The 144,179-nt window shown below is 41.7% G+C and overlaps 2 protein-coding genes across 3 annotated transcripts; one reads left to right on the plus strand and one right to left on the minus strand.

Annotated features, from left to right (window-relative positions):
- Positions 1-34,955: 34,955 nt before the first annotated feature.
- On the plus strand, positions 34,956-41,434 carry mmd (monocyte to macrophage differentiation-associated). The gene is given in 9 exon segments (XM_034089471.2): positions 34,956-35,028; positions 35,350-35,383; positions 36,136-36,217; positions 36,791-36,951; positions 37,681-37,699; positions 37,701-37,756; positions 37,845-37,946; positions 38,044-38,113; positions 38,891-41,434. Coding segments are annotated over 8 exon segments (720 nt in total). The 5' UTR covers positions 34,956-35,028; positions 35,350-35,357; the 3' UTR covers positions 39,095-41,434.
- A 10,129-nt stretch (positions 41,435-51,563) lies between these two features.
- hlfa (HLF transcription factor, PAR bZIP family member a) lies at positions 51,564-74,268 on the minus strand. Of its 2 annotated transcripts, none has more exons than XM_034088762.2 (4): positions 73,896-74,268; positions 72,492-72,845; positions 66,898-67,100; positions 51,564-51,791 (listed from the first exon to the last, which is right to left on the minus strand). In XM_034088762.2, the coding sequence occupies exons 1-4, from the start codon at positions 74,008-74,010 to the stop codon at positions 51,750-51,752; spliced, it is 714 nt and encodes a 237-aa protein (XP_033944653.1). In that variant the 5' UTR covers positions 74,011-74,268; the 3' UTR covers positions 51,564-51,749. The 2 variants fall into 2 exon arrangements, with proteins under 2 accessions (XP_033944653.1, XP_033944652.1); XM_034088761.2 differs by lacking the exon at positions 51,564-51,791 and adding an exon at positions 57,234-60,919 and having other exon boundaries at positions 73,896-74,266.
- Between the last annotated feature and the right edge of the window lie 69,911 nt (positions 74,269-144,179).

Consider the following 144,179-nt stretch of genomic DNA (forward strand, 5'->3'; position numbering starts at 1 on the left):
TCAGACTTTTTTTCCCGTCTGTGAGGAAAAGAAATGGGGCTTAGAGCCTCAAAATACTGAAATCTGTATTTTTTTAAATCTTTTTTTCCTTATTTACTCAACAATAACACACAATTATCCTTGTTTTTATTTGTTTAATTCTATAATCTTGGGCTTTTTAGCCGTAAATAAAGTCACCGGAAACAGACGTAGGCCATAAGGGACATTTTGAGGATACACAAAAACCCACTGAACAGATTACCCAAGATCCTCAGCTTGAAGCTTGTTGATTGGATGTTTAGCCGCAATGGCATGTTGAGATATGATGTTAATGCGAAAAATAAATAAAAAATAATAATATTTTATTCCGAGTGTTCTTGCTTTTCTCTTTGGAAGTCATCACATAACGGCATTGTAATACACAGTTCGGCTGCATTAAATATTACACATCTGCTGTAGTTCTTTATTTATAGAGCCCTGATGAGAAGACTTCTGGACAAATAGGAGAACTGCCGCCAAAACTGAATATGTGACGTGGATCATAAATATATCAACAATTAAACAACACCTTGCATTTATTTTCACAAAATACATCTCCTTGCAGTATCAATACTAATTCGGCTGACTTTTATATTTGATCCAATTGGTAGATATAGGTTACATTTACACCATAACTGTGCACAGCTGATAGAGAAGGACTTGTAGTTTTTAAAGATATTACTGATTTTCTTTGAATATAAGAATGTAAATACTGAGTTGAGAGAATAGTCAGGGAATTTGGGTGATGGGAGACACATCTATGGAATCACAATTTCAATAGCTTACCATTAAATGACGGATATGGCTTTCTGTCTGTGATGTTTTACAAATCAGATATTAATGTGTAGAAGTAAAACATGAGAAATAGTATAGCAATATCCTGTAAAATTATGTGAAAACATGAATAAAACTACACATCTTCAGATGTTATACATACATAAGTGTCCTACACTAATAATACAAAGTTATTATTAGTATGCTGTGTGTACCTTGTGTGCACCGCCTAGTGGTTAAAGCACGTTATTGAATTATTTTTGTTGAATAATGTTATTTTTGTTGAATAATGTTATTTTTGTTGAATAATGTTATTTGATGAAAGAAATATTAAGAGTACATACTTTCATAGGGGGAAAGTAGAAGGTCAATGATAGATGTATAGAATATAAAAAAAATCAAGAAGATACTGTAAGTGATCTCTACAATAAAACAGTTTAGTGCTGGATGTACAAAGATATTAATATGAGGATGTGCAAAACAGACAATCTAATTAACCTTTATTAACACATTAAAGAATACTTTAGGTTAAGGTCTTCTTTCAAATAAGAAAAAAGCTTTGGGGGTATCTATCGACAGATAAATATTAAATCTGACAAAGTACTTAACGTCTAATGTATTGCTTTCCTGCAATGTTAACTATGTTGAAGCACTTATTTTAACTGATATTATACACATTAATTATACTCTTATGTATGTAGATAGTATAAGAAATGTGCAGAATATAACAGTTTAATGGTGGAGGTATACACACATATTGATAGATGTCTTGTAATGCACTGTTGAGGAACCTGTGACCCAAGTTTTTCATTCATTGCATAACTACACCGTGTTGTGTATGATATGTCAATAAACCTTAGAAAATCTTGAAATCTTGAAAGGGATGTGCAAAATAGCCATTATATACAGTTTTTAATTAACTATTAGTAGAGAATAACCAGTAATTAATATACTTTATAGAGATCTGCAGATAAATGTTTAGTCTTCTCAAGCACCGAATATCAAATATCTCTCCTGATTGTTGGCACTTGACAATCACCTTTCCTGAATTTTACTCAGGTGTAACTAAAGTCTGCTTTAAGGGTTGTTTATATTTCACATCATTAATCAGAATCTGCAGAGTTACTAAAGTAAATGTAGTGTATTTTTAATACTAGGTTAACCTCTGAATTGTAGTGGAGTAGAATATATATTAATGCTGCCCATTATGGATACAAGCGATTTTCACCCATGTAGTAAATACATGTTTTAAATGTGTACACACCAATGTGTTTCCTATCGCCTAAGCCTCCAGGGCTGTACACAGTTTAATACTGTCAACTTCTAATTTTTGAAAAAACAAAAACGTCTTTTAAAACTACAATTCCCAGTAGAGACGTGCCATAGAGAACATGTTGCGAAACACAATAGCCAGCATGTGTAGTTCTGGGGGGGCGTTCGAGTCCAGTTTTGAATAGTCTGCCGTGGTTTCGTTCCATTTCAAAGAGCTTGACGCTCGGCGTAACTTTGGCGCACTGCCACTCCAACATCCAATCCCAGAGCTTGAAGATTAATCACGGGGTTTGTCAACGGGACTGTAGTCCCAAACGATAGCTGGGGATTATGGGTAGTGTAGTGTCTTCGGCCATCCTAAACTGAAATGTTTTTCGGATATCATATCGCATTAACAACACCACATCTGGCGTCACAGAGATCTTCTGTTACTGTCCTTTCTTCTTAGAGGAAGTACAGAAACACGTAACTGGATTTGTTTTAATGTTTGAGGTGCAATAAACGACACAGCAGCTTTTTGGCATGTTAAAACTATTATTTTCTGCCTCGCTCATGAGAGTAACAGCTGGCAAAATTACAGCCTCGCCTACTGATTTCAAATGTGTGCTCTAAAATGATATTTATAAATGACTATTATCATTATTATAAGCAAGACAATAAATGGCAAAGATATGTAGAAAATAAACGTATTTAAGATACGTTCATAACAAACGTAACGTGGGAGAAAATATGTTTCTAGAAAATATGTAGAAAATAAACGTATTTGAGATACGTTCATAATGAACGTAGCGTGGGAGAAAATACGTTTCTTGCTAAACGTAATTGAGAATGCAGTTTAGTTCTGTGGGAATGCAATTTTTAGTAGACGGGGTTGGTTTTGCCCTGGAGAATTAATTACATTCCCATCAGCTGGATTGTGTGTTCCTAGCAAGCGATAGTTTGCATGAAAACATTTAGAACTAATAAGGTAAACCTGCCGAGCATCAGCGATCAAATATGGTGAGCACGCTGAAATCACTGCTGCTCTGACAGTGTGAACAGAGCCCATGTTCTGTACTCTTACTCTATGTTGTGGGCCCCATGAAGCAGCAGGTGGCCCCTCTGGATCCCTGTCAAGAGACTTTATGCTACTTAATACTTTTACTCCAAAACATTTTATAGGCAAATGGCAATCAATACATACCAACCAATAAATGATCATATAGTATTATAGGTTAAGCTACCTTATACAGTAATTCAATAAACCCCTTTTTACAAAGTACAACATTGAACTGATAAACACATTAATGTACCATTTATTTTTATACAAACATTTTGCATAACGAATATTTTAACTTTTGGTACATAAAGAGTCATTCCATGCTAATATCTTTGTAGTTGTATTTAAGTACAATTTTTAATGCAGAGCTTTTACTTGCAAATAAATATTTTTAAATGTTAGTATTGCTACTTTTACTTAGTACTTCCTCCTCCTCTGCTCCTGAGTGAGTGTTACCAGCGTCACTGTGGGCCCCAGTGGGGGAGGTTTGTGGGTGTGTGTGTGTGTGTGTGTGTGTGTGTGTGTGTGTGTGTGTGTGTGTGTGTGTGTGTGTGGACATTCCTCTGAGCGTTGCCGCCTGAGAAGGAGTGCACAAGCTGCTGTGATGACGTACACGAGACAATGGTGAGGAGTCAGTGCTACAGCTCCCTGCTGCTTTGCACTGGGTGTGAGTGTGGGCTGCAGACTCTGGAACAAAGCTGGAAGAAAAACACACAACTTGTGTCCTCAATCAAGGAAATATACTGTTCTGGAGAATCGTTTGCACAGATTCCTGAATTAAAATGTGAATGTATTCACTTTGAGCTTGTAGACTTTTAGTGTTTTCTTGATTTAAATGTCCAGCGACTGTTCCACATGGGAGGACAATGAGGCGAGGGGCCCCTGGGCACAGACATGCTGAATGCCCCACAAGTTCCTTACATAAGAGCAAGACACAGATGTAATATGTTTTTGAATACACTTTTGTGGTCATATTATATCTCTTTATATAGTATTGGGTAGAAAAAGTTTCTTTTTAATAATTTTTTCCTCATTGTGGTCTTTTGTAAAGTTTTGTGTTGCTTTCCAGTCATTTTGCATCCCTCTGAAATAAGTTGAGATATTATCTTCAGGCTCTTTGTATGGTTTTGTGTCTGTTTGTAGTCATTTTGCATCAATGTGTAGTTGTTTTGTGTCTCTTTGCCGACATTGGGAGTCTCTTAAAATATATTACCTATTTTTTTGTAATCATTTTGTCTCTCTTTATAGACATTTTCTGTCTCTTTGGCCTCTTTTCTTCAAGAGAAAATCCAGTGAGTGACACAGGCCGGCTGGTGGCTGGTCCTGTGCGAGAGGAAGCCATGAACTCTGGGAGGAGCAGGTTCCCACACCCAGAAGAAGAGACGCACAACGCTCTAACACAAACAGTCCACCACTCAGGAAGGAAAGGGCTCTCTTTGGGCCTTTATCAGATCTGATGGATCCTCGTCCGGTCCGTCACCCGCTGCTGTCCGAGAGGCACGACCCCACCCTGCGGTCTTCTTCTGCGTGATTCAGATGAGGACACTCAGTGCATGTCATTGTCAGACTCGGGGGGGCTTTGATACAGAGTTTAAGTGATTTGAGTAGTTTATTATTATCAGGGGATTGATGCCTGACGTGGATAGATATCACCATGAAACTTCCCCAGTTGATAACTAACATGGAGACAAATGTTTTTTGTATTACAAGTTTTATAAAATGGTGTGATTAAATACGCAAATTAGGCATTCCCCTGTTAAATATCTGCTTATTTTCATACATTCCAAGTATAGACATAAAATCATTGGATAAAGCGAGGTTCAAAATACAAAAATAATGATTTTGCTGACATTTTAGGATCATATTTTTAAGAGCAGAAAACTTAATACCAAACCTCTTCCTTTGGGAGTGAATGCTTTTATTAATCAGGCTATTAAATACATATAAACAAACCCTCTGTAGAATGCTTCAGAATATAGATAGGACAGTATACATTCAAATGTACTTCTAGCCATCGATATGAAACTTCCCCAGTTGAACTATTTTTTGTACTACATGTTTTCCCATATTGTATGTTTTAGTACGCAAATGGGGCATTATCTAATGCTAACTATTGGTGAATTTAGAAGAATTCTATAGATGCAAACAGACAAAGTTAGTAAAAATAAATAGCCCAACGTCTCGAATATTGACCAGTGCATGAAAAACGATCCTACGGTGTCTCTGCTTCAGTGTCTGTTTGTTGACCGTTGCTCATGTGTCTGCACAGAGGTTCTAATGGAGCCTCCGCTCAGCGGGAGCTTCCCTCAGCTGTCTCCTGGTTGTGTAACCGCACCTCCTCGCTGACATGGAACGTCTCTGCAGTAACTCAAACAGCCTGAAGACACAACGGAGACGGAGAAGGATCACATTCACCACATCGCCTCCCTCCGATACGTGACCTCTGACCTGCAGGCCACTACAGACTCTATTCAATATTCAACCTTTGACCCAGTCAAGCACACTGGGTCAGTTGCCAGCATGAACGATGGATGTAACCAGAACTGTTTCGTTTTGTAACTGTGACTGAGACTGGTTGATTTAAAATCACTCAAATGTATTCTCTCAAGTGTGTAATCTTATCTTGGCCTTCAGCGGGAGTGAACATTTTCTTTTCCCACCATGAGAGAGGACATTTACATGTTATAGGAAGCCAGGCTTACTGGTCTAAGAATCTGGTGCAAAATGTCTAATTATACATGTTTTATGGAAACATATCAATATGTATCTGATACTTGGGGAGAAAATTAACAAAATAAAAAGCTCTTCTGCCTGTCTCCACCTTTTTTCACTTTTATAAATACCAATATATACTACAAATCAGGAAGTTATATTAAGTTCAAGATTTTATTTACCACAAGACATTTAATAAATACTAATCCTAGGGGTAATTAAAAAAAATGGTGGGTTAGGGTAAGTGCACCTCTCCCTATTAATCAAATTGAATACAAATAGAAAAATAAAGTACCATTCATGGCATCGTTCAGAGTTTTGAATTCACAATATGTTTAATCAAAATACTACGCATTAATGTGTAAGCAGTGTTTCAATATTAGGAAAGTGTTTTTTTATTATTTTTATAACTTACATAGAGAAAATGGCAATTGTTTATTTTTTCTTTGTCAAATTAATTATTTATCAGTCGTTTTGTCATCCAGAGAATACTTATATATCACAGATGTTTCCCTCTGTGTGTTCATATACAGTATACAGTAGTGGCCACAGTATGACTTGTCTCTTGCTCCTCATTTGTTTTTTGGGATAGTTGATGTTTCACTGTGTGTAATCCAGGGGAGGATGCAGAGAGACTCTTAGCTTCACGCTGTGGAAATGAACAAACAACCTATTGAGAAAGAGTATAAAGCAGATCTAAACTCGTAACATTCTTCGCCCTCACGGTCCTTGAAGGCCCCTGCAGGATTTGTCAACACATCCTCTCCATCTCTCCCTGCTGTCAGTCTGCAGGCCTCAGCCAGGCCGCGGGACTCCCTGGCACCAGCGTCTGGCGCTAGAGGAAGATCTATCTCCAAGATATGAGCAGGAGACACTCCACCCAGAGGCCTGCTGTACACACAGACAGACGTGTTACATCACTCCTCGAGACCACAACAACACAAACATCCCCAGGACAGAAACGCCTCTCTTCCTCTGACGCGCTGCTGTTTTTAAAGCGTTGCTTCAACTCACAATCCATGTCCACACAAACTAACTCTATGCTTTTCTTTGGTAAAAAGTCAGTTTAGTATTTTAAGTCATGTGTCTTTACTTATAAAGAACATTACATGTATGGTCTAAAACATTTGCTATTTGTAGTTAGCCTGAAAATAAAACTAATATTTGTATACATCCTAGATTGTTGTTATTATCTTTTTGTATTTTTTTAGTGTTATTTTGGTGTTTTGTATTTTTTTGTTTTAAAGTCCAATGTTAGGGTTAAGGTTTATTTCATTTATTAAAACAACCACCAATTGTTTCCTATTTCTTTATTTCATATCTTTGACAATGGATTTGAGCAATTACATTTAGAAACAAAAACTCACAATTCTTTGAGAAAATAAGACAGAAATGATTTAAGACATATTTATATGCTATAAAAAGCATATCTCTACATGGACACAGTGAAAAGGCTTAATTATATATTGAAAAGTGTCAGAAGGCTCCCCAGCTAGAAATGTTTGGTTCTAAAAACATTCTGAGAATGTTACATTCATTGTTCTAGGAATATTTTCAGCGGGAAGTTTTCTTTTGTTTCTCAGAATGTTCTTCTGAAAGGGAGGATAGCGTTCTCTAAAAACATTCTTTCAATGTTTTTGTTAACATTGTTAGAACATTATGCCCTACTGTTCTTAAAATGTTTTCAGCTGCAAGTTAGATTTATTTATGTTGCCAGAAAGTGATTATTTTAGAGAAGGATAACATGCTTGCTAAAAATTTGTGTGAGGCAAAAGCAGGCAAAGTTGTCAAAGAATATGCTGGCAAAAAGCTAGAGCGGCACGCAACAAACCGTTCACGGCAACAATCCGGCAGGGAATGAGTGCAGGCTGCAGGGTTTCATGGTGTGGCTGATGAGCAGGTTGCAGGTGTGGTTGATTGGAGATTGCTCCCAGCCATGTAGAGCAGACCAGCAGGCAGGGGGGAGAGAGAGAGACACACAGTAGAAACAAACACATACAAACACTAACAGGGGTTTCAGGGATGGGAAGTGATAGTCGGTCCGTTCTATTTCGTATATGGCTTCGCCCTCTAAGGCTATCGCTATTGGGTAATCCCCCTGCGCCCCTGCGCAGCACTGAAACACTTGTAGTCCACACCCACCCGCAAGGTGGGCCCCACCCTCGGGCTTCCTTCCGGTATAAATAGGAAGGAGGCCCGACAATCTGCTCCCTCTTTTCTTCAGCAAACCAGCACAGTTACTGAAGCACAGCAATTGAGAATCATCATGAGCAACAACTGCGTCCGTGATTGTCCCTCATGTGGCTCTGGGTTCATAATGAGTTATGACCAGCAGAGATAAAAGCAGTATGCGAATCCTGCCTGGGGTCAGAGCACGCGTACGCGGCTCTAAACCAGCAGGTAGCATGCACACACTGCGCCCGTCTCCCCTCGGCGATTGGCCCGTCCAGGCTTACGAGCCCGCGGACGGGGCCGAGTGCCGGGCAAGAGTCCGAAGAAAAGCAACTCCTGCCTCGCCTCCCTCCACGGTTCACCGTTCGGTTCTCCCCACCCTCCTCTCCCCCGGACGGGGGAGACAGAGTCGGAGCAGGAGTGCCAGCTTGGCGGCCGAACATGTTTTCACCCTCTCCGTCACCACAGCGCGGCGGCGAATAACATCGCGCTGCTCTCCAACTCGGTGGTGACACTGGTAGAGCGGTCTACCACGGAGGCAGAGGAAATCAGCAAGGCGGCCAGCACGGCGCTCATTCTGTGCGCGTCCGTCGCTGTCTCCCAGGCGAGGATTTCCGCGTGGGTGACACAGATCCAGCGCCACCTCTGGCGGAAGCAGGCGTCTGTTACGGAGACGGCCAGAAAAGTGCTACTAGACTCTCCAACCAGCCCGGACGGGCTGTTCGGACCCCAGTTCCACGCCATGGTGGAGTCCATGAAGACGGCCGCGGAACAGGCGGACGGCATTCGCCAGCATGTACAGCTGGCTCCAGCCTGCTGAGCGCCCACAGCGGCACCAACGCCCGCATCAGCTGTGGCGTTCACGCCGGCCACAGGAGGCCGCAACCGGAGAGACGCCCACAGCAACCGCCTCGGCATCAGACTCGCCCTTCGGCGGCTGCAGGGGCTCCGTCCCACGTCTTTGCTCCCCCGCCACCCCAGAGACAGGGTCTCCCGGCGGCGAGTCAAAGGGGAGTGAGGCTCCCCCGCTCCTGGTCTGCTCCGCGAGAGCCTCAGAGGAAGCAGAGCCGGTAATTAAGCCAGCTGCCACTAAATGGCGCAGCCCTCTAAGTGCTGGGCCCCACTGGCTCTACGAATAGCTGAAGAAAAGTTATATTGTATGGGAGCAGATTGTCGGGCCTCCTTCCTATTTATACCGGAAGGAAGCCCGAGGGTGGGGCCCACCTTGCGGGTGGGCGTGGACTACAAGTGTTTCAGTGCTGCCCGGGGGCGCAGGGGGATTACCCAATAGCGATAGCCTTAGAGGGCTGCGCCATTTACTCATAGAAGCTGGGGTTACAGTAGGTAACCTCAGTACTTCTATATGTCTGTCTTTGGTTTTATAAGTGTTATTCGATCCATATGACAATAGAGATATGTGCATAAACAACAAAAACACTTGGGGTATAATGTTCGAACAATGTTATCACCAAACATTTTAAGAATGTTTTTAGAGAACGTTATCCTACCTTTCAGAAGTACATTCTAGGAACCAAAATAAAACTTCTCGATGAAACCATTCCTAAAACAATGTGTGGCGGTTTTACAGGGTGGCACGGGGTGGCAGCTGCCACCTCAGAAAAATGCCTTGCCACCCCAGCTGCCACCCCAGTTGGCAGCTTTGTTTTGAAAAAAAGTTGAGGCTCATCGGACATTTATGAGAGAAAATCTCTAATGTCCGAGTGCAAGTGAATGCAGCACAAGACGTGAGCCTTGTAACCCCTCCCCCGGCCCTCGAACGAGCGTGGAAATATGATTGGCGGCGATTTCATTTGAACGGGGGACAGCGCGAAACGAGAAGCATTTCGGATCCAAGTAGACGGAAGGAACGAGGTATTTGCGGTCAGTGGCGGCGCCAGGCTGGGATAGGCTACAGCCATACCAAGAAATGGCTGAGCCCCACCATGAAAAATGATGTTAAGGTAAGCAAAATAAAGTCCGCCAACTCGCGCGGAGTAAATTGCACAGACAGCAGTTAGTAAGATTGATTTTAGTAGCCACTTGTTTGGAAAATACCGAAGACTAGAAACGGTTTTGAAAACTTTTGTCACGTAGTGATTGTCTTCTCAATAAAACATCTTTGATAATGTCAGAATCACGATAACGGCGTGGTGTTGTTGCAGGAAGTCCCGATACATCGATACAGCATTACGTGCTGATAGAAATCAACATGTAATGAAATAAGACCCCACGGTTTGATGATTGATAGGTGTGTGGGCTGTCTTTCATTTTGACACACAGAACAATGGGGGCTATCCACCCTAAAATACCATTCATTTTTTAAAATATGCCGTGTAGTAATAGATGTATTTATTTTTCTTCTCAAGAGAGTACCAGAATGTGTATTTTATGTTAGTATTTCAAAAATCTCCTGGGGGGAATCCCCCCAGCCCCCCTGCAGGGGTTGGTTTTTCAGCATGTCAACTCTTTCACTTGTGGGTAAATTGCAGGATTGGCTCCCTACAAGACAAATGTGCCTTTTTATTTCATACAGATCAATTTGGATTGAGACAGGGAAATAATCTAAACCTCGCGCGTGGCGTTTCACTGTCAAGGGGAGCGTACGTAATTACATTGCAAATACTGACTTGAGCCCCACCACTGTATGGGTTAGCCCTACCATAGATTACCCAACACAAATACTCTGGAGCCGCCACTGTTTGCGGTCAACAATGATAGAGAAGAGCCTGTCAAGTTTGGCTGTACTCAGCATTGAATCAAAACGCACCATAGCTTTAAATCTTAATAAGTTTGTGAGGCGTTTTGCTGATCAAGATGGTATTCGCCACATTCAGCTGTAATAGGCATGCCAACTTGATGCTCTGCTGACGGATGAGTCGATGAGAATAATAAACTGTTAAGATGATGACCTTACGTGTGTATAATATTTTTCTTCTTTGTGGGGGTCTGCCCCAGAGGCGGCGCTAGGGGGTGGCTACTTGGGCTCAAGCCCCGGATGTTTTCTGAAAAGCCCCGGATGTTTCACTTAAAAAAAAAAAAAAAAAAATGTGGGAGTAATGTGCAGTACCGGAGTCCACCAGAGAGGCAGCCGCTGCGGGACATTAGCCTGCGTACTGCGTAGCCTTCCCTGCCCTGAAGAAGAAGTGATCCTTCCTAGTGCCTGACGAGTTTTAAGCTAATAGCCTATAAAGTTATGGATATTAGAAAGTTATTTTCATCGAAGCAGGCGCCACAAGCTGCAGCAGCAGCAGCAGCAGCACAGCAGCAGTATCAGCAGCTGACAACAATGTCATCACCAGCAGTGAAGAAATGGATGATGTTTCAGGTTTGTGAATCTAATGGTGATATCTGCACTCTGGCTGACTGAGTAAGAAGTGAAAAAGAGTGATGTACTGTAACGTTAATCTTATAGCTAGTAAACATGGAATAACCAAGGCAAGGCAAGTTTATTTATATAGCACCTTTCAACACAAGGCATTTCAAGGTGCTTTACAAAAATGAAAGACATTCAGACAAAGGCATTTAAAAACAGTAAAAGATAATAAAATAAACGTTAAAAGAAAAAATACATGAATAAAAAGCACATGAATAAAAAGTTACAGTGCAGTTTAAGATATGAATAGTTCACACAGAAGTTCCACTTTACTGATGAACACAACAGCTCAGTTTCAATTAAAAGCAGCGACAAAAAGATAAACCACACTAAGTCAATACCCTTATATGTTAGTATGTATACAGAACATGACTACAAATTATTCTAAGATGTAACGTTAACCCTTCATACCTCAGTCTACTTTTAAGACACTAAAATAACGTATTCCAATTTTTATTTTGTTTTCTCGCGTGGAATTATACCGGCTCTCGTTTCATTACACATAACAACGGAACCATAGCAACAGAACTGACAGGCAACGGAACTGACAGGCAACACGCTGAATCCGATTGGCTGTGACTGCATCCACTCAGAGTGCCCGATTCAGAAACGTGACTCTTAACACTCTTTACGTCACAAACAAAGATGGTGGATGAGAATAGATCTATAAAACGATAAGCAATGCGCAGTGGATCGGAAGAGGACGGTGTGTCGGCGTTGTTCGATAGCGGTGCGGTATGCTAATGGGAACACACGCCAAACATGCTAAATCACATCAGAAGGCATCACCCAGATTTGCCAATCACCGGAGCCCGGCAAAAGACAACAGCAGTTCAACAGCTGATCCCCGCTGTTTTTAAGAAGCCAATAGGCATGAAAGCCGAGAGACCAAAATAAATAATGGAAGCTTTTGGCATATTTTTTCAACGACTTTGCGTTCTTGAAACACTTTCTTATTATTTATGATGTAATATTTTCAAGACATTCTTTTTGGTTTTACAGCTTGATGAAACCTTTTTGTTTGACATCAGCCAGTATAGATACTATGGCCATCTGAGTGTGTGTGGTACCGTTTGTTTTTAACTTTTTAATACAGTTAATTATTCAAAATGTCAGAGTTCCTTATTTTTAAACTGAAACTTGCACTACTGTTCAAAAGTAAATCACAACAAACCTGGAATTATGCATTTGGGAAATGTCTTTGCTTTTTGTTGTTGTACCGAACCGTGACCCCCAAACCGAGGTACGAACCGAACCGTGACTTCTGTGAACCGTTACACCCCTAGTCCCCGGTGTTCCAGGGAACTCACCAAGTGTCAGAAAACATAACCCTCTCTCTTTTCCTCCATACCCAAATCTCTAAAAACGGGGCTGCAACGGATCTGATACAGACTGATCTTGAATTATTTTCTACGTCACAGAAGTGGTGCTCCGCTTATTGGTCAATTCTCCACCTATCAGGGGAATGTGGGGTTGGGCCACGGCCGGCCATTGCGCTGGAGACGCTGTAGTACATATGCCAGGCCTGTAAGTGGTGCTGTAGTCTGCCACAAAAGCAGCGAAGAAGACTTCCCGCGCATGGTTGCCCTTCTGTTTATACTCTGCTCTGGCTCTTTTTCTCCCTCCCCGAGGCAAGCGTTTGCTCCCGCTGCTGTAATTCAATGCAATCCCTCCCTCGCTGTAATTCTCTCCGGTAGTCCACCAGCAGATGACAAACACCCTCCTCTCCGGCTCTTCCAAGGAACGAGGGGACCGTGCGGCAGAGTTCAGTTCAATTTTTATTTCGCCGGTCAACATGTCCATTAAAGTTTAAATCTTCCGGACAAAATTAGAAAAGTGCCGGTCAAAGGTCTTCTTTGTTATTTATTGAGCTTTAAAACAAATGAATAACGACTCTATATAATAATATAAGAATAAAACACGGAGGACGGAGATCTCTTTTTCTCCCCCTCTTCTCCCCGCTGCAGCCCAGCAGCTGATCTCAGAGCACGCGCCCCTCTCCTGCAGGGGGCGTGGTGCAGCTCACAGAATCAGCCCCCTGCAAAAACAGGGCTGGAAAGAGCAAATAGAGCGAAATGCGGCATGGCTAAAATGCAGGATCTGTTTGGTATTTTGAAAGAAAAACTATTTATATACTTTATATAGGTATGGCACTACAATATATTGTTCAAATATAGCATGATATGTCCCCTTTAAGGTATTATTAAGGTAGGCTTAATGTTGCTCTCAAAGTGCACCAGATTGATGCTTTTAACGTCAATATTTAAAAAAAAATCTTGCTCCCCCCGAACCCCCCTAGAGGAGGCGACGACCCCCCTAAAGGATGTTTGGTCCACCCCCCACTTGTAAAAAAATAGCACTTTACCCCTGCCCCCCCCCCCCCCCAACAACTCCTGGGCTAAGCCCCGGATCTCCTACAATCCTAAATCCGCCTCTGGTCTGCCCCCAAAAAACAAGTCCTGAGAAAGTCAAATAAGACGGTGTGTAAAACTTCACTTCCCAGCCAAAATAAAGTAACCACTTTAATTTAACTAGGCCAGTAGGTAAGGACTTTCCACTGGATAATAACTGCAGCGATGTAATGTACATGTTTTAGCTGAATACACGTTTTTGAACCCTAATTGATGCAGTTAGTCACTTCTTTAATGTTTGTTCTTTCTGATGTAAAGTCAACTGTTTGCAATGAAGTTGTGGGGCGCTGAACTGTTCTTTTGATTTTTTTGATATATGATAGTAGGGATGTCCCGATCATCTTTTTTTGCTCCCGATCCGATTCCGATCATTTGATTTTGACAATCTGCCGATACCGATTTTTCCCGATCTGATCATTAAGAGAAAAAAAAGGTAACAGATAACGGCTGGTCATCCAACGCGATGAATTCAGCTATCTTGGCTGTTCTTTTTTTGGCCTTTTTACTGTTCTGGGGCAGTTTGTCTTTCCTTTTTAAAAGTCTCTGAAAGTGTCGGTTGTTTCAGTGCCGTTACCTGAGTGGCCGCTGTGTACTCGTCGTGTTGTTGTTGGTGTTTGTTTCTCAGGTAACGTATTAGATTGGTCGTGTTGAACGTAGCTCTGTTCTTTCCACCACGCGGAACCTCCACCTTGCAAAAATTGCATCTGGCTGTTACACTGCCTTCGCTTTCAATTTTATAATACTTCCAAACTCCTGACATTTTCTCTGTCCCGACTCCCGAGTCACCAGCTGAACGTAGCCTCTCGTTAGCTTACTGCTACTATTAGACACTGCGCCCACTCTGTTGCCAGATTTGAGAGAAATAAGCAACCAGGTCTATGAAAACAAGCCCAAAAGAAGCAACACATACATGATGTTGTGTAATTTTAAACCAAAACTAAGGCCTCAGGATGACTTTAAGACGTGAACATGGTCATTTTTGTAACATTAAATAAAAAAATACAAATATTTTATAATAAAAAAAATCCTGATCCCCGATTTTTTCCTCCCGATTCCGATCTTTTGAAAATCACGTGATCGGCTCCGATTCACGATCACGTGATCGGGACATCTCTATATGATAGTAATTACTTGTCTTTCAAATTTGAAGGAGGGTGAGCAAGCATCTTGAGGTACATTCATCATGATCTCCTCCAAAAAATATGGTTTATTTAATAATAACACTGAATATGTGAATCATAACAGTGATTGACAGCTGATAGGAATAATATGATTGTTAATATTATCATATTCATACAGACAAACATCGATGTGATGTTAATTAATGTACTTATTGCAGCAGTCTGCATAGATTTGGTACCCCTGCTGGTCTAAGAGTGAGACAAACTAATTCAGTTATTGTTCAGTTAAAATGCATTAAATTATGTCTGCCACCTTATATATTTATATTTAAGGCATACTAATGTTCCACAATAATGTCACCTAATGTTATTGAGTTAAAATATCAATATTGTGGCTTTCCAAGTTAACATTGATTGATATGACTGCGATTAAATCAGCATATACTTCTGCCAGGGGATGCCCTGAAATTCTCCTGCCACCCTCTTGCCAACCCATGAATATTTTTCTAGATCCGCCCCGTAACATTCTCAGAATGTTTTTAGAACCAACAATCTCTAGCTGGGAACTCAGACATGCCGACGCAAACATGCATTACGTGCTTGTTTTTTTTAAGGATTTTTTTAAACATCCTTTTCAAACAATGCAACAAGTTTGTTTTTTAAAGCGCACTACAAATAAATCTGACGTTGACCATAACCGTGTTAATATTTCTTATCACAGGAACATTTTATAAAAAAAGAATAACCTCCTGAAAACATTATCCAAATGTTTCTTTCAAAATGTTCTTCTTTGGTTATCATGTAACATTGAGGGAATGTTTTATAAAAGAACATCTTTAATGTGTTACCCAACAATGTCCAAAACACATCCTTAGAATGTTGCAGGCAAAACGTTCCACCTTTGTTAACATATCACATTAAAGGAACGTTTTATAAAAAAACTTTCTGTCATCTCAGGCCTTAATAACATCCTCAAAACATCCTCTGAATGTTGCAGTTAAAACGTTATGTCTTAGTTAACCTTAAACCTTATCGGAACATTATTTGAAAAAATAAACATCCTAAAAAGGTTCTTTGAACATCAGATTAAAACGTTTCTTTAAAACCTTATTAGAACCTGTAGGTAACGTTAGCCAAAGTTGTGAGAACATTCCCCGCTAGCTGGGTCCCCCCATGGCTCCTTATTATTACCATACTTTATTTATTTTAACTTTAATGGCCCTATACGGCATCATACATATAACACATAAGTAAAGCAGTGTTTTTAGGAAAGAAGGAAAAAGAAGAGGGTCTTTAGGAAAAGAAAAGGGTTAACAACTACAGAATTGACGATTGTCTGCAACACCAGTATCATTGGAAAAACTGGGGAAAAGTACACCGTTACCTGCCTAATTAAAGTTGCCTTTGTATTAGGGATGCTCCGATCGATCGGTCACCGATCGAGATCGGCCGATACTCACTCTCTAAACATGCCGATCGCGAGAGCCGATCGCATGACATAAAATACATGACACTTTTCTCTGTGTGCGGCAAAACAAGCTCGCCACAATGGCTTCACCGGTCTGGCATTATTTTAAGGTGTCCGAAAAAGACAGTAAAATAGTGGTATGCAATGTGTGTGAAGCAGAAATCCTGCAGCTCCGCCCGCCGGACCGGTAAGCGCAGCGAAACACACACACAGGGAGAACCAGACCGCAGTTCATTTCCTCATATTCCAAACGAGAAATTACGGTAGCAAATCACCCGGTTCTTTACGACCAGAACTATTAACGGGATACAAACCGGAGGAACCAGGCATGGAGGGAGGTGGCAGAGACAGTGGTAGGTTTTCGCCTGTTTGGGGAGTTTATATTTATATATATATATATATATATATATATTGCTCGCATAAAATCCCCGGGGTTTTTTGCTTTGTATGTCGGGGGCGGGAGATTCATGTGATTGGTTGTTGGTCGCGTTGCTCGCAAAAAATCCCCAAGCTTTCAGACACGCCCAGCTCCAAGATTTTCAAGATTTTTGAAAAGCTGCTGTGTGGACTTACCGTAACACACACACACTTAGCTATTTTATCTACCTCTGGAACAAGCTAAACTAGTTATTATAAATATATGTATTCTTCATTGTCGGGTCACTCATTACTGGATCAGTGAGCTGCATGAGATACTGACAGGCTGTCAGGAGAGGGAGAGAGGGGGGAGAGAGAGAGGGAGAGAGGAAAAGAGAGCGCTTCCGCTAATTTCTCCCGTGTTATTATCAGTGAATGTAAACTTGAATAATGTTCATAATTTGAATGTCATAATTAAGTTGATTGTTGTTTGTGGAAGCTCCAGTGAATGAGCCCCATTAACTGAGTTTTAAACATCACTTTAAATGGAAGATTTAAAGTGATGTTTAAATCTTCCATTTAGGCCCCGCCCACTCGATCGGATCGGCGATCGGTATCGGCCGATACTGATTCCGGCGATCGGCCCCGAAATTGGCGATCGGAGCATCCCTACTTTGTATAGCATGTTGGTTTAATAAGTACAATTTCCATACATCTGTATACTAATACTCAAAGTGTGTTTTTCCATTGTTCATTTTGCAACAAAAAAAGCACAGTTGTATGAAACACTCCAAATACCAACCACTGTGCAAAAAAGGATCAACATAAGTACATAAATACTACTTACTATACAGATACTCATACTAGCAATACAGAAATCGGCTCCAACAGGCCCCTGAAGTTGTGAGTTGTATCCACATTCATGAAATATGTCCCTTTGGAGTCAGTTATTCCAGACTGATGTTAACCATTTGTTATATATCCCTCTTGTTACATGAAAGACAATCAATCATCATGAGCAAATAGCGACGTGTTATGAAACTGAAAAAGTTGGAAATGGCGCAGTCATCGTATGCAGAGTGCACTTTTACTGGTCCAGATGCTGACTGCTGGAGTGGCTCATCACTTCTCCCTGACAGATGAGCGCTGTGTGTTGGCCATCAGCTCTCATGTGTGGAGGTCAGCCAGGATCGGGGTCAGGCTTTCTGCAGCGAACATCAGTTTCCTGAACATGTAGAGGGATTAAATGTATTAACGTGGAGAGTGAGGTCATTCTCTGCTGCAGATGTAAAGTACATCTGCTGCCCACCCTCACTGTTATACACCAGGAGGCAGGAAACATCCCGACGGACTGGATTAGTGCAGGATTTCATGCTCTCCCTGTTTATGTTATGAATACTTTTCTTGTTGGGGGGAAAACCACAGTGTGCTGCCCTGTTGGCTCTGCTCTCATTGAGTGCAGTTGTTGAGGTTTTAAGGTTTTCTGTATGGAAGCCCATTACCGGCAGTAAAAAAAAAAGAAAAGAGGATGAAGTTGAAAATGCTTGTCTATGAAGAAAAACTAATGACTTACATGTAGTATCTCAAAACTATGATTTAGTATCTGAAAAAATGACATATATCTCGAAGTTAGGACTTAGTATCTAAAAATAAAGACTTGGTATCTTAAAAAAAGACTTAGTAGTATAATGACTAAGTATCCCAAAATAGTGACTTAGTATTTGGAAATAATAACTTAGTATCATAAAATAGTGACTTAGTACATCAACATGTTGACTTAGTATCTCAAAATAAATCCACTGTGAAACTGCACAGCACACTCACACAAAAAGTCGATTTAAAAAAAAACTTTTCTTACCTCACAAACTGCTTCAAATCAGTGTGAAGTATGTTACTTGGACACGTTAACAACAACACAAACAGACAGAAAACATTGCGATCATGAGCTTCTTTGTTAGTAGTAAGTGTGAGTTATTGCTTTATTTGTGCTCCTGTGTGTCTGGGTAACAGTTGGCCTCCAGCCTCTTCTGATTCTAGTCCCCCTGCTAACATTGCTAGTTGCTGCCCTCTGCTGTCCATCGGTCTCACAGCAATCTCAAATACCTGCACCACAACAAAAGTTCCAGTAAACTTCTTGAGACACATGCAACTGAAACTCTAAAGTGTCACATCCTCACAAACACACACATTTTCTTGGCTTTGATCCTACGCAATCATGGCATGCTTTGTCATGCTGCAGCAGAGATTATAAACCAGAGCAGCACTGACTTGTAATCCCACCTCTGATTCCCTGGTAGCATGCAACAAGGAGTCTGCTGTAATCTGCTCAGATTACATGTTCAACAAAATAATACAAGGTCATAGATTTGAGAGAGAAATGTATTTTACTTTGTCCTGTTGTTGACAAAGTCTTATGCTAGCATGTTAGCATTTTTTCCCCAGTGGCATTTTAGCCCCGCTGTCCGGCCTCTATTTAGCCAGATGGCTTCCTCTGTCAATCCCCACTCACAATCAAGATTAAGATTACACCACACAAACATGCACTCAAATGCGTCCCATACACATTAATTAATATCCACTTTCAAGCAGATGATATAACACGGGGTCTGTCGCGGTTACAACTGAAGCTTAAGTTATTAAAGGGAACTGTTGATCGCAGAAATTCAAGGTTGGAGGAGTGGCGCGGATTAAAGTATTTTTACCACAAAGCCCCGTATACGTGGTGCTCATCTGAAACCGAGAGGTGAGAGACAGAAGCGAGGGAGGGGGAAGGACAGTATCGGGAGACAGATTGAAGAGGATAGAGAGGGAGAAAGCCTTGCGGTTTCCAGGCTTGTTTAGTGCTTCTCCGTTTGTAAAGCAACCAATAGCTTCGACTTTCCCTTCTTCTGAGGCCTCTGAGGCGCTTGTTTTTCCAGGCCTCGGGGCCGCCCAGCATGAAGCGGGCACCATGGGCTTTCTGGAAAACTACCAGGAGATCGACCCTGTCACTTTGAACCTTTGCATCCTGATTGCCAGCTACGTTATCTTGCTCCTCGTCTTCCTGATATCGTGTATCATGTACGACTGCCGGGGCAAAGATCCCTCTAAGGAGTACGCCCCGGACCCTCCGCCAGCTCAGTCTCCCATCAGGCTGGTGGTAATGCAGAGCTCACCGGCCCCGGTTGCAAGGTGGGACACGTCCAACATGATCACAACCTACCACGAGCCAACACATTCTGACTTTAGGGAGAAGAAGAGCACGATGGTCTGAGAGACTCTGCAGACCCACCTTTGTATATACTTGACTCTATTTTTTTTTGTATATGTTTCTTTTTACTTGCTTCCTTTCTGAGACAATGCCAGGATTTGACCTACGCCGAACCAGTCTTGCACGGTAGGTAGACATGCGTTGATGTCTTTAAGTGCTGTGTGTTTGCATGTGAGATCCCTATTCATCTCAGGGAGCTCAAGCCAAAGCCTGCAGTCTGCTTGCGAGAGGAAATGTCACAACTGATAAAGCAGAAGGAATAAAGAGGGGCCTTTTCTGTTGTGTTGACAAAAAAGGGTTTAGGATTAAGGTAGGTGCTACGAAAACACACAGTGAAGTGTAGTATAGGACCAACTTAATTAGAGTTTTAACATCTGTTGTTCTTTTTAGATTTTAAACAAGATATTTTAAGACCAACAAGTGCCTTTTAAGCGAGATAAATACTTGTCGCACCTTATTATCTTTGGACTTCATTCCTCTTTTACAAAATCATCCTATCTATTTCGCAATCAAGGGTGCAGTGCTCTTTATTGGCAGCCATTCAGGGATTAACGTTTGGTTAAGTCTGTCAGTAACCCCTTACATAACTCGAGGAAGTGTGATGCATGGATGTGGTTGTCAAAGCGACAGACAGATGAGTGAAAGCTCTCCTGACAGGTCTTGCTTAAACGTCTACTTTCTTATTTTGAGATGTATGTCTTAAATCACTCCACCCACACAACAGAAAGACGTTAAGACTCACATCCATTTAGCTCCCTGCTTTCTTGACACCATGGCTGAACGTTTACCCGTTATCTGGAACGTTACAATGGGAATGATGAACAGATAAGCAGTGAAAGGAAAGCTTATATTGCTCTTATCAAATGCAGATATGGTTAATCAAGTCTGTGGAAACATGCAAACCGCATTTTGTGTAAATAAGCATGGAGCACATGATAACTGTTTGATAAGTAAATTTGACGTGCATCTGTGTAACCCATCATTAAGTATTGAAAGGTATTTTTTATGATGGATTGCTCCTCTTATTTAATATGTATTCTTCCAATGGCCTCCCCCGTGCTTCACTTCGATTATATCCGGCTAAACATTTATGCTTGGTAAGAAACTCTCCAAACAATTGTACGGGTCATTTTATAGTAATAACATCTTCTGTGCAGTGCCATGAAGTAATCAGACTGATTAGCTGGCCTGTCCGAGGTTCTGAAATCAAAGTAGGGAAATTTTTTCCTAGAAGCTGATTTACCCAATTTTCTGAATAACAGGACAGGGTAAAACCCGAAAGACTGTCCAACTTTGATATCAACTAAAGACAAGTTTGCCAGGGTTCACTCAACAAGACATGGAGATAAGTCATTGAACCTGACTCTTGGAAAAAAGCCACCATTGGAGTTTTATTCAGATTAACATTTCCTGGAGAGAAAAACAATCCTATTGGTTGAGTTTGAACTCAGTTGATGTAGCCTAAGGTCCAACACATTATAAAACTAAAAAAGCTGGAAGCCAATGTCTCTAAGATCTAGAGTGCAATTGCTGATCACTGAAAAAGCTTATTTCAAGGTATGAAAGTAACTCAAGGTAGCTTGTATGATATATTACGAAAAGTTATTTTGTTTTTCCTTTTTCCTAGAAATGTCCAGCTACAAGTTCTAGGAGAATGTCTTGTGCAGTGTCGTTTTTACACTTCACTTCTCCTGGCTCACAATTACACTGAACACAAATATAAATGCAACACTTTTGTTTTTGCCCCCATTTTTTATGAGATGAACTCAAAGATCTAAAACATTTTCTATATACACAAAATAACCATTTCTCTCAAATATTGTTCACAAATCGGAAAAAATCTGTGATAGTGAGCACTTCTCCTTTGCCGAGATAATCCATCCCACCTCACAGGTGTGGCATATCAAGACGGCTTATGGTAGAGAAATGAACATTCAATTCACGGGCAACAGCTTTGGTGGACATTCCTGCTGTCAGCATGCCAATTGCACGCTCCCTCAAAACTTGCGACATCTGTGGCATTGTGCTCTGTGATAAAACTGAACGTTTTAGAGTGGCCTTTTATTGTGGCCAGCCTAAGGCACACCTGTGCAATAATCATGCTGTCTAATCAGCATCTTGATATGCCACACCTGTGAGGTGGGATGGATTATCTCGGCAAAGGAGAAGTGCTCACTATCACACATTTTTTCAGATTTGTGAACAATATTTGAGAGAAATGGTTATTTTGTGTATATAGAAAATGTTTTAGATCTTTGAGTTCATCTCATGAAAAATGGGAGCAAAAACAAAAGTGTTGCATTTATATATTTTTTCAGTGTACGTGGGTTTCATTGAAATTAAGGTTGTAGGTCTATATGAAATATAGTGCATTACAATTACATTTACAAACAGTAAATGAGAACAGCGTCCTAACCTACCTATGTTAGCTAGTTAGCTTAGCATGGCATCACAATTCAAAACATCCTGAGCTAAAGTAGGTAAATGAAAAAATTATCAGTTTGTAATTCGTAAACAATTCATGTCAACACTCATCTTGTCATTATGACAGGGAAAAACAGATTTCTCAGAAAGCTTCAGTATCCCACTCAGTGCTAAAAACCACAGTAGTGCCAATAACCAAACAAACATGGACGCCCCATGTGAGCCCGGTTTTTGTTCTAGGTTATAATGTGGTGCAGAGATGATGTATGTTTTTGGGACGACCCAGGAGCTGCATCATAAAAGCTCCCTTGATAACAAGCCGATACAATTTACCATTAGAAATGCATAACTATTGAAGCGCAAATGCAATCACCATGAGTAAAAAACGTTAGGCTATAAATAATATATATCACAGTCGCATGACTTCACGTCAACACCTGTAAGCTGAAGGTGGCTAATATTTGGTGGGATGATGTATAGTAGTCTCATTTAGCCACTTAATAGCAACTGCCTTTATATTCAAACATATATTTTCACCATATGGGTATTTACTGACATATTCTATGTTCTATTGTATTTGTCCAATATGTAAACCTCCAAAACTTGACAATCAGACAGTTCTCATGATTCTTCTGACAACTACAGTTGCAAACACTGGTAGTTTTTTTTAATGTTTTCCATCATAGTATGTGTTTATAATAAAATTAGCTTAAGTTAAATTCTGCTGTAAAAACTCGTTGTTTGCCCGTACACGTTTAAGAGAATGTTTTTAGCCTAATGAGCACTTTTCTCAAACTAAAGACCTGCAGCCAAATCTGGCCCCTTTCAAATGTTATCCTATTATCCATTTAGGTTTTCAATAAATGTCTATCCCGCCTAGTTCTAGCTGAATAATATTTGATTAATTGGCATCAAAAAAGGACGTCTGGTAGCCAACAATAATCTCTATGTGGCTGAATGGCATACAAAATTGGATGATTTTTAAGTTGACTTTTTAAAGCCTGTTTGTGTACCAAATTATATATTTTTATTAATTAAAAGCACATTAATATTATATATCTTTAACTTGATGTGATTCTCATACCATTGAGACTCTTGAAATGTAATCATGAAAGAGAGCGAGTATAAGCAAAGGGAGAGGCAAGAACCCAAATGTCGGAGCTGATTATTTAACACTCTGTGATTACAGCTTTCAGTTTGTGCTGCCAACGATCACAAATAGATTCTGTCGCTCTGAGAACTGTCAGTGAGCATGGGCACAACCTAGAGCTCAACGTAATCCTGCTGCCCGCTTCTGAGAAATGTGCAGAAACTGGAATCTCATTTGCAAAATAGGTTGATGGTCTTTGTTATTTTTGCAAAGAGAAGCCAAAAAGACGATCAATACATTAAGTAAATAGAAGGGCTCTCGGAGAGCCAAGACTTCCGCTAACATCTTGCAATCCTGCTGTAATCCCACTGACAAACAAACAAACAAACAAACAAACAAACAGAAACTAAAAGATAACCTCCCTGGTAGTGGTAACTAAGACAAATAACTTCTAATCATTTTAAATGGCTTTATTTTAATTTGTGTCATTTATATTTATACAGACCACTAAGCAGCTGCCACATATTGATTTTTTCCCATGTATTTTACTGTTCCAGTGGAGACTTTCAAACAGTATTAAATAACTACCGTAATTGACCTCTATTGCAAACCTGCCTCTTGGTATCTAAACAGCCAGAAGTAATCTTCTATATTTATTGAAAGATCATGACAAAAACTTAAAAGAATGACTTCCATTTGCAGGACCTTTTATAGAGTTTTGAAAAACGCAAGTCTGGGCCTCATTCACCAACCATTTTTAATAAGTGATTTCTTCTTCCACTTTCAGATTCACTGAAAATGTGTTATTTGAGATTTGTTCCTTGGTACATTAAAAGAAAAAAACATTTGAACACTAAAAAACACACTGACGAACATTTCAGTTCTGAAAGGTTTGTGCACAATGTTTTAATCTCTGGATTAAAATAATTATACTTTTTGTTATCAGTTGCTTTCAAAAGCCTTATGCACTTTTGCAGAAGTACTTTTATTTCAGATCTAGACATTGGTTTTTTTGTGTGGTGTACTTTGCTCCATTGTCTTTAGACAGTTTTAATATCTGTGTGTGCATGGCTCACAGTTTTGCGCCCTTAGTGAGGATTGGTGGGATGCTATAAAAATCAGGATTATAGTGGTAAGATTTGATCCTAAAAGTTATGATCTGATTTATAAATATTTTTGTGCAGCTTTTGATTTTCTCTAGATATGGACAATCCGCTATAATAAAAATGAATGATTCTGATTGTGAATGTTTGTATTTGTACAATCAAAGCAGTATCTCCTGTCTGTGGCTCTGAGGTGTTAAGTGAGTACAGTCAGTCAGGCTGCAGGCATGCCTCAATGCAGTCTATAATCCTCAGGCAGAGAAACCAGCGTGCCTTCAGCCACATGCTCAGTTTGTTAGCTTCAAGATTCATTAACTGGGGTACGGCAAAACACTGCAACTACAAGGCTTCTGACCCGCAGTGCTTAGGCTGCAGTCTAAGGCACAATCCCAAACCACACCCTACCCATACACACTACCCCTCTGTGACGGAGTGGACTCCGTGGAGTGACACTCGCAGCTCAACGAGGCTCCCTCCTGTCAAATGGAGGGAGTACGGCCCAATCCCAAACCGCCCCATACACCCTACCCCTACACACTACCCCTCCTTTTGCGCGTTCGCGCGGAGGGTCCGCCACATTAAGTGCTGTTCCAAACCAACGAGTGTGGGTGTGGAGGGGGAGTGGGTTATCAAGCCCTCAAACAGCAAGTCTGCATCGGTGCTAACTTGAGACCAGTCTCTACCTGACCGGTCTCAACGCTGTCTGTGTCCGTCAGGAAACACGCTGTTTACAAGTAGTTCCAGCAAACATAAATTGCGATGTTAACAACCTCATGATAACCTCATATTTTTTAATACCCGTGTTTCGTCTAGAAAAAGGTAAATGTGTGCATTTTATTATAAAGTTGTGTATATTTACAGACTGTTGCAAAAACTAAGAAGCTTATAAACATCAGGTTTAAAACTAAAAGAGCTTTTAAAACACAATTAAAGATGTTTGGAGTTTTATTTGAGTTATTAAATTAAAAATGTTGTCTAAGAGATGCTGATTTGAAACAGTTGTTACATACAGTTACGGCATTTCCTGTTTCTGCCGGAGAGAGGGGAGGCCGTCCCAAAGCTTGCCGCTGTATTTACTCCCTCCATCTGACAGGAGGGAGCCTTGTTGAGCTGCGAGTGTCACTCCACGGGGTGTTAACTCCGTCACGGAGGGATATTGTGTAGGGGTAGGGTGTAGGGAGTGGTTTGGGATTGGGCCTTTAAATACAGCGGCAAGCTTTGGGACAAACTCCCCTCTCTCCGCCAGAAACAGGAAATGCCACAACTGTATGTAACAATGGTTTGAAATCAGCATCTCTTAGACAAAAAATTAAAACTGTATAGAAAACTGTAGTTTCCCCACAGCAGCAGACGCACATTAATGACGTCCGCTGGCGCATCATACGTTGGATAGTGAAAGTGCAGTCGGATTCTCAAAGCAACACAGGGTGTTTCTCAATGTCGAGTACGCTTGCTTGGTAGCACATGTCTTCCGAGCGTCTTGCTTCAGAAGTGAGGCAAGAATACTTCCTAGCCTCGGAAAACGAAGAATGGAACAGGCGAGCAAGTGTGCAGGTATGCGTCATATGATAGGCCCCGCCTTACATTTTCCGCCACAGATTTGGGAAAATTGGTCCGTGCGCAAAGCATTGTGGGGATTTTAAGACCGTGGAGTCTACATATGTGCAGCCTCAAAATGTCTTCAAACGAAGTACGCTGGGCTCGGTAGAATTCCAATATGCTGGACATTGGAACAGTACTTCCCATTCCCAAACCGCCCCCTACACCCTACCCCTCCGTTTGCGCGTTCACGCGGAGGGTCCGCCATGTTGAGGGCTGTTCCAAACCAACGAGTGTGGAGCGGTGTGGAGGAGGAGTGGGCTATCAAGCCCTCAAACAGCGAGTCTGCATCGGTGCTGACTGGAGACCAGTCTCCACGCTGTGTGTGTCCGTCAGGAAACACACTGTTTACAAGTAGTTCCAGCAAACATCCACTGATAAACTGCGATGTTAACAACCTCATGATAGCCTCATATGTTTTAACTTAGGATCAAACCTGTGTTTAGTCTAGAAAAAGGTAAATGTGTGCATTTTATTACAAAGTTGTGTATATTTACAGACCGTTGCAAAAACTAAGAAGCTTATAAACATCAGGTTTAAAACTAAAAGAGCTTTACAAAAAAGACAATGAAAGATGTCTGTATTTACTCCCTCCATCTGACAGGAGGGAGCCTCGTTGAGCTGCGAGTGTGGCTACAGACGGAGTTCACTCCGTCACGGAGGGGTAGGATCGTGGGAGTGGTTTGGGATTGGGCCGTAGTATGCTTGAAATAGTGGCTTTGGAGCAGCTTTACTCGAGAATGAGAAACACCCGTAGTCTCTTCCCCTAAATCCTTTTGAATTCTCCTATCCACTATCCCTTAACCCCGTGACGTTTCACACAGACGATAGGAATAGACGATAGGGGATGATTTTTGGACTATTCGACTGCAGCCTTCGATTTTCAATTTGGGGTAGACATGAATTAAAACGGAGATGTTTAAATTGTGTAAAAAGTCAAACTTATCCAATCTTAATTTAACTTACAGTTGATATATAATTGTGGAAAGGGTTTTATATTTTGACATTCAGTCAGCTTGAATATATTTGGTTGTAATCGTAAAAAAAGGCTATTTTAAAATGCTCTCATGCAGTATACAGTATATGGCACTGTCTTTTAAAGGACATTTAAATAAATGTACAAGCAGAGTGTTTATTGTCTAGACTTGCATAAACTTCAGGGGAGAACAGATATCTCCACATGCATTTCCTTAGATCCAACACTTGAGGTCAACTATGGGTCATGCATCTGAAGATGAATCAGTAAACCAATTATAAAGCTCTTTAACCCTGTGTGACGTACACAAAGCCTTTTCTATTCTAAGAACTAGGGTTGAACTTGTCCTGTTCTTTTTAACACCATTTTTGTTAAGCTAACCTCATTTTTATCGTTATAATTATTTAAATGTTCATACTTTTTCATGAATCACAAACAGTTCCAGTTTTGATATGTTCTTGGCATGTTTTCCATATTTATTTTCATGATTTTCTTTCAATTATATTTGACGCATCATCACATTTGTCTATGTACTGCAGTTCACTTCCACATTCACAAACAGTGGATGTAGTGGAGGCTCCTTCAGTTACCTTTTTAAAAACTGTGAGGAAAAAAGGATTTATATCCTGAAATAGAAAATGTCTAGGCATTTCAAATAATAACCAATATAAGGTTGAAATAAAGGAACTTTACTTGAAACAATGATCAATGACTGGCTTGGATTCATCCTAAACAGGTTAGATTGGGCAAGTAAACAGAAAATAGTAGCAGGGAAAAAAGCTGGACCAGTCTTTGAGGACAGCATGCCATCTGTGGTCAGGCAGGTGGCTGATGGTTATGTGCTGAGGCTTGATGGGGCACAGGTGTGCAGGGATGAGCAGGTGGAGGAAGTTCTGGGATGATTACAGAAGGCCTTGAGATCAAAAGCAACATCAAATCCCAAGTTAAAAAGAAATGGCAGGACGAAGTCAACAGAAGTAAAAAGAGGAGGACATCATTTCAAGAATGAGATTTGGTCACAAAGGGCTAAATAACACATTATTCATTATGAAAAAACATGCAGCAGGCAAATGTGAATATTGTTGTCATTATGAAACAGTGGAGCACTCTTTTTTTTGCAATGTCCCAAATACCATCAAGAATGTATAATACTAAAGGAAGCACTGAACAGAAATCAAACATAATTAAATATAGTAGAGATTTTGAGAAGGAGTTCAGGGGATTTAGCATACATGGCAGTATTTAGGTTTTTAAATAGGACGGGAATTATATTAAGAATTTAGTTTAACACTGTGCTGATCCACACTCCATTCCAGAAGGTGGCGGTAAATGTACCTGAAAATTGTTTGCCAACCGCCATAAAACAGAAGAAGAAGAAGAAGAAGAAGACTGGGGCTGAAGTCGAATAGTCCATTTAGCTTAGGAACCTTCCTAAAGGAGTGAAATGACCCGGAAGTCCCTCAGTGGCAGCCATGATAAGTGCCGTTCGAATTCTCTAGAATGATGAGAATGAAAGGAAAGGAGGTTTCAAACTTCCTTTATCATCTCCTTTAGCTTAGGAACCACTGGATCTCCCTTGACGAGAGGAGAGGAGAAAATGCTGCCCCACAATGCATTGCAGCCGCAGCATTTGCCGTCACTCAACAGTCGGCCGTTCACGGAAACAACCGATTATGAGAAATGATATCATGAAAGTTACGGTGCTTATTAAGCATTTTAAAACGTATGTGGTAAGTTGCCAAAGTGCTTTGTTTTGAACATTCATCAGTATTATAATCAAAAAAAGAAATATGAACGTTAGTTTTTACTGAAATGATCAAATAAAGTCAACATTTCACAGTCTTCGCTGAGCTGTGTGGGGTTTGTTCAACTTTTAAAAGATGTTTGAATGGTGATATACACAGTGATAGATGTTAAGGACTAACGTTTATAATAAATACATTTGTATTGATTTTAAGATCTTTTCATAGTTCATACAATCTTTGGGATCATTAGTATTAATGTGGACTGGAGGGAGAGGGAGACGAGCAGAAGTTTCACTTTCCTTTTTTATTTCAATTCCAACTTTGGTCATGAAGAATATGTTTCTCTGTTGCCCACGTTCATAAAGCAAAGCAGCAGCATCAGAGCACGGTGCAGAGTCTCTAGATGACTTTACAGTAGTCCCTCCTTCTTATTAAACATCCATGTTGTAGTCCGCTGTATAGAAAACTGTGGTTTCCATAGTTTCCCCACAGCAGCAGACGCACACAACCTGGGGCTGCAGTCGGATAGTTTAAAAATCAGCTCCTAAATTCTAACCCTATCGTCTATTCCTTGACCTCTGAGTGAAACGTCACGGGGTTAAGGGATAGTGTATAGGAGAATTCAAAAGGATGTAGGAGAAGAGACTGCGGTGCTTTAGAGAATCCGACTGCACTTTCACTATCCGACGTGTTTATGATGCGCGCGCCAGCGGACTCATTGTGTGCGTCTGCTGCTGTGGGGAAACTATGGAAACTACAGTTTTCTATACAGCGGACTACAACATGGATGTTTAATAAGAACGAGGGACTACTGTAAACTCAGAGACTCTGCACCGTGCTCTGATGCTGTTGTTTTATGCTTTATGAACGTGGACAACAGAGAAACATATTCTTCATGACCAAAGTTGGAATTGAAATAAAAAAGGAAAGTGAAACTTATGCTCCGGTCATTAATACAAATGATCCCAATACGTATGATTGTATGAACTATGAAAATATCTTAAAAACAATACAAATGTATTTATTATAAACGTTAGTCTTTAACACCTATCACTGTGTACATCACCATTCAAACATCTTTTAAAAGTTGAACAAACCCCACACAGCTCAGTGAAATGACTTTATTTGATCATTTCAGTAAAAACTAATATTCATATTTCTCTTTTTGATTATAATACTGATGAACGTTCAAAACAAAGCACTTTGGCAACTAACCACATACGTTTTAATAAGCTTAATAAGCGCCATAACTTTCATGATATAATTTCTCCGTCATCATAATCGATTGTTTCCGTGATCGGCCGACTGTTGCGTGACGTCAAATGCTGCAGTTATCATGAGGTTGTTAACATCGCAATTTATCAGTGGATGTTTGCTGGAACTACTTGTTAACAGCTTGTTTCCTGACGGACACACACAGCGTGACTCCGGTCAGGTAGAGACCGGTCTCAAGTCAGCACCGCTGCAGACTCGCTGTTTGAGGGCTTGATAGCCCACTCCCCCTCCACACCGCTCCACACTCGTTGCTTTGGAACAGCCCTGGCGGACCCTCCGCGTGAACGCGCAAACGGAGGGATAGGGTGTAGGGATAGGGTGTAGGGGGTGGTTTGGGAATGGGCCAACAGAAGGCCTGCTGATGCAATGTTCAAGTTTAAAATAAAGTTAGGATCAGAATGATTATTACCTTTACAACTTCCAAATGTTTATTGGGGGAAAATTATATTTTTCATTTTGATAGAGTGGCGCAGAAATAAGTCCTAAAACCCGAAATTGAGTTTGTATTTCAGCACTTCCGTGTTTCTTCGTCTTGAATTCAATGTTTTTTTGAGTGTGTTTTTGTTTTAGACGCTTGAGATGAATGGAAGCTGAAGAGATTTTCATAAATGTTTCTTTCGATATAAAGATGTCCACAACTGGAGAAAGTCTAAAGCTTCTATGTGTTTTAAAACATCAGTTGCTAACAAGTGACTAAACTAGTAGTTTAACTCAGCGTCATCACGCTGAACAATCATTTTTAACTTAGCGGTCAGAAGAATCCCATAGACGTTTTTCCGAGGGAGCCCTTGCTATGCTAACTTCTGGGTTAGCCTACAAAAACACGTCATCCCTGCACCACTCTATTACTTCTGACAAGGAGGTTAGGTTTTTTGTTTGTATGTCTGTTGGTCAGAATGTTTATGGAAGAACTACCTGCCAGATTTTAATGAAATGTGGTGGAAGGGTATGGCATGGCAATTTAAAGAAGCCTGAGATATGGTTGGTGGTTTAGCAGAAGATATTTCAAACATATTTTGGTTTTACGCCATCAAATACGTAAGTAAATACCTTAGTAAATACGTGTTACGATTTTAAGTGTCTAAAAAAGGCAGTTGCAAACAAGTAGGTTATAGGTGATATGTGATACCAACCCTAACACTAAACGCAATGAAAGAGCATATTGGATTGTGCCAGGTAGTCAGAGCAAAGAAAAGTGAGTTTGGTGAATCTAGGCAGTAAATTACAAAAGTTAACGTAGTAACAAAGCCACAGCCCCTTAACCAAACTGTAAACAGTCTGTGAAGGCAGTGCTGCAGTACGGTAGTGTAGCCTACTCTACTGTACCAGACAGAGTGATGGCACATTGCAAGAATAACTCCAATTCCAAACACAGTGCATCAGTTTTTATATTGACTGTTGAACGGAAAGGGGACATTTGTTCTGCAGGTAAACAGTGAAGTAGTATGAGATTGAACTGAAATTAAAGCTTAAACTTGCCCTTTATACTGGTTTTAACGTAACTGAATAGGGCGAGGTGACGTTCAGAAGGATACAGTTGTAATTTGCCATGTTCTAACAAGCCCCACGGTGACTTGGGATTGGGCCAAAATAGGATTATATATATATACATATATTATGGTCACATGTCTAGTTGGAATTCTGATAGGGGAGATTGGGGTAAAATGAGCCAGTGGGTAAGTGGACCCACCCCATTTATCTAGGGAACTGTGTTGTTCTATTTGGCTGTGATGAAGGGAAGCACATGGTAAAGTGGGAAATGTTTTGCTTGTCAAAGTAAATGTTCAACGCAACGCAAATGTTTTGAGGGTTAAGCGTATGATACAATGGAGCCACTGATGGCAAGGGTGGAAAATCCATCAGAGCAGTGGCAAAAGACAGACATATGGACAGGTCAACCCTGTGTAGATACATAAAAGGAAAATGGAAAAGGAAGTGAAAAAAGTAGGGTACAGTTGAACAGCAGAGGCAAAGAGGGTCTTCACGCAGGAGAGAGAAGGAACTTGCAGATCAAAAAACTGTCTGACCAGTTCCATGGCCTTACTCGGAAGAAATGCTGTGAACTGGCTTTGAATTAGCAGACAGAAACAATATTCCTGTAGCAACCAACTCAGGTTTGAACCTGAAAAAGTCAATTATTGAATAAACAACTAGATGGCTCAATTTACCCCTTTTATATGGGGCAAGTTAAGCGACAAGACCACTTTAATTTAAGAAGTCATATTTTCATGGCCCTTTGTGATAGATGCATCATTTCGATAAAGGTTGTTGTTGTCATTTGACTTCTACCTATGTTCCTTGCCAAGAGGACAACATAAGTAGAAATTGTCTCTATCTTGCCCCACTCTCCCCTATATTTCCTCAATTGATGTCAATTGAGTCAGTGCTGGTTAGGCTAAAGACTTTAGACCTCTGTGGCTTGCTTCTTTCCTCGGCTTGAAATCTGTTGCCTGAGGCTACATTAGCCGCCACTAGCATAACACCCGAATCCCCCCACCAACTGCCGGTGGTTGAGAGGCATTGTGACTGATTTAGTAACCATGTTTTGATAAAGAATGCATGAAATCAAAAAGAAGATATCTTTGGTTCTGCTATAACGATTTTGTAAAATGTTCAGTCCATTATACACTGACTATGTCATAGGAGGGCATTGCTAAATCGATGCATTACCTATTAGGCTTAATCTGAACATGCTACAAGTCTTGAGAAGAAAAGTGTAATGCAGTGCAGGTTTCTATTCTAACAATGACCAAAACCCAAAAAGGAAATAGGAGAGCACAGACCACCACCAAGGCCAAAATCGTATCTCACAATGTTAAACATTTTTTTATAAAGTTTTGATGCTAGCTCAATTCTTAATTAAATCAAACAATGGCTCAGAACGGATATTGTTCTCTAAAGAGACAGGAAACCTCCAATCACAGTGAGTTGGATGGGGATTGTTTACGGTCAGCACAGGAAGGTCTCTGAGCCGCTGACACGCTGCCAGCCGGCAGCTCTCAGGTCTGTATCACATTAGAGGTGTTAGCAAAGCAGCGTGCGGATAAAGCAGACTGTAGCGAGAAACAAGGAGACTCTGTCCCCTGACATATGGCCTCTCACATGCCCCTGTTATCAGTGCTAATGTCCTTTTTAAAACTACACAATGAGCTTTTTCTCTTTGCCTGGATCAATCCCATTGTTTCTTTTCACTGGTACAGACTATGTGTACCACAAAGGCCCAGCTTATTTAAAAAGCTAAATCACCATTCTGCTATGAACTTGTTTTAGACGTATCTTTGTCAGTTACATTTCAAGAGAAAGTGGCTATCTGTATCTGCTGACAGAAAAACATTCTTAAAGTGCCCATAGGATAACATTTGTAAGACAAAATATACTAAGGCTCCATTTGCTGTCTTGTTGTGTGTAGCAGCATTCAATAGCAGAGTGTACTTCATGAACTTCATTAAGCCTGAGGATTGCACTTTGGTCTTACATAAAGCTTCTGTTATATCTAAGAGTTATGTAACTGTGCTGCTGTTACAACCTGTGTGTGTACAGTTCACTGTGGTTCTGTCACTTGCTGCAACATTGGGCTTCTGCTGCAATAACTCATGCTGAAGAGACTTCTGACTTTGGTATCTTTCTGTAAAAAATCTGTCAAATAGTTACTGTAAGTTGTTAAGGCTTAAGCTACGGTGGATGTTAACGCAATCAGTGTGGTATGCATGCATTGAATCCTCCAACAGAGAGGAACTTGCTTAACAAGAGCATTTTTGGTACGAAAAATTCCAGGATTGTCAGATTCAGATTGTGAAAAGTTGAGTTGATAAACATCTAAACACAATTGTTTTATCTAAAAATGTGAGAGATTGTCAGTTTATATGAAAGTACTTAGTAACACAATTTGTTTCACTATTGCATTCCTACACTCAAACAAAATGTCATTCTGTTTAACCACACACTCAGCGTTGCTAACCAGGCTATTAATGGCCTCTCTACAATATCATTTATGTTATGTCATGTGACAGGTTTCTATTTTATTTTTTTTATTTCCAAATAAACTTCGCAAGCTGACATTTTGGAGCTTTTTATGCAATGCTGTCTAGTACTGTACCACCTCCTATTAAGTCAACTTTGTAGGTCAACAAGTGTTCCTCCTCCTTTACAAACCTTGTATAAAATCAAAGTCAATTGCCATTACATTTTTCTAAAATAATAAAACGGAGTCATAGTTGGTTTCTAGCTCTTGAAAAAGCTATTAATTCAGCAATTTTTAAATATAAAATAAGTAATTATTAAGTGTTTTGTTACAGTAATCCTTCATCTCTGCAGTTGTAAATGTATAGACAGGACTACTTTAATTGAAGTATTTATATCTAATCTATGAAGTAAAGGATGTATAAACCATGACACCATTAATTACAAATGTACAACCCATTTGTAAGGGGGGGGGGGGTGAAAAGTCTTCAAACATTTAAATACAATCACAAATTGGTCACTTATCATCACAACACATATTAAATCACTTACAGCAACACACAGACACGACAAATATATCAACATTATACAGTATTTCTATATTTCTTATTTTCCATTTCACATAAACATTGTGCATTTTTATATTTGCATATTTCTCTGAATGTGAATGTGTCTGTGACGTTCCTATTCTGGACCCCGCCTACCTAAGACCTGATTGGCCACTTTTCCGGTGGTCTCGATGCTCATTGGCTTAAACCACTGCTACTAAATGTCTCACCACTGTTTGGGCGGCGAGGCACAAAAAGAAATCATGTTTTTTGATGAGCGGCACAGCGGGGAGTAGCCTGTCAATGACCGGCGGAGCTGCTTGCTTGCAGGGGTCTTTTCGGTTTGTTCTGGCTTCTGCTGGTGCTTATGGATATTTCTAGCTTAAAGACGAGGCAGTAAGCCAGTATTTTGAACAGAATGGTATTAAGGAAAAGACTAAAACGGTGCCTTTGTAGTCGTAGTATTGATGCTGCCGATGCCTTGTAGCTGTAGAGAAAGTTAGCTAATGAGTAGCATAACGTTAGCCACAAGCTAATGCTAGATCTTCCGTTTCCTTTGGCTTTTCAAGACAGTTTATTGTTTTATTCTTCCCTTTGTGGAGCGGGGCTTTGTAGGTCTTTTGTTGGCTGATTTTGTTTCTTTGCTTCCTCTGGTGAATAAGGCATTGAAATGAAGAGAGTGAATAGCTTTCAGAGGTTTGTAAATCAAAATATATCACTGTTAAAATAATGTTCTGGGCTGTCAAGCTAGGATTGCTAATAATATTTGCCTTTAATAATGCCAGGTGTGGTTGGTTAACGTTGCCTCATTCATCCTGACCGTTAGCAGCCTAAGCATGCTTTCCTTTCAGGTTAACATGTTGGTTAAAGTTCCTGTATAGCTGTGTCATAATGGGGACAAAGTCATTTAAAATGAATGCAATTTTAATAATGATTCACTTTCAACTCATTTTGATTTCGGTGTTAATCACTGAAATTGGGTATATTTTGGTGTTTGACCAGTACAGACGGTACACTTTAATAAACATTTAAATGTGAATGGCAATTGTTATGTATAGCACAATAATCAGTATTTTGTGAAATGGCCATACATTTAATAAAGTCATCAACACAAGTAGTAGTCTTAGCCATAGTTATACATATATTATTAGTTAAGTCATTACATCTCAAGCAGGTTAAAATCAGACAATAAGGATGTCATGGTCTGTCACTTAGAACAGGTACAACATATAACTATCTGTGTATGGTTTCTATATTAATATTACAGCCATTTTATTTATTTTCATTCCTATCTCCCTTCTTGAGAGCTCACATTATGTCTAATAAGTCAACCCTAAAGCATTTTCCTTTATACTACTGAGCACTGTTTTAAAGGTATCCCCCAATTTGATGCTTGATCAAACTACCACTGTTGTTTATTTGTTGTGTTGTTTATGTGTGTGTTTCAGGTTCATGAACAGGCGGGCCTCTGCTAACTGCCGCTACCAGCCCACCTGCTATGAGCATGCTGCAAACTGCTACACCCATGCAGTGAGTGGATGGGACTAATCTTTTATTTTCTAGGGAAGAGGATGATAATGACGTCATCTCAAATTAAAATGATCGCTCTAAAAATATCACAGTAGCCTTCAAATGTGCAAAGAAAAACATAGTTTGTCCCTATAGCCATAACATATCTCAATCAGTAAGGACAGCAACTTTTGATGCCATGCAAACATTGTATGTTATACCTCTTTGTTTACCTTGATTCATCCTCATTTATCTGGTGCTTCTTTTAAAGTAGTTTCCATTCAAGGCTTTTATTGTCATGTGTACATAGCTACAGTGTAGTTATGTCAATGAAACTCTTAGGTCACAGGCTCCTCAAATGGATAAAATAGTGCAACTAAATACAAATAAAATAGAATAGAAATAATAAGTAATTGGAATATGATATATTGGATAAATAATTAGTAAGTTGCGAACAGATGAATGTTATGGATGTTCTTTCAAAAGTGCAGGTGTTTAACAGTCTTGTGGCCTGTGGGATGAAGCTGTCCCTGAGTCTGGTATTGTGTTTTTATGTATGTATATTATTGAAATAGTTTCATTTCGTCTCCGTAGCTCCTCATCGTGCCGGCCTTCGTGGGCATGGCGTTTCTGCACCGTCTGTCGGACAACGGCTGGGAGAAGGTCACTGCCTGGGTGTACGGCATGGGCCTGTGCGCCCTCTTCCTGGTCTCCACTGTGTTTCACATCATCACCTGGAAGAAGAGCCACATGAGGTGAGAAGGAGCACCATGACAACCCACCATAATGGCAAAGAACCAAGACACGTAGCAGAACACACTGTCGTAAAAGACACGTCACAAAATGCAAGAGGACAAAGACCAAAGAGCGAGGGACACAGTCAGTCCTTTCCTTATCTCTTTACATTCCTTGTCACCATGCTGGTATGTTGGTGTCAAGTTTCATTTGCAGCCTTTTGCACAACCTTTGAAGTCATACTTTTGTTTCCTTATTTTGATCTTATGTGCTACAGAAACCCTGAGTGTTAGTTATATGTTTATTTCTTACTGTAGTTTCAGAAGTGTTAGAGCACAGACACGTTATTACCAGTAACATAACAGTACTTTTCAGCAGCTTCCCTGAAGAGATTCAAACATGGTTTTCTATAAATCCCTTTTTTCATTTGCACAAGAAAAGAGCGATGTTGCCAAATGGTGTCCAAACCCAAGCAGAGACACAAAGTCAATGAAACGATTTTGAATATTGGTAATGTTTTGTTTCCATTAGGAACTATTTGTGCCAACAGTGTTAATAATGATTCCCCAGCCGGACTCAACAACACCTGTGCTTTTCTTACAATGTCAAGTCTTAATTTAGATTTCCCTTTGGATGGAAACATGATATCACTTCCTGTGACAAGAGGTTTCCCTCTTGCAAACGATGTGTCTGCTTTGCATATCTGTGACCTTGAAATTAACAAATGACCTATTTATTGTTTGTTGCAGGTCAATGGAACAGTGTTTCACACATGTGTGACAGAGTGGTCATCTACCTGTTCATCGCTGCCTCCTACACACCCTGGTGAGTGTCACGCAGAGGACAGTTACACTCAGAGGGCCTGCATGAAGATGAAGGCTTGTTATAGATCTTACTTCTCCTCTCTCCTCAGGTTGAACCTGCGTGAATTGGGCCCTCTCGCAGCACACATGCGATGGTTTGTGTGGCTCATGGCTGCTGCTGGAACCATATACGTCTTCAACTACCATGAAAAGTGAGTTTGAGGTGATAATGTGAATTTAAAAGATTTGTTGCGGTCTATTTGTCTTGCCCCATCCACAGAGTCAGTGAAATGTTGTTTGTCTCCACAGGTATAAAGTTGTTGAGCTGGCCTTCTACTTGATGATGGGTTTCTTCCCTGCATCAGTTGTGACATCGATGGTAATATCACTATTCATAAATACATTTACAGTCCCATTCCGTTCATTTCCATGTGCTGAATTGTTCTATACCACTTTATTTCATTAGTATGGTGAATAAACACATTGTTATCCGTTCAGATAGTGATGTAAGGATGCATAAGCTTTCTTTTGCAGCACGTTGTGGCAATAAATGTGTAGGAAAAAAACATTTGTAGGGATTTTAATATTGGTTCTATGGGGTTTTAGAGGATTTGTAATGCATGATAACATTTGTCAACATATCAACTCTTTACTGCTGCCCTCCTGTGGTTTCCATGGATATAGCAGCCTGAAATAGCACTAACACTACTATTGTTCCATTGTTAACACACATTATGTAATTTAATCTTTATTTACTTCTTGGAAATAAAACATTCCACATGTTCACTAATGGTGAGATTACATCAGTCAACAAAAAAGGATGTGTAAAGATAACAAAAACAGGCATAATACAACATTCAAACATGCTGTGTTGTGTTGCATGTGAGAAATAAGATATTGAAATTATACTAATTAAAAAAAAAAAACGGAACACTTTTAGGAATAGATTTCTTACTTTTCTTTCATTTAGTTTTTCTTGTCAGAATTAGCTTTCTTTGTTGGAAGGTACACTTTTCGAGTTAACACCAAATTATTATTTTTTTAAACTCAACACACTCTATCCCCAGTCGGAATTGATTGTGAACACAGCTGGATAGTTGTTGTTGTTGTTGCCTAACATTTCTCCTGTATCTCCCCGTGTCCTTGCCTCCTGCAGAGCAACACGGAGGGCATGCAGGAGCTGGCGTGCGGCGGCCTCATCTATGTCCTCGGCGTGTTCTTCTTCAAGAGCGACGGCGTCATCCCCTTTGCCCACGCCATCTGGCACGTGTTCGTGGCGCTGGCTGCGGCCGTACACTACTACGCCATCTGGAAATACCTCTACAAGACCCCCGGCATGGACCCCCACCTCCAGTCGTGACCACAGCCGGGGCTGGACGCCGCTTCTCCACCTTTTGCTTCTGAAGAAAGCGCCTGCACACTCCTCTACTGCCCACTGAAGCTGGCACCACAGCCCTGAAGTTTACGCAAAAATGACCATGAATTGTTTTCTGTTTTCTAACGTGGAGAACAGATTTCTGACAAACAAAAGCTACATTCAAAGCTTTTTTTGTAAAACTTCAACGGAAAACAGGGCAGCCAGGGGGTGAATTTTGACTTTTTACAATGAGTGTTTGAGCAATTTGATTGACTTTTGTATGGCTTGAGTCACATTCCACATTGGGGTCATAACTGGGAGATTTATCATCATTTCAGCAGATTATTTGAAGAATAGGAGTGTCCAGTGAGGTGCTAAAAATTAGGCAGGGCTGGGAGAACTAATATCACATGAATTCCTTTTTTTCATACTTTGTTTTTAATGAGTATAATTAACGGAGCCCCCTAGGGGACATGGAGAAGAACAAAATAATTATTTTAATACAAATAAAATGTTTTGCGAGATCTTTCAAAACCTTTGCGAGATCTCGCAAAACCCCGTTTCAGTTTGTAGACGGTCCCTAAGCACTCAATCAATCAATCAATCAATGTTTATTTATATAGCCCAATATCACAAATGTTACATTTGTCTCAGTGGTCTTCACAGTGTGTACAGAATATCAGTATGACAATACGACACCCTCTGTCCTTAGACCCTCACATCGTACAAGGAGAAACTTCCAAGGAAAACCCAGTTTAAAGGGAAAAATGGGAGAAACCTCAGGGAGAGCAACAGAGGAGGGATCCCTCTCCCAGGACGGACAGACGTGCAATAGATGCCGTGTAGATGCCTCCTCTCCTTCCTCCAGCTGCAGATTGTGGCCAATTCTTGATGTTTAGCTCGGATGACGGCGCATATCGAACTGTTCTGATAGAAACGACCCTGTAGCTCGTTGTCTACCTTGCTATGATTGTAAAGTCATGTTGTTTGTATTTTTACAATGTTATGTTCATGAGTTATTGATCCGCCAAATTCAAATCTGTCAATAACTCAGCTCAGAGGAACGTGCATGTCCCTTCGCTCTGAGTGTTCTCTTGAGGTGTCTTCACTTATGTGAAACCCGTGCCTATTGCCAAGCACTGATGTTATGTCTTTATATTTAAGGCCAAGCTCAAAGTAAAATCGATGAACCGCTCCATTGTTGTGGTTAGTGTTGCCGTAGCAGCCGAACTGAACAGGAAGTACTAAATGAAAAGTATTGCGAGATCTCGCAAAACATCATTATTATTTTTTTCCCTTCTCCATGTCCCCTAGGGGGCTCTGTAATAATTCGGTTCTCTTTTATTTTTCAATAAAAAAAAAAGAATCCAAAGATCGCAAATATTATCAAAACACACAGCTGTTACATACATTTGCCCCAGGGAAATAGTTTTCGGGCAAGATTAGTTTAAAACAAGAAACTCTCGGTACAAAAGGGCATACCTCTGACCACACATGATGCCAACCTTTCATACATACCAACAAATGTATTGAGGTGTTACCCAGCCCTTGTTATTAGTTCACACAGGAAGAAACAACGCTTGACAGGATTGTTTTTCCATTTTCTATATTTTCTTTTTACCGTCATCCACATGACCAACTTCTGTGACCAATGTGTTTCTTTTTTTCTGACCAGTATCCTAATGCAGTTTTCAGGGATTCACAGTTAGTAAGTGTTTAGCACCCCTGCTGGTGATGAACAGCATTACACAGTGTGTAAAGTAGGGGACACAGGGGAAGTGGGACTTTGTCACATGAGCCAAATGATGAGAGAAAATCAGTTCAGGTAATATGATGAGAATTATTCCACTTTCTTAATGTGAACAGTGTGTGGTAGAGTGTGCATGCACGCCCTTTGTACTGTAGTCCAGTATTACATTTCCACTGATTCTCTCTGTGTTTTGATTTTACACCACTAGTACGAACAGTGTTTCCTGTCTGTATTCTGAAGCGGGTTTGATAAGTAGAGAAACCTCATGTTTATTTTACTCTCATGCTGTTGGTTTTTTTAAATGTTGGATCCCGACTCCTAACATTACCTTTCCTCTTAGTCAGCGGAATGATTTCTTATGTTGAAAATATTTCCTTAACCACTCTTGTTTTGTAATGTTTGTATATTCTGTTTTTCTTTTTTCCGTTAATTATATGATCCTGGCCTTCGACAGAAAAAAAAAGAAGCTGCTTGTTGTCTGTTCCATTGGCTGTTAATGGTGCTGCATATCCATGAGTGATCCTCCTCTGTCCTGAATATCACCTTTCTAATGTGACAATAAACATGATAATGCCCCAGGGTAAAGATCTTCATTCATAATGGCTTTCTTTGAAATGTAGCTTGCATTAACTGTGTTGTTTACAGGCTCTGACCACATTCATTTCCTGCAGGGTCAAAAAGGAACAAGAACATTCCTCTTGTTACAGAATTTTAAAAACAACCTATATGTGTGACATAAACAGGGGTTTGTCCAAGGGCTGATAAGTACAAGAGCTCAGTAAAGCAAATATATTTTTTGAAATCTAACTTGGAATATTAAAGGGGCGCTATTAGTTTTGTTTGTGTATTCCCTTTCCTTTCCTTTAGTGTGTTATATTGGTTTTTGTGCATGTCAATGGTCTGCAAAGGCTAAAATCCCAAAGTGTATGGGAAAAAAACGACTGAACCGCCTCCATTGGGCTCCTCTCCCACCTCGAGCTTCTATTGGCTAGCGCTCAAACACATTGTACATGATGGGCTAAGGCAGTGGTTCTCAAACTTTTTCTGTCAGGCCCCCCCTTCGGAGAAAAAAAAAAGTCGGGCCCCCCCCCCAACACAAATAGTCAGGCTCAGTGGCGGTGCCAGAGATTTATTTTGGGGGTGCTGTGGGGTAGCTTGACGTTTCATAGAACTATCTAAACACTGAGAGAGTCCTTTAATTCACTGAGCCTCTCAGTCTGAGAGGACTCTCCTCCACTTTGTTGTTGAAAAAACTCTTTATATCCGTTAGCGTAGCTCGCTAGCACCAGAAGCTAACATCAACGATCTCCGGTACCAGTGCTCTCTCTCTCGCGCACAAAATGGCTCGTTCCACACCCACACAGAGCCGAGCTTTAATGAAACACAGAGACCCAGACGTAATAGTACTGTAACATATTATTTTTGAATCAATAATTTTTCAAATTATGATTTTTTTTCAATAACCATTTTCCCTCCTGGGGTCTGTCATGCCTCTGCGCCCCCCAGGGGGGGAGCGCCCCCCACTTTGGGAACCACTGGGCTAAGGGCTGGGACATCTTTAAGCAGTTGACCAATCACAACAGAGCCAGCCAGCTAACCAATCAGAGCAGACTGGGCTCTGGTTTCAGACAGAGGGTGAAAAGAGGTGCTATGCAAACATTAATTAATTTAAACATGTCACAGTAGAGGCACAAAATACAATGTGAACCAGAAAATTAGCATAATTGGTCCCCTTTTAATTCCATTTATCTTCAAAACCCATTTTTCATATAAAATAACTTAACCTGAATAAAAGTCTAAAATAAATCACAACATATCTTAACTATTTCAATATTGAAACATTCAAAATAGAATCCCACAAAGCCTTTTATGCCAATATTCAGTATTTGGCAATGTTTGATACTTAATAATGGCACATTTCAGTTGGTACATGCTCTAAAATCTTTACATTCAGCCAAGATTATTACCCAGATTTAGATTCAAATTTCAAACCATACTTTTTAAATACGCCTATGAGGAATATTTATCTGGATAAGGATAATTGGTTATGCTCCTCTTGGGGCTCAACCTTTTTCCTTTGGACTCTTTGAATTGTGTTAGCTTTATCAGGGGGAACTGTGGTTTGATAGCTAACATACGGGGCTAAAAGCTGACAATTATCAGGGTTAGCATCTGGGTTGGCAACCTGGGAAGGACGTCTGGTAATCGGCCAGATAGCTGGGTGGTTTTTGGGAATGAGTGAGCCATCTCTTTGGTGGTCCTCTGTCCGTTGAATCTTGATCTGCTCCGGTTCAAAGGACCAAAACAAATATGTATCTGTGTAAAGATAATTGGTTCAAGGATAAGAGATCAAAAGGCGCTTTCACACCAAGTATTTTGCCGTACTCATCGGAAGATCGCGTTCACACCGGAATAAGTCCCTGAGGGAGGATTAGGCAAATTAAGCCGCTGACGTCACTTCTTCGGCCGTGGGTGTTTCTCAGGGTGTTTCTCAATGTCGAGTAAAGCTGCTCCAGAGCCACTATTTCAAGCATACTACGTCATCGAGTGCCGCCGAAGGATTGTTCCAATGTCCAGCATACTTGGAATTCTACCAAGCCCGGCGTACTTCGTAGCGAGAAATTTCGAGGCTGCACATGTGTAGACTCTGCGGTCTTAAAATCCCCACAATGCTTTGCGCACGGACCAATTTCCCCAAGTCTGTGGCGGAAAATGTAAGGCAGGGCCTCTCATATGACGCACACCTGCACACTTGCTCGCCTGTTCCACTCTTCGTTTTCCGAATGCTAGGAAGTATTCTTGCCTCGCTTCTGAAGCAAGTGACTCGGAAGACATGTGCTACCAAGCAAGCGTACTCGACATTGAGAAACACCCCCTCTATGTCGAGGAAGGCTGCTCCAGAGCCACTATTTCAAGCATATCCGTCATCGAGTGCCGCCGAAGGACTGGTCCAATGTCCAGCATACTTGGAATTCTACCGAGGCTGGCGTACTTCGTAGTTACCCAGCCCTTGTTATTAGTTCACACAGGAAGAAACAACGCTTGACAGGATTGTTTTTCCATTTTCTATATTTTCTTTTTACCGTCATCCACATGACCAACTTCTGTGACCAATGTGTTTCTTTTTTTCTGACCAGTATCCTAATGCAGTTTTCAGGGATTCACAGTTAGTAAGTGTTTAGCACCCCTGCTGGTGATGAACAGCATTACACAGTGTGTAAAGTAGGGGACACAGGGGAAGTGGGACTTTGTCACATGAGCCAAATGATGAGAGAAAATCAGTTCAGGTAATATGATGAGAATTATTCCACTTTCTTAATGTGAACAGTGTGTGGTAGAGTGTGCATGCACGCCCTTTGTACTGTAGTCCAGTATTACATTTCCACTGATTCTCTCTGTGTTTTGATTTTACACCACTAGTACGAACAGTGTTTCCTGTCTGTATTCTGAAGCGGGTTTGATAAGTAGAGAAACCTCATGTTTATTTTACTCTCATGCTGTTGGTTTTTTTAAATGTTGGATCCCGACTCCTAACATTACCTTTCCTCTTAGTCAGCGGAATGATTTCTTATGTTGAAAATATTTCCTTAACCACTCTTGTTTTGTAATGTTTGTATATTCTGTTTTTCTTTTTTCCGTTAATTATATGATCCTGGCCTTCGACAGAAAAAAAAAGAAGCTGCTTGTTGTCTGTTCCATTGGCTGTTAATGGTGCTGCATATCCATGAGTGATCCTCCTCTGTCCTGAATATCACCTTTCTAATGTGACAATAAACATGATAATGCCCCAGGGTAAAGATCTTCATTCATAATGGCTTTCTTTGAAATGTAGCTTGCATTAACTGTGTTGTTTACAGGCTCTGACCACATTCATTTCCTGCAGGGTCAAAAAGGAACAAGAACATTCCTCTTGTTACAGAATTTTAAAAACAACCTATATGTGTGACATAAACAGGGGTTTGTCCAAGGGCTGATAAGTACAAGAGCTCAGTAAAGCAAATATATTTTTTGAAATCTAACTTGGAATATTAAAGGGGCGCTATTAGTTTTGTTTGTGTATTCCCTTTCCTTTCCTTTAGTGTGTTATATTGGTTTTTGTGCATGTCAATGGTCTGCAAAGGCTAAAATCCCAAAGTGTATGGGAAAAAAACGACTGAACCGCCTCCATTGGGCTCCTCTCCCACCTCGAGCTTCTATTGGCTAGCGCTCAAACACATTGTACATGATGGGCTAAGGCAGTGGTTCTCAAACTTTTTCTGTCAGGCCCCCCCTTCGGAGAAAAAAAAAAGTCGGGCCCCCCCCCCCAACACAAATAGTCAGGCTCAGTGGCGGTGCCAGAGATTTATTTTGGGGGTGCTGTGGGGGTAGCTTGACGTTTCATAGAACTATCTAAACACTGAGAGAGTCCTTTAATTCACTGAGCCTCTCAGTCTGAGAGGACTCTCCTCCACTTTGTTGTTGAAAAAACTCTTTATATCCGTTAGCGTAGCTCGCTAGCACCAGAAGCTAACATCAACGATCTCCGGTACCAGTGCTCTCTCTCTCGCGCACAAAATGGCTCGTTCCACACCCACACAGAGCCGAGCTTTAATGAAACACAGAGACCCAGACGTAATAGTACTGTAACATATTATTTTTGAATCAATAATTTTTCAAATTATGATTTTTTTTCAATAACCATTTTCCCTCCTGGGGTCTGTCATGCCTCTGCGCCCCCCAGGGGGGGAGCGCCCCCCACTTTGGGAACCACTGGGCTAAGGGCTGGGACATCTTTAAGCAGTTGACCAATCACAACAGAGCCAGCCAGCTAACCAATCAGAGCAGACTGGGCTCTGGTTTCAGACAGAGGGTGAAAAGAGGTGCTATGCAAACATTAATTAATTTAAACATGTCACAGTAGAGGCACAAAATACAATGTGAACCAGAAAATTAGCATAATTGGTCCCCTTTTAATTCCATTTATCTTCAAAACCCATTTTTCATATAAAATAACTTAACCTGAATAAAAGTCTAAAATAAATCACAACATATCTTAACTATTTCAATATTGAAACATTCAAAATAGAATCCCACAAAGCCTTTTATGCCAATATTCAGTATTTGGCAATGTTTGATACTTAATAATGGCACATTTCAGTTGGTACATGCTCTAAAATCTTTACATTCAGCCAAGATTATTACCCAGATTTAGATTCAAATTTCAAACCATACTTTTTAAATACGCCTATGAGGAATATTTATCTGGATAAGGATAATTGGTTATGCTCCTCTTGGGGCTCAACCTTTTTCCTTTGGACTCTTTGAATTGTGTTAGCTTTATCAGGGGGAACTGTGGTTTGATAGCTAACATACGGGGCTAAAAGCTGACAATTATCAGGGTTAGCATCTGGGTTGGCAACCTGGGAAGGACGTCTGGTAATCGGCCAGATAGCTGGGTGGTTTTTGGGAATGAGTGAGCCATCTCTTTGGTGGTCCTCTGTCCGTTGAATCTTGATCTGCTCCGGTTCAAAGGACCAAAACAAATATGTATCTGTGTAAAGATAATTGGTTCAAGGATAAGAGATCAAAAGGCGCTTTCACACCAAGTATTTTGCCGTACTCATCGGAAGATCGCGTTCACACCGGAATAAGTCCCTGAGGGAGGATTAGGCAAATTAAGCCGCTGACGTCACTTCTTCGGCCGTGGGTGTTTCTCAGGGTGTTTCTCAATGTCGAGTAAAGCTGCTCCAGAGCCACTATTTCAAGCATACTACGTCATCGAGTGCCGCCGAAGGATTGTTCCAATGTCCAGCATACTTGGAATTCTACCGAGCCCGGCGTACTTCGTAGCGAGAAATTTCGAGGCTGCACATGTGTAGACTCTGCGGTCTTAAAATCCCCACAATGCTTTGCGCACGGACCAATTTCCCCAAGTCTGTGGCGGAAAATGTAAGGCAGGGCCTCTCATATGACGCACACCTGCACACTTGCTCGCCTGTTCCACTCTTCGTTTTCCGAATGCTAGGAAGTATTCTTGCCTCGCTTCTGAAGCAAGTGACTCGGAAGACATGTGCTACCAAGCAAGCGTACTCGACATTGAGAAACACCCCCTCTATGTCGAGGAAGGCTGCTCCAGAGCCACTATTTCAAGCATATCCGTCATCGAGTGCCGCCGAAGGACTGGTCCAATGTCCAGCATACTTGGAATTCTACCGAGGCTGGCGTACTTCGTAGCGGGAAATGTGCTCATGTGTAGACTCCGCAGTCTTAAAATCCCCACAATGCTTTGCGCACGGACCAATTTTCAAATCTTTGGCGGAAATCGCGCTCCATTTAAGGCGGGGCCTCTCATATGACGCACACCTGCACACCTGTTAGCCTGTTCCACAATTCTTCGTTTTCCGAGGCTAGAGAGGTTTCTCAATACTCAAATGTCCCCTCCTCGACTCCTATCCTCGAGACTTGGTGCCGCCCACAGGAGATGCGAGCGGAGGACTGAGGAGGGGAACCGAGGAGAAAGGAGGGGAAGCAGCAGGCGGTTAGAGAAATGAGAACTCCTCTCCTCTGAGTGGTCATTTTAAAGAGACGTCCATTAATGATGACAGGAGGCACAGCAGCCCTCTGTCGGATGGACAGATGTGTTCATGACGATTGACGACTTATATTTACTTTTAATTAATTGACAGTGCGGTATAATGAGACAATAACAGGCTACAGATGTGGACATATACACACACACACATATATTTATATATACAATTTCAGAATCAAACAAGTATGAGAGCACTCTCATAATAACGTAACACAATCAGAGACTGGATATATCCCCCCCCCCTCTCTGTGGTCGCTGAAATGGGGAATTGAAATGACGGGCCAAAAGTTGTATTTACAAGTATTAAAAGTAAGCAGAGGACACCAAACCAACTGAGACCCGTCTGTCCGCCACATCTACACACTGTACAACACACACATCTACACACTGTACAACACACACACCTACACACTGTACCACACACACACCTACACACTGTACCACACACACCTAGCTCATAAAGCATAATCAGGCTACAGCCGTTGTGTATTTTATTATGTGAAGCACTAAATGGTCTTAGAAAAATATCGACTCTTTGTTAGATATCTTTAAACTACAGCAAATAAAGAGAGTAGGCCTGTTATACTGAGTGATATATATTATACACACTGCTCTGCTTTCTGCACGGACCTCACAGCTGTTCTCACTGTAAACATCGCATCGTGATGAAAGCAGTTTCTAAAATAATATCCAGGGGATGCATGCAGAGCTGTCATTGGCTGAGATAAGTCCGGCCGTGCGTCACGCCTCCACCGTTCCCGGAAATGCATCCGCGGAGGAGCCGTGGAGGACCCATCAGTAGAGGCTTCTCAATACTCAAATTTCCCCTCCTCGACTCCTCGACTCCTCGGTCCTCCGGTAGTGACCCGGAAATGAATTTCAGCGCGCCATTTTGAAGGACGTCTCATTTCTCTAAATGCACACCGAGGACCGAGGAACGAGCATCGAGGAGGCTCTCTGGAGGAGCTATAACCGAGGATACACTGATGGTTCCTCCACGGCTCCTCCGCGGATGCATTTCCGGGAACGGTGGAGGCGTGACGCACGGCCGGACTTATCTCAGCCAATGACAGCTCTGCATGCATCCCCTGGATAGAGGTCCTGCAGAAAGCAGAGCAGTGTGTAAAATATATATCACTCAGTAGAACAGACCTACTCTCTTTATTTGCTTTAGTTTAGTAGATATCTACAAAGAGTCCATATTTTTCTAAAACCATTTAGTGCTTCACATAATAAAATACACAACGGCTGTAGCCTGATTATGCTTTAGCAGCTGTAGGTGTGTGTGGTACAGTGTGTAGGTGTGTGTGGTACAGTATGTAGGTGTGTGTTGTACAGTGTGTAGGTGTGTGTGGTACAGTATGTAGGTGTGTGTTGTACAGTGTGTAGGTGTGTGTTGTACAGTGTGTAGGTGTGTGTTGTACAGTGCGCAGATGTCACGGACAGACGGGTCTCAGTTGGTTTGATGTCCTTACTTTTAATACTTGCAAATACAACTTTTAGCCCGTCATTTCAATTCCCCATTTCAGCGACCAGAGAGAGAGGGGGGGGGGGGATATATCCAGTCTCTGATTGTGTTACGTTATTATGAGAGTGCTCCAGGGCCGGACTGGGACAATAAGTCAGGCCGGGAATTATACACCCAGCCAGGCCACTACCAGTTTGTTGTGCCATTTTGCTGGATTTATTTGTCAATTTTTACAGCGTTGCTGCCCATAGTGATAGCGCTCTAAATCTACTACCCCAAAATAAACATATGGACATGGGTTACTATTAAAAAAAAATTGCAAATCTATTTAGGAACCTATGTGAACATATTTTAAGCGGGGGTGGACCTCAAATCCTATAGGGGGGTCTGGGGGTATGCTCCCCCTGTAAGATTTGTTTTTTAATGTTGGACTTAAATGCATCAATCTGGTGCATTTTGAGGGGGAAATAAAGAGACTACACCCATATGAAACATAACTGTATACATTTAAATAATCATAAAATCATAATAACATGGCCATAACCAATAACATCCCATATCCAATATGAAAAAACATTGAAACTTGTTTATTTATTTGTTTTTGGTTCATTTATAGTTGTGAGTGTGTATGTGCTCCTGAATCAGCCTCTCCTGTCTCCCTCCTCTCCCTCCTGCTCCTCTTTGAGGCAGAAGCAAAGACTCGTTTTAGCTCTCAACAAGTTGTAATAGTTTGTCTTACCTTTTTTCACCTAGTTCACCGTTTTTTTTTTTTTATTATTCATGCATATTTTACTAATCACTCCCCCCTCAAATGGAAATATGTGTTTACATAAATGGTGACCAAACCGTTTGAGACCCACAGAGTAAACACTAAACTAAACACTCGGAGAGTCCTTTACCTCACCTGAGCTGTAGTTAACAGTCTCTCAGTCTGACAGGAGAGGACTCTCCTCCACCTTGTTGTTGAAACAGCTCCTTATATCCGTTAGCGCAGCTAGCTAGCACCAGATGCTAACAACAATAACAATACACGTAACCGGTGCGCGCGGTTTATCTCACTCGCTCGCGCCACACATAACACACACCCTCCCGAGCTTGAATGACACACAGAGACCAATCGAGTATGATCTGTATGAACGTGGCCATGTCGGCAGGCCACATCATGTAGACAGCCAGTCACCCTCTGTGAGGCAGAGTCAGACCCACATTTGCGCAGCGTTGCGTTCACAATACATACGTATATATAAAAAAAAAATCCTCAGGCCAGCAGGCCACTTAACAGGCCAGGCCATCGGGAAACCTCCCGGTCCTCCCGATGGCCAGTCCGGGCCTGGAGTGCTCTCATACTTTAAATTGTATATATTTATATAAATATATTTGTGTGTGTGTGTGTGTGTGCATCTGTAGCCTGTTATTGTCTCATTATACCGCACTCTCAATGAATTCAAAGTAAATATGTGGGGGAACAATGTTCAGCTGATCTAACAGAGATTATAAAATATGACAAAACACTCGACAGCTGATGCAGCTGTTGCCACGTAATAATGAACGGACGTCACTTTAATATGACCGCTCAGAGGAGAGGAGTTCTCATTTCTTTAAACGTCTGCTGCTTCCCCTCCTCTCTCCTCGGTTCCCCTCCTCGGTCCTCCGCTCGCATCTCCTGTGGGCGGGTCTAAGTCTCGAGGAGGGGAGTCGAGGAGGGGAGTCGAGGAGGGGACATTTGAATATTGAGAAGCCTCTAGTGTATCGTCGGTTAGAGCTCCTCCAGAGAGCCTCCTCGACGCTTGATCCTCGGTCCTCGATGTGCATTTAAAGAAATGAGATGTCCTTCAACATGGCACGCTGAAATTCATTTCCGGGTCACTACCGGAGGACCGAGGAGTCGAGGAGGGGAAATTTGAGTATTACATACTCAAATAACTACAAAGATAACTACAAACAAAGAGAGGAAAATACAGCGCTATGACAAAACACTCGACAGCTGATGCAGCTGTTGCCATGTAATAATGAACAGACGTCGCTTTAATATGACCGCTCAGAGGAGAGGAGTTCTCATTTCTTTAAACGTCTGCTGCTTCCCCTCCTCTCTCCTCGGTTCCCCTCCTCGGTCCTCCGCTCGCATTTCCTGTGGGCGGGACTAAGTCTCGAGGAGGGGAGTCGAGGAGGGGAAATTTAAGAATTGAGAAGCCTCTATGTGCTACCAACCAAGCGTCCTCGACATTGAGAAACACCCCGGATCTCAATTCACGGAGCTGAGTACGCAGCCTACGCGGTCCACGGAGGACCCAGCCCACGTAGACCTGCATTTAAGACAGTTTAATGACCTAGAGATATCCTATTATTCCACTGCTTATGTACACATGTTGTAAATAATGGTTCAAATCTCAGTAAATGAAATAAACAATGTGTTTAACAATTACTATTTTAATTTAATTGTGTATTTTCATCTTATCACAAAGTAGAAGTAAGAATATATCCATCCTCTCTCTGCAGCTTCATGTCTTCTATTATTATAACTTTCATCATTGAGACAGAGGAAATCAATCATGTTATTTAACAGCAGTAAAACAAATATCAGCAAAAGTGTGTTTATGGAGTTGTTTATTTGTATTATATGTGCAACAACAAGTATATAGAAGCAGCTGTTTGGGGAATCAGACAGACTCAAGCTATAATCGTTAAATATCTATGAAAAGAAAGGACACATACAAAATCGAATTCTGAAACTAAGACACACGTCTAGGACGGCAGTAAGCAGAGGTCTGGGTGGAGGATGTTCCTGATCGCCGTTTTGCTTTCCCCAGCACCTCGGGGTGTCCAGGTGGATGGCAGCTCTGTCCTGATGATCCGCTGGGCACTTTTCAGATTAGGGGTCCTTCTCCAGCAGATCCATTTCTCCAAAATTGTCCTAATTACAATGAAAAGGTGAATTAATCATATTAAACACAGGGTTGCAAAAGTATTATTGCAAAATGTAACTCTAAGCATACCTTGGTTGCTGATTGGCTAATGGTTACAAGCCAACATTCGTTATGACATCATAAAGTGGCCAAAATCTGATCAGCTCATTTTCAGACAGGTTTTTTTACAATTGATCAGGACGAAAAGTGAGCAAATCTTTTTTCCTGAAACTTTCAGAATCGTGTTTATGTATAAAAGACATGAAAAAGTGGATTTTACATAATAGGTGACCTTTAAAGCTTTAGCAGTCACCTGGAGTTAGCCATTGTTAGCAATACGGTTGATAACTGCTTTATTTTGTATTTTGTTAATACAAACATTGAGGATGAGCAGAACCATATGCATTTTCGCTTCTCCTGCCGGTTAGTGGACAACGCCTTCTTCTGGATAGGGCATTGCGTTCCAAGAATGCAGGGTTGTTGGTTGTTCCTAGAATCTTTAAAAGTACAATGGGAGCCAGAGCCTTTTCTTATCAAGCTCCACATTTGTGGAATCAGCTTCCAGTTTGTGTTCGGGCGGCAGACACCCTATCCGTTTTTAAGAGTGCGCTTAAGACCTTCCTTTTTGATAAAGCTTATAGTTAGGGCTGATTAGATTCAGCCCCTAGTTTTGCTGATATAGGCTTAGTTTGTCGGGGGACATCTTACTTCTTCCTTCTCTCTGTCTATACCCGTGTACACTCATGTTCCGATTAACCCAGCTTCCCCAAATGTCTTTCTTTTTGGTGTCTATATACGCTGGGATCCGGAGTCATGGATGATCCTGCGGTCCTGTGTCCTGGATCGCGAGCGCTGGATCTTGAGTCGTGGCTGTGGTCCTGGATCATAGGTCCTGGATGGATATCCTCGTGGATTCATCTTCCTATTATACACACATGCATTTCCAAACATTTGGACTACCTATGTTGCAAATGTATTATCTTTTCAATTTACACACGGCATCTATTGCACGTCTGTCCGTCCTGGGAGAGGGATCCCTCCTCTGTTGCTCTCCCTGAGGTTTCTCCCATTTTTCCCTTTAAACTGGGTTTTCTTTGGAAGTTTTTCCTTGTACGATGTGAGGGTCTAAGGACAGAGGGTGTCGTATTGTCATACTGATATTCTGTACACACTGTGAAGACCACTGAGACAAATGTAACATTTGTGATATTGGGCTATCTAAATAAACATTGATTGATTGATTGATTGATGGATAGTAGTGCCGCTGCTTTCAGAGAGAAACCAGACGGTTGTTCTTCGGTCAAAAGGAAGACGTTTATAAAGTTTATAAAGTTCACGTCAACTTTCTGAGACTTTAGAGTCAGAGAGGACAAGTTTAACTGGACGATAAATCAAGAAACATTAAGGAGTTTATTTTATATATGATGTGGCTACCTCCCCTGCTATTCTACCTGGTCGGCTACCTGGTGCTGGGGATCTCCGGGACCGGTGTCGCTCCCGACGCTGAACACCCACAAGACACACCTGCGCTTGATGTGTGGCCTACCCCAGGCACCATGGCTTCCCCGGATTTAGGAAGAGTTGTTGCCATGATGACAACCCCGCTGCTCGCGGAGGACCTTCTCTCATGGACGTCTCATCTACCCGGGGTTCTGCCGCGAGGACTACGCTGTCTATGGGCCCAGGGAAATGGGAGACTTTCCCCCTATGCAGCGCGCACTTGCGACGGCAAGCCGACCAGCCCAGCGAGGAGGACCTGGCTTCTAATTCTCCTACTCCTGATGTCGGGTAACGTGAAACCGAATCCAGGCCCAGAACTGTCTCAGCTGCAAACACCAGAGGAGTTTAGAACGAAAGACGGATTACGTCTTTTTCACCTTAATGTTCGCAGCATGATTAATAAAATGGACTCCATCAGAATATGGGCCGATTCGACTGACTCTGATATCATTGTCCTTTCTGAGACGTGGCTCAAAAAGTCGATTACAAATGATATGATAAATATAAAAGATTACAATGTCTTTAGAACAGACCGTGTGGGAAAAGGGGGCGGGGTTGCGATTTATGTTAAAAACCATTTAGACTGCACCTGCATCGAATCCCTAACAAAACCAAAATGCTTTGAACTCTCTGTAATTAAACTATTGCTCCCAAGTGGTTCAGACATTATAGTGATCGGATGCTACCGCCCGCCCGCTGCCTCAAGCGAAGCCACGAATATACTCTCCAATCTTCTCCATAACTGGACTAAATCCGAGATGGTTTTACTCGGAGACCTAAACTGGGACTGGCAAACGGATTTACAAAACTCTTTCAAGGACACTTGTGACTCTCTCTGTTTGGTGCAACTAGTTAACTCGCCAACTCGGTTAAACCAAAAAGATTTAGAGAAGTCCACTTTGATTGATGTTATTCTTACAAACGCACCTCAGCGTTTCTCCGCAGTAGGCACGTTTTGTAATGATATAAGCGACCACTGCGCAATTGCTTGTGTGAGAACCTGTAAGATCCCTAAAGGAAAGCCACGTTTCATTCACAAGAGGCGATTCAAACATTTCGATGAGCAGGCGTTTCTACATGATGTTTTTAATAGTGATTTACACATTGTTTCACTTATGACCGATGTTGAGTTAGCATGGAATTATTTTAAATCCACCTTCTTGGCTATATGTGACAAGCATGCTCCTTTTAGGACATCTAGGATAAGCGGTAAAGACAACCCCTGGTTTAATGATTCTATATCCTCTCTCATTCGACAGAGAGACACTGCCTGGGCTAAAGCAAAGAAATCGAATATTCCATTAGATTGGAATCTGTATAGGACATTAAGAAACAAATGCACTAAGCTGATTAAAAACTCTAAATGTGCCTACTATCTTAATGCAATACATGACAATTTGAATAACCCTGCAAAGTTTTGGAAACTTGTTAAATCCTCCTCAGGTTCTATCACTCCAAACAGCCTTCCTGATCTCTTAAGGGTAAATCAGAGTGAAATCAAGGGCAAAATGGATATTGCAGACAGCTTTAATAATCATTTTATTTCTGCTGGCTCAATCTTTGATTCTAGCAACTCAGGGATGATCGCTGCAGAAGGAGAGCCAGGTCCTCCGCCACTTGACCCTGATCAACTGTTCACCTTTGCCCCCATCTTGACCTCTCAGGTTCACAAAGCTTTAATGAGCCTAGATGTAAAGAAATCTTCAGGCCCAGACAAGATAGAGCCGTTCTTCTTCAAAGTTGCTGCAGGTCTGATTGCAGAACCCATAACCTCTATTCTGAATCTCAGTCTTTATGCTGGTGAATTACCTAGCTCATGGAAGTCGGCCATGGTTCTCCCCTTGTTAAAGGGCGGAGACCCCTCTGACCTAAATAATTATCGCCCTATTTCCAGACTGTCTGTAATGGCCAAAGTCTTTGAATCTCTTGTAAACGAACAACTGAAAAAGTTTCTAACTGACCATAATATTCTTAGCGAGTCTCAGTCCGGCTTCAGATCAGGCCATAGTACTACTTCAGCGGCTATGCTAGTCTCAAATGACATCATTGAAGCACTAGACAAGAAAAAACACTGTGCAGCATTGTTTGTTGATCTGTCTAAAGCTTTTGATTCTGTGGATCATGCATTGCTACTGCAGAGGCTTGGCTGCATAGGTCTTGGCAAAATGGCTTTGAGCTGGTTTAAAAACTATCTATCTGAAAGAACTCAGTGTGTCTCAGTAGAAGATTATACCTCAGCTGCTCTTACTATAAACAAAGGTGTTCCACAAGGCTCTATTTTGGCCCCTGTCTTATTCTCCATCTTTATAAATGAACTAGGAAATGGGATAAACCCAGCACGGTTTCATTTATACGCCGATGATACAGTTGTTTATACAGTGGCTTCCTCTTTAACTCAGGCTATAGAGCTTCTACAGGATGCTTTTAATACACTGCAACACTCCTTGCTAAGGCTAAGACTGGTCCTTAATGCAAAAAAGACCAAGTACATGACCTTCTCTCGCTCTCGAGCTAATACAGCTGTCCCTCCGATTCTTACACTGGAAGGGACATGCCTTGACAAAGTAGCATCCTACAAATATCTGGGCATATGGATTGATGAAAAGATGGCCTTTGATGTTCATATTGGGAACCTACTGAGAAAACTTAGACCTAAACTGGGCTTTTTCTTTCGTTTAAGGAAATGTTTCCCGTCTGAAGCCAGGAAGAGAATTGTGCAGAGTTCCTTTCTGTCTGTATTAGACTATGGCGATGTGATCTATATGCATGCTTCTTCCTCCCTGCTTAAAAAGCTGGACTCTGCGTACCATACTGCTATACGTTTTGTAACGGGTGCAGGCTCTCGCACCCACCACTGCACTTTGTATCAGTCCTTAGGATGGTCCTCTCTGTACCAAAGAAGACAATCACACATGTTGATTTTTATCCTTAAGTCATTGCTAGGTAAGCTGCCCTTATATATCTCCAGACTTCTGTCATTTTATACTTGCTTTTTTAATACTAGACGAGCAGCAAATGGGATGCTTTTAAATGTTCCTTTGATGCAGTCAGAGCTTGGTAAAGCTGCATTCTCCCACTATGCTCCCTTTTTATGGAATACGCTGCAAGTAAAACTTTGTCTAGAGGCACTTCCTACTGTAAATGCTTTTAAAGGTATGCTACGATTAGCCCTTCATGAAACATGTAACTGTTTTACCTGATGCTATTGCTGATGTGATTATGCTTCTTGCCACTGCACAAATGGCCTTCTGTATTTATATTTGAATTGTATGTTTTTTTTGTTTAATGCCTTTGTTTTATGTTGAAACTTGTTGTGTGCCGTGTTGGTCAGGACTCCCTGGAAGAAGAGATCTTGTATCTCAATGGGACATTCCTGGATAAATAAAGGATAAATAAAAAATATAAAATAAAAAGTTGATTTAATGTGACAAATAATACAGAAGAGCTAAACATTTTATATTAAAGTGTTCTCTTAATGTTCATATGCAGAGACTCCATTTTGAATGATGATCACGGATGATCTCGGGTATAGCGAGGTATCTCTGAGTTTCCAAGTAGAAAGTCCGACTAGGAACTTAGATATTCACACTTCCCAATACAACTGGAACACACCATAATTACACTAAAGATCAAAACCTAATCAAATGCACAAAGAATGTACAAATGTGTAAACTGTCTTTATTCAGATTATCTAAATTATAACTAGACTAGAGCCACTTTTGAATACTTAAAATATACATTTCAATAGTCAATGCTACAGACCAGTCTGGCCAAGCTCCTTTGATAATTATACTTATTTTATAACTGTATACTGTATATTTAACATTTAACAAGGCAAGTCATGAAGCAGAAATTATTCAAATGATTGTGGCAAGGTTGCAGATGTAATTAAGAATTGGTCATTTTGAGAAACACATGTATGAATGAACGGAGAAATTATACACAGCGGATAAGAATAGGGATTTTATTAGACACTACAAATTACAGAGAGGCTGAACAGCACAAATAAAAGTTATGCATCCATTCCATGACAATCAAGACCAAAACACCTTTAGTCTGTGTTTTTATACACTCTGAAACAGTCTGTTGGTGTTGCCATGAATACAATGGTTACAAGTCTGTTGCAATGTCCAAAATAAGAAATGAACAGAGTTGTCAGTGTATAGAATATATATAGAATTTATTTTTGATGCACTAAGAAGCCCTTCAGTGCAGATGTGAACCTATCCGATTGGTGATGAGAACTTTACATTGCTGAGAGACTGGGAAACAGTCAGTGTATTCAAGGCACTGGAATAGACTATAGAATTATGGTTAACGTTTCCGGGTGAGGTAGTGAAATCACTCGACAGTGAGGTACTTTTGGGATACACATGGATTAATTATTGGCTTTTTCCTATATATATATATATATATATTATTTCATAAAAAGATGCCCCACAGATTCAGGAGGCATTGTTCCAGTCTTCGCTCTTTCTCTCTACGAACCCTGTTCACACTCGCCTGTGCAGATAAGGAAGGGAATCCCCCTCTAAAGCGCAAAAATACTAAGACGATAGTTTGTGGTTAGAAAAATAACCATTTTATGTCACACACACCTTTGGATTGGATCAATAAAGTTAAATCGAGTCTGGACTGAGATTCAATCTGTTTTCATTGGGCCGATATTGACTCTTGTTTTTCAAAGATTTTGTTTTAAAATACAGTTTTCACCCTGAATTAGATCAATTATTGATGCTTTAAAATGTAAAGATATCTCAACAAAAATACGGAAGCCTAGAGCTGCAACAACAAAAAACTAAATAAATAAATGTGCCATTTGTGTGCTTAATGTGTATAAACATATATGTAAAACAAATAATCTTATGTTTGAAACTGAATAGCTGCTAAAAATTCAATAACAAACCAAATCAATAAAAAAAACGGAATTTATTATTATTTATCTACAAATCAATATGAAACAGAACTGTAAACAGATTTACTTTTTCTTTATGGATATTTTACAAATCACCCTTTTAAACTTTATTCTTTTTTTACTGTCATATAGTATTTCATACCTGTTTTTCATTTATTCTCTCTTTTATAACTATAATGATCATATAAACGTGTGCCTCGGAAATAATTGTTTACATTAATGGTGACCAAAACATTTGAGACCCACTGAGATAACTTATACTAAAGTTAACTATCTAAACACTCAGAGAAATTAGCAGAAACACTTAAATTGAAGATTAAATAACAAAAGTTTTTTTCATTTGAAATGTCCTGTCTTAAGCTATTTTTAAAAAGTGTGTGCTAAACTAAGCTAATCTGCTGCAAACTGAATTCATATTCAATGCAAACAAATACATTTTGGTAGTAATTATTTTATCTTTTAGCGAAAAATAAAATAATATCATAATTTGGATGATTTTGTCCTACTGTAATATTGGTAGCAATGGACTTCCATACTTTCCATCAGAAATGTCAATATCAGCCGTGAAAAACACAAATCCACCCCAGTCTTGGACTGATTGGCGAAAAGCAGCTCTACACTACAACACAACAGACCTTGAGGGAAACTCTACTGTAAGCCTTCATTTAAGAAAAATAAGGAAAGCTTCCCAGTATCCATTACTCAGGTTCAGAGACAGGCTACAACTGCATCGGCAAATCCCACACAAAGCAGAGATATACACCAGCCTCCCTTCCTTCATTGTAACTTCAACCCGTCAAATGAAATCACAAAGAAATTACTCACAAGCTGCACGGTTAAAAAAACAAAAACAAGAAAAGCCTTAAGAATATTCAGCATTGTAAAGACGAAAAGTCCTTAAGTGTCGGGGGAATGTCACAACACCAAACATAATGAACAAACGCGTCTGATTTGTGTCGATTTTTTAAAAGTGCCTTGCCGTACATTCTCTCTTCTGGACTGCATCTGCTTCCTCAGAGTTTAATGGGATTATGACATAAGAGCCTAAAAGGAGTGTTGTCATAATATTTGTAGTGATGATGATAAGAATAATGCCCAGGAGGTTAGGGTGCTGCTGAATATCCACAAATCTCACATATTAAGCTAATATAGAATATTAAAATACCACGTTTTTTTTAGCTATATATTTGTATTCTATAACAATATTCTGGATCTGTTGTGCCTTTAAAATACATAGTTCAGTAATGTATAGGAAAAATACTGTACAAAAAGAACAACTTATAGAATAGGTTCATATAAACATATTATCTCTTGTAACCAATATATCGTCTCTGTTGTGAATCTTTTGGTCTGCAGTAAACAAATCGATCGGGTTAACCACGGTATTGGACAACACCATCCAACTTGTTTTAGTCAACATCTTTTACATTCATATAGCCATCCTTAAAGAGGGCAAACATAGAGCTACAATGAGAGACATCTGTATTGATTTCTAAAAAATAAAATAAAACTCATTAAATCATGCTAAGTTAGGCAGTTCTTTTTTTTACAACTTTGCCAAAACAAATAAAAAGCTTATCGTTTGGTGAAAGAAAAATCATGCTGTAATCTGAAAACAAGGAGGAGCTAAACGACAATGTCAATAGTAGTATTAATACTAACAATTATATAAACAGAATGCAAATATATATATAACCGAAAACAATCTTCCACCTGAGAGAAAATGATGCTGATAAATATGAAGTGGAGGAATTTATTTTGAGATAACCGGAATCAGATTGTGAGACACGTATTAGTGCACGGGGGGTGAGGAGCATGTTAGGTAGTCATGGCAGTTTTCTTCTGGAGGAATTATTGCTCAGTGTCAGGAATAAGAAGAAAAGAAAATCTACGCCACGAATACACAGGGAATCTTTTTGGGAAGTGCTTTCTGAACGTTAATAATATCGAGCTGTTAGAGAAGCTGCGAGGGACAACTGAACAACGACATGATCAGCACGAAAACAGTAAAGGATGATGGGAAGAAAATATAATAAAAAACTCAAGATTTTGTGGGGTCTGAGCTGGCTCTCGGACACATCACATGTTATACCACAGCAAAAGAAGCACAAGGGAGAGAGAACAGTTTTCAGTCTCTACCTCACGTACAAAATTGGTATGAAAGTGAACGACAAACAGCATGGCATCGACTCTCAAATAGGTAGCAGGGGGACTCAGCTGGTGGGTTGGCTCATAGCTCAGTCCATACAACAGGAAGTATGTGTGTGTCAATATATGGTTCTATATATTAAGTGGAACAATGTGTACGGAAACTAAAAGAAGGATCAAAGCTTATGATAGAAGTCAGTTATAATACCAGAATCATACAGGTGTGTGATGGGAAATGGGGGAGGTTTGTGGGAGGAGGAAGGGGGGGGGGCAGTGCCACCAAAAGAGACACATTATCCTTTAAACTCGAGGGAAGGCGGGTCGGGGAGATGAGTGGGATTTATTTTTTTGGGGGCCTCACAGGGGCCCGTGTCGGGCCTCGTATTTCGCCACAATGTTCTTGCAGCGGCCCAGCTCCTTCCTGACCTCGGCCACCTCGCAGCGCAGGGCACCGTTCTCCTTCTCCAGGAAGTTGGCCCGGATGGCGATCTGGTTCTCCTTCAGCCGCCGCGCGTCCCGGGACCTCTTGGCGGCCACGTTGTTCTTTCTGCGCCGCATCCAGTACCTGTCGTCCTGAGAGAGCGGAGAGGAGGTGTCAACACTGAACAGAGGGGTTTATTCACAGACTGTATATATCATTAATTATAATATGAATCAAACTATCATAACAAATTGAGGCTGGACAACTCTAACACCGACATACTCTAAAAGCAAATATTAAAGAGGTTCTAGTGCTCTTTGGGGTTTTCTCTTTCCTGTAGTGTGTTCAATAGGTTTATGTGCATCCAGAGGGAGTTTATCTCCCACACACTCCCCCCCCCTGCCTGAAACACCTCCATTGGAATCCTTTGTTTACTTTGGTAACATAGTGACATCACTACATAACACTTGCACTTCTTTTAAATAGTGCTCCAACACATTGTGCGTAAATGCTAAGGGGAGGGACATTTCTAAGCGGTTGACCAATCACAACAGAGCTGGCCAGCTAACCAATCAGAGCAGACTGGACTCTGGTTTCAGACAGAGGGTGAAAAGAGGTGCTGCAGCACGAATAATCAAAACTGAAGCTTTAAAGTTCCTGAGAACATTTATTTAGGGCAGGGGTTTTCAAAGTGTGGGAAGGTGAGCCTCCCCTCAGAGAACATAAGAACAGCCGTACCCCACCTCCCAATTATTATTGCTATTATTATTATTATTGTTGTTGTTGTTTCTATAATGCAGGGGTATTCAATTGCATTACAAATAGGTCCAGTAAGAGAAAATGTCATTAAATGCTCTGTTTTCGCTGTCTGCCTTTCTCTTTTTTGAGCACGCCATTTGAAATGACTCTACTGATTCTCTCTTCTCGTCTCCGTGTGTGTGTTTGAATCTACCGTGCTGAGTCCCAGTCCTCTCCACTGCAACCTGCCTGTGAGACAGAGTCCAACCACACACTCCGTCTGTCCAACACATGTCCTGCAATACCAGTGGCGAACCGTGGCCATCACAACTGGACCTTCTGTAGACACACCCACCCCCCGCCGCCGCCCCTCCCCCCCCCTCCGCGGCGTTATAATGTCCGTCTTTTCACTGAATTGTCGTCTTGAAAAGGGTACTCACAACAATTCCGCAACAACTTCATCTTCACCTGTTGCACTTGTCATTTCAACGTTAAAAACAATAAAACGGCATGAATTGCTTCGTCGCATTCATCTAGATCCTCTGTCTCGAGCCAGTTAACTAGCGGACCTTCTAGAGAACCCTGGAACCGAGGGAAACTCTGAAAGAACACGCCCATTGGCTACAAATCAATATATGATTGGTTGATCAAACTGTCAGTCCAAACGTACGCTCTCATTCAGTGCAACGGCCAGGGCATTCTATCAAGGATGTAGAATACCTTGTTGAAGGATATTCTACCCAGAGACCCAGAACAAGATCTGATTGGTTGCTTTCTTTTCTACTGAAATGCGTAGTGCATGGTCCGAGAAGGACAAACAAATCAACGTAACACTGTAATATTACAGATCAACAACACGGATACGATTCTCATTTATTCATTTTATATACATTTTATTACATTTTATTTATATAATTAAATCGATTTTTTGTGTTCCTGGGTATTCAGTAGGGATGTAACGATACCAAAAACTCACGGGACGATAATATCGCGATAACAAGTCCACGGTACGGTATTTATCGCGATATTGAATAATAAAGGAAAAAAATAATAATTCAATTTTTTTTTTTCCAATACATTTTTTTTACGCGGAATTTTTTTCTTTATTAAATAATAAATCTGATTTGTACAGAATTTTAGTAGGATAGCAGTATTTTAAAGTGTCAAAAACAAAGTGACAGTAACAGACTAGAACAAGAAAAACAGTGTTTTTGTACCTACTGTACTAGTACTACCAAACAGAGTAGGCATTTTCTTTGTGCCACTGCATCTCACAAATAAACAAGGACATTTAATAATCAGACCCTGCAATAAAATAAATCAAGTTTCACTTTAGTTTTTCAAGTAACTCAACTCAAACTCACTAGTCACTCACTCCGCATCATCAGACAGGTTTTTAGGAATATGAGAATGCCCACATTTCCAGGTATTTATAAGCTGGGATGTTTGGGCATTTACAATATCCCCTGCTCTGGAAAAAACTCTCTCGCTTGGTACTGATGTTGCCGGGACAGCAGTGGTCGCGTTAACCGAATATTTTATTTAACAATGACGGAAAAATCTGAAAGCAGTCTGTCATTTTGACAGATTAGAACAAACTCGGAACAGCGCCAACGTTTCCCCGCAGCGAGGCTCTGGTGTTATGCCGTGGTATGCATGCCCTCCAAAAGGAAATGATATAGTTACCAAACCGTACAGATCAATACATGTCTGGGAGGTTTTGCTTTACGCTGTGCGCGCTCCCGCGAGGTGCATGCATCCCCGGTTGACAGTTCATGAGCGTGCTCTCTCGTGAACTGTTCAGACCCGACGGGTAATAAGGGATTATGACGGATATTTTACGATCCTGTCTGTCAAAATGACGGACAGCGAAAAAGTCTAACGCCACCTCAGTGGGACGGAGAGATATGCTTTGGCCATGGGTGACAGCAGTGGGTCAAACTGTACATTGTCTCTCCACCACTTCAACAACAATACAGTTTTTGCCAAGAAGGTGAGGCTTATTGACAGGGCGAGATATACATATACTGTTGGTACTTGTCAATGTCTCTAGGTGTGTAAATGTAGTCCTGTAAATACAATGTCCTTTTGTGTTCTGTTGTTTTATGTTCATGTTGTAACCTACTTGCTGCCATGTTGGACAGGTCTCTCTTGAAAAATAGATCGATGATCTCAATGGGACCACCTGGTTAAATAAAGGTTTAAAACAAAAAAAAGTGTTTACATATATATTTTTTTTAAATCGCGGTAGATTTTGTCAGTCTCACGACGGTATTGGGACGTTTATTTACCGCGATACCAAAGATATTCGGTATATCGTTACATCCCTAGTATTCTCTGAATACCTTGAAGGCCCTGACGGTTCGCCACTGTGCAATACACATGCTGCAGCTGCTCACTGTTTGTAAAAGTAAATAAATAGTATTTTCATTTCAGCGATCAGCTGATACGGAGCATAGAGAGAGAGAGCTGTGGTCTGCGGTGCTCGGCCTCCGCCTCCTGTCCCCACAACTCTTATTATTCCCGGGACCGGACAATTGTTATTTGTTCTTACTCGGAACCGAGTTTTGCTTCCCAACCCTGCCACTGTGCTACACGTCCCGCCCGCCCCGTCTAACAGTACAGAAAGCGGCGAGATGCATTTCCTTAGGAATCGACACGCAGAACCCAAACTAACATTTATGGGCGAAAAACGTCACTTGTCCGTCGGACACGTCAATGGAAAGATGTAATTTGTCCGATATTATAAATAACACGTCCCAGACGATCAGGCGTGTGCTTTTTTGTGTTGCCGCTCGCATAAAGTTAGCTGAAATTAACCAGCTAGATTTCACTGTTTCTCGTTTTATTTATTTTCTCATGCTGCGCCTCCCCTGAAGCTCTCTGGCTCCAAGGGAGGTGCGCCTCGCACTTTGAAAACCGCTGATTTAGGGCAATTGAAAAAAATAAATTATTTTTAGTAAAGGTTTTCTCATTATCCATTTCAAAAATCTGAGAGAAGCTGAGAAAAAGGCTGAAACATCAGCACATTAAATCTCTTTCTGTCATATAAAGAACATTAAAAACAGAACTCCTGCTTTAAGATTAGATTATTGATTATGTTGTGATCACATACTTATTGATTTAAATCAGAGATATTTCCATTTTTAGTCTAAATGTTGGCATATTTGGCTGGATTTAATATGAAGTATCAAATAAAGTATTCTTTCAATAAAAACACACAAAAACTTGGTACTGGTACCTTACATCAGTGGTTCCCAAACTTGTTGTGCCCAAGGCACACCAAAGGACAAGTAAAAATCTCAAGGCACACCTATTGTGCAAAATAGCCCTTATAACACGTGTTATCACTCATATCATGTAAAATATCTGTAAATGTGCATAATTATTTACTAATGCCAAATAAAATGTGACAAAGACAACTATATTACTCATGAAATATTTATTAACGAAATATTTCAGAAATTTATTTGAAACGTTATCAAATTAGGCTTCATCAAAGCAGCAACACACTCATTTAAACCAGACAGGTCACAACATTAAAAATGAGACAAAGGACATTCTGTCAATGCAAGGAAGCTGCATTGTCCATGGTCCTGAACTACAAATTATAAATGTAACATTTCAGCAGAGATGGGGTCGTTACTAAAAAAAAGTAATATATTACATATTACTTTAAAAAAAGTAATATATTACACTACTTCGTTACTCTCTACATTACTTAACTCGTTACTTTACTCGCAGGGCCGGCCCGCCCCTCCCTGCAGGCAGATCACGCAGACTGCTAAAGTTTCAAATGTTCTCTTTAGTTCAGTTTCCATTGTCGCATAAGACGACTGATCCAGATCCTGAATGTTTTCCTATCTGACCATGGCTGTCCTCTGTCTCCTGCTATCTGTATATTTTGCGCAGTCTATCTCTGATCAATCTGTTGCGTCGGCGTGTTCTCCTGCATGTTGGCCATGTGTTGCACTGGAGCCAGACACAGCAAAGACTTCAGCCGAGCACGTACGAACTGCGCATGCGTGAGTGGCAATAACTCTCCTTACCAGCAGGCGGCGGTAGTGTGTATTCGTCATTCAAAACAGGCAACAACCGGAAGACAGAGAAGAAGAACAGACTGTGATATAAACAAACAACAAATAGCGTGTGCGGTAGCTCCACCTTAGCATGTGTTATTTGCAGGTGCTTGTTGAGGTTTGACGTGGTGTCACAGCAGTGGATAACAGCTTCTGGCCTGAACACAGTTTGCACCTCACCGTCACATTCCTGTCTATTCTTCGGACGAACTCAAAATAATGGGCACACCTCCACCCCTCGAGAGTTATCGCTGACTCAGCCATGTTTATGCAGCACTGCACGTGGAGTCGCGCAGATTACGTACATATAAACCTACAAAGTACTGATATAGTAAATAAAAAAAATATAATTTTTGTGTCGTTGTATATTGCAATAATAAGGTATGGGTGTCACAAAATCCCACGGCACACCCGGACTTGCCTCACGGCACACCAGTGTGCCGCGGCACACCGTTTGGGAACCACTGCCTTACATATTGAATATCAAGCACCATATTTGTATTCATACTGATCAATGTTAAATGTTCTAAATAAACTGCATATTTATTAGGTTTTGATTAGGTTTGTATTTTACTTTTACGTATTTTTATTTGACATTTTACAATAACTTCTGATGTTCATATAAATATATGTTTTTAATTTGATCTTTTTAATGCAAATTCTTACTTGTGTTAATGCAAATATTTAAAAATAAAATGGAGATCAAGAAACTTAAATTCCACGATAATATTCTGATAGTTTACAATAAATAAGCAATTTAAGAAATGAAAGAATATTGGAGGAATATGACAGCAGCTTACTACAATCAAGTTTTTCATAGAAAGCCTTTTTCAAACCATCATGTTGCTCAGCCTTGTATCATTTAGTTTGCAGCTTGTCTTCCACCCCTAGGGGTTATTCTGAGCTGCTTACGTAACAGCAGGGCAAACATCTGACCTCACGTCACCTAGGGCTGCTCAATTATGGCAAAAATCATAATCTCGATTATTTGGGTGAATAATTGTAATTACGATTATTAAATGCGATTATTCATTCACTTTGAAAACATCCATTTATTTGCGAAACAAATTTGAACAGTATGTTTTTAACAGTTGATTACCCTGAACTTTAAGTATAATTCAACTGAAAAACCAAAAAAATAAAAATAATTTAAAATAAATAAATAACCGTTTTATTTCGATTACGTTGTTTTCGTAATCGTTTTATTTCAATTACGTTGTTTTCGTAATCGTTGCAAGCCATACTCGTAATCACGATTAAAATACGATTAATTGAGCAGCCCTAACCCCCCCCCCGACAGAGCAGCAGCTCACCTTCAGGTCTTCTGGGATGAACACCTTGCGGGCTTTTTTGATCATGGGCTGCGGCTTCAGCTCCTCAGCGGAGAATTTGCGTTTCCTGGGGTCGAACATCTCCTGTCCGGGCACGCTGGAAAGAGCCAGGTCCTGGGGGTCCGGCTCGTAGGAGATGGGCACCTGGATGGACTCTGGGTCGATGGGGCTGGAGGTGTCCCGGGCTGAGAGACAAATACCACACATTATCATAGTGCACAGATTCATCCCATTTTGTGGAGGAAAACTCCAAGCACCTCTCATTCTGACTGTAATTGCAACATTTAAAGGGCAAAGTGCAACTTCACAGGGGGGCTCACAGGGGGGCTCACAGGGGGGCTCACAGGGGGGGCTCACTGCTACCTTTCCTTGTTTTTTTAACTATGATTTTAGGCTGCAACTGAAGACTAATTGCTTGATTTTAGTCTATCAAAAGTGAGGAACTACTCTAAAAGTGCAAAGTAATGTTTTAAAGTGTAATTTTTCAGTCCAAAACCCACTTTAATATAATTTAAAACAAATAAAGGCATGGTATTTTCATATTTGAGAGGCTCGAAAATAGCCTTTTCTGACATTGGAAGTTAACGAGGAACTGAAGAAAAATATGTTTTGCTTTTTCAAATTGAAATGTCCTAAAGAAAATGTGAGGAGGAGGTTCTGTATTTACCAAACCATGACTCTTTTCACATCAACATCTACAAATTGCCAATTTGTATTTTCTTGATAATCTGACAAATGTATTAAAATGCATCTGAAACATTTGGGGAAATTGTGCATGTTTTCAAAAGCCCAAAGATGTTAAATATGTTATTCATATTCATTTGCAGTGTATCAACCTACCCAATTGTTTTCCTAATAATGGTAACACATGTGGAAAAGCTCATTCTCTTTTTCCAGTTTTTGTAAAACTAATTATTCAGAAAATACTGTGTTTCTTTAAAAAATGATAAACAGTATTACAAATGTTTATAGAAGACGAAGAACTTTAAATGAATTTCTTAGCACAACCTTGTTTTGTAAACATTCAACATTCGACAACTGTTGGTACATTTCTAGAAAAAACCCAACAGAAAACCTGTCCAGAGGAGTATATTCTCCATCTGGGCAGCAGGTGGAGCTCTAACACCAGCTTTGAAATTCACAGGTGGGGAAATAATGTGTAAGATAATAGTTTTATCTTAAAGGGTGCAGCTATCAGCAGCTCAGCTGGTCTCAGAGCAGCTGTCATCTTCTGAAGGGGATCTGCATGCCTCCACGTCCGTCTTCCTCCTGTGCCAAGCTTCTCTAATTGTTCCTTTTGGGCTGGGCCAATGAGCTGAACTGGATGAGCCGCAGATCCAGATCAATTTCTCTGTGATCCATTACATTAAGGCTCATTTGTTTTCGTCGCACGGACCAAACCTGCGTTCCCCCTGCTCGATAGTAGAAGCTCGATGAGCATGACAACCATCAGGGATATGACTGCAGCAGCAGCTACATTCATTAGCTGCTGTTATGTTGCTGCAGTTAGTACATCATGACCTACATTTCTGTGTGAGCTCGCCATGACAGCCAGTCAATGCGGCTGACCTTCAGTCAGAGTGTGTGTACGTGGTCAGAATGCTTTGGACATGTGAGGAGGGGCCCACAGAGGAGAATATATGAGAATCATCATATATCAGAGGAAGTGATTGGCTCCGTCACGGACACATACATGCCACAACAAACGTGTGAAAGACTATGCAGGACTGTTGAAACGGATCATTATCAGCTTGTTGAACTGAGCTGTAATGCCGAGAAAATGTGGAAAAATCCCCCGATGAAAACATAACAATCGGATATTTGCTTTGAGGAGGTGTTTATGTTGCAGCTCATTTAACACAAGGTATGCTGGGTAAAGATGGAGATTTTCTATTTGATGCATTCATTTAACCTTTATTATTATTATATCATGTAACCCTTAACAACGACATCCCAATTAAAACAATAAGAATTATAAGACAGATAAATAATTTAAAGTTATGTTAAACCATGAGAGTTAAAGGTTGGGAGGTTTAAAATGACATCTGAAATGTCCAAAATATATATTGATATTAAAAGAGGTTGTGCGTTTATCAAACTATTTTTTTGTGAACATGTGTTTCCGGAAATTGTTGAAAATGATTCTTTATAAATTGATGAAATGTATCTGAAAAAATGTAAAAATGTGCATCCAGTTTCCCAGATCCCAAATGTACTGTTGTCTTTAAAACATTTAATTTCTGTAAATCAACTTATCCATGTATTTCCCATAATGGCAACACATGTGGCCATTTGGAAATATGAAAAAATGTGTCTTACTTGTTGTAAATTATCAAAGAAATTAAACCCCTTTGCATTTAAATGCATTTTAAGATTATAAGTAATGTTCAAGAAGACATTCTTGCGTCCTCTTTACTTCTAGCTATGGTCGTGCTTCCAAAACAACTAAAGAAACTGCTCAGGGTTCAGAGGGTTTAAACCTATTGATCCTTTTGCCTTCAGAAGATCTGACCAGCAGCCATCAATCACCTGACTTGGTGGAGGTAACCCATCCTTAAAGGTAAGACCCACAGCTCCCAGACTGAAAGCTCCTTACCCACTAAAACCAGCCGCTGTGAGACAATCTGTCCGGCCTGCAAATAGCCAGCAGTGTCGCCTTAGTCACCTTTCCCGCTCATTTTGATCGCCTTATTAGCGGAGTTAAAACACGGGGTAAAAGTACATGCCCGCTCGTTAACCTGGAGTGCCCTTCCACACATTCCAGTGGAGAGGAAGTCGATGATTCACAATAAAATAGTCCCCCTCCTTGCACAGGAAATCTAAAATTAGGCCAGGAAAGGTAGCTGTGAGCCGTGTGAAAGCTGAACTCATGCATACCTTACTGAACTGGTTTCATTTTGACGTGGCAGTATTTATGTGTTTACACACAACGCCGGCTGCAGGTTGCCATCACGCTACATGATGGTATCAGAGTGTTATCACGGTGCTGTGTGGTGATAGTACTACAGCCAGTGATAAGCTGTGTTGCAGGTTGGAATGCAGCACTCTGACCTGGGTGGGACCTACAGCAGCCACACACTGAGAGAGTGCTTTGCCCTTTACCCCCTAATTGGCTTTAAACTAGTTTTAGCATTTTCGGAAGATCAACCTGGTTTTACGTGACCACACAGTGATGTTCTACAATATTTCTATCCTGAAAAAAATAAAGACCAGAAATAAGATTGTTTTCTTTCTACTAACACCTAGTGTGTGTGTCCACGGATACCTATTCTTCCATAGAGCTTGATTGTGATCCAAAAAGCTATTCAAAACAGCTCCTGCATTCCTGACACTGTATTACTTTGACTCAATCCCAATCACTGTCCTGCAGCTTTAAAAACACATGTCAGACAGATTGTGTTTCAATCCACAGCTGAAAATAGTCCAAAACAGATGCCGTTTCCTCCAGTTTGAGTAACTTTTGATAAAAATACAGTGTTTTAGGAATTAGGAAGTCTTTAAAAAAAATGTTTTTTGTCTTCAACAGATAGTATTATATGTATTGAGAGACAGACTGACTCATTTTTGGTTTTGGACCTTTTTTTAAATATTTAACAACATAAATAATGACATGCACTTGATCATCATTATCATAATTCCTCCAGGTCACTTAGGCAGGACATGTAGGTCACCGCATGACAAGTCATTACTTTGAAAGAAACTAGGCCAGAGGAAACTGGCTCTGACACTGAGAAAGAAAAACATGTGTACTCAGTATTGAGTGATTGTACTCATTATTCCCCCACGATGATAAATACAAGTACTCTACATCTAGTTCCTAAAATGTGCCGATATGTTTCGCTGAGCCAACTTTCCTTGACTAACACGCAGGAATGCACCACAACACACCCTCTGACCCCCCCTTCATCCGAATTCCCCTTTGGCCCCTGCCAACAGCGCGCAGGGCTCACATGTTCTGAACCTGGCCCCGGCACAGACCCTTAAAGTCTGCCGGCTGCTCAGACTGAGAAAAACAGCGAAACGCCCACTCGCTTGTGCGTTGGTTGTGATAACAATGTTATCATCCGCCTGCTGCGCTGCTTGCAAGCACAGCGGGATGGAGGTTTGTTGTGGGGGGGGCTGGTTAAACGAGACGAGGCTTGGCGAGCTGGAACAGTATTCGGGCACACGTGACCAAATCACAGCAGACTCCATGTGATCTCTACTGGGAACAGCCTGTGCCTTGGCTCCGAGTCCGGGCCAGAGACGAGCCCGAGAGAGGGAGGGAGGGAGAGGAGGACCGGACGGGAAGTGGAGAGTGTTAAAGGCAAGGGGAGAGGGGAGAGCGAGAGGAAGGAAGGTTTGTGCCGTGACAAGCTTCTGTGACAAGCCTGCATGTGTCTGTCACATGGCCCAGCGCTCCGCAGGAGACCCCAGACATGTTCATGTGGGAGGTAAATGTGGAGATGCAGACCAAAACAGAACACACACATCCAGAATGCACAAAGATAGAGTGTACCGTACAGGTCGCCTTCATTTATCACTCATCTTAGACTTGAGAGGCTAAGGCTAAATTATACTTTGTGCATCCGTGTGTTATTGAGCGGGTGCTGAGGTCCGTATGACTCATCATCCCCTGAGTTCGCCTATATCCCCAAATGTGTGACTGTCCAACTCTGAGCTCAGAAAGTGCTCACTCCGGTTTGCCAAGAAGAAGAAGATAAAAACCACAACCGATTGCTTGTTTTGAAGAGAGATTATGTGGGGAGTAACATTTGAATTAACAATTGTTCTCTTTATTTCTCAGGGCAGGCAGTTTGTCTAATGGTAGAGGATAAGTGTGTGTGGCAGGTGTGTGTGGCAGGTGTGTGTGGCAGGTGAGCAAACAGCATCACAAGCCTTTTACAGCATCCCCAGAGGCAGTGGAGGTGTGAACAAGTGTGTGAAACTTAAAGTAGGCCTGTCACAATGATTACGAATTGATTTATAGTACATTTTATGGACTTCGATAAGTAACCCTATTAACTAAGGTGCCATTTTGTGAGCTTAACTTATGGCACAATATGTGGAAACCACCTGGATAACGTTCGGCTGACCTTGATAATCCCTGTTGTGTTTACATGCCTGTTTGTTTGCTTATATAAGAATGTCACCAACATGTTATCATTATCAACATTTAACAGCAGGGTTTCCCTACTAATATTAGACTTCATCATTTTATTCAAAGTGATGGCTGTTTGTTTTCATTTCATATTTGGGATATCTTGATACATTCATTTTTTGTAAATCTGTTTTAGAATTCAAAATTCGTGGATTTTTGTAAATGTATTTGCAATATTATACTATTATTGTCCTTAAATAGTCTTCAAATGACAATAATATGATTCATTGTAATTATTTCTGGCATACGGAAGAGGATTATATGGACACGTGCAATTTTTGTGCATCTGCCGATCAGTGTTTGTTTTATCAAGTTCTCAGAATTCTGACTTCAATCTCAGAACAAAACCAACAAATGGTGGCCTTAATCGTCTTCTGTACCGGGAACCAAAGTAGTTATTGTGACAGGCCTCAGTTTCGGGTGCCGTGGTTCCTACCTGCTGAGCCGGGGCTGTGGAGGCAGGTCTGAGGAGCCATGGTGGTGTGAACCGAGGTGGTGGCGCAGCTGCTGAGGTCCACCACGCTGGGTGAAGGTGTGGCGGGGGGTGCAGGCGGAGATGCCCGAGCGCTCCGTGCTGCCTGCAGGGCCTGCTCGCCCTGGGCTGTGTTGGCGGGGATGCCGTTCTCCGACAGGAACTCCTCCAGGTCCATGTACTCCAGCTGGAAGTTGTCCCCATCGTACGGCAGCGTCTTGTCCCACAGGGTCGGGCCGAGGAAGGCCGACTGCGGGTGGTTGGCTGTGCTGCTCTCATCGTCCAGCTTCTTCTCTTTCCCCTGGTCCTTCCCGAATCCTGTGAATATTTGCACAAAGTCATTTCATTGTCACAGCACAGGAGGATCACGGGTCAGTGCATGGGTATACATAAAGAGTATGCTTCGGGGAAATCAACTTCATTATTATTAAGGCTTTTAAGTTGTTCTTAATAGTCTGTATAATATAATTGGTTTATAGATATAAAAAAACTGCAGTTAAAGATTGTGTTTAATTGCATTGCCAAATGTAGCCATGCTGTGTTGATGTGTGGAGCATAGATGAAAACAATTATAGACTCGACTAAAAATACCACATCATTGGTTAGTACACTGCAGGATTAGTTATGTTTTGTTATGTAATAACAGCTGAGTAGTAGTGTGAACAACATCACTGTGTGTTTAAGAGATTGAAATTAAAATGAAATTAAAATGTTTGCTTCATAAAAGGACATGGATAGTAGCCTTAACTGGTAAGTAAATATACAAATGTTTCTCAATCTCAAGCATTATGATTTTGTTTGCTCTATGCCACCCAACTTTTCTGACACTGGTCTAAACTATTTAATTGAAATCTATCCAAATAAACCAAATCCATGTGCATGATTAATTGGGGAAATGTGTTCCCTTAAAGATTAAAAATGACAATGTAGGCTAGTTACAAAAAACACATTTAACAATACAATCAGTTTGTTATGAAAACATACACAAAAGCTGCATAAAAGAAAAGACGCCCTCTGTGGACAGACTGCGATATCACTAATATAAATCCAATTGAAGGTTTAAAGGTTATGAACGCACCTGCGAGCTAAAAACAGCACTGTCAGTCACAACCGTCACAACACGATCAAATTAGTTTATAATAATTTAATTTAGATCCTAAGCAAAAGCCAAACTAGATTGTTAACTTGAGCTGAAGTCCGTGTCAATCATGATTTAAGTTGATCTGTGTCTTAACTGCGCTGTCAAAACCGTCAAAACCCATGGGTGTCAACAGACTAAAAACAACCAGCGGATAAACATGACAGAAGGGGAGACGAAAGGCGAGTTAGTATACGTGCAAGTTGGCTACTTTAAAAACAAAAACATACCTTCATCGTGATGAAAAGGCAGCTTTAGCGGGTTTTCCAGCAGGGATTTCAGCACGCCGTGAGTCGGCGGCAGGAAAGTTGCGTTTATAGGAAGAGGTCTGGCCATTTTCTCCATATGTCTTGTAGGGCAATTGGAGAACAAAATCTCGCAAAGTCAAAGCCGAATGTCCCCCCCTAAATAAGAGACACGACCCAACTAGCTTGCCGGTCCCTCGGAGATCCTCGCAGTCGCGGTGAAAATGACGCAGGGGCTCAGAGTGAAAACACGGGACTCCGCGCAGCAGCAGGAGATTGAGCGGATGGCTGCCTGTAGACGGAGCTGGCTGGCAAATAGCTGGAGGAGGAGGGCGGGCTCTGACCGAGCCTCTACACTTCATCCATGTGCGGAGCGGAGCGACGCTGCTGACGTCAAAGAACCAGAGGGCGGCAACGCTTACTGATGCTCCCTTCACAGACAGTGGGATATTTAATGTCTGAGGCAAATCAAATACATTAAAAAATATATATATTTCTTCGACTTTGTTGCTAATTTTTTTAAATAATATTTCTATTTTTGTTGTCTTTTTACATTTCTTTATCGTTAAAAAAAGTGTTTTTCCCCATATATTTCATTATTATTTTTGACGGATTTTGTTGTATAAGCTTGTTGCTTCTTGACCCCTCCACTAAAAATGGTTTGTGAGCAATCAAAATAAAATAAAAAGTGAAAAAATTGATACTAGAATGAATTTTTATTGTATTAATCATAATGTTCTCCTTTGTATACTCACAGTATAATGCACCACTTAATGCAATTATAATGTTGTTACTTAATGCTCCTTGTTTTAATACTCTGTTGCATTTATCATTTATCACATTATAATACAGATACACCTTTTTGGAAAATGTTCTTTCATTGCCTAAAATAAAAACATAATGCTGTTAAAAAATAGATACAAATAAAATGACTACAAATTAAAATCAAGACACCAAACCCTTGGATGGGGGAGTAGATGATAGTCACAAGGGTCCCACATTTGTTTTTTGTCCTGGGGCCAGGTACTAGGCCATGGTGCAGGCTACTGCTGAGGGTTCACTAAACTCAACAGTTCTTCCCCACACATGTAACACATGACATTAGTTGTTTACTTCAGAATACTTGTGTAAATATTATAAATCAAATCAGGGCCATAGTTTCCCTAATTTTGTGGATTTATGGCATATTTCGATTATCAAACTGACAGTTTATGTTCGCATTCCCTTCACATCAATCATACACACTGCCTGCTGTAAAATGCTGTATTTCAAGTTTCAATTGTTCTCATGTAATTGTTTGCAATTGCAGCACTGTAAGGCATTTAGAGCAGGTATATGCCAAGCATTTACAATCATGAGTGACAGGTCCATTACCATTATCAGACTGTCACTCTTCAGTTTTACGTCGTCTGGATTTCTTCTTTCTTTTAACCCCACCAAAATCTGCTTTCCTATACTATATATGGGGTATTTCTCATCCAACAAACAACGAAAAATGTTGCTATTCCAATTTACATGTACATATATTAAAAGGTTATTTATTCAGCTTTTAAGCATTTTCATGGCTCAAAACTGGTCTTGATATTAACTGGAAATGACAGGAGCAAAACTGGAGAAAAAAAAGCACATAAACAACACAATCAGTTATTTATTATATTTTGATAGGTGTAATTGCACATTTTTTAAATACTTGTCTAATTTACAATTCCTTTGGAGGCAAAACATGTTTAATATTAATTAATATTGGTATCCAAATTCTTATGAATAAAGCCACTTCATTTGAGCCAGTGACACAGACTTAGATTCCTGACTGGTACAGTATCTCTTCTCAGATGTTCCTTAATGAGCACAAACTGTCCAACTTAACCGAGATATCACACATGTCAAGATGTTTTTGTCACACTCATGACACAATAAGCTTCTCAGGGGTGCTACATTTAGGTGAACAAACAAAGGGGAAAAAGGAAGGCACAATCTACGGTAGCACCAGCAAAGAATGACGTGAATGTAAACTTGACCTGCTTTGAGCTAATGGGTGTTTTCAGACTGCAACTCTATCCGGCATGCACATTGGAACTATATGACTCAGCAACTATACTACGTTAGAAAGCATGAGTTTTCCTCTGCCCACTTTTTGCTTTTAATGTCTTGTCTCTGGATTGTTTACACAAACAATCCAGAGATGGGAAGAATGACAAGCTGAAGAGAAGTAATTACACAAAGAAAAATACGACAAAAGCCCTATGAAAGGATCTGATTGTGCTTCCCAGACTGAGACAAATGCCTTTATCTGAAACTGTCCTCATTCCTGTAAAAATGGCACGGCATAGCAAACTAAAGATCATATTTTTTACGACATCAAAGCAAGTCTGCATCACAGGAAGTTTTTCCTTTCAAATAACAAAGTTTTATGTGCAGAATCTTAAATTAATTTCACCAAATAATAATTATAAAACATTTTCTTTTGCACATTTCATACAATTAATGCAGCACGAAGGAATAGAAAACAACATAAGAACATGAACATAAAAAAAGGATAGAATGCCAAGTTAATAGATTAAAAAACCTTGATAACCATCAAAAACCAAGAGGAAATAATACATAACATAAGATGGAAAATAAAATCCACTGAATAAAATGAATAAGAAAAGCAGCAAAATTCAAATGTATCCAATACTGGCAGCATTCACAGACATGCATATACACTCCAGCAGCACCAACGGTTTCCATTTCCACTTTTCTGATCTTGAAGACATCAGTGGTGGGCTTTTTATTGTTTTAAACAACCCACTCTCTTCAGTCTGCGTACAATTACACGACTTTACACATTGGAAATGCGTGCAATAGATACGCAGAAGTCTGATTTTGCGTGCATATGATATGCTAACCATTCCCATTGAGATCTGATGCAGAGTTTTGCGTGCATATGATACGCCACGTTTTGTCCGTCGGGTCTTGGTAGACCGGAAGCTGTGCTGTTCATAAAAACATGTTCTTACCGGTTCTTACTCAATATCAAGCCACGATTATTTATTTATTTTAAATCGTATAATGTCGGACTTTTTTTTGCCGTCTGTGAGTAAAAGAAATGGGGCTCGGAGCCTCAGAATAATGAAATCTGTATTTTTTTAAATCTTTTTTTCGTTCTAATTTGTTATTCTTTTCTGAATAACACACTGTTATTTACTCAACAATAACACAATTATCCTTGTTTTTATTTATTCCTTTAATTCTATAATCTCTGGCTTTTTAGCCGTTTCTCAGGAACTGAATTTCAAAATAAAGTAATCGGAAACAGACGTAGGCCTATAAGGGACATTTCGAGCATCATCGCGATACACAACACAAACCCACTGAACTGATTACCCAAGATCCTCAGCTAGAAGCTCGGTGATTGGATTGTTTAGCCGCAATGCACGTTGGGATATGGTGTTAATGAAATCCGAAAAACATTTAAAAAAATAAAATAATACTTTATTCCGAGTGTGCTTGCTTTTCTCTTTGGAAGTCATCACATAACGGCATTGTAATACACAGTTCGGCTGCATTACATATTACACATCTGCCGTAGTTCTCTATTTATAGAGCCCTGATGAGAAGACTTCGAGACAAACAGGAAGAACAGCCACGGAAACTGAATTTGTGACGTGGATCATAACATTTATATATATCAGCAATTAAACAATATCTTCCATTTCTTTTCACACAATACGTCTCCTTGCAGTATCAATAGTAATTCGGCTGACATTTATATTTGATCCAATTGGTAGATTATATTTACACCATAACGGTGCACAGCTGATAGAAAAGGACTTGTAGTTTTTAAAGATATTACTGATTTTCTTTGAATATAATAATGTAAATACTGAGTTGAGAGAATAGTCAGGGGTTTTGGGTGATGGGAGACACATCTATGGAATCACAATTTCAATAGCTTACCATTAAATGACGGATATACCTTTCTGTCTGTGATGTTTTACAAATCAGATATTAATGTGTAGAAGTAATACAAGAGAAATAGTATAGCAATATCCTGTAAAGTTATGTAAAAACTAGAATAAAACTACACATCTTGTGTTATACATACATCCTACACTAATAATACAAAGTTATTATTAGTATGCTGTGTGTACCTTGTGTGCACCGCCTAGTGGTTAAAGCACGTTATTGAATGTTTTTTGTTGAATAATGTTATTTTTGTTGAATAATGTTATTTTATGAAACAAATATTAAGAGTTCATACTTTCATAGGGGGAAAGTAGAAGGTCTGTAATAGAAATATAGAATATAAAAAATCAAGAAGATACTGTAAGTGATCTCTACAATAAAACAGTTTAGTGCACGATGTACAAAGATATTAATATGAGGAGGTGCAAAACAGACAATCTAATTAACCTTTATTAACACATTAAAGAATACTTTAGGTTACGGTCTTCTTTTAAATAAGAAAAAAGCTTTGGAGGTATCTCCACATACATATTAAGCCTGACAAGGTACTTAACGTCTAATATATTGCTTTCCTGCAATGTTAACTATGTTGAAGCACTTATTTTAACTGATATTATACATATTTATTATACTCTTATGTAGATTCAAATGAGTTAGCCCCATTTATTACCACATCTTTGTTAACATTGTAGCAAATTGGCAACATTGAATTGAAGTGTTTTTAATGTAGCCATGAATTTACAGACAACTATCACTGGACAGTGTGATCAATTCCAGTCAATAACTCCTTCCTTTTTTCCGAGTTATGACTAAAGAACAGGAATTTTGAGCAAAACGTGGCATTGGGGGCTTGGGGTTATTAAGGAAAAAATTGCCTGCAGCTCCAAATATGAACCGTGTTGCACTTATTAACAGGTAGAAGAACCTCTAAGGCCTTGCACCAGTGCAAAAATAATGCTTATTTGTTTGGTTTTAAGCTGTTTTTTTACTCTTTATGAGTATAGAAATCCATATTACGTCAGCTGCTCCTAAACAACACAGACACTCCAAATAGTAAAAAAAAAAGTGTCTTATTAAGAGATAATTTCTTAATATATGGCAAAGAAAAAGTGAAAGTGATGTAACCAACCGTATGGTGTTTGAGGAAGATTCACTTATGGTATGCACACAGAGCTGTCATGCATGTTTGATAAAGGCAAAGCGGTGATGGTTGTGCATCCATCAACAACTGAAAGGCTTTTCAGATAAGTGATAGATAGCTGCAGTCCAAATGTCAAAGGTCAGGGTTTAGATGGGTCACATGGGCAGTCACCTGCAGGTAGGGAGCTGATAGATTGAGCAAGTGATGTCATGCGTTGTGTGCAGGAATGGGTTTTTAACTGTGAGAGACTTGTGTAGAAGACATTAGTGACGTAAAAGCCGAACAAAACGTGTGTTGTATGCAAGCCGTCAGCTGAATGGAGCAGCATGCCCTCGAATCACTGAATAAGAGTTAGTCAAGGGCACATAAAAATAAACTGTGATAATGTGATTTAAGGCTGTGACAGTGCACTACAAATACTTGTGTGTGGAAGCAATGGGGATTAACTAAACTGAGTCTAGCTTCTCCTCAGTGTCAGGGACACACAGTCATATTTTTGTTTTGTTATAAGGTTTCCTGTAAAGATAAACATCTTTTTTTCGAAGTCCTTTCAAAGTCAAATAAATTAGCACTTTTAAAAGAGAATGTCCTTGCATGAAGAATGACATTTGTTCATGTTTATATACCATGAATAAGAATGTTTAGGTAAGGTTAGGGGAGGATTACTTCTTTATAGCTTTACTTTTATATTTTGTGTTCTGCAGGAGTTTTTCTGAAAATACATGAACATGTTTTGTGATCATTACAAAAGAAATGCTTTCGCATCAACAGTACAAGAGATCTAGGGAATATTACCAATGAGTTTGTATGGCTATCTCTTTTAAGAATCAATTATTTTGCTAACTTTGGCCTAAATGTATAAAAAAAACAAAGTTAAACAAGATTTTATGGTGCACAATACACTGAAAGTGTGCTCGTTCAACATTGTTTTATATTGCCATCTCTGCAGACTAATATGTGTTTGGTCAACACAGTCTCACGCCCTGACGCAGCGTCCACACGGCGGCGTGCGTTGAAGCTTGCCGGTGGGCGTGTCTGAAACTCGACCAACAACCAATCACAGGAACCTCCCGCCCTGGACAGACAAGCACGCAGTTTGTATGGGTAGAGCTTGTACTGGCATATGATTCGATTGGCTGACGCTTCCGCCGAAGCTTAAAAAGTTGAACATTGCTCAACGCAAGCAAAGCGAAGCGACCACAATGCAGTTTGGCAAAGCGTGACCTCACCCCATTCAAAGTGAATGGGCAAAAGCGTTGAAGCTTCAACGCACGCTGCCGTGTGGACGGGCCGGTCCAATAGCAACGCTTGGTCAGGGTCCTTTGGCGTGCAGTTGTGACGTGCCGAGTTTCCTTCAGCTTCATAAACGGACGCAAAGAGCTTTCAACTGATTGCAATGTATTCCCATCAGCGGCGGTATTTTACGCTCAGGGAAGCACCGCATCGGTCCATGTCGGCTATAGTTAAAGGCAATGTGAGTGTCCATTCCCATTGGATAACGGAGAATTTTACACCCCGAAGTAAGTATTCTCCTTACTGTCGATTGATTTTACAGTGATATCTGCACTATTCATCAACTCAAACATACCAGATTATCCTTGTTGATTACACAACATTGATTGGTTTAAATTGTGTACAATGCTTTTGTATCTTCCCCCTTCGATTCGGGGAAACAAATATATTTTCGGAGTTTAGGATTGCCGAAGACAATATACTACCCATAATCCTCAGCTATCGTTCCGCTTTGCTCGACAAACCCCGTGATTAGTCCTCAAGCTCTGTGATTGGTTGACCTCCAACTGCATTCCATATTAAAAAAAACGTTTCGTAAAAGATAAAATCATACTTTATTCAGCAGTGCTTGCTTTACTCTTTGAAAGTCATCACATGAATGCATTGTAATAAATAGTTTGGCTGCATTAAATATTACACATCTGTCGTAGTTCTTTATTTATCTACAGAGATCGGGCTCAGAATAGACCAGAAACTATTCTTTTACCGTTCTGTTTTAATTTCACAATAAAGTTAGTAGTAATATTTTGTTTTGATATTATTGTTTAATAGGGGGAAAGTAGAATGATAGAAATATAGAATAGAAAATATCAAGAAGATACTGTAAATGATATATAGAATAATAATAATAAGTCTAATATATTGCATGGTTTGTTTTGCGACTTGACAATCAACTTTCCTGCAATGTTAACTATGTTGAAGCACTTATTTGAACCGATATTATACATATTTATTATACTCTTATAAGATGTATGTAGATAGAATAATACATGTGCAGAATACGACAGTTTAATGGTGGAGGTACACACATATTGATAGATGTCTTGTAATGCACTGTTGATTGCATAACTACACCGTAGTTGTGTATCTGATATGTCAATAAACCTTTGGATGGGGAGGATGGTGGACACGTTTGATTCCTGTTTTGGATAGTGTGCCATCGATGGGTTTAATTCCATTTCAAAGTGCTGTTTGACGCTCGGCGTAAACTTTGCGCACTGCCACTCCAACCTCCAATCACAGAGCTTGAGGACTAATCACGGGGGTTTGTCAAGCAAAGTGCATGGTGTAGTCCTAAACGATAGCCGAGGATTATGGGTAGTGTAGGTAGGGTTCTGCTATCCTAAACTCCGAAAAAATATTTGTTTCTCCGAATCGAAGGGGAAAAACACAAAAGCATTGTTCACAATTTAAGGCGAGACACCCCAGGTGAATAGGGTAATTTTTTTAACTTAAAGGTATCAGCTAGAAATGTATCCAGTTAATTACTTACAATAAGGCAATTGTTTTTTGTATTACAAGTTTTCTGAAATAGTATGTTTAAATATGCAAATTATCTATTATCTCATCAAATATGCACACATTTTAACACATTTCAGGAATCGAAATCTGAACTTTGGATAAAGCCAGGTTCAAAATTCTTGTTTCATTTTGTAGTCATATTGGATATCTCTTTTTATCACTCCATAAATCAGAAAATACTGTCAACAGCCCTAAAATATCAATTTTCGCCATGTTTTTAGGTATACAATGTTGTATAATTCAGGCTATATAATTCAGGCTTCATAATATTGATAGGAATATAACTGGAAGGTTTGGTGTATGTACGTGCTACTGAAGTTGAAATTTCGAACTCAGAGTAGGAGAAAAAACTCATTTTGAGAAAACGACCTTTAAAGATTGCAGTGAGGCGCTAGCTAAACCCTCCTGTTCTTTGGATGACAGCTTGCGCATCGACGCACTCCGTGAAGGTATTTCATGTTCGGGGTCATTTGTTTTTTGTATAACCTTGCTTCGTGCAAGTGACAATTGTTGTCGTTTTCTCTGTGAACGTTTTTTTCGCCGTTCTTTTGCCATTTTGAGATTTCAATTTCTAGCGGAAAGCTAACCAGGAAGTGTTTTAGCACACCACGTGACGCATCTGAACGAATCACGTTGTCAGAAATTGACACCAGCCAATGAGATTTCGTTTCTTGGTTTAAGACCCCTTTGTGCTTTCACGATTGGTTGCTGATACAAAGGAAATGACCATATTTGGATCCGATGAGATTGTGCAGGAGAGACACAGCTTTCCAACGATATCTCTGTTGACATGGTCCGCACAGCGGTCACAGTTACGTTAGAATGCTAACTTTTGGTGAATTTAGGAGAAATCTACAGACGCAAATAGACAAACTATAGTAAAATAAACACTTAAATGTGTATTTTGTACGTTTTCCTTCCAAAAGCCTGAAAGAAAACATCTTATGGAATCAAAATAGCACAAAATCTCAAAATTGACCAGTACTTGAAAAACTATGTTTTTGCCTGCCGTGTCTCGCCGGCTTAAACCAATCAATGTTGTGTAATTAACAAGGATAATCTGGTGTTTTTGAGTTGATGAGTAGGCTAGTGCAGATATCACGGTAAAATCAATCGACAGTAAGGAGAATACTTATTTCCGGGTGTACAGTTCTCCGTTATCCAATGGGAATGGACGCTCACATTGCCTATAACTGCCGCCGACATGGACCGATGTGATGCTTCCCTGAGCGTCAAATACCACCACCGATGGGAATACATTGCAATCAGTTGAAAGCTCTTTGCGTCCGTTTATGAAGCTGAAGGAGACTCGGCACGTCACAACTGCACGCCAAAGGACCCTGACCAAGCGTCGCTATTGGACTATCAGGGAGTGAGACTGTGTTGGTTTGGTTTGAGTAGAATTAAGAAATACAAGAGTTAAATTATTTTGTTTTAATGTTCGACTACATTTAAGTCTGTCTGTCATTAAAGTGACTGGAAGGCAACATTTTTTTTAAATAAGAATACATTAGGAAACAATTAAGCTTTTCCAAGGCTGTTCCACCATACTGTATATCAATATTGCTAATAAATAATACATTATTTTTGAACAGTTTACATACAAAAACAATATTATCTTGGTAGTTGCAGGTAACCTGTGACTTAGGACTTGCTTGAAACTTGGACCAAAGTACTTGAGTTACAAGTCTGTCTCAGCCCCGAATCCAGCCATCTATCAAGGTGCCACTGGTTTAAATCCGGTCAACAGCCAATCAGCTCGTAGCAAATGTAGCGGATCAGGTAAATTATCGTAGCCTACATCTGTAACCTGGGTGAAATTGAGTTTTGGACAGAGGAAAACAAGGATTGCCTCATGAGTCTGTATGACACAAGCCCTAAAAATGTATTTTTTAGGGCTAAGCCCTAAAAATGTATTTTAAACCAGTATTTTAAACCAGTTCAACCAACCAAACAAAATGTGCATATCGCATATCCACTAGGTTTTTGCAGGGAGGGCATGCTAATTCTCGTTTTGTTCGTTGAAAACATTGTTAGTAGTAAATGATTGTAATTATAGTGGTTTTATTTTGTCTTATATCTTGTACTTTCAAGTTTGCCCAAGTTTAGTTTAATATTGCGCCATTACGGTTATTGTTTCTTCTCAAATAACATGAACAATACTTAAAAACTACAGTCAACAGTAAACACAATGAAGCAAAGCATAATGATCAGTAAATCTAACCCCAAACCCAACCATCTTGATAAACGTATTGACAATCAATTCCCGCTCTAAGCCTTAATTAGAGTTTGATCTGTAAGCACAGTGGAAAATGTTTCAGTATGATTGAGTAACCGTACCTGTGCTGTTGTGATTTGGTGTGACAGTGACTGATAACATCTGACCTCTTTTCCATTGTAAAACTGTCATTCATGTAACGTTAACATAAGTAGGAAAATACAAGGCTTAATCTTCCCACCCCTGTGTAAGGGGATATATTATACAAATTATGTTATATAGGGATTTTTTCTCAGTATCCATGGGCTTTAGCTCACCTGTCGCCATGAAGCGCAAAGTAATCATCTGCCTCTCTTCAGTGACGTCAATGCTGTCTCTATAGTTTCTGCTGATTGGACAGAGACCACTTCACCTCTGTAATAGATATTTCAAACCTAAACCCTTTTCTATTGAGTAAACTGATATCATATGTACTAAACAAAATCATATGTACTTAAAAGGCTTTTTTTGGACAATCATTGGCTTTTCTTCTTCCTTATAATGAGTCAATGTTCTATTATCTTGGTGGTTTCTAAACTGCATACTCTTCTAATGCAAGAAGAGGCTGTTTTACATCCTGTGTTGCTCAGTTAAATGCCATTAACACAAAATGTATGAATGGAAATATATATTTATTTTTGTCTATATTTTATATATCAAGTCTACAGAAAATATATAATGTTTTCTAGTGGTCTAGAAAAAACATGTGTTATTGTTATACAATATCATCAAGATATGAAATGCCCTATATTTTGATGGAAGAATAATCCAGTCCTATGCTCCTCTAGAAATGCAACTGCAGCAAGTTCCTCATTCATGACATGAAAAGTCAGATGTTAAAATAAAGATAGTACCAAATATGAGGATGATAGACCAACTTGTCAATTGCATTGGTGTAATTTCACTGGCAGGTATCAACATGTCTTGTTGCAAATCTTTGGTCTGAATCTAGCATAAAGGTCCCCTATTATACTGTTTTTCATCAATATATTATAGGTCTCAGATATATACAAAACATGTCTCTGAAGTGTTTGGCTCAAAATACCAAACAGATCATGCATTGTAGCATCCCATAAACTCCTTTGTTTCAGCCCTGTTTCAAAAGTGCTGATTCTCTGTCTGTTACTTTAGATGAAAATAAGGAGCCCCTCCCCACGCCCCTCTGAGAGATATTTGGTTAAAATAACCCAATGGTGCTCTAGGAGGAGATTCAGGTGATAAGGGGGGGGGGTACCTTGGTTGGTTATTGGCTAATGGTTACACAAGCCCAGGGCTGCCAACATTTGAGTTCAGCTTGGAGTAAGATTTTTTTTTTGGTGAACCGAAACGTTCATGTGTACAGTGTTACAAATGTATTGAACATGTACAAACTAGGGTTTCCCATTAATGTACCGGGCGCTACAGAGGAATACGCACGTACACAGTGTACCCGCAACTCTTACAATGAAGGCTCGATAATCAGCTCACAGCATATAAAATGGCATATAGGTGTAAGCAGATGTAAAGTGCTATTTTACAAGTGTCCTGTCAGACTGTCTCAGTCTGACAGGACAGAGCTCTCCTTTTCCTTGTTTTAGAAACAGCTTTTAATATCCGTTAAGCTAACCAGATGCTAACAACAACAATGCAAATAGTGAGTTTGGTAGAAATATACTGTATGATAGTAAAGTTATTTAAGATGATGCCATATTTATTGAAGATTTTACATTATAAATATTGCCCAAAATTATTCAAAAGCATATTCTTCAAAACTCTCTGCTGTAGTATGACACACAGGAGACTATTGATGTGTGTAGTGAGTTTGGTAGTAATAAGCTGTACAGTATAATAGTGATTGAATATTATTGTATTCTCTTTTTTCGGAGTTGCACTTTACAGACGGTCCCTGAGCACTCGTTTCTTCTCCGGCTGCAGATAGAGACCAATGTAATGTGTCCAGCTCGGAGGACGGCGCGTATTGGCTTTTTTTTAATCAAAATGTGATTGTAGTTCGTTGTCAACCTTACCACGGTTCTTAGGAGACGTCATTTATGTCTGAATAACGTTTTGTTCATGAGTTATTGATCCGTGAAATCAGAATCTCCCAATATCGTTCCAACTTTACTGAACTAAGCCAGAAGACCGTCTCATTTCGTAGACCGCTCGGTTTGCTGTTCTTTCACTTTATTTTTATATTTATATACATTTATTTTGGACGAAAACTTAGCGTGAGGAAAGGCAAGTGTGGCGTGAGTGCGTGAGATATGGGTTAATTGCGTGACTCTCACGCTCAATGCGTGAGTGTTGGCAGCCTTGCACAAGCCAACAACAAAATCTTTATGACATCATAAAGTGGCCAAACTCTGATCAGCTTATTTTCATATTTTTTTATATAAATGGATCAGGACAAAAAGTGAGCAAATTTTTTTCCTGAAACTTTCAGAATCTCTTTACACAGAGGGGACACATGTTTTTGTATAAAAGACATGCAAAAGTGGATTTTGCATAATAGGTCCCCTTTAACACGTGAAACAGAACCCTGACCTGATGAAAAAAATAGGTCAAGGCAAGTGATTTCAGGCGCAAAGTTTTCCATTCATATCATGGGATAAGAGAAGGAGGAGGGGAAACAAATAAGCTTGATGAAATATACTGGAATAATCCCGCAGCACCGAGGCTTTCAGCCTGCTGCTACTGAAATGATCCCGTATATGCAACAAAACCATTCCTTTTACCTAACACTTAGCCTGAATCCGTGTAATTGCTTTGCTGTTTCCCTGGCTCCTAACAGCAGAGTCTGAAACTACAAAACCATCATAGCAGAGAGTGGTCAGCCAGTGGTTGCACTATATTTATTATATATGAGATGCTGTGCTATCATTGGACAGAAAGAATTTCCCACTTTGAGGAATTTTCCCACCAAGAAGGTAAATAGTTTTCAGGCTTATAGATTTGGGTAGAAGGGACCTGCTCTTTATTCATGGCTACAAATACTATTTGAGTAAGGAGCAACTGATAAACTCAGTTTGTCGTAGTTTAAAGACAATCAAGTGTGCTTAAGGAGGAAGTCTGGATGGATAAAGACCAGATTTAACTAAGGACACCAGTGTTTTATTCATGTGTGAGACCAAAACCATAATGTTTTTCAGAACATTCGTACGTCCTTCGTTCCATCTGTGCTTTTGTCAGTCACACTCAAAGTCAGTCAAAGTCAACTATATATATTTCAATCAGAAGAGACATTAATGTATGAAATACATATTTAATACTGGGACACGTCATATGAATGAAATAATGATTGCCAGAATTGAGACAGGAGAATGGAATGGTGTTTGTCGATTAGGCCCCGGTTTGCAGGATTATCATTCAGGAGGGGAAGAACCGCTCCGAAGAAACCCCCCGGGGTCTAGATAAGTAGGTGGGACCGGTCTGAAGGGAGAAGGATTAGCTTGGTCCTGTAGGAGCCGGGAGGCGAGAGGGGTGGAGGAGGGTTGCGTATTGTCACCTGGAATGACAGCTGACAAGAGGGAAGAGCAGATATAAAGGGATTAGCGGGTGCAACGATAGGCTTGTGAGAATGAAGAGAGGAGTGATTGGTTAGCTGGGGAGTGACGCCCCCGATCACTTAATGAGGGAGGAGAGGGTAGGGAAGTGACGTGTAATATGAATGAAGAGCTTGGTCTTCCTGCTTGAACTTGCGCTAAGCTTTATTTCAATCAGGAGAGACATTGATGTATGAAATAAATATTTATTACTGGGACACGTCATATGAATGAAATAATGATTGCCAGAATTGAGACAGGAGAATGGAATGGTGTTTGGCGATTATGCCCCGGTTTGCAGGATTATCATTCAGGAGGGGAAGAACCGCTCCGAAGAAACCCCCAAAGAAGTGAAGTATGACATACTGAACTGTAATGAGTTTCTTACCTTGTGGGCTGACTGCGGTGATCTATGGATGAAATGAGAGATTAACATGTGAATTAAACAATCGGCCAGAATCACTGCCGGGTTTACTGTAAATCAGAAGATGCTGACCCAAAGGTCGACGGCCGGAATCAGCGCCGGACTTACGTGAACACTACCACTAAACAACGGCCGGAATCACTGCCGGGCTTACTGTACATCATAAGATGCTTGACCCGAGAGCCGACGGCCGGAATCAGTGCCGGGCTTACGTACTACCACTAAACAACGGCCGGAATCGCTGCCGGGCTTACTGTACATCATAAGATGCATGACCCGAGAGCCGACGGCCGGAATCAGTGCCGGGCTTACGTACTACCACTAAACAACGGCCGGAATCGCTGCCGGGCTTACTGTACATCATAAGATGCTGACCCGGAGGTCGACGGCCGGAATCAGCGCTGGGCTTACGTGAACACTACCACTAAACATTGCTGACACGATGGTCGATGACCTGCGATGCAGGGTTAAACATACACAGATGAACACTACCACTAAAATGCATAAATACCAAGTTAGAGAGATCTTGGATGGCCGTCTGGTTGTTGTAGGGATGAGGAATAATTACCTTGATTGCGGCAGGGTTGCTGCACCTATCCAGTTATATGCATGTTTACCATAGGTAAACTGGAGAGATCTTGGATTGCCGGCACGAGCCGATGTCCGGGCGAAGAGGGAGATGGAGACAATGTAATGCAGCTGTTAGCTTGAGTACAATGATACATGAATGTCATACCCTGGCTTATCGTAAGCCATGTGAGCATGAAACCAAATATAAATTAAAACTGCGGTCGCACTTGTGCTCGCAGTGATGAGCAGGCCCTCGCGTCCGTGCGCCTGTCGGGGAGGGCAGCCGGTCGTCCCGGCGTCACGCAGACGCGCGCGAGTCCTGGGAAATGAGCCGTTTCTCATTTCTATAATTTTCGCTTCCCAGACTCCCAGGTCCTCCGGCAGCAACCCGGAAACGGATGTCGGCGCGCTGTCTCGAAGGAAAACAAATGTCTCTAAAGGCTCGTCGAGGATCGATTATCAAGGAGGTTGTCTGGAGGAGCCGTAACCGAGGATACACTGATTTAGAGGAGAGAGGAGATTCTCTAGAGGAGCTATAACCGAGAGTACACTGAAGTATTCTCCTGAGACGAAGAGGTGTGACGCATGGCTGGACTTCTGTCAGCGAAGCTCAGCTCTGCAAACTGTTCCCGTTGTGATTATAAGTTATTAGAGATGATCAAATGTGCATCAGACTTTCTGCCCTTTACCATTTGTTTACTCACTAATCACATGTCCCCTGGATGTTAGGTGATGTTACAGTGAGAACAGCTGCTGAGGTCAGTGCAGAAAGCAGAACAGTGTGTATAATATATATTGCTCAATAATAAATGTAACAGGCCTACATTTCACACATTATTTGTAGGCTTTAGGAGGTATCTACAAATAAACAGTAGGGTTAGGGTTAGGGAGTGTATAGGTGTTTGTTGTAATGAATATGCCGCCAGCAAAGGGTGTTGTTGGACTAACAGTAGGTGTGTGTGTGTGTGTGTGTCTGTCTGTCTGTCTGTCTGTCTGTCTGTCTGTCTGTCTGTGTGTGTGTGTGTGTGTGTGTGTGTGTGTGTGTGTGTGTGTGTGTGTGTGTGTGTGTGTGTGTGTGTGTGTGTGTGTGTGTGTGTGTGTGTGTGTGTGTGTGTGTGTGTGTGTGTGTGTGAGAGAGAGTTGATGTGCCAGGCAGACAGGCAGGCCTCAGTGGCTTATCTGACATATAATTGGTCAAAAATGGTACATTCTCCGTTAGCCTACGAGCTCCCCGTTTGAGCGAAGGACTATTCCTTCTCAATGTAGCATGGCATTGGATATGCGCTGAAGTTGTCCTGGATTGGAATTTTTCCGATCATTCCCCTATGAGGAGTTTGCAGAAATGTGCTTACAATGCATGAAAAACGCACATTTTTCAAAATGGCCGACTTTCCATTAGGAAGGCAATTTTAAATATGTGTGCAATTATAATAGCAATATGTATACAGTGTTTCGTGAATATTGGAAAAACTATATGCGAGTAGTTTGGAGTAATTTGGAGTAATTTGTGACATGTAAATCGTCAAAAATGGTGTATTCGCTGTTAGCTTACGACCTCCACGATTGAGCTATCAAAAATGTTCCTCTCAATTTAGCATCATATTGGATAGGGGCTGAACGTGTCTTGGATTGGAATTTTTCCGATCATTCCCCTAGGAGGAATTCGCAAGAATGTGCTTAAAATGCATAAAAAACCGCACATTTTTCAAAATGGCCGACTTTTTGGGGGGTGGGGCTAATGGAAGGCAATTTGAAATATATGTGCAATCATAATAGAAATATGTATACAGGGTTTCGTGAATATCGGAATAACTATATCTGAGTAGTTTGGAGTAATTTGCGATATGTAAATCGGCAAAAATGGTGTATTCGCTGTTAGCTTACGACCTCCACGAGTAATTTTTCAAAAATGTGCTCCTCAATTAAGTATCATATTGGATAGGGGCTGAACGTGTCCTGGATTGGAATTTTTCCGATCATACCCCTAGGAGGAGTGCGCAAGAATGTGCTTAAAATGCATAAAAAACGCACATATTTCAAAATGGCCGACTTTTTGGGGGGCGGGGCTAATGGAATGTATGTACAAATATGTCCGCAATTCCATAAGGATTCGTGAAATTCGAAAATTCGTGAAGTTCTGAGAAACTATGTGACTACCACACAATAGGGGGCGCTAGTGAGCAGTTTTTTTGAAAATGTACGTTTTTTTTTTACATTCTCGAAAAAGTCCTGGGCTCTGACGTGTGTCTCAAGTTTTGCGTCCGAAGCTCATTTTATGCTATCGCAATTAAAAAAATATATATAGGCCACGCCCACATTCTGCATTTGTTGCGACACTTTAAATCTGAGTTCGTAGTCACCCCGAGAGTATGTGTAAAAAAAAAAAAAAAAAGATTAGTCCATCTGCCCTTGAGTTATAAATTGGTGGTGTTTTTGGCGCCCCCAATAGTCCAAAATGTATTTTTTTTTTACCTATTTACCAAAATCTGTGATGTTTGGATACATTGTTGATGAGTTATGAGCATTTCTTTCTAAGCCCCGCCTTTTTGTGAGTACGTTTTAATTCATGGCGGAAATATATATCGTTTGGACATGCTCATCTCCTAGGGTAATGTGTCTGACCCTCCACGGATGCTGGACACTAAGTTTAGTGTTAAAAAAACAAAAATTGAAATGTAAGTGAATATTTCACTGTTTTGAACATTATGCTAATTTAGAAAAAAAAAATGTAGGCGGAGCTTAGGGTTCCAAGAGGATTATTTGTAGAACAGGTCCACCCGGATATGTGTGCAAAATGTCAGGTCATTCGGAGTTACGGTGCGACTTTGTACATTTATTCCAAAATGGGTTTTTCATAGGTGGCGCTAGCGAGCACGTTGGACAATTTGAACTCATTGACTCCAGAATAATGTATTTTTCACCAGTCCTGGCGTCCGTGCAAAATTATACAACTTTGTCAGCGTCCTAAAGGCCTCAAAAACAGGAAACGCTGGCAGAAAAATAATAATTCCACCAATAACAATAGGTGCCTCGCACTTCGTGCTAGGACGCCGTCGGGTCCTAGCGCTCCGTGCTTGGGCCCTAATGAGTGCAATATGCGCAACATAAAATGATGTATGCTTAGGTAAATACTGAAACATGACCCATGATATAGGACTAGCTTAATTAGCATTTTAATTACGCCACGGTGAGACATAGATGCACTTGATTGGGTGATTAGACTGTCTTCTATCATCTTACATGAACTTCTCTTTCTCCCTGAAAGAAACCCCCCAAAACCACGGATGGGCAGCATCCATGAATAAAAAAAGAAAAAAAAAGAAAAGAAGACTCAATGAGTGTCTGAGTGAGTAGATACGGCCGCTGCTAATGTGTGGCGTTAATGGGGGTAGGTGGGGATGGTTCGAACGATTATTTGCCACGTGGTTCCTGGCGCGAGGTAGTGGCAAAGCTGCGGTTGCGCCTGGGGCATACAGACCTCGGATGAGCGTCCTTGCAGAAACTGCAGATGTGGAGGAATGTACAATATGGGTGGGAGCAGACGTTTTCGTTAAAGTTATGACAAATCTTCTCGTCTTGCCTATGCTGCACCTGACGGCTTTGACTATTATTCCCGGAAAACGGCGTGGGAAAGACTCTAGGCCCGGAAAGAGGCACTGAGGGCAGAAAGGGGAGGTGTGGCCCTGCGCCCCACAGCTGTTACACGTAGCGACTTGATGGCCGCCGGTAGCCATCACGAGCAGCTCGGTGTCCAGCACGGACCAATCCAGGCGAACGTTGTGATGGGATTGCTTGAAAAACTTTTATGGTAAAAGTAGAAAACGGATCTTCCGTATTTAAGTTGAAGATCACCGATCATGCCCAGATAAGCGTCTAATTTGATCCTTCTTTCGGGGTAAACTGAACAGAAAACGTCCCGAAAGATGCCAAAAGCAACCAGAAATTACCCTATGCTGAGGTCTTTGAGGAGCCGGGGGTCTGAAGACTTGAAGACGGCAGTGATGCTTCCTCCCGTGGCAATGGATTTGTCGCACTCCGGAGAAGGCAAAATAAGGCTGACGAGATTAATGTCTTTCCCTTCGAGAATTTTCGCTCTAAGCCGTGAGGAAATGTTAGCGGCTTGGGGAATGTACATCCTGCCTGAAGGAGGAGCTGGGAGGGCGAAAGCCAGGGAGTGAGAGGGAGCTACCGCTTGTGGCTGTAAAAGAACCTGACCCGGCATAAACCCTGGCGGTACCGAAGCAGAAGACCCGGCCCTGTTCGCGGAAGAGGTTGAAGCTCCAGCAGGGCCCTTTTCCATGGACTGGAGGCGAGCGTCGATTAGCAGCAAGGAGCTTGCCAGAGATTGCAGGGTGTTTGCTAAACTAGTGTCCGTGAGGGGCTGGTTTCCGGGGCTCCCATTACATTACATTGCATTTAGCTGATGCTTTTATCCAAAGCGACTTACAATAAGTACATTCGACCAGGAAGACACAACCTTGAAGAAAACAGAATCATATAAGTACATCAGGTTTCATAGAGCCAAGTATTTCAAGTGCTACTCAACTGGCTATAGATAAGCCAGTCCTTTATTAGTAGATAAGTGCTCTGTTAGCAGTTCTTTGTTAGTAATTCTATCGCTCGAGGTGGAGTCGAAAGAAATGAGTTTTCAGTCTCGCAGCATGGTACGCAAGTACCAGTGTCTTGAAGTGAATTCTAGCAGTTACCGGAAGCCAATGAAGGGAGCGGAGGAGCGGCGTGGTGTGGGAACATTTAGGAAGGTTGAAGACCAGACGAGTCGCTGCATTCTGGATGAGCTGCAGAGGTCGGATGGCACATGCAGGTAGACCAGCCAGGAGGGAGTTGCAGTAGTCTAGGCGTGAGGTGACGAGAGCCTGGACCAGAACCTGCATCGCTTTCTGGGTCAGCTGGGGACGTATCTTCCTGATGTTGTAAAGCGTGTATCTGCAGCAACGGGTTGTAGCAGCGATGTTTGCAGTGAAGGACAGGTTGTTATCTAGGATCACACCCAGATTCCTTGCAGTCTGGGTCGGGGAAACAACAGAGGTGCCGATGTTGATAGTCAGGTCAAGAGTGGGACAATCTTTTCCCGGAAGGAAAAGCAGTTCAGTTTTGTCAAGGTTGAGCTTGAGATGATGAGCGGACATCCACTGAGAGATGTCAGCTAAACAAGCAGAGATGCGTGCGACGATCTGGTTCTCTGAGCGGGGAAAGGACAGAATTAATTGGGTTTCGTCAGCGTAGCAGTGGTATGAAAAACCATGCAGGCTAATGACAGATCCGAGCGAGTTTGTGTACAGGGAGAAGAGGAGGGGACCAAGAACAGAGCCCTGAGGGACCCCTGTAGTTAATTGACAAGGGTCGGATTCGGACCCTCTCCAAGTTACCCTGTAGGTACGGTCTTTGAGGTATGAGGTGAGGAGGGAAAGTGCAGAGCCTGAAACTCCAAGTTCTTGGAGAGTGCGAAGGAGGATCTGATGGTTCACCGTCAGTGTTGGGTGTAACGCGTTACAAAAGTAACGCAGTTACAGTAATATATTACTTTTTGCTGTAACGAAGTAATGTAACGCATTACTAATGAAATGTGGGTAATATATTACCCGTTACAATGCTCAGTAACGCAGTTACAACACATTTTCAACCCGAAATTAAATGGTGTTTTGTTTTTTAACAATGTACTAACATAGCGAGACATTCCGACACCAGACACATTGTGCGGGTAGATTAGTAAACCTGGTGTTTACCCTTCAGGCTTCACGTCGGGATCTTCGGGGCAGTTGAATGTTATTCACCCTCTATTCCACAAAGAGAACGGAGCGAAAAATACTAACAACAAATTGTGTCAGCTGCGCGTGACCTGCTCCGCTGCGCGTGCATCATTTCCAAAGTGCTTCCACAGCAGTGACACACATCTGTGGATAATCATTTATACGAAAATGGTTAAAGCAACCATCACTAAACGCCAGCAACACTGCATCTACTGCAGACTGCAGCAACAGGTCAGATGGGGACATCACGTTACCCTCCGTTGTGGACACTAGCTTACTCCCGCCTGACTCGCCGCCCTCAACCCCGGAGCAGCACTCTTCGTTGCCCGAAACTACGCCGCCTCTCTGCGGCCCGCAGGTGCGAGCCAGGATACCACGGCAAAACAGAGCCTGCTCAGGTAAATCTAAACAAGTACCCGCCTGTACAGTGGGGTTAGGTGGTCATTTTGCAGCTCGTGGTATACAAATAGACAAGGGCTAGAATATGTGAAAATAGTGCCATATTCTGCCCTGCCTGTAGAAATGTTGGGTCAAAAATAATGCATACAATAGCACAGATGCCTTCACCACGAATGGCTACACAAATATCTCATATCCCAAGTTTATCAACAAGCTAATGTTGCAGCTGAAATGATCACACAAAGTCAACCTCACATGATGATGTGATCCAGTTTTCAAGCACAGTAAATACTCTCTTCCCAGAGTATATGATGGGACCAAGGTGATGTTTAGTAGGCTACATGGTTTTAATAATACTTTTGCTTTTCAATGTTTGCCATTTCAAACCATGAGCTGGTTCAAATAATATTTGCCTTGATTTACAATATGTTCTCATTTGTTTTATCAGTAGCTTTGAAGCTGTTGTGCTTTTCTTTGCCACAGTCCACTTTGGACTGTATGAAATATTACAGGATTGCACTTTTAACTCACTTGAAATGTTCTCACTTGCTTGGTTTCAAAACATAACAAATGCCATAATCTGTTCATTGGGGACCATGAATGCTATTTTTCATTGCTGTTGCCGGCCACTATTGCTCATGTAAACCTACTACTGCTGCACCCCCTGTGATCTCATATTCACCCTGAGTCATTTTGTTCTGGAACTGGGCCTGCACACGGCCATATACTAAACACACTACAGAGCCCATTCCGTGTCCTGTTAGTGTTTACTTCCTGTCTGCCTTCTTCTGGTGGTTTATCTGACGTCCAGCACTCCGTCTTTTAACCTCTTTTCCTTTCTCTTTCTTGATCCTCCTTAGCAACCTTCATTATAGTCCTTGACAGTGGTCTGTACGACTGTATTAACAACGTGTCACATGTTAAGAATTTACAATCAGAATCGAGTATTCAACTAACCCGTGTTATACAAGTTGTTAGGCCTACACAGTTGTTATGCTATACCACATCGCCCTTCACTGGATGTATAATGAGCTGCACTAAACTACATTTTAGCATTTAAAATACCTAGCCATTCTTTTGCGGTTATTTTGGTGAAAGTAACTAGAAAAGTAACTAAAGTAGTGTAACTCATTACATTTCAGAGACAGTAATTTTGTAATGTAACTTATTACTTTCAAAAGAGAGTAATAAGTAATATGTAATATATTACATTTTGGAAGTAACTTGCCCAACACTGTTCACCGTGTCGAATGCAGCAGACAGGTCCAACAGGATGATGACAGAGGAGAGGGAGGCTGCTTTAGCAGTGTGCAGTTCCTCAGTGACAGCAATGAGGGAAGTTTCTGTGGAGTGACCTGCCTTGAAACCAGACTGGTGCGGATCCAGAAGGTTGTTCTGATGGAGATAACAGGAGAGTTGTTTAAAGACAGCGCGTTCAAGTGTTTTAGACAGGAACGGGAGGAGAGAGACAGGCCTGTAGTTTATAACATCAGACGGGTTGAGAGTGGGTTTCTTTAGGAGAGGGTTTACTCTTGCCTCCTTGAGACTGTTTGGAAAGTGACCAGAAGTTAGAGAAGTGTTGATGAAATGGGTGAGAAACGGTAGAATATCAGGAGCGATAGTCTGAAGGAGGTTTGAAGGGATAGGGTCCAGAGGACAGGTGGTAGGGCGGGCAGAGGTAATGAGGGTAAGAACCTCACTTGGAGAGAGAGGGGAAAAGGAGGTTAGTGTGCAGGTGGAAGGAGGGTCTGGTGACCCAGCGGTGAGTAAAGGTGAGTCAGAAAAAGAAGAGCGAATATCATCAACCTTTTTTTCAAAGTGGTTAACAAAGTCGCTTGACAGAAGGGAGGAGGGGGAGGGGCTTTGGGAGGGTCCAAGAGGGTGGAGAAGATGGAAAATAGTTTTTTAGGATTGGATTAGGAAGAACGTGCTTTTTGCCTGAGAGATCGAAGAAGAGAAAGAGGAGAGGAGAGCCTAATAGGTTAGGAGGTCATTGCGGTGTTTGGATTTCCACCGTTTCCGCTCTGCTGCCCTAAGGACGGTTCTATTAGCACGCAGTGCGTCATTTAGCCAGGGAGCAGGAGGGGACTGATGAGCCTGCCGAGATGTGAGAGGACAGAGAGAGTCCAGAGAGGATGAGAGAGTAGAGAGGAGAGTTTCCATAGCAGAGTTTGGAGGCAGAAGTTGGAACGAGTCAGAGGAAGGGAGGGCTGAGAGCACCGATGAGGCAAAGGTAGAGGGGGAGAGGGAACGAAGGTTACGGCGGACAGGTGCAGGATGAGAAGAGATTAGTTTGTTATGTTTGGAAAGGGGTAGAGAGAATGAGATGAAGAAGTGATCGGATGTGTGGAGCGGGTTTACAGAGAGGTTAGAAGTAGCGCAGTTCCTTGAGAATATGAGATCAAGGACATTGCCAGCTTTATGAGTTGGTGGGGACAGAGACAGTGAGAAAGCAAAGGTGGTTAAAGAGATGTTAGTTCAGCTATCTTCCCCGTATGGAGGTTGAAGTCTCCGAGAAGTACAGCGGGAAGGCCAGTTTCAGGGATGTGTGAGAGGAGATTATCCAATTCCTCCAAGAAGTCCCCCAAGGCGCCTGGTGGACGGTAGAGAACAACAATGGTTAATTGTATAGGATGGGTTACTGTGACGGCATGGAATTCAAAGGTGGAAGGAGTGAAGTTAGGTAGCTTGAAGAGGGAAAAGCTCCATTTGGGAGAGAGCAGGAGACCAGTGCCACCTCCTCTGCCAGTGGGTCTGGGTGTATGGGAGAAGGAATATGCTTATGCGAGCAATATATATATATAAACTCCCCAAACAGGCGAAAACCTACCAGTTTCACCCACTGTCTCAGCCACCTCCCTCCATGCCTGGTTCCTCCTGTTTGTATCCCGTTAATAGTTCTGGTCGTAAAGAACCGGGTGATTTGCTACCGTAATTTCTCGTTTGGAATATGAGGAAATTAACTGCGGTCTGGTTCTCCCTGCTTACACGAGGTTTGATCGGCTAGCGCTTCTACTGTCAGATTTGCATAAACGTGTTTGATTGGCTGGCGCTTCCAGCTCAGCTTCAAAAGTTGAACATTGCTCAACTTTTGAATGCTGGAGATCCTGGACATCCTGGAAATCTTCGCTTCGCTCCCCCACAATGCAGTTCGGCGAAAAGCGAGGCAAAGTGACGTCATCCCCATTCAAAGTCAATGGGCAGAGAAGCGTTGGAAGCGGTGGAAGTTTCTTCTGAAGCTGCTGTGTGGACGTACCGTTAGGAACAGCTGACTGGCAGTTCCACAGGCCACCTGAAACTAGATGTTGGATCTCAGCTCCCGGGCTGGTCGGCACTGGGGTGAGCCTGGGAAGGGGTGCATTTTTCCGACGAGCAAGCTCGTGGAGGACTCGCCTTCCTTGTCCTTTTTGCCCCGCGGCTGCGCCCGCGGCTGCGCCCGCGGCTGCGCCCACACCCTCGCCCGCACCCTCGCCCGCGCCCTCGCCCTGATCTCTCGGGAGAGCTGGCTGGAGCTGCTGGCTTGGGCTGGGGGACCGCGCCGGAGACTTGGTCCGAGAGCTCCCGAAGCTGGGAGAGAGGGAGATCTGGGGCTGCAGAAATGCCCTGCTGCAGTAGATGGGAGAAGAGGAAGTCTGCCTCTGCCGTCCGTGAGCCGACACGGGAAGCCAGACGGGCGCTCATGCGCCGGTGGCTTGAGGAGTTGGAAGCTACTTCTGGAGGTACGTCGGAGCCAGGATCGAGATCCTTCGAAAAAGGTTCGTTGTCGGAAAAGTCTGAATTAGACATCTTGAGGTTCTATATTCCTGAGTGTTTAACGGAAGAGGACTATTAGTGTACTACCATTTGCGTATTGTCACCTGCAATGACAGCTGACAAGAGGGAAGACCAGATATAAAGGGATTAGCGGGTGCAACGATAGGCTTGTGAGAATGAAGAGAGGAGACACTTAATGAGGGAGGAGAGGGTAAAGAAGTGACGTGTAATATGAATGAAGAGCTTGGTCTTCCTGCTTGAACTTGCGCTAAGCTTCATAAGTCAAAGACACATTTTCACATGCATATTTTTTACATGCATAATGTGCACACATTAAGACCTGAATAAAAACACAACAATCAATATATACAAAATAACAGTCACTTCAATATTTTGAGAATGTACATTAGTGCAAGTTTGTCCATAGAATGTGTATTAGTGCACTTGTGCAATATCTTAGGATACCTATCAAAGGAATATCTTTGAATGTGGCTCAAGCTTTCTCTTGGACTCAATGATGAACTGATAAGAGTTTGCCAGTCAAAGGCCAAGTTTACTATGCTCTCACTTTGACCTCACCATATCTCAGGAATGCCTTGAAGCAATTTCATCACATCAAGATGGTTCAAGAATACTGTGATCTCACCAAACACGTTTTGGGCCATAACTCAAGAATTATCAAGATAGTTACGACAATTTCACACAAATTCTAATCTAATCTAAAACACTTGCAACAGAGATGGATATAAACTGCAAATTGACTGATTGGTAGAGACATACAACCAAAACGATGATCTTTTTGTTAAACCCTATGTTTGAAACTGTGTCCATCAAGGTACAACGTATGAATATGTGCAATTTGCCAATTTTGGCCCATCTGAACCAATAGATTAGAACTCATATTAACTAATAAATTAAGTACATTTTTCAATTTCGGTTTCGAAAGCGGGGGTCACGCCTGCTAAGCCCCATCATACCCCGTAAACACATCCAGCCCTGTTTGTCTTAATTTCATGACCCACCCTCCCTTTCTCTTTCCACTCATCCATTTCCATTCCTTCATCCACTCATTTCTGCCTCCTTATATTCCTTCATGCCTCGCTCCCTGCACCATTCCTCCCTTCCTTCATCCCTACAGTACATCCCATTATCCATTCAAGCCTCCCTCCCTACAGCTCTTCAACCCTCATCTCTCTCTTCCTTGACTGTTCTTACCTTCCATCATCCCTTCATCCCTCCCACCCTACATCCCATGATCCATTCATCCCTTCCTCCCTTCCTCCCTTCAACCCTCATCCCTTCCTCCCTACATCCCTTCCTCCCATTCATCCCTTCAACCCTCATCCCTCTCTACCTATGACTCATCTATTCATCCCTTCCTCTCTACATCCCTTCAACCCTCATCCCCTACATCCCTTCATCCCCTCTTCCTGTCTCCCATTATATATTTATATCTAACCTGATCAAATCAAATCAAGTTTTATTTATATAGCACATTTATAAACGATTTTTGGTCGAGCCAAAGTGCTGTACATATAATAAAAATAGCCTACAGTAGAGACACTTTACAGCAAATACAACAGCACAGATTGTTCAGAATATCAGTATGAGAAAAACGACACCCTCTGTCCTTAGACTCTCACATCGTACAAGGAAAAACTTCCAGAGAAAACCCACAGTTTAAGGGGAAAAAATGGGAGAAACCTCAGGGAGAGCAACAGAGGAGGGATCCCTCTCCCAGGACGGACAGACGTGCAATAGATGCCGTGTGTAAATCGAAGAGATAATACATTTTACAGCATATAGACCGAATGTTAGGAAATGCATGTGTCTGTAATAAGAAGATGAATCCACGAGGATGTCAGCTACAATCCTGTGGAAGCCATCAGGGAAGCAGCATGACGAGACCCAAGGCAGGACCGCAGAGACAGGTTCAGCCACGACCCGAAGTCCACGACTTAATCCAGAACTCAGGATAGAGGATCCAAGACACAGGACTACAGCAAGAGGATCAGCCTCGACTCCGGATCCCGGCGTAGATATAGATACAAAACAAGTAAAAAGATTTGGCTGGGTTAATCGGAACAAGAGAATACACAGACACAGACAGAGAGGGAAAAGGTCATTGGATAAAAGTTATTCTTGATAACCCTCTAAAAAGATCTCATTAACTTCCCCACTCAATCTATCAAGACCCGAGCAGTTCTATTAGAGCAAGGACTGTCTTAGGTAAGACAGCTTTTATGTGCGCAGCTCCACTTGCTTGGAACAATCTTCAGCAATACTTGAAACTGAGCAATCTCATTCCTCTGCATGTTTTTAAAGCTAGGGTAAATGAAATGCTTGCTGATACAATGGGCACTTGTAAATGTCTATAACTATGTATCCTGTAAATATAATGTATAATGTCCTTTATTGTTTTATGTTTCATGTGGAACCTATATGCTGCAGGTCTCCCTTGAAAAAGAGATCTATGATCTCAATGGGACCAATCTGGATAAATAAAGGTTTGAAATGAAATGAAATGAAGATATAGGATAAGAAACAGAGAGAGGGAGCACAACAATGATGCAACCCTCTGCCTGGACTTCAGATTGTCCTCCTTTCCCCCCTACATTCAATAACAGCCATAAATAATTATACAACTGACCGATTGTTGTGACGTGGTCCTTGCTAGTTAACTGCCTTCCATTGGGCTAATAACACTCAAAAATGGATGGAGAAGTGCTCTTTAACACCATAGATAGTAGGCCTAAAAAAACTGCCATCGACATGAATAAACAATTTAAAGAAAATGTTGATGTTTTGCGAACTGACTGCAGGCTTGTTCTATTGAGACACTTTAATTTAGGAGGCGGCAAATCATGACGAAAGCTGAGTGTCAAGTTGTTGTTTTTTTCGAGTCAAGGTAAAAAGAAATCTTGAAACGTGATCAGCATGTGTTTAATGAATAAGTTGCCTCTTAATTAAGACTTAATTATTATAATTGTTGTTAGATTAGCTCTTTTCTTGGGAACAGATTCCCTTTTTCCCCACAGAGTAACAGATGCAGCATCATTACATCGAGCCACATTCTCCCGCCTTTGAAATTTCCGGATGACTCTCCACCTACCTGCTCATCATATCCTCTTGCCAGCAGGTGAGAGATGCCGAGGTTAAGGGTTGTTCATCTCCACATCCCACACATTGCATTAAACACTCGCATCCCTGTGCTCGCCGCCATACACTCAGGTGCCCACACACATCGAGAGGGCTGCAGATGAAACAAGTGGCTGACAGAAACGGTATATTTCTGGAGCCTGTAATGTGCAGAGAGTCCAATAATAGAGGTAGGAGGGAAAAGTCATGCATGGATGGATGCTCTGCTGGCTTTCTTTACTGTTGGGACTTGTTTAGTCGCTTTGGATAAAAGCGTCTAACAAGTAACGTGTAATGTTTAACATACAGATGGATGAATACGTCAAAAAGTAGACAAAAAAGAAGGAAATATACAATCAAATAAGATAAAAGGTGTTCTATTGAAGGAATATTTCCTTTTCAGTGCATTTCTCTCAGAATCTGTTCATTTTAAGAGCACAGAACTGATAAAAACAAGCTCAGATTGTATGAACCCAGCACCCCCGAGGACAAAATCATGTGAGCAGAATTTTCATCCATTAAAGTGATCATTCTCGACAACGCTGTCATTTTCGTTAGAGCAGAGTGACACTTGAATGAGTGATTTGGCAGCTCTGATGAGAGTAGTGTTTTTGAAATTTCATTTTATAAAGTACTGTGGAAGTGGGACTTCTTTTTGCACTCAGAATTAATTACCAAAGAGGCACTTTTAGCTAATTTGGATCTCCATTAGCCTCTGTCGTGGCGCTTGCTAATCTCACAGTCTATATTAGAGAACTCCAACATAACCATTTACTGTGGGTGATGTGGAGGACAAATAGTCTGATGAAATTGCAGAAATTAAAGCTTTTGATTGTCGTTTCCATTATGAGACTGTGTTTGTTCATGCTGGTTCATTTGTTGCAGGATTCACATCTATTACTTTTACATAAGATATTTAAGCTTTGGCTAAAATAATTGGCCCTCTTCTCACAAACACCTTGAGATATGTTGGTATAATTATTTACTTATAGACGTGTGAGAAATTATAGAAGAACCTGGAAAAATGTGTATGGAGACATCATAAATTCAAATGCATTTATAACCATTGAATGCTTTGATGAATGTAATGTGAATCATATGATACCAATCTTTACCAAGAATCCTCTCTACAAAGAAAGCTGGAAACATTTGCCAGTTTCAGTTTATCTTTTGCCTTTTTTATGTATGTATTGAGTAATATACATGTAGAAACCAAAATATTAACATATAAAAGCCCTATTATGTTTTTTAGGGGTTTCCCTTCCCTAAAGTGTGTTTTATTGGTTTTTATGCATGCAAATGGTCTGCAAAGGGTAAAATCCCAAAGTTCTCTCCAAAGGCAGTTTCTCTCCCACACAAAAGAGAAAAGAGTGAGACATGTGAAATAAATTAATAAATGTTTACAATGAATTCAGAATACATCAAATGCTTCCCTATACATACATGCCAGAATAAATAGATATTTTACATTTTCAGTAGTTTTATTTGTTAACCTTTTTAATGTATTTTGTTCCTATCCTTCATTCATTTGCACATTTGGTCTCCATTAGTAAACGTGTCTTCACTGCAAAATAAGCTGTATACTTAAATTTACTATTTTCTTTCGCGCTGAGCTGTCATTGAATGTGCATCGTCTCCTTTGTTGATGCATGATTCCTGTCTTTATCACCTACTCACCTGGCCAATGTTCACATGGCACACAATCTGTCCTCCAGTGTGGGGGAGGGGCGAGAGGTGACATAAAAAAGGGAAGCCAATACGTAAAAACAAAACAACAGTGCCTGCGAGGATTAAACAATCCTCTCAAGTTGGTTTAATATTCTCTAAAGTTCCCTCAGACATGACTTCTTTCACAGTCTGTGTGATTCTGCAAAATGAAGGGACATGCGTAAAAAAAAAAAAAGTATGAAAACACACACAGCTGCTCTGCTCTCAAATTGGTCACGTTTCTAAGCACATGTCTCTCGATCTCTTCTCTCAGGGCTGCCAACCTTTGAGTTCAGCTTGGAGTGAGATTCTTTCTTTGGGGGGGGGGGGGGGGGTGAACAAAAAAAAGAAATGCTCATGTGTCCAGTGTTATTGAATAAAGTATTGGACATGTACAAACTATTTACATAAAAAATTGACAAACATAACCTGACAGGGATTAACTATAATAAATTAGAGGTCGCTTCCATAAACCAGTGGCGATGCCAGATATTTTGTTTTGGGGGTGCTGTGGAGTAGCTTGACCTTTCATAGAGGGTGCTCAAACATTTAGGGTTTCCCATTAATGTACCGGGCGCTACAGTGGAATACGCACATACACAGTGTACCCGCGACTCTTACAATGAAGGCTCGATAATCAGCTCACATAGGTATAAGCAGGGGTAAAGTGCTATTTTATATAAATGGGGGGTGGACCTAACATGCTGTAGGGGGTCCGGGGTCATGCTCACCCGAGAAGATTTTTTTTAAAGATCCCATGTCATGGCCATTTCTACTGATCATAATTCCATTGTTGAGGTCTACTAAAATAGATTTATATTGTGCAATTTTCCAAACTCACATTGGTTTAACATACAGCATCTCTGTAAAGTATGTGTATTCACTCTCTGTCCTAAACGGCTTGTTGGAGCTCCTGCCCCCCCCCCCCTGTGAGCCCAGTGTAATCTGATTGGTCGCGAAGCTGAGAGGCTCGTTGCTGCTCGCAGCTGCTGCAACGGAGCAGACAGGCTTCCGTGTCGGTGATACAGGAGAACAAGCAAAACTCATCCTGAGCACACACAAACACTCACAGCCGAAGTAAAAACAATAAGTGTGCTTGATATTGAGTAAGAAAAAGGTTTATAACGCTGTGAGAATGGGTCTGGGGAGAGCATTTCTCCGCGATCCCAACGTAGTAGCCCGAAAAACGTTTACCCATTTAAACAGTCGTGGTAGATACCTTGTTTGTTTTAAACATCATAAATACACAAACAACAATGAATAGGCTACTTACAGGTTGTATACCCGAATCTCCCGCTGGTCCAAACAAAGTAGGAACAGCATCGTTCTTCAGTGCCCTACGCTGTACATATCCGGCATGAATCGCTGAAAGGTTTGGGAAGCTTTGTTTCGTGAAATGCTGGCAGAGAGTGCGGCGCGTGGCTACTGGGTATCCCTACGTAGCGATTCCCAGGAAGAAAACATTGGAAGATGAGAAATCTCCAACGAGGCGTTTTGGGGAGGTATTTTCTGTGTTAGAGTTTTACTCGCTGCAGGGTGTACTTTGAGGGTTTTTGACTCTGCAGACCGTTTACATGCATAAAAACCTCCATAACACACAAGGGGACGGGTAATAACCGGAAAAGCATGACATGGGACCTTTAAATATTGAAGTTAGATGCATCAATCTGGTGCACTTTGAGAGCAACATTAAGAGATAGATACATCTCTTAACACCCATATGAAAAAGAACTGTAAACAGATTTACTTTTTCTTTATGGATATTTTACAAATGACTCCCCTTTTAAACTGTATTCTTGGTTTGCTGTCATATAGTCAACCCGGTATCACGGCAAGACGTGAACATGTGACGATTTACCATGCTGGGAGACATGAAGATGTCACGATTTTGTCCCTTCAAACGTGACAGTTACACGGTATTGTTAACATGGCCTAAATACCCGGAAATGCCAAGCAAATGCTGTACCACGACGGTCGGTTGTTATTGTCAATATTAATATAATAATGATGATTGTAATAGTCACACTCGATTTCGCCGATTTTCTTGTTGCCCCAGCTGGTTGACACCTCTTTTAGCAGAAACAAAGGCTACATTAATGTATTAAATCGATGTTAATTCATGTGTGCGGTTGTGGAATTAACGGACGTGACATTGTGCGATTGCGTTGCCTGGCAACAATTTGGCTTCATGTTAATTTACAAACTCTTCAACTAGAACCGTAGTTATATTTAAAAACATTTTAGAAGGCTTCACGAAATACTTTAATGTAAATTAAAATGTAAATGTGAAGGACTGTGTGTATAACAAAATACATCCGTCATAAACAATACCGCAAACAGATGTAGGCAAGATCCTCAGCTCTGTGATTGGATGGTTTAGCCGCAATGCACGCTGGGATATGGTGTTTATGCGATGTGAAATCCAAAAACATTTTTCAAAAATAATACTTTATTCCGAGTGTGCTTGCTTTTCTCTTTGAAAGTCATCACATAACGGCATTGTAATACACGGTTCGGCTGCATTAAATATTACATATCTGCCGTAGTTCTCTATTTATAGAGCCCTGATTCACTGTTAGCCCGGAGTTCATATCTAATTAAATAATTACTGACATTATTTAAGTTTCATTGCATTACTATCAAATGTAAGCTTATTCTACTTGCTGACTACCAAATGAAAGCATATAATACTTACATGTGTTAGTTAAGCAATGTGTCAATAATTTTAAGTTAAGTAACTTTACATTATTAAGTTTTAGTCATGTTCGCAATGCATTATGGGAAAGAGAAGGATATTTTAATGTGCCGCAGCCACGTTTCCAGCTCGCAATTTCTCAGTCGGACGCAACCCCACTTTGAACGCCGGACTGTCTACGCTTCCAAAAGAAGGACGCTGCACGGCTGCCTTATCTACTGAATCTGGTGAGTGATTTAGCTAACAGGGCTTGGTTGAATTCTCGTACTTTTGGGTGTAACACAGCCACAGGAAGTATCAACTGGCGGGAACACGGTGTGGTCTTCTCTCGCATTGTTTAAGTACTTGTTAGAGGAAAATAAAATGTTAACAGACTTTGACAGTTACAGGTAAATTCGAATAATGCTGCCGTTTATTTTCTGAATTAAAGTTCCATTCGTTGGTGCGCCGTGGAACGGACTTCTTATTTTGGCGGAAGCATTACGATCATTTTTAAGTCAATTAAATCATTTTAAAATCGATATTATGAATAATTTTTTTGTTTTTTAGTATGTAGCCGTGTAATAAGCGGTATAATGTGCTGCTAGGTGGTCATTAGAGGGGGGGGGGGAGAATCCCCGCAGTGTGATCATGGAGCCCGCGGAGGGATCTAGATCTTAATAGCGACCGCATTAAGTTTTCATTTGATTTACATCACTTAACTGCAGCACTTCTACGCTACTGCAGTCAGGCAATGTGTGTTTCCCTCGCTTTTGTTAACTTTTACTGAGCGATAGTAGGCTACGAGGTGCAGATAGTTTTAAACAGACAGTGCTGTACTTTTTTCACTTGTTCGTGTTCACTGAAAGACGTAGATTTTTTTTTCACCCAGTTGCTGGGTCACCTTTCTTTTAGTCGTGTGAGTCGGACACCACCCCACATTGAACGCCGGACGCTTGAACCCTGCCACCACAGGCTGTCTCAGGCTTCCATCATATGCCCCTTTCACACCAACGCGTTTTCAGCTCCGGCTCGGAGCTGGAGCCTGAAAAGTGCTGGTTTTTCCTGTTCACACCGCAGCGGCGCCGCCTCTTAGCTCCGGAATCCGGTTCACTTCCAGCTCCAAAAAATTGTCGGTCTAGAGCAGTGGTTCTCAAACTTTTCAGGTGGGCCTTTTCAAGCCCTCTGTTCCTCATCGCTCCAATAAAATGGTAGGCCAAGCTTAAAATGGTCAAATGTATCGTTCTATAACAGGGATCTCCAACCTTTTTTAGGATGAGGGCTACTTTCAAAATATAAAACAAGTCGTGAGCTACTTTTACTCCTCTTTTTAGTTTTTTTGCAGTGTATATATTTAGCACATTTTAACATTATTATATGCTACCTTTAACCTTTGAGTGCCGTTTGGGTCTGTGGGACCCGTTTTCAGTGTTTACTAAAATAAAATGTATGCAATTTCATTATTTTAACCTGCTTTATTTGGTGGTGGACGTCACATCCTCTAGGGTCCAGGGGCATGCACCCCCAGGAAGATTTATTTTAAATGTTGAAGTTAAATGCATCAATCTGGTGCACTTTGAGCTAGGGCTGCTCAATTAATCGTATTTTAATCGCAATTACGATTTTGGCTTGCAACGATTATGAAAACAACATCATCGAAATAAAACGATTTTTTTTTAAATAGGTTTTTCAGTTGAATTATACTTAAAGTTCAGGGTAATCAACTGTTAAAAACATACTTTTCAAATTATTTTCTTCAATAAATTGATGTTTTTCAAAGTAAATGGTTAATCGTTTTTAATAATCGTGATATCAATTATTGACCCCAATAATCGAGATTATGATTTTTGCCATAATCAAGCAGCCCTACTTTGAGCCCAATATGAATTTATGGATACAGCTCTCAACACTCAGATGAAAGGGAGCTGTATACTTTTCAATAATCCAAACATCTTTAGAATATGATCACAACAAATCATTTAAACTTGTTTCAGCTGCTTGTGTGAGTCGGACAGTGAATACTTTAGAGCGGCCGCTGCCGTGTGAGCTAACCGGGAGCTAACGGGAGAATAAACTCCTGTGGAAGAGCAGCCAACACTGCAGCGGTCGGTAAATGCTGCAGAAACACATTAATAAACAATGAACCACGGCACTCTGGAGAAAAGCATAAGGTTGGAGAAGTCGTTATTTAATTTAATCTGGTTTTGTGTGATTAAAAGCAACACGATCATCGACCCGACGCAGTTCCCCGTTGTTGTTGTTGTGAGCGCCGTAACGCCGTTGGGGAGCAAATCAGCGATGTAAACGGTGACGTCATGACACAGCAGAGGCAGCACCAGTCGGGCTCTGGGCGGTGTGAACAGAGCGGGAGCAGAAAAGGGAAACCGGAGCTGAACCAGAAAAGCTCTAGCTCGGAGCTAGAAAGGGAAAAGCGCTGGTGTGAAAGCCGCAATAGGGAGAGGAGGGTGGCGCTTGGACGGCTGCTTTGTGCTACTACATCAGGTGAGACGCCATTTAGCTAACATTAGCGACCACATTACGTTATCAGATGTTGTTGATTAACGTCCCTTAAAGGTGGGGTATGTAATATATTTCAGAAACACTTATTGTTATATTCCATGGAATGCTCTTAACATCCCAATATGCATATATGAAATGCTTTGACAATAAATACATACAAAATGTTCATCTGTGGAAGCCATAGCGCTGTAAAAAGCACGACTAATCATTTTAGCCGGCCTGGCTAAAATAGCTGGATGGCCTACCTGCCTGTCAGCCTGAGAGGGGTCTGCCTGCAGGCTCCACTCTCAGGACACCTCCACTCTCACGGAGGTGATGAGTCCGCTCACCGTGCACTTTGGGTCGGCCTTGGGCAGGCCTTTTGAACCCCCCATCCTGGTTCTCGTAATAGTTGACTTAGCCATTTTTCGCTCAAACCATGGAGGAATGTAACGGGAGTTAACAGGGGACTCTGCCCGCCTCACGAGTGCCTATTTTCGGACACTTTGTGTCACTTTTCCCCCTATTTTCCCCGGTTTTATTAATTTTTAATATTTCACCCGGTTCCTTCTAACGGGGACATAGCCCGGTCTCGGGTGTCCCCCCACGGCCTGTGTCCAGCCGTTTCGACTCTGATGGCCGGGAGGGTGTGCTGCGTGTCTCTTCCCGGGCCGGCCGATATGAAGCGTGACCAAGACGCATCGTCTGACTCAGGGGTCCCACCACGGGTCCCGCAGCGGGGTGGATGTTCCAGGCTGAAACCTCCCCAGGTTTGTTTGTCCTTTTGTGTTCTAAATGTAATGTTCATAAAATGTAGTTATATCCTCATACCTACTTAAATATCTGATTTTATTAAGATATTAGCCTACTGTGAGAAGTGCACAGAGGCATCTTGAAAAATCAGATGGTGAAGCAAGCAAAAGCTGTCTAAATAAAAAATGCACTTATTTGTTTCACCAAGGATGATTTTATTTGACAGTTTTACATGGTTTGTTCTCTTTTGTGTTTCAGGTTTATTGCGAGTTCAAACGAGTGGTGGGAAAAAATCTCAAGGACAACTTCTTCGATGCACTTGACCGTTTCTCTCCGAGCCTGATGGACCTCTTTAGGAAGAAGAAGGGTGTCACTGGCCAATTTCTGTCTGAGCTTTTAAGTCAGACAAAGGTGGGTTTACTTAACATCTGTCTACCCAATCTCTTTCCTCTCTCCTTGTTCCTCTTCTGTCCCTTTGACTTCCTTCTCATCTCTTCTTTTCTCTCATTTGCTGCTCTTGTCCTGTCAATTTAATTGCATCTCTTCATGTGTCATTGTTTCCTCTTTTCCCTTGTTCATTTTGCTTTGCTCTCTTGTTTTGTTTCCTATTCTATTCTTTGGTCAAGAAGAAGTTATGTTCTCTCCCTTTTCTATTCTCTCCCATCATGTCATCTCCTTTTGTCCTCTCCTTTACTTTCAAGTATATTTGCAATAAAGTAATTGTGTAGAGTTTGTAGAATGTATTTGATGAATATATGACCATTCTTTGTTATCTCCACTATATTCCAGACCACTGAGCCAACAGACATCAGATGCCTTTGTGTTCGGGGACTGCCAATCATCTTGGGGGATGAGCCTTCTGCCTTCTTCAAGACCTGCACCGTAAGTTACTTTAACCCTTGTGTTATGTTCACATTTTGCACCCTTTGGTAATTTTTGGGTGAAATTGACCCGGGACATTATTCAGAGTTTAAAAAAATACGGAACTAAATTTAACTTACACTATTCCTTATATATATTGTCTTCACCAACAATATAAATGAAATATGATACGTTTTTTAAAGATGCTTTTCATTATAAACAGTGGAAGCTACTTTTTGGTGGACGATGTAGAATTATATGTCAATCTCTTTATTTCTCTGTTAGGATGCGGCTGATAAGGAGGTGTACAGTCAAACTCCACTGGGAATCCTCTGTGTCGGAGAAAATCCTCAGCTCAACCCATCCAGTGTGGCAATCGTCTTGGAGGGGAATGTGGTGATGGATGGACCGGCTAACCTGCCTCAGGCCTTCTGTGACCTGTTCAGACTCATTTATGCCCTGCAACTGGAGTACCCAAAGTGCATGAAAAACACTTTCCACTTTGTTCAGCAGGTGATATTAAAACTTGGTAAAGTTGAGCTGGCACCCAAAATTCAGACTTTGAAAAATCAGCTTACATTGTAAAACGGGGTTCTGAAAAGTTGGCTACTGTTACATATGGCAAGTATTTAGGCTTCCATATTGCATTTTGTTATTGTTGCATGTTTGCACTGTTTGACCTATTAAGCTTGTTGGCATTTCCATTTGTGTTTTATTCTATAAACTACTGACAACATCTCTCCCAAAAGTCATTTAGAGCATTTATTTGCAGAAAATTACAACTGGTCAGAATAACAGAGAAAATGCTGTGTTTTCAAACCTCAAATAATGCAAAGAAAACAAGTTCTTCATTATTAAACAACACAATACTAATGTTTGAACTTAGGAAGAGTTCAGAAATCAATATTTGGTGGAATAACCCAGATGTTTCAATAACAGCTTTCAATGCGTCTTGGTTGCTCGCCACCTGTCTGTCACATTGTTGCTGGGTGACTTTATGTCTCTCCTGGCACACAAACTCAAGCAGCTCGGCTTTGTTTGATGGCTTGTGACCATCCATCTTCCTCTGGATCACATCCAGAGGTTTTCAGTGGGGTTCCAACTGTTCCATGACAGGGTCTTGATCTGGTCTTCCTCCATTCACACCTGAATTGAGCTGAGGGTGGGTTTATCCAGCAGGACAATGCTCCATGCCCCACAGCCAGGTCAATCCAGATGTGATCCAGAGGAATCTGAATGGTCACAAGCCATCACTCAAAGCCAAGCTGCTTGATGTTTGTGTGCCAGGAGTGGCTTAATAAGTGACCCAACAGCAATGTGAAAGGTGTTGCAGAACAGCCAAGACGCATGAAAGCTGTGATTGAAAATCTGGGTTATTCCACCAATTATTGATTCCTGAGCCCTTCCTATGTTAAAACATTAGTATTGTGTTGTTGAAAAATGAATTTTAAATTGTTTTCTTTGCACTATTCGAGGTCTGAAAACACTCCATCTTTTTTGGTTACTTTGAACATTTGGTATTTTTTGTAAATAAACGCTCTAAATGAGAATATTTGGAGTTTGGGATAAATGTTGTCAGTCATTAATTTATAGAATAAAACACAAATGTTAATCCAGTTTTTACCAATAGTAAAACGAGAGTCTCTTAATTTGTTCAGAGCTCTACATAAATATATAGATCTATATATCTATTTTTATAGATATATTATAGATATAACTATATATCTTTATATATATAGAGAGATTGCTATTGTTTCATGAAAATGTATGGTACAATATTTTTGCCACAGTTTGTATAGGAAGCTCAATTTCATTGTATCCAAATGAAACACTCAAGTTTTAATAAAAGGTAAAAAAAATGTGTGTCTTTTTTGTAGTTGACGGAATCAAAAATATAAATACGAAATGTAACCACTTTCAACTAAAAATTCTAAGTTAAATAATTGGAAAAAACCAATTGATATTACACAATATTTTAAGTAAAATCAACTTCACATGAAGTGCTTTGTACTTCAAATAACAATTCCAGTCCTTGAATAATTTACTCTTTGTTTTAAAGTACATTCAACTTATCCGGGCTTACAGTAGACAAACAGGAAGAACTGCCGCCAAAACTGAAAATGTGACGTGAATCATAAATATATCAGCAATTAATCAACATCTTAGATTTATTTTCACCTAATACCTCTCCTTGCAGTATCAACACTAATTCGGCTGACTTTTATATTTGATCTAATTGGTAGATAGGCTGTATTTACACCATAACGGTGCACAGCTGATAGAAAGGGACACCTAGTGGTCCAGGAAGGACCACTCGGTCCGCTGTTCCTTCACTTTATTTTTATATATATATTTATTTTGGACGAAAACTTAGCGTGAGGAAAGGCATGTGTGGTGTGATTGTGTGAGATATGTGTTAATTACGTGACTCTCACGCTCAATGCGTGAGGGTTGGCAGCCCTGCTTCTCTTCTTGTTTTGTTTCCTCTTCTGACTCTATTTTTACATTCCTCATCTCTTTCCCAATCCCCTATTTCTATCTCATAAACAAAAAAACCCTGTTGAGTTGATGTTTGTGTACCTGTGTGCCAGTGTATTTCCATGTGTATGCCCCTTGCAGGAGAGTACTGTGAGTCAGAAAGCAGAAAACAGGTAGAGAATGTCCGCACGGCGCAGCAGGACATTTTTATTTAGCTCGCTCATTTTTCCATGACACGGAGCGTAAACAATTTAGACCCAGCAGAGCGCCTCATTAAACGACTGCTGTCTGCTCCCATTGCGGTGCTCAGTTGATTGAAGTTCTTGGTGTTGAGCCCAGGCTTCCTTCAGTGGGAATGACTGCTGCAACCAGAGAATACGTGATTATCAAACATCATTAACTTGAGTTGGCTTTGATTGGTTTCTCTAATGCTGCAGTTATTACCAATGCCAATCAACTTAAGAGTGTTAGAGGATTCCTGCAAATGGATGATAGCAGTGGTCAGGGCCGGTCCTAGACATGTTGGTGCCCTAGGCGAGATTATGATTTGGTGCCCCCCCCCCTCCAAGCAATACACGATAGAATATATAAAGAATAAATGAAAAATCTCTACAAAAGACCAATACACTACAAAAACTGAAACGTATTGACATGTTGGTTATATACATAAAGAAATGTATTGACATGTTGGTTATATACATAAAGAAGGTTTCAAATGTATTCATTATTGTATGAATGTTTTAATTGGGGGGTGGACGTCACATCCTCTAGGTTGGTGCCCCCCCCCGGAAAGACTTGTTTTAACATTTTAAAGTTAAATGCTTCAATCTGGTGCACTTTGAGCAGAATTACTAGAGACTAGATCTAGGGGGTACAACTCTAAACACCCATATGAAAAATATCGGTTTACATTTGAATAACCAAATAAGAGTGAACATAACCAATAACCTACCATAGCCAATAACAAATAAATATAACGTATTTTATTGTTTTTGTTCATTTATATCTTATTTTACCTAGTTAACATTTATTTATTCATGCATTTTCTTTATATCTCGTTTTAAACGATATTTTTGGTTTACTGTCCTATAGTATACATTGGAATGATTTCCAAACCTGTTGTTATTTATCCTAATAATTATAAAGGTGTGCCTTGGAAATATTTGTTTACATAAATTGTGACCAAACCGTTTGAGACCCACTGAAATAACTTAGATTAAAGTGAACTATCTAAACACTCAGAGTCCTTTACCTCGCTGAGCTGTAGTTATCAGCCTCAATCCAACAACAATCCGCAGTACTGATGCGCGCCCTATCTCTCTCTCTCTTGCTCGCTCGGAGGCTCGCTCGCACTTTGGCTGTGAGCTGCGGGCGCCTGATAAGTCAACATCTCCCACTTTCATCACTTACAGCGCCCATCGTAAAGGGCAAATGAAAAGTGTAACCGCGGTGAAAAGGGTGTTACCTTGACTTAACTATGAATGTTGTTACATCAAGGCTGAACATTAGGATGAGCCAAACAGTCAAAAATGTATTTTTCCCTCCCAGAACTACCAGCGCAGCGCCCCCCCAGATTTGGCGCCCTAGACGACCGCCTATGCCAAAGACCGGCCCTGGCAGTGGTTATCAGCAGAACTTGCATAACATGCCTTGGACTTGAGAAAGACGTGTGTCATGAACCTACTGGGTTAAGACTTCAGAGAATCAAAGAGACTTGCAACTTGACTTTGATTCTGTTATCTTTTAATCACCCTAATTCTAACTCACTTAGCATCAATTTCTAGAGGAGGCTTTTTGTTCTGAGGAAAGTAAAACCTTTACAAATACTTGTACGCATACTGAGCTGAAACATGAATATCATTCTCCATGAGTTTCTGTAATCCTCTGTAAAAGGAAAAAGACCAAGGTTGTACTGTATGTACATCGTCATGACCAACATGAATAACCCATGTTTACTGAACAAATAGTCTCGAAGCTAGCCTTGGCACCAACAAGCCTATCAACACATGTTTAGAGGAGTCTTAATTACATGATACAGCGTAACATTCATTGTGTTTGCATGGATGTGTTAATCCTCCTATTGGCGGAACTCCAGTTTAAGTCCTACTTGGGCTGAACCAAAGGTAAATGAGTTTCCCTGCTGCAGGAACCGGCTTAATATGGGACTGAGCCAAGTACTGCCCCCGGCAGTGGCTCTGTCAGTAAGTGTCAAGGTTTGGCAAGATTGCGGACCCAAAAGCAGTATAAACAAGGAGGCAGGTATGGGGATGTAAATGAAGGCGAGCTTTTAATTAAATAAAAAGCTGTTTCAATACAAAAAACGACAGGAGCAGGCAAGGGGGAACAAAAGGGAAAGTAACAAAAAAACAAACCGGGAACAAAGGAGGCAGACAAGTGCCCTGTACTACTGTACGAAGCAGGATTTTCGGTTAGCGAGGTAACTTCAGAGTTAACTCTGGGTTTCCGGTCCTACGAAGCTGGTTCACTTCTTACTGGGGTAGATCTCCATGGTAACTTATGCTGAACACCTAACCTGTACTACGAATCAGGATTTTCGTTTAGCAAGCTAACTTCAGGGATTTCCGGTCCTACGAAGCTGGTTCACTTTTTAGCGGGCTAGATAACTTATGCTGAACGGCTAGCCTGCTCCGGGGCAGGATAGGTTCCAGGATAAGAGATCAACTCAGTGAAAGCACCGTCTGCTGACCAATCAGAGCTCAGTGTGCGGAGGAAATACAGTTTAAACTGCCGTTGCAGGAAAGACGGCCGGCCAAAATTACTGACTGTGTGAATGTGAAAATGAATAGAATATCACCTCCCATCTTCAGAGCAATCTGACTATTATAACTATTATGTTAAGAAAGCTTAATTAAATATCTGCCACAACATAAGTAACCAGATCAAAGTAACATTACTGTCAGGGTGAGTGAAGCAGGCAGGACCCAAATGCAGAAAAAACTGAAAATACCTTTATTTCAAGGTTGAAAAATGGAATAAACAGAACACTACCCATGAACACAGTCATAGACAAACAAGAAACCAACAATGACAGACAGCAAAAACAGAACTTACATACACACAAGACTAGGGCCACCAGGGTGGGTGGAGGGGGTCTGGAGGACGGGTTTTGGGCTGACAGCCCAGGAGCACAGCGGAGGGCCCGGAAGGGATCTCGGGCGGACGGCCCGGGGGCAAGGCAGAAGCCGAGAAGGGGGACTCGGGCGGATGGCCCGGGGGCAAGGCAGAGTCCAAGGTGGGGGTCTCGGGCAGACGGCCTGGGGACAAGGCAGAGTCCATGGTGGGGGTCTCGGCGGACGGCCCGGGGGCAAGGCAGAGTCCATGGTGGGGGTCTCGGGCAGACGGCCCGGGGACAAGGCAGAGTCCATGGAGGGGGTCTCGGGCGGACGGCCCGGGAGCAAGAGTCCATGGAGGGGCGAAGACCACAGCGGGTAAACTCAGGGGGACGAGCATGAGGGCGAAGGCCGCGGCACTCAGGAGGCCCGGCTCGAGGGCGAAGACCACGGCACTCAGGGGGACGGGCTCGAGGGCGAAGCAGGCGGCGACGGAACAACTCCGGAGGACGGGCAGGAAGGCGCTGACGGGACAGCTCTGGAGGCCGGGCAGGACCCGGTGTCGGCCGGACAGGAACCGGAGCCGGTGGGACAGACTTCTGATGATGTACAGATGTACCTGCCTCTCAATCAAAATGCCAACTCACTACAGAAGTTGAAGGACTGCTTAATGGAGATAAAATCCTGGCTGAGCCAAAACTTCCTTACCCTCAATGAGAGCAAGACCGAGGTCATCTTTTTTGGACCCCAACCAACAGTCTCCCCGGTTGATATTCTGGGCTCCCTCAATACAAATATCCTCCCCTCTGTCATGAACCTTGGAGTGACCTTCAACAGCGCCTTTACATTTGATAAGCAGGTTAGCACTGTAGTCAAGACCTGCTTTTTCAAAATACGACTATTGGCTAAGACCAAGTCGTTTTTATCTTTTAAAGACCTAGAAAGGGTTATTAACGCCTTTGTTACCTCGAGACTGGATTACTGCAATGCTCTGTATGTGGATCAGGCCTCAATTAGACGCCTCCAGCTAGTTCAGAACGCAGCTGCACGTCTTCTTACTGGCCATAGAAAGCGTGACCATATCACCCCAATTCTGGCCTCACTGCACTGGCTTCCAGTTCGGTTCAGAATAGATTTTAAACTCCTTTTATTTGTTTTCAAAGCCCTAAATGGGCTGGCTCCTGCCTATATAGCCGAACTCCTCCATCGCTACACCCCAGGCAGAGCCTTAAGGTCGGCTGATCAGCTGCTGTTGATAGTGCCTAAGACCAGGCTTAAAACCCGAGGGCATCGAGCTTTCGCAGCGGCTGGCCCTAGGCTCTGGAATACTTTGCCCCTCCATGTGAGGTCGGCCCAGACCCTGGGGTTTTAAATCAACACTTAAAACTCACTTTTTCTCTCTGGCTTTTGTTTAATTATTTATTTATTTAGTTATCCTCAGAATTGATACTATTTTTAATATTATTAAATGTTATTAATATTATTGGGGTTTTATGGGGTTTCAGTTTTTATGATTAGTAGGTTGGGGGCGGGGAGACCTTAGAGAAGGTTCTGACTGGACTGACTGGTTGCTACGTCTGGTTGCTTGGAGCTGAGTTGGTATAACCCTGAATTAGATTAGAACATTTTAGAAATATGAGGAATAACCTCTTGGTTTTATAAACCGTTTTGTAATTACTTCTTCATCCATTTTTGGATCTCTGCTCTCTTTCTTTTTAAACCCTAACCCCCCCCTTGGGCTTGGTCCCTCCCCTCTCCCTCTGCGGATCTAAGGTCCGGTAGAGGGGGATGGGGCACAGAGTCGCTTATCCAGGCGGGGGAGTGCATCTGACGAAGAGATAGGTTGTTGTGCTCTCTATCTCTGTTTCTTATCCTACATTTTCACCCTGGACTAGAGGGAAAGCGTTCTTGGACGCCTTTTCAGCTCTGTTTCTTACTATATTCTTCCTACCCCGTTTACCTTGAACTATTCTAGGAGAGTGTGTTGACGTTGACTCGTTGGGCCTTTCCTCCTGTACTTGTTTGTTCCCCAGTTCTTTCCTTTAACTGAATCTAGGAGAGGGCATTTAGGCCTCTCTACTTCCTTCTTTTGATTAGTTTAGTTTTTCACCCCTTTCCCTTGAACTAATTTACAGGAGAGTGCATTTACGTAGTCACGTTGTGCCTCTCGGCGTATACTTTGACTTTCTGTCTCTTTGGAGAGTGCTAGTACGTTGGATACGTTGGGCCTTTCACTGTTGTCCCTCTTCACTAGTATCCCATGTCCCCTCTTTATAATTTGGGTCTTCATAATTTCCACCCTATTCTAAGGGGAAGCATGACGGTGCCTTTTCTTCTCAATTTCTGGCATTGTGTTTCTTCACCTCTTACTCGTTTAATATTTAGGAGAGTGCATTTACGTAGTCACGTTGTGCCTCTCTTCCTCTGTTTCTGGCTATTCTTTTCATACCCTTGTTTCTCTGAGAAGAGAAGAAATACTATTCTAAAAAGGAGCTGACACATGGTGTCTCTTCACTTGTACACTTGAGGGGTCAGAGTTCATATGGTGAGGGATTCCATGAGCGATATGCGCCGGCCTGTGCCTTTACCTTGGACTTCTAATAGAACTGCTCGGGTCTTGATAGATTGAGTGGGGAAGTTCATGAGATCTTTCTAGAGGGTTATCAAGAATAACTTTTATCCAATGACCTTTTCCCTCTCTGTCTGTGTCTGTGTATTCTCTTGTTCCGATTAACCCAGCCAAATCTTTTTTCTTGTTTTGTATCTATATCTACGCCGGGATCCGGAGTCGAGGCTGATCCTCTTGCTGTAGTCCTGTGTCTTGGATCCTCTATCCTGAGTTCTGGATTAAGTCGTGGACTTCGGGTCGTGGCTGAACCTGTCTCTGCGGTCCTGCCTTGGGTCTCGTCATGCTGCTTCCCTGATGGCTTCCTCAGGATTGTAGCTGACATCCTCGTGGATTCATCTTCTTATTACAGACACATGCATTTCCTAACATTCGGTCTATATGCTGTAAAATGTATTATCTCTTCGATTTACACACGGCATCTATTGTACGTCTGTCCGTCCTGGGAGAGGGATCCCTCTGTTGCTCTTCCTGAGGTTTCTCCCATTTTTTCCCCTTAAACTGTGGGTTTTCTCTGGAAGTTTTTCCTTGTACGATGTGAGGGTCTAAGGACAGAGGGTGTCGTTTTTCTCATACTGATATTCTGAACAATCTGTGTTGTTGTATTTGCTGTAAAGTGTCTCTACTGTAGGCTAATTTTATTATATGTACAGCACTTTGGCTCGACCAAAAATCGTTTATAAATGTGCTATATAAATAAAACTTGATTTGATTTGAGACTTCGGCAGGATCCCCCATGGAAGAGGACCAGGAGTTGGCCGGACCCCCGGCGAGACAGGTGATGGCGGGACTTCCAACGGAACAAGACATAGGGTTGGCAGGACCCCTGGCAGAAGAATCGTCGGCGGGGCCTCCAACGGCACGGGACATAGGGTTGGCAGGACCCCCGGCAGAAGAGTAGTCGGCGGGGCCTCCAACGGCACAGGACACATGGTTGGCAGGACTCCCGGCAGATGAGTAGTCGGCGGGACCCCCAACGGGACAGGACACGGGGTTGGCAGGACCCCCGGCAGGAGAGTAGTCGAAGGGACCTCCAACGGCACAGGACATAGGGTTGGCAGGACCCCTGGCAGAAGAGTAGTCGGCGGGACCCCAACGGGACAGGACATAGAGTTGGCAGGACCCCCAGCGGAACCTCCAACGGCACTTGACTAGGGACTTGAGTGGAGACTGGAGAGGGGACTTGAGAGATAACTTGAGAGGGGACTCGAGAGGGAACTCGAGAGGAGACTTGAAAGGAAACTGGAGAGGGGGCTCGAGAGGGGACTCGAGAGGGAACTTGAGAGGGAACTCGAGAGGGGACTCGAGAGGAAACTGGAGAGGGGACTTGAGAGGAAACTGGAGAGGGGACTTGAGGAGGGACTAGAGGAGGGACTAGAGGAGGGACTGGATAGGGGACTGGAGAGGGGACTAGAGAAGGGACTAGAGGAGGAACTAGAGAAGGGACTAGAGGAGGGACTAGAGAAGGGACTAGAGAAAGGACTCGAGGAGGGACTATGGCTGCTGGGGCCGGAACCAGGGCCGGAACCATGGCTGCTGGGGCCGGAACCCTGGCTGCTGGGACCGGAACCATGGCTGCTGGGGCCAGGACTGAGCAGGGGGACAGCACGCCTGGGGCTAGCAGGCCGGGAATCACACACCGAGAGGAAGTCCAAAATCCTGCCAGGTAAGAATTTCACTAAACCTGGTTTCTCCGTTGCCAACCGGTGCGCCTCTACCAGAGCGGCCTTCTTCTGCCGAACACTGGACGCTCCCTTCCACCAATCATAGCAGCAAGCCAAATAAAAGCTAAAATGTTGTAATTCCACCACAAAAGGATCATCTGCTGGGTCCATTTCTTGGTTGGTTTCTACTGTCAGGGTGAGTGAAGCAGGCAGGACCCAAATGCAGAAAAAACTGAAAATACCTTTATTTCAAGGTTTGCAAAAATTGAATAAACAGAACACTACCCATGAACACAGTCTCAGACAAACAAGAACCAACAAAGACAGACAGCAAAAGCAGAACTTAAATACACACAAGACTAATCAACGAAACAAGAGACATGTGAGGAGGGAGGAGAAAACACAGGGGCACCAGATGAACACAATCAAGTAAACCGGTAGGAGGGAACAGGTAGGAGGGAACAGGTAGGAGGGAACACACACAGACAGGAAACCTGAAGTTACCTACTGTAACTCCAGCTTCTATGAGTATTGGCGTAGCCCTCTAAGGCTATCGCTATTGGGTAATCCCCCTGCGCACCCGCGCAGCACTGAAACACTTGTAGTCCACGCCCACCCACAGAGGCCCGACAATCTGCTCCCATACAAAATAACTTTTCTTCAGCTATTCGTGGAGCCAGTGGGGCCCAGCACTTAGAGGGCTACGCCAATACTCATAGAAGCTGGAGTTACAGTAGGTAACTTCAGTTCTATTTCGTATATGGCTTCGCCCTCTAAGGCTATCGCTATTGGGTTAAGGGCGAAGCATGATGTAGTCTGCGCCCCACTGGGTCCGCCCGGTACTAGAAGCACAGACACACCTGCTCAGATAATAACCCATGCCTATTGCGCCATGCGTAATGGCGCATTGCCATCCCTGGAATATAGCATAACATGAATATTTTCCATGAGGGGACGAAGGCTGGGAACAATATGTCACGATTCTTGTGTTGTGTCACGTTTTTAGTTTTGTGTGTCTGGTAGTGGGTGTATTGCTTTTCTCCTTGTCATGTTTTCCTACCTGTGTATTGTCTGGTCTTTTTTCCCTGTGTTTTCCTGTCTGTCGTTAGTTTCCCTGGTGTGTCTAGTTTCCCTGGTGTGTCTAATTTCCTGATTGTTTTCACCCGTCACCCCTTCTGTGTCTCCTGTGCTCATCAGTGTCAGCCCCGCTGACATTGATTGTTCCCACCTGTGTCTTGTTACCCTGTGTTTAAATTCCCCAGTCTCCCAGTGTTCCTTGTCAGTTCGTTTTTGTCTTTTGCCACAGTCAGGTCTATGCTCTTTTCGTGCTATTATAAAGTTTTGTTCCTCACCATGTGAGCGATTTTCATTTTGTTCTTATTTTTTTGTCATCTTAGCTAGAGATTCGAAAGCGACCATTTTTTGCTCATCTTGCTTTTTGTTTTGGAAAATAAAGTATCTTACCAATACTTTACCTCTGTCTCCCGGGTCGGGCAATTGGGTCCTACCTCCTAAGTGCACACAATACATACCTGCCGCTGTGAAAAAGTAGAGACGAAGGTCATACTTTGGCCAGTGACAAAAAGACGGGGAACAGCAGCTCTCTGCGTGTAGACAGGCAGGAGAGAACACAGCTGGATCCCTGACGTCACTCACTCTGACAAGACACTCCGTACAGGGTGTGTCAGAGAGGAATGGGAGACATCCCTCAAATAAAATTGAATAAATGAACAGGGGGAAGACCAAGATGCAGCAGTGCAAATGTCTTCCACTGACATTCCTCCGTGCAAAGTCGTGGAGGAGGACATTCCTCTGGTGGAGTGCGCATTGATGTTCTCCGGGGGCTCCACCCCAGAGGAGACATATGCCTGTGACACAGCTTCAAACAGCCAGTGTGACACCCGTTGTGCAGACAGAGGCTGCCCGATCGAGCGCTCTCTATAATGCACAAACAGGCGCTGAGAATGGCGCAAGGCAGCCGTGTGCGCCACTAGCAGGACAGCGCGCACAGGACAGAGGAGATGAGACGCGGCTTCTTCCTCCGACCTGTGAGGAGGGGGAAAGAAGCCATCCAAGGTGATCACTCTCGACTCTAAAAGAGCTTGTGATGACCTTTTGCATAAAAGCCGAGTTAGGGCGTAAAACAGCTGAACTGACATCTCCTTGGATCCGGAGGCATGACGGAGCCACAGAGAGAGCAGACAAATCACTCACCCTTTTCTCCATAGAGCCAAAAATAATACTACTTTGGCTGACAACAGTTTAAGGGGAACATGGTCTAAAGCAGGGGTGGGGAACCTCCGGCCTCCGGGCCGTATACGGCCCGCGAGAACCATTTGGTACGGCCCTCGAGGTAATTTATAAACACACGCAAAAAAGAAAAAAATGTAAGAAATCTAGACCTCAAACAAATTAAACAAGCGAGTGCCTGTTTTTCCTGGCCACGGTCAGGGTCCTTGAACACAACACGAGCCTAACGTGTCTTCACGTGGTATATGTCTCGACTGACAGGGGTGCAGTTCTGACTGAGAGCACCAGAACGCCGCTCCAGCACTTCAGAAATTGCAGTACCGATAAGGAGCCGTACACATGCCGCAGTTTCTGCGTGTCTGTATCTTTAGTTGAAAGCCCAGTGGCGATCTGTTCATCTGTCATACTGATCATACAGTCAATAACGGTGTTGTTATTAGCATCTGGTTAGCTAGCTATGCTAACGAATATAAGAAGCTTTTTCTCCAACCAGTGAGGTAAAGGCACATCTTTATATGATCATTATAGTTATACAAAAATAAGAGAATAAAGTAAACAGGTATAAAATACTAATATGACAGTAAAAATAAGTTGTTATTAATAAACAAGAATACAGTTTGAAAGGGGAGTGATTGGTCAAATTCATAAAGAAAAATAAATCTGCTTCCAGTTCTGTTTCATCTGGGTGTTGAGAGATGTTTCCATAGATCTCTTCATGTCGCTCTCAAAGTGCACCAGATTGATGCTTTTAACTTCAACATTTAAAATAAATCTTCCCAGGGGAGCATGCCCCCCGGACCCCCCTAGAGGAGGTTAGATCCCCCCACTTAAATCATGTTCACATGGATAGGATACTAAATAGATTTGCACACATCTTGTGTCCATATCTTTCGGTTTTGGTGGTCATGCCACACCGTGCACGTGCCGTGCATGCACGCACGAGTCATGGCAAGATATCTGGATTAAGAGGTTGCTTTTTCTTTGCACAGCATGAAATGAATGGGCCGTGATTTTAGTTTTTTTAAGCAGAGGTCAATAATTTGTACGGCCCTCTGAGGATATTGTAAAAATTGAAATGGCCCTTGAGAGGAAAAAGGTTCCCCACCCCTGGTCTAAAGGTTCAAATGGGGCTTTGCTTAGTGCGCGTAACACCAAAGCCAAATCTCACTGAGGCTCCGTACTCCTCGCATAACACGGCTGCTGCGCTCTGCGAGCCCCTCTGTTCAATTCGCCAGGAATATACATTCAGATGGAGAGCAACGTGTGTGCGCGCCCAGAACAGCAGCCGCCCGGCTGCGTTCAGAAGCTGCGCAGATAGTACTCCTCCCTGGCGATTGAGGTAGGCTGCTTCCATAGCCGTGGCCTGTTGGCTGTGCAAATCAACACGTTTGATTGTACATCAACGGGGCGACTCCCCCGTTCTTTTCCGAGATTTAGAAAAATAGCGGGAGTAAAAACCGCGCAAGACACTGTTCCTGGGATGACAGGAGTGTTTCTTGTATCCCATGGAACTGCCTGGGTGGAGAGGCTTCTCTGTGATGTGCCGTAATGGTCGTCATGGTGACGAGCCACGCCATCGCCGCCCCTGCCCGTGAGGCGAAAGGGCTGCGAGGAAGCCTCCACACGCTGCGTTTCACTCCAGCTGTCATGAGGCGTGTACACGCTCAGGGGATGAGTGGAGGTGTGTGCAGTGCTGTCCACATGAGGCGTTATAACGGCGCTCATGGGTTATTATGACCGTGTGTAGGAGGCGTATCTCGGACAGAGGAATGCCGCGAGCTCTGCAGGTTAGCAGAGCTAACCGATAGGTTAAAACCGGCAGGCTTCTGCAGGGAGCCCTGCTGTCTACTTAATCAACAGATTAGTGGCAGCCGGCTTAATTACCGGCTCTGCTTCCTCGGAGGCTCTCGCGGAGCAGACCAGGAGCGGGGGAGCCGCACTCCCCTTTTACTCGCCACCGGGAGACCCCGTCTCTGGGGTGGTGGGGGAGCGGAGACATTGGACGGAGCCCCTGTAGCCGCCGAAGGGCGAGTCTGACGCCAAGGCGGTTGCTGTGGGCGTCTCTCCGCTTGCGGCCTCCTGTGGCCGGCGTGGATGCCGCGGCTGCTGCGGGTGTTGGTGCCGCTGTGGGTGCTCAGCAGGCTGGAGCTAGCTGACATGCTGGCGAATGCCGTCCGCCGGTTCCGCGGCAGTCTTCATGGACTCCACCATGGCGTGGAACTGGGGTCCGAACAGCCCGTCTGGGCTGATTGGAGCGTCCAGTAGCACTTTTCTGGCCGTCTCCGTAAAAGACGCCTGCTGCAGCCAGAGGTGGCGCTGGATCTGTGTCACCCACGCGGAAATCCTCGCCTGGGAGACAGCGACGGACGCGCACAGAGTGAGCGCCGTGCTGGCCGCCTTGCTGATTTCCTCTGCCTCGGTGGTGGACCGCTCTACTAGTGTCACCACCAGTGGCGGCCGGCCCATAGGGGCGCTAGGGGCGCCGCCCCACCTCTTGCCAGATACAAAATAAAAAAATAAAAAAAAATATTAAATAAAAAAATATATATTTAAAAAATTTTTTTTTTTTATATTTTAATTTTTAATGAACAAGGTAAATATCATACAATTAGTATCACAAAAATGTATAATCTACAATACAATCTCGTTTCAAATTGTGTTACGATGTCTAAAGTTACTGATAAGTCCTGCCTGGCCTTGCCCATTGCATTAGTTTATCATTACGGGGCAGAGCCCCCGAGCGAAACAGCAGCAACCAGCACGTTGCAAAAGTCTCAATAGTAAACTGTGCCGCCAAAACATAATTTCAGCCAATCAGCGCCGTCAAATATTTTGGTCACGTGGGCGCTCACGTTAGCGCCCATGTTGCTTACGTGCGTTGACGTGAGGAGTTGTTTTTTAGACTCGTGAGTGACCAAGGTGACGCAGTATTTGGATGAGAATGGTGTGCAGGTGGAGTAGCCGGAACCTCGGTCCGCCCAAGAGCTACTCTCCAATCCTTTTGAAAGGAGAAGTTTGGGAGATAAATTGATACTTAAAGACCTTGGACCGGACCAACCCGATTTGTATACATCACAGCAAGCTCAAAAAGACAAAACGTATCAACAAGGCTTCTCACATGGCTAGCTGGATGCAAACAGGTAAATGCTATCTTTTGTTTCACATGCTTGCTCTTCAAACAGCCGGGGACAGATACGATCTGTTCAGAAACTAGACAAAAGTTAAACAAGTACAAACCACAGACTGTCTGTGTCATGGAGAATACAGTCGCTGGTTTATTTATGTCTGTCGGTCGTTGTTGTGAGTGTGGACGATCGGAGCATATATAGCGTTAGCTTAGCCAAGCTCCATTCAGGGAACAAGCATTCTAAAGGGTTTTTCGCCTGCCGTCTGTCTGCAGACTTGTCAAAGCATTAATTCATGGTTTTTACTAACCGGTATCAGTATGTTGTTACGTCGGCATCATTTAGAAACGTGTATTACAATTTAATCACGGTAAAATATGTTCATTTTGTTGTAGCTGTAGCTCCCGAGCCAGCGCGTCTTGTTTGAATGATGCGAGTAAACACAGCTGACAGCTGCGGTGAAACTCGAGCGACTAGAGCGATGCGATAGGAGCGTTTAGAGCGAAGCGAATATTCGCATCGCGTCCGGTCTGAAGGCAGCATTAAAGCGAGCTCCGCGCTGCACTGGAAACGCGCCATTACATCACCAGAAGTCCTAATTTAAGGGGTCATTTCTCCCAAAACATTTTTTTTACTCACTCTATCAATAGCCCCACCAAAAATATGTTCCACCAGCCGCCACTGGTCACCACCGAGTTGGAGAGCAGCGCGATGTTATTTGCCATCGCCTGAAAAGGCACACTGGTGCACCCGGTCGGCCTGGCGGGCGACATACTGGTCTCTGGGGGAGCTCAACGTAGGGTGCCGTCCGGCGATTATATTGGCCTGTCTTACCCCAAAAAACGCCGTCAGGCTCAGCTCCAGAGAAGGGGTGGCTGGGAAACCAGCATCTGTGAACCCCTCCACCTTGGTGAGGGGAACAAATGTGTCCACCGGAGCCTTCAGGGTCCTCGGGTTCGCCGCCGCCCCCTCCTGGAACCTCCTGATGGCTGGGAAGCGTGGCCAGATCGGGTCACTCCTGACCGTCTGTACCCGCGAAAAAACTCCGGTTATGTCGTCCGGAGCACGCCTCTCCTGAGCTAGGGGAACGGGGAGATCTTTGCAGGCGGCCGCCTTGCGTATGATCTCCGGCAGTTCCCCTAGGATGCCACCTATCGCCGGTAGCGCTGTGGTGACGGAGAGGGGGAAAGCATGTTCGGCCGCCAAGCTGGCACCCTGCTCCGACTCTGTCTCCCCCGTCCGGGGGAGAGGAGGGAGGGGAGAACCGAACAGTGAACCGTGGAGGGAGGCGGGGCAGGAGTTGTCGGACTCCTGCCCGGCACTCGGCCCCCGTCCGCGGGCTCGTAAGCCTGGACGGGCCAATCGTCCTCCTCGGCCGCAGTAGCAAGAGCGTCCGCTCTACGCTTCCTGTCGCCCGAGGGGAGACGGGCGCAGTGTGTGCATGCTACCTGCTGGTTTAGAGCCGCGTACGCGTGCTCTGACCCCAGGCAGGATTCGCATACTGTGTGCTGGTCTTAACTCATTATGAACCCAGAGCCACATGTCATGGCTTGGCTCTCAGAGAGAGAGAGAGAGAGAGAGAGAGAGAGAGAGAGAGAGAGAGAGAGAGAGAGAGAGAGAGAGAGAGAGAGAGAGAGAGAGAGAGAGAGAGAGAGAGAGAGAGATCTGGCCCGGTCCTTTATCCGGCTAACTCCAGCCGCCAGGTGTCCTCAGTCCCAGCTGATAGACCAAAGGGAAAACCTTAAAGGAACATACACACACCAGAGATAACAAGGCAGGGTTTGGCAGGGGGTGTCCCCAGGACCACCGGCACACCAACCCTGACAAAAAAAAAAACTTCCAACAAAACCAACAATTGCAACATACAACCCTCACACTGTCAACCGCTCCTCCCACACCCAGACACATCTTTAGCAACACCAATAAACAACCTGAGAAGCACACTTTAAAAGGATGGGCAGAGCGAGAACGATTTATCAAACAGTATGACAGACAATACATTACCGTCACGGCCCATGTTTCCTCAGTTGTAGCAGTTAGTTTCACTGGCTTTACTGCAATGCACCGCAACATGGCCAATGTCGCCACACCTGTAACATTTCACCCTACTGAACTAAACATGGTAAAGCAGCGTTCAGTTATTATGTTCCAAATATCTGGAACAAACTCCCAGAAACCTGCAGGTCCGCTGCAACTCTGACTACTTTTAAATCCAGGCTGAAGACTTTTCTTTTTGTCGCTGCTTTTAATTGAACTATTCATATCTTAAACTGCACTGTAACTTTTATCCATGTATTTTTTCTTTTAATGTTTATTTTATTAGCTTTTCTTTTTTAATGCTTAATGTCTTTCATTTTTTGTAAAGCACTTTGAATTGTCTTGTGTTGAAAAGTGCTATATAAATAAACTTGCCTTGCCTTGCGTTGCCTTGCGTTGCCTTGCCTTACTGCAACGTCTCTGGATGTGACCAAGCCCACCGCAGGAATAGCACTTCCGGCCGTTGGCATGCCCACAGTCACGAGCCATGTGTCCTTGGTCTCCACACCGATAGCAGGAGATTTCCTTGCCTCTTCCTCGACCCCTGCTGCCGCCGCCACGACCACCATCAATGCTGCCGCCACCACGACCACCATCAACGCCACCACGACCACTTTGACTAGTGGGACAATGCTTGGTCTTCTGGTTTCTAAACATGTTTTTGTCCATAGCACGAGTGATCACACAAGAGGACGTGACGTCTGCCAACACTGTAGAGCTCTCCTCAGACCTTGACTCAATCGGACCGCCAGTCACTAAAAGCACAGGGGGAACATCAGTCCAGACTCTGCTACCTGCCAAACCGTTGCCCAGGATGAACTGTATCCCCTCGATTGGCAAAGCTGGACGTACACCAACAGCCACCTCACCCTTAACAAGACCACAGTCAATATACATCCTATGAACAGGAATAGGAAGAACTTTTAATCCCATTCCCCAACTCAGAAGGGTGTCACCAGTGTCACTTTCATAAGACAGAGGCAAAACAGAGTCAACAATATAGGAGTCAAAAGCCCCTGTGTCTCGCAAGATTTTGATTGGAACTCTGACATTACTACCTACCAATGACACCAAGCCGTCTCGTATAAATGGAGCATAAGATGCCAAAACCTCAGATCCACCTAAGTGGGATGTAAGCACATCGGCAACACAGCAGCTTTCACAGGAGCAGCCAACGCAACAGGCCTAACAAAATATCTTCCTCCCTCAGATTTTGCTCTAAGCGCAGGACAGTGTGCCTTCCAATGGCTTTTTTCGCGACAGTAGTGTCACCTATCATTATTATCCCCCTCAGATTTGACCAAACCCAATTTCCTTGGCTCCATCCCAAATGAACCAACCTTTCTACTTCCCTCAAAAACGGCCAGGGCCCCAGAGCGCCCTCCGAACCTGCTCTTATGAAGCAACACAAACTCATCAGCTGCCACAGCAGCTTCAGCCACAGAAGTGACCCTGTGTTCTGTTATGTAAGTAGCAATCTTGTCTAGAAGAATATTTTTGAACTGTTCCAAAGTCATGAGCTCACACAAATCGTCAAAAGTAGTGACGTCAAGAGCAGTTAACCAACGCTTAAAATGAACAGACAAATCCCTCGCCATCTCCACATATGTTTGATCTTGTTTTTGCTCAAAGGACCTAAAACGCTGTCTATAGGCCTCTGGCACCAGTTCATATGCTCTAAGCACCGCCGATTTGATTTTACTATAGCTAGAGCTATCCTCAAGACATAAGGAGGAATATGCTGACTGCGCTCTTCCTGTGAGAACACACTGAAGCATCAGAGCGCAGTCCGCATCAGGCCAATCTCTAGCCCTAGCTACACGTTCAAAAAGCAAAAAAAAAGTGTCAGGATCATTTTCATTAAAGTGAGGCAGCAAGCGCAGGTTATTAACATCAAAACGATGAGACCTGAGCACCTGTTCACCCTGCCCCTCACCCAACACCGCACCATCTCTGACCATAGAAAGACGTTGTCCTTCCATATCCAGTTTGGCTTTCTCAGTCTCCTGCCGCATCCGCTCCACTGCAATTTCCTTTTCAAACTCCATCTCATACCTCATTTTGTCATGACTCAGCTGCAACAATAACATCTCCTTCTGCTGCTCAAAGGACAGTGAACTAGCCTGCAACAGTGGTTTTAACAACACCCCTCCTTTCTCTGCCGGAGACACTCCCGTTTCACCTAATGCCGACACAATAGAGTCTTTTATAGTGCTTTTTAGCCTCTTATCGCCGATGATTTCCACCGAGAAATGTTCAGCAATAACGAGCAGCTGCTCCATTGAGAAATTGCCAAGGGCTTCCTGAGACGGAGCCCTGATAAATGCATCTACATCCGCCATACTACCACACAACACTGGAGCTTACACTGAGACGAAAGCAAAAATAAATGATTGGAGTTCCCCCACTAACTATGACACCCGCTAACTAATCTCCTCCCTAGTCTTCATGTAGTTACTTGCGGCGGGTACTTATGCACTGGAGACCGCTGGCCCAGCAAAGCGACTAGCAAGCTAGCAACAATACTGCGACCACGGCCATGCCCCCAAGCCGAGGCTTCAGCCACTTTCACCACAACATTAAACACCCCGCCCAACGATCCCAAGGGAACCGTCGCTACAACCTACCAGGGGAAACTCCGCACAAATAATGAACTAACTCCCAACACAAGCTTACCTTACCGGAATGGACGAGCCCCCAGCTGTCATGGCTTGGCTCTCAGCCACAACAAACGCGCGACAGAAAACGAGGGCGTGAATAGAAAAAGAGTTTATTCACTGCTGCTGAAGGACACAATCAGGCGAAACAAACGACGAAACAAGAGGTCAGCTGGTCGTGGCTGCTCTTCGCGTTGCGTCCTCCTGCCAGAGAGATCCGGCCCGGTCCTTTATCCGGCTAACTCCAGCCGCCAGGTGTCCTCAATCCCAGCTGATAGACCAAAGGGAAAACCTTAAAGGAACATACACACACCAGAGATAACAAGGCAGGGGTCGTCACACACACGAGGGACAATCTCTCACACAATTGTTACTCATGTTTACTCTGCAATTGCAGTGTCTCTTGTGCTTCAGTAACGGTGTGCTGAAGAAAAGAGGGAACAGATTGTCGGGCCTCCTTCCTATTTATACCGGAAGGGAGCCCGAGGGTGGGGCCCACCTTGCAGGTGGGCGTGGACTACAAGTGTTTCAGTGCTGCGCGGGTGCGCAGGGGGATTACCCAATAGCGATAGCCTTAGAGGGCGAAATACGAAATAGAACAAGGACAGATCTAAACAAGACAAAACACAACGCAGACAGATCGTGACAATTACGTAGCTTACGGCACTGTGAGTGCAGACGTCGATGTGTCCCATTATCATATATATCACATCATAATGTATCATATATCTCCTTATCTGAGTCAGCTGAGCCGTATCTGGCCGTGCAACACTCACAGTGTCACATACTGTATGCAGAAGTATTATTTTAAGCAACACATTAAGTTGACGAAACACTCGAGACAAATGTAATTGAAGTCAGATCGTGTTTTAGACGGGGCAGTGATATCATGTAAGGGATAATGTGCTGCGACGCGGTCATTATGGGGAAAAGAACACCGACAGGCTGATCAGGAGCCCGACGCGAAGCGGAGGGATCTAGATCGGCATGAAGGTGTTCTTTTCCCCATAATGACCAAGTCGCTGCACATTATCCCGCTTATTACATGGCCACATTCTCAACAAAGTAACGTTATGACTCCCAATATTAATTGAAATGCTTTTATGGATTTAGAAAATGATTTTATTGATTTAAAAAATAGTTTTATGTATTGATTTAAATTGACATGCATCCGCGAAGAAAAATAGTCCGATGTTACTGTTTGAACTAACGTAGCAACGGCAGGAACTGCTTCGATAGCGTTTTTGAGGAGCTTTCTGATTACAGATTTGAAAACATCGCTGCTTGCTTTAAAAGTAGCACAATTCATTATGTCAAACCTTGGAAAGTATCTCGATATCCCTGCCCTAATGCCAAAGTAACTGCACACTGTATGTTTTGCCATTTGATGTCTATGTCTGGACCGCTGCGTAAAAAGGAGGGTTTCTGCCCGTTACTTCTCCGCTGTTTTCTTGTCCCTCTTGTCTTTTTCTTTTCTTCACTGGGGACTCATCAGCCACTAACCATTACTCCAAATTACTGTGCTCTCCAAATATATTAAAATGAATGTTAAAATCCTCCATGTTGCTATCACACGCCAGCGGAAAACTAAAGACAATCAGACAGTTTGCTTGCTTTTCAAACTGTTACATTTGAAAAACAGTGAGAGCGTCTCTTGTCAGTTTGAAAAGCCAACGGTAGGAACTGCTTGCGTTTTTGAGGAGCTTTTTGATTACAGATTTGAAAACATCGCTCCTTGCTTTAAAAGTAGCACAATTCATGATGTCAAACCTTGGAAAGTATCTAGATATCCCTGCCCTAATGACAAAGTAACTGGCAAGTGAATATGTGTCGCCGTTTGATGTCTATGTCTGGACCGCTGCGTAAAAAGGAGGGTTTGTGCCCCGTTACTTCTCCGCTGTTTTTCTTGTCCCAGTTCGAAAAGCAAACTGCATGCAGTTTGCTTTTCGGCCCAACTGTATACAGTTAAATCGACCGGACTTCTTTCTGAAGATATGAGCGTCCTTAACAACGGTCAATAAGTCCTTGACAGCGGTCTGTCTGTTCGGTATTAACAACGTGTCACGTGTTCTGAATTGACCAATCAGAATCGAGTATTCAACTAAGCCATGTAATAAAAACCTGTTAATGTACACCTTGCAGGTGCAGCTATGTGGCTTTTATCCTGGATAAAGTGTTTAAGTCATGGATGTTTAAAGTTTAACTTCTTCATATTTGACTAATATTATAGTTGACTTTTCATTCAGGAAGTATGACACGCTGCGCTGTCAGTACGCTTCTCCATGTTTGTGATTGGTCGAATGCTCCAGATACCACTCATTTTATGTGAACGCGCACCTAACTAGATAGGACACGGCTGGCTTGAGCGATCAAGCTCATAGCCAGCGTCGTAGGACAGTTTAGCAAGAGCGGGTTTGTTTTGGATTAAGTCAACCGGATAACTCAAAAATGTCCAGGATATGTTGAACTAGATTTCGTAGTATAGGCCCCTGTACTACGAATAAATGGATCATGACAAAAAGTGAGCGAATATTTGCTCTGTTGTACACGTTTGTATAAAAGACATGAAAAAGTGGATTTTGCATAATAGGTGATCTTTAAAGAGGGTTTCATCCCTCCAATAAAAAAAAAAAAAAAAACTGGGTTTACAATCAAATAATGTTCACACTTATGTACTTTGGACAAGGTTTGTTTGGTTGTGACCGTTAAGATGTGAATTCAAGGTAAATATAGAGACGGATGCACTGTTTGTCCAGCTGAAGGCAAGAGGCACGCTCCGTCCTTCAGGCCCGCCGGCCCGTCTGTTGTTTCCGGTGTTGGTACGCCAACGGCAGCTGCCCGGCAGGACCGTGCTCCTGCCTCCAGGTGCTCGGAACAGAACCAGGCCAGCGTCTGCAGAGCCAGCAGAGACTTTTGGAGTAAAGGAGGATCGGGAAGATGTGTGTGTGTTAACTGAGTGTTTTCGGGGGGCGGTGTCCTCCTGCTGTTGTCACGGAAGCCCCTTGGAGGCTAGCCATCTAGCCTGCAGGCCAAGTGATTCAGACAGGCGTTAATGTATGTCGCTAACGACTAAGAAGCACTTAGTTGCCATGGAGCTGGAGATGCTCAGTGATACACACAGTGAAGGACAGGAAGTTCTAAGAACAGGGCTCAACAGGTATTATGAACCAGATACCAATGCTAATAGATTGAGACTGGAGCTTATACAATATATATTTTTGTATTTTGTTTTATTAGACACTCCCCTGTCAACAGATAGACAGAGAATTCGAATAAATGAACATTTTGTTTTTGGAACACAGACCAAGCCACAACTAAAATGAACTGTGGCTCGGTCCATTATGCTACAGATGTGAGTAACCAAACGAAACGAAAACATTGCAACCTTTATTGCATTATTTGCATCACAATGAATGTAAACAATAGCAACAACAATTAATGAATGCATCTACAGGAAGGTAAAGAAGATATAAAAAATGTGTATAAAGGAAATTATATCGGGATATTTTAACCTCTTAACACTAAACTGCGAATGGTTATTACCCGTGTTGTGCATCAACACTTTGTTCAAACCTTTATACCTTTCTTTAAAGTGTAAGGTTTTTGAAAGTTTCCAAGGATAATTGGATAAAATGTATTTAATGCATGATATAATATTGAGTAAAATTAGCAAATGATCACATTTCTTTATTTTACAAGTGATTTATTATTTATTTATCACTTTCACTTATTATAACTGTTGACGATTAATTTTGTGGTTTTTCAATTCATTATTGAATACAATACTTTTTGCAGGGATAGTTAGTATTCATCAATTAATACAAATAATAATAATAACATAGATAGGCCTAATAAGGTTTTTTTTCCATAATGTAATTTTACATTTAATTTAAGACACTTAAATGTAGTTCAGTTAACAGTCCCCATATTAGTTTTATCATTATATATTTTTATTATTATTTTATATAATTTTTTTATTTTAGTTTTATCGACAAAATGCTGAACAATATAAAGCTTACCTCATTTTTTTTTTTATCCTTGCAATTCAAATGTTTTTATTTAATCCAGTTTCACGTCCAGTTGTTTTATTTAATTTATTTATTACATTTTTCTTTTGTGTGTGTCTTGGTGCCTGTAAATCTTTGTTTATACTTGGAAATATAGAGAATTGGAGACATTTTTTTGAATATAGTTTAAATAAATGTTGAATAAATGATAGCCCGCACAGTGATCCTGCAGTGGTGGTCCGTCACGGTTAAAAACACAGGAATAGTACTGTAGAAATAACACAGTGTAGTATCACACGGGGAAAAATAGTCGATTGCTAGCTTTAACCAGCTGAAGAGAGGATTACTAAGTAAATCCTCTGGTGTCCTGGAAATCTTAAGAAGCCACCTAAATGCGGGCCACTCTCGGTCATTACCGTTACACAGAACCAGAGGTGAAAAAGGGATGACATGAATAAACTATTAGGAGAAAATGCACTTTTTGCTGTAGGACGTGAAAGCTTTTACAACATGTGATTTCAAACAACACAGCTTCTAAACCTGCATCAAGAAAAAACGATGAGTCCTTGTCCTCTTAACCCACACTTATGTCACCTCATTGAGAGGAGAACGAGGCAGAAACATGTGACACAAACCAAACAAATGATATACTCGTAAACTGTAAATATAGAAATAATATGTTAATGGGTTTTCTGAGAGGAACTACAGAGTGTATTTTATTAGAATCAGTCTGAAGGTGACGTTGTAAAGACGGCTCAGAGAACTGAAGAATACGCATTTTCTCTGTTACTAGGCAACACGGTCTCCCTGGCCTGTGGTTCAGAGGATCAGCAGACAGTTCATGCTGTCTTGCTGCTCTTACGTATTCTGGCTAACAAGACCTAGTTTCTGTTATATACACCGGCCTCTGAGCCAATCACCTCTTAATTAGACGATGGCTTACCTAAGGGCTTTCTCTAACGTTGATGAACAGCTTCTGCATCTTCTGCCTGCAGCAGTCCACCTCCCTATTTATGTTGTCATCACATGTCTTGACCTCTAACTTATCCTTTAAGCTTTATTAAATAGCACCTTTCATACAAACATGCTGCCAAAAATGCTAAAATAAAATTAATATAAATAGACAACAGTAGATAAAAATGTTCCTTGGGGAAAACACATTATGTGAAAAAACAATGATTAAAGCCAGATGTGAATTTCCCCATCTTCTTTCCTCAAAAATATTATATACTAAAAATAAAAAAAATAGAAAAGTATTTTTCTCAGGTGTTCTCAGCACTTCGCATTGAGCATTTTAATTGACTACATACAACAACGCAGGCTAATGCAAGATTTTCTTTGTTATTTCCTTCTTATTTTTTATTACCTAGTCAATAATTCAGAGTTAAGACCATCTAATAGGGATGTAACGATACCAAAAACTCACGGTACGATAATATCGCGATAAAAAGTCCACGGTACGATATTTATCGGGATATTGAAAAAGAAAAAAAAGTGAATATTTTTTTTGTAATTTTTTTTCTTTATTAAATAAGAAATCAGATTTGTACAGAATTTTAGTAGGATAGTAGTATTTTAAAGTGTCAACAATATAATAATCAGACCCTGCCTAGAATAAATCAAGTTTCACTTGAGTTTTTCAAGTAACTCAACTCTAACTCACTAACTCACTCACATCATCAAGGTTATCTTTTAGGAATATGAGCATGTCCACATTTCCACATAGAAGCTGGGATGTTTGGGCGTTTACAATATCCCCTGCTGTGGAAAAAAAACTATCTTGCTTGGTACTGATGTTGCTGGGACAGAGAGATATGCTTTGGCCATGGGTAACAGCAGTGGGTAAAACTGTGCATTGTCTCTCCACCACTTCAAAAACAATACAGTTTTTGCCAAGAAGGTGAGTCTTATTAACAGGGCGAGATATAAATATGCTGTTGGTACTTGTCAATGTCTCTAGGTATGTACATGTAGCCCTGTAAATACGATGTCCTTTTGTTACGGTGTGTGTAGGAAGCAGGACCCAAATGCAGATTAAAGTGACGAAAATAACTCCTTTATTTCAAGGCTAACCTATTAACACAGACTGAACAGAATACTCACCGCAGACCAAGTCATTACACAAGACGAACCGACAAAGACAGACAGAAAAACCAGAACTTAAATACACACAAGACTAATCATCCAAACAAGACACAGGTGAGGAGGGAGGAGAAAACACAGGGACACCAGGTGAACAAAATCGGGTAAATTAGACACACCAGGGAAACTAACGACAGGGAACCACAGACAGATCTAAACAAAACAAAACACAACGCAGACAGAAAACCAAAGACAGATCTAGACAAGACACAACGCAGACAGAAAATCAAAGACAGATCTAGACAAGACAAAACACAACACAGATCGTGACACCTTTATTGTTATCTGTTGTTTTATGTTCATGTTGTAACCTACTTGCTGCCATTTTGGACAGGTCTCCCTTGAAAAAGAGATTGATGATCTCAATGGGACCATCTTGTTGAATAAAGGTTTAAAAAAAAATATTTTAAAAAATATATATATTAAAAAAAAAAAGAAGAAAATTGCGGTATATTTTGTCAGTCTCACGACGGTATTGAGACATTTATTTACAGCGATATCGCGATATTCGATATATCGTTACATCCCTACCATCTAATGATAGGATAACACCAGGCGCGACACCAAATTAGGCCAGTGTCCTGTACTACGTAGCAGGATTTTCGCTTAGCGAGTTAACTTCAGGGTTAACTCTGGTTTTCCGGTCCTACGACGCTGGTTCACTTCTTACCGGGGTAGATCTCCATGGTAAATATGCTGAACACCAAACCAGGGGCCTATACTACGAAGCAGGATTTTCGTTTAGCAAGCTAACTTCAGGGATTTCCGGTCCTACGAAGCTGGTTCACTTTTTAGCGGGTTAGATAATTTATGCTGAGCAGCTAGCCTGATCCGGAGAAGGATAGGTTCCAGGATAAGAGATCAACTAAGTGAAAGCACCGCCTGCTGACCAGTCAGAGCTCAGTGTGCGGAGGAAATACAGTTTAAACTGCCTGCAGGAAAGACGGCCGGCCAAAATCACCGACTGTGTGAACGTGAAAATGAATAGAATATCACCTCCCATCTTCAGCGCAATCTGACTATTATAACTATTATACTATTATTATACTATTATGTTAAGAAAGCTTAATTAAATATCTTCCACAACACAAGTAACCGGATCAAAGTAACATTACGTAGCCCACAGTCCGCAGCACTGTGAGTGCAGACGTCGATATGTCCCATTATCATTCATATCACATTATATCACATCATAATGTATCATGTATCTCCTTATCTGAGTCAGCTGAGCCGTATCTGGCTGTGCAACACTCACAGTGTCACATACTGTATGCAGACGTATTATTTTAAGCAACACATTAAGTTGACGAAACACTCGAGTCAAATGTAATTAAAGTCAGATCCACTCGTGTCTTAGACCTGGCATATCATAAACCTGTTAATGTACGCATTCAAAAACTTGTTCTGTTACCAGCTGTATTCACCTTGCAGGTGCAACTATGTGGCTTTTATCCTGGATAAAGTGTTTAAGTCATGGATGTTTAAAGTTTAACTTCTTCATATTTTACTAATATTATAGTTGACTTTTCATTCAGGAAGTATGATGCGCTGCGCTGTCAGTACGCTTCTCCATGTTTGTGATTGGTCGAATGCTCCAGATACCACCCATTTTATGTGAGCGCGCACCTAACTAGATAGGACACGGCTGGCTTGAGCGATCGAGTTGATAGCCAGCGTTGTAGGACAGTTTAGCAAGAGCTGGTTTGTTTTGGATTAAGTCAACCGGATAACTCAAAATATTTCCAGGATATGTTGAACTAGATTCGTAGTGTAGGCCCCTGCTCCGGTTCCAGATAAGAGCTCAACTCAGTGAAAGCACCGCTTGCTGACCAATCAGAGCGCAGTGTGGGGAGTTTAAAGCTATCAAGTCATATTACAGGATAAAGGAACTACAGTTTAAACTGCCGTATGCAGGGAAGACGCCGAGGTGTCGTACTTATCATTCATATCACATCATCGATCATATAATATCATAATATATCATATATTTCCTTATCTGAGTCAGCTTTTCGAACCGCATCTGGCCGTGCAACACTTACATTGTCACATACTGTATGCCAAAGTATTATTTTATTTTTAAGCAACACGTTAAGTTGAAGAAACACTCAAATGCAATTAAAGTTAGATCCACTCATGTCTTAGTGATGAGTGATATCATAAACTGTTAATGTACTCGGTAGGTTTTATATTTATTTTTACAAGCCGTTCTGTATTCACCTTGCAGCTGCAACTATGTTGCTTTTATCCTGGTTTAAGTCATGGATGTTTAAAGTTTAACTTCTTCATATTTGTCTAACGTGATAGTTTACTTTTCATTCACGCTGCGCTGTCAGTACGCTTGTCCCTGTTTGTGATTGGTCAAATGTTGCTAACCCCGCCCCTTTCATGTGAACGCGCTCTCAGTCGGACAGAGAAACCCTGGGTTGATTTACCGAGTTGATAACCAGCGTCGTAGCACCGCTTAGCGAAATCTCGTTTGTTAGGGTTAGTTAAGCCAGATAACTCAAACATATCCAGGGTATGTTGAACTGGCTTCGTAGTACAGGGCACAGGGGTGTATAATCGTTCAGCCCAATGACCTCGTTCCCACTCTCTACCCCTGTAGCCTACTTATGGCACTTTCTTTGGGATAACACCCATCTTCAACTTGAGCCTTTATTATTAACTGAACTACACTCCTGCAAAGTGTTGTGATGTCAGCATCACAAAGGCTCCGTCGACATAAAGCAATTGTATTTTTCCAATGGAATTTCGAAAAATAGTACAACAATCTTAAATCCTAAATCTTAGGCCAACATAGGGTGATGATACTTACACGTTTTGTGCAGCTGAATAATTTTCACATACTAACTCCACTTTATTAGCGTAAATGAATTTGGCATAAATAAATAGCTTACTAAATAAATATAGTAATGCTGTCAAAATTATCGCGTTAACAGCGGTAATTCATTTTTTGAATTAATTACGTTAAAATATTCAACACATTTAACGCATGTGCAGAATGGCCCGCCCCATACATCCCACCAGTGGCAGCGCCAGGGTATGGCTGGGGTAGGCTACACCCATACCAAGAAATGGCTTAGCCCCACCATGAAAAATGATATTAAAGTAAGCAAAATAAAGTGCGCCAACTCGCGCCGAGAATTGCACAGACAGCAGTTAGTAAAATTGATTTCAGTAGCCACTTGTCTGGAAATACCGAAGACCAGAAACGGTTTTGAAAACTTTTGTCACGTAGTGATCGTCTTCTCAATAGAACATCTTTGATAATGTCTTCTGGCCAATCAGAATCAAGATAACGGCGTGGTGTTGTTGCAGGAAGTCCTGACGGAGAATACCTTTGCTGTCGTACAGGGGTGCACATAACTGGTACGCAGGTTATGTGCGTAATCTGAAATGCTTACCGTCACTTGTGTCACAAAGTGCATTTGCGTACCGACGTACTTGTGAAGCTTTTCCAGAAGGTGGTTAGATCACCGGACGACAGAGTCGGTCTCCGTGTGCACAGACAGGGCTGCTGTTAACGTTAAATGTAATGAAATGTACTTTTTAAATGTTGGCCATGAGGGTTGTGCAATAGGTCGCCATTGTCAGTATGTGCGTCTGTGTATTGTGTTTGTTCAAACGGTGTATGACTGATGATATGTGTATCGTCTCTTAATGTCCACTATGTTTGTATATGTACATGTATGCGGAACTGCAGGACGGAGTCCAGAACACATTTCCTTATGGGGACAATAAAGTATATCGTATCGTAACGTTGGTCTGTACAACGGAATTGTGTCAAAACTACGCCAACCGGCTGCGGAGGGAGACTCTCCCCCCCCCCCTCCTTCACTGGAGAACTGCGCTAAAACAGCTGTTCACAACGTTCACACTCTGTGGTCACGAAGTACTCCACTAGGGGCCCCCCCCCCCCCGTCGACTTTCCTGAAGTACTCCCCCGTTGATAGAAATCAACACGTAATGAATTAAGACCCCACGGGTTGATGATTGATAGGTGTGTGGGCTGTCTTTCATTTTGACACACAGAAAAATGTTATAATAAACATACATACTGTATGTTAAATGGATATATCCGCCTTCTTTCATTTATCTTTCCATTCCCACAACAATATACATAAAGAAATGGCATATTTTGGACATAGTTCGAATGGTGATTAATCATGATTAATTAATTTTTAAGCTGTGATTAATCTGATTACAATTTGTAATCGTTTGACAGCCCTAAAATATAGGCTATGACGGTCACATGACTTCACATCACCGCTGCTAAGCTGCTATGTTTTGAGTGTTGACGTTAAGTAGTCCAGTTTATTCATTTGGCAACTGCTGTTTTTAGTAAACATAAAAGCTCGGATATCCACGAGTGGGGTAGTTTCTGATGTATTTGAAAGCATAAAACAAAACTGCAAGATATTTTAGGCCTGTGATAACTACTGATCTTAAGTCAGACATCTAACCCATTCAAAAAACTTGTACTTTGAGACAAGAGAACCGGAAGTCGTAAAACGCTAACTCATAACCTGGTTTTAGGACTCATTCCAGCACCACTCTATAAGGAGGGGGGGGGGGGGCGGGGGCTTATAATAGCCCCTTGTCTACTTTTGCTAAAACCACGCCCATGTGTGAAGCTGATGTCAATAACACATCTGTACGATTTCATGATTGTTACTTGCACACGCTTGCAACGCTATTGTGATGACTAAATCTGTTCACAGACAGGGAGCCTGGGAAGGTGCTTAGCCCAGCCCTGAGGCTTTTAGAGAGAGAGCTGCCCATATTGGCTGAGCAGACAGATAAAACATGGAAACGCCTTTAACAGACAGGTGGTGCCAATTAGGAAACCACAAACACGAAAGACGCTCTCATATCCTGTCAAGGGATCAGTAAAGTGACCTCAAAAGCAAAGATGGAAGATTAACTTTAATTATCCCATACAGGGAAACTAATAGCTGAAAAAGGTATACCTGAAACGCAAATTAAAGAAAAGAGATTTTTTTTAAAAAGCATTACAATTAAATCAAAATACAGTGACAAAATTGTTCCGTGTTCCAGAAATACCACAGCAATAATCAAGGTCTGGCGTTAGCCGTGAACGTGAACATTAATAGAATATCACCTCCCATCTTCAGAGCAATCTGACTATTATAACATTAGCGTTAAGAAAGCTTACTTAAATATCTGCCACAACATAAGTAACCGGATCAGAGTAACATACAGTCCGTGGCATATCACATCATAAACATAATGTATCATATATTTCCTTATCTGGCTGTGCAACAGCAGTGGCACATACTGTATGCAGAAGTATTATTTTAAGTAACACATTAAGTTGACGAAACACTCGAGACAAATGTAATTAAAGTCAGATTCACTCGTGTCTTAGACGGGGCAGTGATGTTACGTATTGCGCCGAGGCTTCGGAGCGTGTGTCGAGTAATCCCCAAAGCTTTTTGTGAAGCATGTTTCGAGGCTTGTATCGTTTTGGGCCAGTGACGTCATCGATGACAAACAAAGCCTTGCTGCCTGTCGATACCACTTGACTGCTTCAGGAAGCGATTCAGATCGGTTGAACCGTTGAACCACAACGCTCATATTACCCATGGTCCATGGATGTATAATAAGAAGAACCATATTATCCCTTCTGTACCCGGCGGGCCTGGGGACACGATGGAATTAAGAGAGCTAAGACCCTCACTTATATAGAGGTCGGAACATGTCATAAGTATAAATAGATACAAGCATAAATAAATGTAGGAATAAAAACATGAATAAATATGTCATTGTTGTCAGGGAAATTAAGTGTGTGTGCTGTGGCTCAGCTGGAAAGCAGTTGACTCATGACTGCAGGGTCCCTGGTTCAACGACTGAACAATATGTCTTTTTTGTTGTTTATAAAAGCTACAGCTAAATGAGATAATGTAGTTAATAAATGTATTCTTTGATATGGTTTAGCCTTTCTCAGGCTACAACATGGTTAAGTTTATGAATATTATTAAGGAATACAAATCCCTCTTTGCAATGTTTAGCAGCCTCCTTAGGCTTTTCAATCACAATCATTCAACTGGAATAAATACAATATTGTTAACATGAAAATATGATTTAATGTTCGTTGTTTAGAGTTATTCTAAGGCTTTACTCATTGGGAACTCGGTATGAGATAGAGCACACTGTTGAGATGTCCAATCTGCCTGTTTTACACACTTTGACCAACAGGGGGTTTGTGTTCAAATGAAGCCCATGATGAAGCCTCATGAGATGAACCCTTTTGAGAACCAATTGGCTGGAAAGCTTCAAAGCTTCATAAGGCTTCATCTCGCCATCACTAGGCAGTGATATCATAAACCTGTTAATGTACGCATTCAAACACTTTTTCTTTTGCCAGCTGTATTCACCTTGCAGGTGCAGACTATGTGGCTTTTATCCTGGATAAAGTGTTTAAGTCATGGATGTTTAAAGTTTAACGTCTTCATATTTGTCTAATATTATAGTTCACTTTTCATTCAGGAAGTATGACGCTGCGCTGTCAGTACGCTTCTCCATGTTTGTGATTGGTCGAATGCTCCAAATACCACCCCTTTCATGTGAACGCGCACCTAACTAGATAGGACACGGCTGGCTTGAGCGATCCACTTGATAACCCGCGTCGTAGTACCGCTTAGCGAGAGCGCGTATGTTTTGGATTAGGCCAACCGGCTAACTCAAACATATCCAGGTTAGGTTGAACCAGCTTCGTAGTCCAGGCCTCTGATGGCAGCTGACGATGACTCGACTCTATAGGCAGAGTCTGCATGCAGCACACATGATCCTGCAGAGAAATATGATGCATGCGTGACTCCATCGATTATTGATCACATGACTGATGTTATCACTCTTTAAAAACACAAGATAAGTAGCCTATGCTACATGGTGTAAAACCATGTTGTGCAGATTTCACAACTCAGCTGCCTTTGTATTTCATATTTAACATTTCAATTACCAAATAAGGAAATATAATTTTGCATAATAGAGTAATAGTGAGGGTTGCGTTTAAGGAGATTTCCCACAACTATGTCAGAGCCAGTGACACAGCAGCTATGAACAGTACTGTAAAGAATCTGCATCCGTTATTACATTCTCACAAGAGTAAACCATGATACTAGTAAGCAATTAAACAAGAGGTGACAAGTTGGATCAAACGTTAGAAATTGGGCCTTGTAGATGGATTTCTAGGGAACATGCAGCAACCCGATTGCTTATATCACACCTAAATAAGTTTTTCAGAAACAGGTTTTGGCTAACTGCTGAAGTAAAACATTGTGTTAGCCAGGGTTGCCAACTCTCACGCATCTGGCGTGTGACACACGCTTTCACTCTCTATCTCACGCTCTCGCTGCCAAAACTATTCTCACGCCAAAAACAAGATGAACCGGCGATCGTTTTTCGTTAGTTATTTACAATGTTGAGTTGACAGCTGCTCAAGCTGTCGATCTGCCCCCACCACTCTTAACAACGTTAACAGACAGCAGAGCAGTGGGAGCCGGTTGGTCAATCCCCGACCTGTATTGCGCATGCGCAGATCTAAGATCCAGTAGAAATGATAAAAGAGTAAAAGTCTGATGCTTATTGTTCAAGTAACTAGGCCAAAATAGAGTCAAAGAGTATATGAGAGTGAGAGTGTGTTAATTAATATATTTGGCAGTTTGGAGTAAGTCTGTAGATTTGTTTGTGTGTGTGTTTCATGTATACTATAGGCCTCTCACGATAATACATTTTGTTGGACACATTTTCCCGGAAATTATTGCGATAAACGATAATATTGTCGGCACCGTTGTATAACCATTTTAGACCACTGACATAATGATAATATATAATAATAATTCAAGTACATCCTTTCAAACTTCTATAGTCACATCCTCATGTAAATGGCAATTTATCGAGTTCATTTTTATTTATCGTACGATAAGTCAATTCATTGCTTATTGCGACAGGCACACAATAAA

This window comes from Pseudochaenichthys georgianus, chromosome 8 (assembly GCF_902827115.2).
Source record: "Pseudochaenichthys georgianus chromosome 8, fPseGeo1.2, whole genome shotgun sequence".
NCBI lineage: Eukaryota > Metazoa > Chordata > Actinopteri > Perciformes > Channichthyidae > Pseudochaenichthys > Pseudochaenichthys georgianus.

Excerpts from the sequence above, each read along its gene's own strand:
- hlfa (XM_034088761.2), bottom strand. The coding sequence starts at position 74,010 with ATGGAGAAAATGGCCAGACCTCTTCCTATAAACGCAACTTTCCTGCCG. Across the intron at positions 72,846-73,895 it reads GCCTTTTCATCACGATGAAG|GATTCGGGAAGGACCAGGGG; the intron begins GTATGTTTTTGT and ends AAATATTCACAG. Across the intron at positions 60,920-66,897 it reads TCATCCCAGAAGACCTGAAG|GACGACAGGTACTGGATGCG; the intron begins GTGAGCTGCTGC and ends CCGCTCTCTCAG.